This window comes from Balaenoptera physalus (assembly GCF_965194825.1).
Source record: "Balaenoptera physalus genome assembly, chromosome: 10".
NCBI lineage: Eukaryota > Metazoa > Chordata > Mammalia > Artiodactyla > Balaenopteridae > Balaenoptera > Balaenoptera physalus.
In genome coordinates, this window is record NC_138889.1 from 110708277 (window position 1) to 110847661 (window position 139385).

General features: G+C 55.1%; 2 protein-coding genes and 2 long non-coding RNA genes across 25 annotated transcripts; 2 read left to right on the forward strand and 2 right to left on the reverse strand.

The window, feature by feature from the left end:
* Positions 1–13204: 13204 nt before the first annotated feature.
* On the forward strand, positions 13205–103732 carry ANO1 (anoctamin 1). 11 transcript variants are annotated; one of them, XM_082477633.1, is made up of 28 exons: positions 13205–13335; positions 13716–13888; positions 21273–21605; positions 36639–36737; positions 37484–37635; positions 39171–39225; positions 42407–42458; positions 44876–44941; positions 45428–45483; positions 49023–49064; positions 54302–54366; positions 55183–55317; positions 59668–59828; positions 71260–71342; positions 73278–73289; positions 73914–73985; positions 76050–76127; positions 77051–77125; positions 80439–80640; positions 80814–80925; positions 82077–82134; positions 83888–83988; positions 84556–84701; positions 87473–87625; positions 93842–93894; positions 95901–96085; positions 100308–100413; positions 102088–103732. In XM_082477633.1, the coding sequence occupies exons 2-28, from the start codon at positions 13781–13783 to the stop codon at positions 102334–102336; spliced, it is 3009 nt and encodes a 1002-aa protein (XP_082333759.1). In that variant the 5' UTR covers positions 13205–13335; positions 13716–13780; the 3' UTR covers positions 102337–103732. The 11 variants fall into 11 exon arrangements, with proteins under 11 accessions (XP_082333759.1, XP_082333762.1, XP_082333763.1 ...); XM_082477642.1 differs by lacking the exon at positions 13205–13335 and adding an exon at positions 13439–13580; XM_082477636.1 differs by lacking the exon at positions 73278–73289.
* Positions 64111–71607, reverse strand: LOC309668191. Of its 2 annotated transcripts, XR_014268108.1 has the most exons (4): positions 71427–71607; positions 71168–71278; positions 69821–70022; positions 64111–65684 (listed from the first exon to the last, which is right to left on the reverse strand). It is a non-coding gene; the product is annotated as an uncharacterized lncRNA (long non-coding RNA). The 2 variants fall into 2 exon arrangements; XR_014268107.1 differs by lacking the exon at positions 69821–70022.
* A 3888-nt stretch (positions 103733–107620) lies between the features above and the next one.
* On the reverse strand, positions 107621–129189 carry LOC309636516. 2 transcript variants are annotated; one of them, XR_014250039.1, is made up of 8 exons: positions 125974–129189; positions 122898–123339; positions 111814–113795; positions 111351–111439; positions 111174–111254; positions 110842–110998; positions 109963–109999; positions 107621–109077 (listed from the first exon to the last, which is right to left on the reverse strand). It is a non-coding gene; the product is annotated as an uncharacterized lncRNA (long non-coding RNA). The 2 variants fall into 2 exon arrangements; XR_014250040.1 differs by lacking the exons at positions 122898–123339; positions 125974–129189 and having other exon boundaries at positions 107621–108703; positions 109003–109077; positions 111814–112288.
* FADD (Fas associated via death domain) lies at positions 114624–137845 on the forward strand. 10 transcript variants are annotated; one of them, XM_082409681.1, is made up of 5 exons: positions 114624–115379; positions 115777–115848; positions 116972–117105; positions 129183–129287; positions 129597–130854. In XM_082409681.1, exons 1-5 carry the CDS (start codon positions 115094–115096, stop codon positions 130014–130016), a joined length of 1017 nt encoding a protein of 338 aa, XP_082265807.1. In that variant the 5' UTR covers positions 114624–115093; the 3' UTR covers positions 130017–130854. The 10 variants fall into 10 exon arrangements, with proteins under 10 accessions (XP_082265807.1, XP_082265809.1, XP_082265810.1 ...); XM_082409683.1 differs by lacking the exon at positions 129597–130854 and adding an exon at positions 130868–137845 and having other exon boundaries at positions 114645–115379; XM_082409684.1 differs by lacking the exon at positions 129597–130854 and adding an exon at positions 130871–137845 and having other exon boundaries at positions 114645–115379.
* Positions 137846–139385: the final 1540 nt, after the last annotated feature.

Below are 139385 nucleotides of genomic sequence, written 5' to 3' on the forward strand. Positions count from 1 at the left end.
GACCAGTGGCCTGGCAGCATGAGCACGCATTTTAGCTGAGCGATTCCCGCCTTTCTTTTTTTTTTTTTTTTTTAATAAATTTATTTATTTTATTTATTTATTTTTGGCTGCATTGGGTCTTTGTTGCTGCGTGTGGACTTTCTTTAGTTGCGGCGAGTGGAGGCTACTCTTAGTTGTGGTGCGTGGTCTTCTCATTGCAGTGGTTTCTCTTGTTGCGGAGCGTGGGCTCTAGGCACTTGGGCTTCAGTAGTTGTGGCTCGCGGGCTCCGTAGTTGTGGGTCGCAGGCTGTAGAGCACAGGCTCAGTAGTTGTGGCACACGGGCTTAGCTGCTCCGCAGCATGTGGGATCTTCCTGGACCAGGGCTCGAACCCGTGTCCCCCACATTGGCAGGTGGATTCTTAACCACTGTGCCACTAGGGAAGCCCCCCACTTTCTTAAAGATAAGATTAAATTTACGCTAATGCAAGTCTTACCACACCACCTGGCATTAGTACCCTTTCCTGAGAAGCCAAGCCCTCCCCAAGTGTCTCACCCACTGTTTTTTTGGTGTCTCATTACATGTGATGATGAAAATCAGGCCTTCCGTACCCCACCCACTTTGGGCTTCACAACCCCGTTGGTTCTGGAGAAACATGACCTGGTCATAGCAAATCTTTTTTTCCCCCTCTTTTGGTAACTTTTTTTTTAGAGAGAGAGGTTATTTATTTTAATTAATTTTTATTGGAGTACAATTGCTTTACCATATTGTGTTAGTTTCTGCTGTACAGCAAAGTGAATCAGCTATACGTATACATATATCCCGTCTTTTTTGGATTTCCTTCCCGAGTAGAGTTCCCTGTGCTATACAGTAGGTTCTCATTAGTTATCTATTTTATACATAGTATCAATAGTGTATATATGTCAATCCCAATCTCCCAATTCATCCCATTCCCCCTTTCCCCCCTGATACCTATACAACTGTTCTCTACGTATGTGTCTCTACTTCTGCTTTGCAAATAAATTCATCTGTATCATTTTTCTAGATTCCACATATAAGCAATATTATATGATACTTGGGTAAATTTTTGATGAATCAAAGTCAAGCCACCACCAATAACTATATTCAATATGACACGGGCGGGGGGAGGTCCTGACTCTGACCTTGGGGCTTCCCTGTCCCTCTTCTCTGAGATGCAGGTCTTTACGTTTCCAGGGAATCTTGCTCTCTCTTTATTTCCCTCATTCTCCTGTTTAGTTCTTTTTTCTTCCCCTCTTTTCTTCATTCCTCTTTCTTCTGTACTAGAAGTCTTCACGCTTTGGAAGCGGACTGGCGCGTACAGGTGGGGGGCACTTTCCCAGCGCACAGAGGCTGTTCCGGCAATGGGTATGTGGCAGATTTATGGCTTGTTGAGGGAAGGAGGTTTATGAAATGCCAGACAGAGCCCTTCCTGCTCCCGAGATCATGCTGGGGTGGTTGGACCCCCAGCCTGCAGGGTAGATCGGGGCCAGGGTAGGGGTCTCACAGCCTGTGCCCGAGGAGCAGAAGCATGGCCACCTCTCGGGCACCATCCGTCCATCTGTCTGTCCATCTGTCCATCTGTCGAGAAGAGCACCATGTGTCTCCTTCACCCCCGCCCCCCAGGGCTGGTTCTCCGGCCTCAGCCCCGCAGACAAGAAGGAACACTTCTCCAAGGCCAGATGATTATCTGAGAAACAGGTTTCTCAGTCCCCCATGCGCCCTTTGCTGTGGGCTTCACAATTTTTTCTCCTTTGTTCTTGGTTCTGTTTCTGCTCTGGAGAGATTTTTCAGCTGGAAGCCTTGGACTGAAGTGAGCTTTAAAATTGCCCCCAGGGATCAGACAGATGCTGGCCCCTCCCTGGTTGTGCTGGCCTCCAAAGTCAAGTCAGCGGGCAGTGAAGGGCTGGGTCAGTCCAGGCCAGACCAACAGGAAATAAAGGTTTTCCCTGCCCCCCTTCTCCCAAACCTCTTTCTTCTCCCCTTTCCCTTTGCCGTGGGAAGTTTTTTCCCTCTCTCCACTTCCCCCATCCCCAGATGTCCGTGAACCTGATGCTCGTTGCCCTGTTCACCTATTAAAAGTACGTGGGAGAAAAAAGTCATTTACACCTTAGTATAAATTAGATCAGTAGTTTGCCTGTTCTCATGAGATTTGCTGTCTCAGTCAATGAAGAGCTTAGGGCCACAATATAGACATTTGGGGCAGTTCCAGGAGAACAGGAGTTAAGGATGGAGGGGCATGCGACCCAGGAGGGCCTCTGCAGAGCCCTGCACTCACACACCAAGCTGCCAACACTGAGTCCTCACTTAGCTTGCATCTGTCCATGTTCCAGAACAAAGAATTTTGAAAATATACAGTTGAGGGTGATTCGTGGCATTACCGGGGACAGGGAGTAGAGAAAACTGTGGCTGCTTGTCCGAGCAAGGAGGAGATACAGGGAGCTTTGTTGCACGGCCGACTCTAAATTTTGGATGTTGTTCTCGTGATGGGGTAATTCTGCAGGTGGCCCAAGCTTGGAAGCAGGGCTGGCTTTTCGGAGCAGCTTCCCTCAGAGCTGCCCCAGGGGCAGTCAGCTGCCCTCAGAGGCAGTGAAGCCTCCATCACAGGGCTTGAGATCTCCTGGGTTCAGCCGTCATCAGAGGAGGCCTTGCGCATTGTCGAGGGGTGGTGCCAGATCAGAGGCTCCGGGGTCCTTGGCTAAAGTGCACATCCTGGGTCCCCACACTCTGCCAAACCCTGGCACCACCCTTCCATCTGCTGAGCCAAAGAGCTCGGACCGCATCCCTCTTCTCCTGCGCTCCTCCCCCACCCAGAGGGGCCGAGGCCCTGCAGCCCGACCGCCCCGCCTCTGCTCTGACCAGGTCCGCCACCAGCCTCGGCAGCCTCCATGCTCATGCCCCTCACTCAAAGCTCATCCCAGCTCAGGGCCCCGCCTGGCTGCAGCCTCCACCTGGAATGTTCCTCCCCGGACTGTCCAGGGCCGGGTCCTCTCATGCTGCCGGGTCCTGCTCCAGAGTCTCCCTAGTTTGTCCAAGGTCACCCTGCAGGCACGCAGGTCCCTGGAGGGAAGAAGCCTATGCCATGTTGATAGATAACTCAACACTTTTAAGTGTCCTCTGGGACAATCCCTTCCACGAGCGTTTGTGAGCACGTACTGTGTGTCAAGGCCAAAGCACGTGACACCTCCCTCTCGTTGGGGATTCGATGTGCGTGGATGTGCAGAGGCAGGCTGACCTTGGCCTTCACCTGGTAATGGCACAGCAGAAGCGTCTGCTGTCCCGTGGAATTTTAATTACTTCCAGGTGCAGGGATGCAGCCAGCCCGTCATCGTGACGTTCCACTCCGCTGTGGATGCTGGATGAAGGGGTCCCCGAGGCACAGCCTCACTGCGGTCCAGAGGGAGGAGGTGCCCACACCCCCCAGACCAGTTCAGCCTGGGTTGCTCCCTTCTCCTGCCCCCCTCAACTCCCCCCCTGCAGGGGAGCCCTTGCTCTTGAAAAGGCAGCACCAGCGCACATCCTTAGAAATCCTTTTATTTGCATGGAAACAGAGTCTGGTTGTCAAAGTCTTCCCAAGGTCTCTCTCTCCTGAGTGGCTATGAATGTCCCTTTCATGGAGAGGCCACTGTGGCCGCCCATGAAAAATCACCCACCCCACTCTGTGGGGGCGTCCCCCTCCCCTCTCCCCTGCGCCGGCAGCCTTGTAACTTCACGGCGACAGGGCGACAGCACTACTGTGGAAGCTATCTGATGGATGAATCGGCAGTCCCTCGCCCTTCCCCACTGCCCTCCCCTCCAGACAGTACCGTCTCCCCTACCAGACCCCTGGCGCCCTCGCCTGCAGGCCTTTCCCCTGCCTGGAGCAGCTGTCCCCTCCTCTTCATCCCCCTGGCTCCCGGTCACCCTTGAGGGCTCGGCTGAGAACCACTCGCTCTGGAGAACCTTCCAGGAGCTTCCGTGATCTTTCTTTCTCGGGCCTCTCCCTGGGTTTTCTGACTTTCCCCGGCAATGTGAGCGCCGTGCGGGCAGGTCTGTCTTTCCGTTTGTGTCTGGGGCTCACAGCTCTGTGGTTGTACACAGTAGGACCTTAGTAAACGTGCTGATTGCCCAGTGGAGGGGGAGGAACCCAGCTGCCTGGAGAGCCCAGCCCTGCTCCCTCCCTCCTGCAGCTCAGAGGTCTGATGACGGCTGGTCACTGGGCTCCTGTGGCGGTTGGACCAGTGGCCCCAGGACTCTCCCCAGCGGCCCCAGCGGCCTGAAAATGTTAAGACATTAGCTCCACCCTCCGGGCTCCTGGGAGAACCCGTTGGTGAAGATTCCGCACCTCCTTTGGCCAAGAGGCAGCTCAAGGGTTGGTTGAGTCAGATTAAAATCGTCCCCTCGTAACAGTGCTTGCTCTGCGTGGTACTGGAGTCCGCAGACACTGGCGAAGCACACGTTATTCACTCATTCGTGCTTTTGATAAATATTGGGATGGCCAAAAAGTTCATTCGGGTTTTTCCGAAATGTATGGAAAACCGCGAACGCACTTTTTGGCCAACCTACTATTTTTGCAACCTGCTGTGTGCTTTGCTAGGTGTTGAGAACACAGCCGAGAGAGACAGACAAGGGCCCTGCTTTCCTGGCACAGAGAGAAAGTAAACAGTCGGGTAACAAGTGGCTGCTTGAAGCAAAGCGAGGGGCCGGGGTTGGGGGTGGGGAACAGGGAAGGCCTTTGGGAAAGGCGATACCTGAGCGGGAACCCCAGGGAGAAAGTTAACTCCTGTGAAGCCATTAACAAGTGTCTGGCCATGGAAAGGGGATCCCGGCCCTCATTCAAGGAAAAACAGTCCCCTGCTGGGGTCCCCAAAGTCAAGGGTCCCTGCCCCCCGGCCCCTCCCTTGTCAGCTGCTCCCAAATGTCACTGGCGCCGCAGAGCCCGGTCCAGATCCATGCCGGGGTCGCAGCCGACAGCGATGTGCCCGCGTGCTTTCTCAGGCTGGAGGGCCGGGCTGGTTCGGTCCCCCCCCCCATAACAAGGCATCCTCCCCTACACGCTTTGCCCTACGAGACGATTGACACGCCTCTGCTCACACGGGCCAGGATCCACCTCAGGGCACCATGCGTCTCCCTTGCTCTCCTTCTCCAGGAAGGAACTGGGGGCACCGACATCCTCCCTGACAAAGGACAGGATGCTCTTTCTCTTCCGGAAGGAGCCGGGAGTGAGTTCTACAGGGAGGCGAGGGGTCTGGGGCTGAGGTCAGAGGTCAGCCTCTTGCCAAATGCGGCGGAAAGCAGGAAGGGGGGGGCGGGATGGTTACCAAGATCTCAAGGCGCTTGCCCTGAGAATCGAGTTGTAGACTAAAACATGAATTAATTAAAAATTTCTCCTCCAAGGGACTCTCTTGCCACGTAGGGGTGGATGGAAGGAGCAGGAAAAAAAAAAAAAAAGAAGACATTTGGTTTTCCAGAAAGCCTGATTTCAGATGTAATAATTCTCACACAAGAAGCAGGGAAGGTGACTCAGGCACTGCTTTGGGAAGTGATGGTGTCAGGTGCAGGCGTGCGGGCACCACAAAGGGGGCGGCCCTGGGCCCTCCAACATCTGCAGGATCACAGATTGTGGAGGATCTGGGCCGTGGTCGTGGTGAGCTTCTGGGGAGATTCCAGGACCACAAATTGTATAAGCGTGAAGGAGAAGGTCATATACTTTGGGCCCATTTTTAACCCTTTAGGGATCAGGTGGTGTGTGTGTGTGTGTGTGTGTGTGTGTGTACTTACTAACTCTACAGGACACGCACTTTGGGGTTTTGTCTCCATAAGCAAAGGGATGGAAGGGGCTGAGTTAATTCCTTGTGGGTTATTAATGCCTTCTCAAAGTCAGACGCCGTTCTAGCTCACAGAGTCTCCTCTCTCTCTCACCCTCTCCCCTCCTCCCAACATTTTACCTCTTAAGAGAAAATGCTTTGGGGCCCAAACTCACTGACTCGTTGGCTCAATTCTGTACCTTTGTCTTCGTCTCGGTGGCTTACTTCTGGTGTCATTTTCAGGCACGGAAATCTGGAGTCACTGAATGAATCATGACAAAATAGCCTGGAGCTGACATTCTAGCCAAGGGAGGGGGTGGGGCGGACAAGAAACGAGACAATGAAGGGAATTATGCAGTGGATGAGGGGTGGGGTGAAATCTGCAGAGATGGACAGGGTGTTGGGGGGGAGGTAACAAGAGAGTGAGTGGATGAGTGAATGAATGAATGAATGTGTGAGTGAATGAATAAGTAAATGAATGAATGAATGAGTGAATGACTGAGTGGGTAAATCATGGGTGAGTGAATGAATGATGGGTGAGTGAATGAATGAATGAATGTGTGAGTGAATGAATAAGTGAATGAATGACTGAGTGGGTAAATCATGGGTGAGTGAATGAATGACCCCCCCACCACCCCAGGCAGTGCTATCAGAAGAGCCTGGGGCCAAGAGTCCTCCAGGCAGGCAGCTGGGTAAGATGCCCCACCCCATGCACTGGGCTGGCATCTCAGACAGCATCCGCTCCCGTGCTCCATGGTGGGGCAGACAGCCCACGTTTGCTGAACCGAACACTTAGCATGGGGACCCTTGGAAGATGCCCTCAGGTGGACCAGGTGGCCACCCTCTGGGTCTCCAAATAGAGAGCTCTCTCACCTCCTCCACTCAAAAGCCGCTGTGACCAGCTGTGTAATCATATAAGCTTTGTAATTAAAGACTAAACTTTGTCAAAATATTTTAGGAACGTGTCTCCGATTGGCCCTAAGCAAAGGTGGTTTTCTCTAAATTGGTGCTGTACAGATAAAAATCCGATAAACTGGCCATTTTCCCTCAAACAGTAAAAAGGGTACCATGTAACCCTGCAGGTTATATGGTATGTCAGAGTTTTTAATAATAGTTTCCCTTTTCCTGGTGATAAAACTAATTTGGGTTCAATGCAGAAATCTTAAAAGACACAGAGAAATGTAAAGCAGAAAATAAACGCCATCCAATATAGTTTTCCTACATAATAAGAAAAGGCTTTGTAGCTAACCTGTTCAGTACCTCACCCCTGACCAAAGGCAGATCTGATCCTTGAAATAGGGCTTGTCTGAATTAAGATGTGCTGTGTACGTATAAAATACACATTAGATTTCAAATTGTTATAGGGCAAAAAGAATGTCAACTAGCTCATCGATAATTTTTTTATTGATCACGTGTTGAAAAGATAACATTTTCTAGAATAAGCTACATAAAATACTTTATCAATTTCCCTTGATGATTTTTATTCTTGTAATGTGGCTATTTCAGCATCGCAAATTACCTACCAGTGGCTCACATCACGTTCCTATTGGACAGTGCTGTTCCGTAGGGCCCAAGAACCCACTCCTTTAGTACACCAGAAAGTTCCATCGGAGGATGAGGTCCAGGGTCCCAAACCTGGAGGAGGCCCGTGGTTCTGACCCGCAGCACCGGGGCAGGGAGAGCCAGTGTCTTGTTGGTGAGGCTGCTGGTTCATCAGCTCACTCACGCCTCCCGAAAACTTTGGGTCATTGCTTTGGGCTGGGTGTCCAGCCAGGCAGGCCCCAGAACACAGGATGCAGTGAGCTTGTACCTGAGAGAAGCTTGCAGCCCAGCAGCTTGGCTGCAGGACGGAGACCCAGGACCTAGCAGAGGCCTGACACAAAACAGAAGCTCTGCACTGAATCATACACACCTGAAGGCACAACCACATGAACAGCAAGGTTTCCAGGGAAAGGCCATTCGTGGCCTCACAAAAAACCCAGAAGATCGGGCTTCCCTGGTGGCGCAGTGGTTGAGAATCTGCCTGCCAATGCAGGGGACACGGGTTCGAGCCCTGGTCTGGGAAGATCCCACATGCCACGGAGCAACTGGGCCCGTGAGCCACAACTACTGAGCCTGCGCGTCTGGAGCCTGTGCTCCGCAACAAGAGAGGCCGCGATGGTGAGAGGCCCGCGCACCGCGATGAAGACTGGTCCCCACTTGCCACAATTAGAGAAAGCCCTCGCACAGAAACGAAGACCCAACACAGCCATAAATTAATTAATTAATTAATTAATTAATTAATTAATTTAAAAAAAAAAAACCCAGAAGATCTTTTATTCCAGCCCTGGGGTCTCACAGGAAAGCATCAGGGTCTTCCCATAAAGGTGCCTAAGCCTGGTCCTCTGTCCAAGGATTTCTGGTTTTGCTTGATCTTTGGGGAAGCTGTGTGAGGTCACACAGAGTGGTCCAAGAGGATCAGCTCTGGAGGGAGACCCAGCTCACCGACCTAGGCTGTGACGTCAGGGTCCAGCCTCCCGCGAGATGGGTCTTTAGGGAAATTAAGGGTTGTGTGTGGCCGCCGACCCCAGGACAGCAATACTGCACACGTGATGCACTCCAAAACACACGCACGCGTGCATGGGGAGGATGCAGGCGGTTGGGCTGTGCAGGTGAGAGCGGTTGCTCCTGTTCACACGTTCCAAGGGCGTGGGCCGAGCTCCATCCCAGCTCCGCAGCCTGGGGGCCTCACGCCACCTTCAGCCTGGAGCTCCTGGCTCTTATCTCTCAGAAGCTCTGTGATCTGGAAGGCTCTGCCTGGTGTGGTGTGAGCCCAGACGAAGGCGATCTGTGCGTGGGACTTGGAAATCCTTTGTTCTCTTGGGGAGTGCTGATGAAAGGGAATAGCTACTACTCAGAGCAAGGCAGGTTGAAGCTCTGCTATTCTTTCAAGACCCAAGAAGGAGCGTTAGACCCCTGGGCAGGGCTTTCATTTTGAGAAGCGGGCAGTCAGCACGCTGTGACCGGAGTCTCCACACTCTGCTGGGCAGGGTGGTCCAGAGACTGGCTTGGCTGAATCCTGCATCCCGTCCCCGGTGGGCAGGATTTCTGGTGCCCAAGTGTCTGTCATCATGGGAATTAATATCATGATTCCTGTAGGGTCGCTGGGGAGGAGGGAGCAGCCACTGGAGACTCAGTCTGGACTTCCCCCAAGACCTCCAAAGAAAGGACCTTGGCCGGGGGTGGAGGGGTGACATCTGTGTGAATCCACTTGCAAATGGTTGTAATCACTATAAGAATTCGAGTTAATATTTGTAGAGAGCTTAGCACGGTGCTGGCTTGTAGTAAGCACTGCCCCACTGCTTGTTAAATAAATAAACATAAACAGGGAAATCTATATTGTGCCAAAGATGGGACGGGGGGGGGGGCCAGGTTAAGAGTGGAGAAATAAAGTAGGAGACGTGAGGAAGACGGAGCAGAAATGGGCCTGAGTGCCTGGATGGAGCCAGCAGAACAGAGATGAGTAATGCCAACTGACTCAGGCCAGAAGGGCTTCCAGGAGGAGGTGACGGGCTGGGTTCTAACTTACCCTGGGCATGTTTTTAGAGTTCCTAGGAATTCTCAGAAGGAGGGCCTTGGGTTAACAAAACACATAAAACATCTGAAAACCCTCTGATGGAAACAACACCCATGGAGTCTGTGTGGGTGGGGGAAGTCCCCCAGACAGAGCTGCATGCTTTGGCTACATTCCACAACTCTGGGCTGGCAGTTTCCATGCCCAAGGAGTCTCCCATCCAGCTGCAGCTTGCAAGCTTCTGCTCAGAGGTCTGATATCATTCGAAGGAAGGAAATGACAGGGGTCCCGTCTCCCACCCACCGTATCTCAGTTACACATTCCCCAGGCACATCTTCCCTGGGCATAATTACACCCTGAGTCGCTTTTAGCATGTTAGGTCATATACCTGTGGGGTGTTCGTTTCTTTCCTACAGGGATTGCCCACCAGATACTCGAAGGGGGCGCAGGGCCAGCGGGGGATGGGTGGCCATTGGCGCTCATAATAGCCCTGAGTCATGAGCTGCTCACTTCTTCCACACTCCTCTCCCCACCCAGGCTGCCCGTGAGTCAACGGCATTTATTTAGCACCTCTGAGTGCAGAGATCTGTCCTGGGAAGAAGGCTGCCCCGTGCAGGGGTGGCCAGAACGAGGGACAGAGCAGCCTGGTGTGCCCTGGGCTGTGCCAGCCCCTCCACCAACTGAGAGCAGCCCTGGGGGGGCATCTGTGTATTTTGTAAAAACAAATCATAACTCCCACCTCGTGTATCTCTAATAAAAAGCCAAGTACCTCTCCAGGCCTCCATTCCCGTCAGAGAAATGGGGGTGGTAAGATCAGCCTCCTGGGTCTTCCTTGCAGCCTGGGAAGAGGGTTCGCCACAGGGAGGGGTTTTGCCCCCAGGGGACACCTGACAATGTCTGGTGATGTGTTTGGTTGTCACACTGGGAGGGAGATGGTGCTGCTGGCATCTAGTGGGAGGAAGTCAGGGGTGCTGCTGAGGGCGCAGGGCGGCCCCAGGACAAATGACCATCCAGCACCAGATGTCGACAGAGCCAAGGTGAGAAGCCCCGCGGGAGAGCGCCATATCAGAGAGACCTTTGCGGGAAAAATCCCTGCCCCGGGCTCACTATGGCCTCATTCCGCTCGCTGTGCAAAGCTTGATTTGCTCTCCTGGGGAGGCTCAGACCGGTGCCACTGAGCAGGAAGAATGCGAGACGTTCTCTCTTTCTCGTGCACAGTTCTTTCTTTCTCCTGCACAATGCCAAGGAGATGAAACTGACTTTGCAAAGAAAACACCACTGGAAAGGGCCCCCTCCTGAGCCACTTACAAAGGAGGCATTCACCCCGTAGCATGCTCGGCCTCCTCTCCTGCGTCCCTTGTCACTCTGTGCTTGCACTCCTGGTGACTATTAAAATGTCAGCAGAGATGAAAGTGCCTAATGGTGGGTGACATCACAATGACACGAAAAGGCAACACGGTGGCAGAAAAGGGTGAGCCGTGAGGCCCAGAACTTCCCATAATAAAAGGTACCACTTAAACTAATGAGACCGGTTTTTACTAATTCATGAGCGGGGAATTAATCCTGCTGGTGAAATCAGTCCCTTTGGATCTTTAACGGTGAGAATCACTGAGTCAAAAAGAAGAAAATGCAAAATTAATGAAACAGTTTATCTAGAGGATCTGTTTATAAGCAATTAGCGATTCAGAGTAGAGACAGAATCCCAACACGATGGCCCGTGAGACAGTGTAAGGCAGGGAACCCAGGAGGTGAAATCATCACCAGAACAAAAGGGACCCTTTAAAGTCCTTCTAACTTAAGAGATACCTCAGCTAGAAGCATCCCATTCCTCCTTCCTGATTTGGTGGGAATGTTTTTACTACTTGTTGGTCCCTGGAATCCCAAGACCCAAGAACCCCCACCCCCACCCCCCGGCCCAGGCCATAAGTGGCCCGGGGACAGAACTGATCCCAGCTGGCCCATGCTTGCACCTGCTCTGTGCAGAGGCCACCCTGCATTTCCCCTCCCCTTGATGAAGCATTTCTACACCATCCACCTCAGAAGCTTAGGGGAGGGGGCGAGAGGAAGCAGATGCAGGGAGCGGGGCAAAGCAAGGAAATCGACTGTATGTGGTAAAGAAAGTGATGCTTTACAGGCAAGCAGATGTCTTAAACCTGGCTAAGGCATGAATCACAGAAACAAGTGGAGAAACACAGCTTTTGGGGCAAAGCCAGAGGGGGCGCTGTCTCCAGAGGAGGTGGGGAGCTGCCAAGCCTGAAAGACTGTCCCCCATCCTGCAGCCCCCAGAAGGGCTCAGGCACAAAGCCCCCCAGGCCCTCCCGGGGTCAGCAGTCAAGTGTCACCAGCCAAACGTTTGGAAATGCCAACGTACCTAGAATTGAGGAATTACATCTTTCCTCTTTTCTTCAGAGATTATATCTCGTAGACTTCCGCAAGACCCTTTGCCACATGAAAATAAATTTAGAAAGATGGTACATTAGGGTTACACAATCTTGGTTGTTTACCAACACGGATAAGAGAATGAAGTTACATAATCTTGTGTGTGTGTGTGTGTGTGTGTGTGTGTGTGTGTGAGAGAGAGAGAGAGAGAGAGAGATTCTTCCCAGCCCTGAAAACTTGAACTTTTAGGGGCAAGGTCTCCCTGGCGTGGCAGAAACTGTGGAGGACTGTTTCCGGCCTTGGGCAGCCTAGCACACTTCTCCAAACCTACTCTAGCTGTCCAAGGTGCAGATAAAGAGTCCTTTAGGGCCACTCAGCTCCCATTGGCAAGGCCAGCCCAAGGATGGAGTAACCTTCTTGCATTTCTCCAAGTTCAAGAAATTCATGAACTTGAGCCTAAATGGGGGAGGGAAGAAGGTCGACAATGACAAGAAGATAGTTTGTAGTAACAGTGGTGGCCACTGCCCAGCCTCCCCTGTGCCCGGCACTGAGCTGCAGCTTCACACACACTAGATGCTCACGGGAGAAGACGGAATCTTTGTGAGGCTTAAGGAGCCTCGTCCAAGGTCACAGGGCTGGAAAGTGCCAGAGTGGGAACCCAACCCCATCCCATCTCCCCCACCCCATCCTGTCTGATCCCAGAATGCATTCTTGGAACCACAGCAGGCTGATGACATCATGGCCTTAGAAGGCAACTTTATAATCATTCTTTAGAATCATTTCTGTAGGCCCTGAATGTTCCTCCGTGGCCATTTGACAAGCAATTATTGAGCATCAACTGTATGAACCCACTGTAAAATGAGGTGGAGTAAAGAAAGTGCTGTAGTCAAGGTACAGGCAGGTTCTTGGGCCTGAGTGATTGGGTGAGGAGCAGTCCAGGATGACTTCTTGGAGGAGGTGGCATTTGGCACACACACCTTGAGGATCTAATGGCATGCAGAGGGGCAGAAAAACGGGAGACTTCATTACCACTGGGCAGGGTTGCTAGTGTGGCCCCCGAGGGCTAAACCTCAGCATGGTTGCCCCCAGAGACCTGCGTCCCCCTCCTGCAGGGATGGAGGATTAAAAATGTCCTGAGTGCCAACTGTGTGCCCGAGCCCTGCTAGTCCTGGGATGAGACCATCCAAGTCACCGTCCCTCCCTCAGGGAGGCAGCAGAGCATCATGAAGGAGTGCAGGCAACTCTGCACGAGCTCCCCCCGCCCACACTTCCTTGGCCTCCGAAGTCCCCAGCCCCCTCTGCAAAAGGAGGACCAGGGTGTGGGGTTAAATGAGATGAACTGTGTCCCAGACTCTGCTCGTGCCTAGGCACAGAGAACTAAACATTCCATAAATGGGGGCTGCGGGCAACCTTAGGGGGCTCCGAGGAGCTGGAGCGGGCATGCAGAAAGCAGGGGAGGCTCCCCCGAGGAGGTGAGAGCTGAGTGACGGCCGGCCGGAGTCAGCCAGCGGGTGGAGCGGGAAGGGGCAGGGAGAGCATTCCTGACTTAAATCTCAGAAGCGTGTCTCCCCTGCAAGGTGACCCGCAACTGAACTGCGAGGAGCAGAGACTTTTCTGCAAGGTAGGGGCTACTGGACCTTTCCTCCCTGACGTGAAATCCGGGCCACCAAGGGGCGCTTTCCCCGGATAAAAATAAAACTTGGAGGGGCCCGCAGGAATGGAATACTTTCTTCCTGTGTTTAAATTTCTACGGAAAATCTGACCCGCGTGGCCGCCGCCCCGGCCATAAGCGGGCGCACAGCGCGGATTATCTTTCTTGGAGGCAAAGGAAGCCGGCCGGCGTGTGGGCCCCGCGGGACCGGCAGGGTGGGCGCTCCCGCACCGCAGCGCGCGGGGCCGGGGCCGGGGCCGGGCGGCGCGGGCGGCGCGGGCGGCGGGCGGAGCGGGAGGCCCGGCCCCCCGCGAGCCAGCGCGCAGCGAACGCCGCCTGTCCGCTTGCAGAGGCCGCCGGGGCCGTGGATGGGGAGGGCGCGCCGCCCGGCGGTCCTGGCGCACAGGCGGCCGCGATGAGGGTCAACGAGAAGTACTCGACGCTCCCGGCCGCGGACCGCAGCGTCCACATCATCAACATCTGCGCCATCGAGGACATCGGCTACCTGCCGTCCGAGGGCACGGTGAGTGCGGGCGGCCGCGATCCGGCGGGAGGGCCGCGCACCTGCGCCGCGCCCCGGACGGGCGCGACTGGTGGGGGGCGGGGCGCGTCAGGTCCGCGGGGCTCGGGGCGTGTGGGGGGGCGGCCACCGGCCCCATGTCCCAGCCCGCAGCCGCTTCGCCCGAGCGGGCCGCTGGGGTCCCGGGTGGGATAGCCGCCTCGCCCCGGGAGGGTGGCAGCCTCCAGGCCCCCCGCGCCGCCACCCTCCGGGGACCGACCTGTACGGGGCGCGGAGTCCCCGGGGCGGCGCGGGGTCCGGCACGGGAGCTCCGCACACCCCGGGCAGCAGGCGGGCGCCGGTCGCTCGAGACTGACTTTCCGCGCTGGTCCCGGTCCCCAGCCCGGCGCTCGCGCCCGACCTGGATGGTAGCCGGGCCGCGTGGGCCAGCGCTTGGCCGACCACGTGGTTGGGTCCCCTGTCTGGGGTCCCCGGTACCCCCACCAGTCCCTCTGGGGCGGAACCCAGCGGTCGTAAGGATCCCCGGAGGTCAGAATTCGCCCATGTGGGTTTTGGCTTAACGCTGGAACGAAGTTTGCCTGAAGGGGGAAGGGCTGAGACCAGCGCCCTCAGCCGGGGAGCCCCGCTGCCGCTCGTTCCGGGGCCAGAGAATAGACTCCCCTTTCTCCCCGGTGCCCACACAGCCGCTGCCAAAGACCCTCCCCAGGAGATGCGGAGACCCCAGCCCCGTGTTTCCCTCTGACCAAGCCCAGGACTGCCCTAGACTGCCTCTCTAGCCTCGGCCGGAGTCCGGCCGGGAATCCAGGGAGGTGCCTGTGGGGTGCGGTCCGGGAAAGGCAGAGACCCTCCGGCCTTGCACCCCCGGGGGTCGTGACTGGGCTCCTGTGGGCTTTGGGGATGTCCTCTACAGCTGGGCTTGCGCAGAAATGCTGGCAATGTTAGGGACCAGTGTTGGTGGTGACCTTGAAAGTTTAGGGTCATCATTTCGCGCACACTGTGTGCCTGCTGCGTGCCAGGCCCTGTGGGATCCTGGACACCACCAGAGCGAACGAGCCGGGGAGCCCCGCCCAGCTGGGGCTTCAGGAGCAGTGGTGGAAGTCACCCAAGACAGCGACTAGGGACGCTTCCAGAGCGATGGGCCAGCCGCTGTGTGTTAACTCCTTTCACTCTCTCAGGAACCGTATGGGGTAGGTGCTGTTACCACAGATGAAGAAACTGAGGCCAGGAGGGGGCAGATGACTGTCCCATGTCACCCACCAGCTGGGAGGAGAGCTAGGAAGGGCCAAGACACAGAGGCAGGTGACCACGGACAGCCTGTTGGAGGGATGAGCATTCTGGAGGAGAAGGGGCCAGTTATACCCATAATGGGGTGGGGTGGGGCCTTTCACACTAGGAAATCACATATTTGAAGACCCAGAGGTGGGCATGAGGGGGACACCAGTTAGGAGGCATGAGGTAGGGGTGGCAGCTAAGGAAATGGAGAGAAACGGACATTCCAAGGTAGACCAGATTCAACTTGAGAATGAGCGGGCTGTGAAATTAAAAATGGAGCCCTTGACAAATGGCCCCTGGGCTCTGGAATTTTAGTTCAGGCACCCGTTGTCTATCCCAATCCAGAAATTCTCGGCTCCCCCAGACTCTGGTGAGGGCCACAAAGTCTGCAAAGAGGCAGCTCGGCTCTTATTTCAAGCTTTTCACAGCCCAGAAGCAAGCAGACAAGCCCAGAGGAGACTAGTGACTTATTTTGCACACAACTCTTAACGGTGGGGAGGCTTCAGGTATGACGGGCTTGGAGGGCTGTGAATCAGGAGCACGTGGGCGCAGGAAGGAGGGCTGAGCAGCGTCCCACCAGAGAAATGGCCACAGACAGGCTGGAAGCAGTGGCTTTAGGAGCTGGGGGCCTGTCCGTGCAGGGCAGGCAGTGTGCCGGGGAGAGCCTCCGAGGGCATCCCCGGCACAGCTCAAGCCAATAATTGTTGCTCAGTCATTACTTTGAGTCGCCCAGCGAAGGTGGCTCTGTGCAGGCAAAAAGGCCAGAGGGCGTGGACTGCATTTCAGAAAGTTCCCAGCCCTTCCCAAATATGCATCGCATACTTGGGGTGCCAACGTCATTTAAATCGGCCATCAGAATACACCCCTCTCAGGCAGGCTGCGGTTTCCAGCCCCTGTCTCTGTGCCTCTCCTCCCTCTGTCATTCCCAAGTTCAAGGGTAAAAGTCATTTCATTGTTTCTGTAAAAAGATGTGTAAGTGATGACTCAAAAGCTAGAGCCCAGGTTGGGTGCAGTTTCATTAAACTTAATTTCATTAAGTTTTCTTTATGTTAATCTTTGAGTGTTTCTACTTTCTTCCTTCAAACTGACGGCTGTCAGTGGCCCGGGATCTGTGTCCCAACAAGCCCAGACACCCCAGGGACAGGCACCCGATGCTGGCATCTGCCTGCCTTCAAGATAAGAGCATCCTCTTTATCTGCTGTTGGCGATGATCTGCTGATAGATCACGGAATTCGCCCAGTAATCATAAATTGATATGCAGTGTGAGTGATTTAATCTAAATTTTTTTGGAATAAAAGTGTTTAAGAGTGATGTTCCCTTCGGAGTTGAAATTCAAAGAGTCCCAAAATGGAAAGAAAGTTTGCAGGTCACCGATTTCATTTTCCCCATGAAATGGAAAAAGTGAATACAGTAGATTCCCTTAGAATGATCGTTGAGACTCTCCCTGACTTGGGCTATTTCACCCAAATGTGTGAATTCCGTTCCTGGAGCTCCAAACTCCAGGTAAGAAGCCAAATTAAAGAATGCACTGGATCCTGGTTATTGAGAACAGACTTGTGGTTGCCAAGGGGGAGGGGTTTGGGGAGGGATGGAGTGGGAGGCTGGGGTTAGCAGATCTAAGCTATTATATAGAGGATGGATAAAAAGCAAGGTCCTACCGTATAGCACGGGGAACTATATTCAATATCCTATGATAAACCATAATGGAAAAGAATATTTTTAAAAAGAATGTATATATATACATATATATATATCTGAATCACTTTGCTGTACAGCAGAAATTAACACAACATTGTAAATCAACTATACGTCAATAAAAAATAAATAAATAAAAATAAATAAAAAGAAAGAATGCACTGGGTCCCAGTCTAGCGACCAAGGTGTGGATACAGGGCTCCGTTCTCCTCTTCTGCCCTTTTCTAAGAGTCTGGGGAGGAAGTTTGCAGAGACAGGTAGACTGCCCTCTCGCTGTTTGTGGTATTTGGGTCAGGGCACACCTGCTGTGAAGGGGACTTTTGGCCCCTGACCTCTTCCCACATAACCTCAGACAGCCATCTTTCTACCTTCCTTGGGACAGCTCAGGGGTTCATCTTCAAAATACGTTCAGTTCTCCCATCACACTTGGTCCTCACAAGAATCCTGTGACCTAAGTCGAGGAGATGTTTTTGTCCCCATCTCGCAGATGGAAAAACTGAGGCTCGGAGCTGGGGGGTGTGGTGTTTAAGCTCTGGTCTGGCTGGGTCTCAGCTTCGATGTCCTTGATCTGGTGGCCCCTACCAGTAGCAGAGTGCAAACCCCACACCTCTGTCATTCATTCCCCCATGCATGCCTTCATTCCAGAACCGTGCGTTCGGTGCCGAGCATTAAAAAGATGAATGAGGAATCCCTCGCCCTTAGCAAAAGTGCACCAAGAGGTCACTGTCCCTTTCTTAAGGATACAGAAAGGATATTCTGAAGCTTTCCCAAGCCTTTGAATTGGGAAGTCAGGCATTCAGTCTAACCCACATCGCTCCCACTGCAAGTTAGATCTTTGCCTTTTTGTCCTGTCCTGCACAAGAAAAGCAACCACTCTGGCTCCATGGAAGGGCCCCACAAAGTCACATGGCCACCCTGACAGCCTCTGTGGCCACCCTTACAGCCTCCTCGCTGTGCATGTACCTCCCCAGCTCCCTCTGAGCCCCGCTCAGAATTGCTCTCCAAACCCTGCGGGCCTACCAGCCTGTGTTGAATGTACTAGGAAGAGAGCCCATACTTTCTGTTTGAAGACTGCGCGCCCCTTACACTTATTCGGGTAGGATCATCCCCAATTTTTAAAACCAAGATGCAGACAGACAAAGCAACTTGCCCAGGATCACACAACAAATTAGTGACAGGGCCAGGTCTTGGGGGAGGATCTGGGACTCTCACAGCAGCGCTTGGTTCTGCCTCTTGCTGGACCTGCTCCCTTTTCCACTGCCACCATCTTTAACTTGTGGTCCACATCGACCATGAGATTATTTTTTCCTGTCCTCCCCTAGTTCTTTACTTATGCCATGTTTCAGTTCCCAATTAGAGCAAATTTCTGTTGAGGGTTCACCATATCCCAGGCCCTGTTGTAAACCCTTTACATATATTAACATGTTTAATCCTTCCAACAACCCTTTGAGGGAAGTCATATTAGTTGAGGGAGGTCTGTTTATTCCCTCTGGCCCTCATTTTACAAAGAGAAGTCCAGAGGTACAAAGATATTAAGCTACGTGCCTAGGGGTAACACAGCCAGAAGTGGCAGAGCTGGTCTTCAGATGAAAGCAAAGGACACCCATTCTTGTCTGGCCTCCATGCTACCACTCCCCCCAATGGCAGGAGATGTTTAGGGGATGTTTATGTGCCCCCCAGACTGTCAGACTCTGAGGGTCCTCGATCAGGCCCCAGTGGATGGATGGGCGTTCAGTTTTGAACCTGGTAACGTTTTCTTGTCTTGTGTTGGTGGGGAATTCTCTCCTTACGTTAATTTCCCTGCTCTCTGACTTGATGGGGGTCACTCTGAATTTCCTTCCCATTCACTAAGGACTCATTGGTCCACTTTGCTCAGTACCAGCCATTATTCCAGCCAACCAGGAGCATTTCTGGGACCCACACCAGGTGCTGAGCCCGCTGTGTGTGCAGCAGGTCCTGGAGGGAAGTGCGTTAGGGGCAGTTCGTGGCCCAGCCCCCGGCGTCCTGCCAGCCTGCTGAGGGGCCCCCGTGAGTTAAGAGGTTATGTATGGACGGCTCCGAGGCAGTCCCAGGACATGAGATCTGGAGAGGTCAGGGACCTCGGATCACAGAGGACAGGGGGTGTGTCAGTGCTGGGGCAGCTGGGGAGAGCTACGAAGGACAGAGGAGGAAGGGAGGGCGTGCAGCTGGGGCGCACAGCACGTGCAAAGGCAGGGAGGAGGGGGTGCGATGCCCTGGCTCCGGTGTATGCCGGGGTGCGGGGTGGGAGAGGAAGCTGGCGAGGTGGTGCAGGCAGGAGACAAGGATGACCTCTCCGGCCCTCGGGAGCGGCACACAGCCCCTGGCTCAGCTCAGAAGATGTGCGTTCCCCGTCTGGAAAATAGGGATGAGCCCCTATAGAGACACTGAGAGTCTGGAGTGCCCAGGATGCTGGCGGCTGGCGGTGTGACCTGCCCGCCCAGAGCCCGCGTGTCCACCTGGCTCTGACCACCTCCCATGCTCTTGCCCTGCCCGTCAGCAGCAGCGTTATTCCCCAGCGCTAGCCAGCGTCTTCCACGTTCCCCCCAGGCAGCCTTCGGGTCTGGCTTTTCTGCCCACTCTCCCGCGAGGAGAGGCACCACCTTTAGCGGCCAGCTCCCCGTGACGCTGCATTTCTCTGCCCTTCCTGATATAATCCAGGAGAATGAGCACCTGCCTTCACACCGGGATGGAGGGCAGGGAGGCGGGACGGGCCCGGGACGCCTGTCCCAGGGGTTAGAGGGAGAGTCCGCCCAGCCCAGACGTTCTTTTACTCAGTCCTCCTGGCTGCCAGTGGGGGCGGCTTCTATTATCCACCCACTTTACAGAGGCGGAAACCGAGGCCCAGAGAGGGTAGAGTATCCCCCCAGGACTCGTAGCTGGAGAGGGACCAAGCCTGGACTTACCTGAGGCCTCTCGCTGCCCAAAGCTCCCCTCCACCCTGACCTGACCTGTGGTTCCAGGAGCAGTGAGGGTGGAACTGCAGCTCAGCTGAGCGGCTACTCTCACCCTAACAGTGTCCAGTGGGGCAGGCCATTGGGGATCAGCCGGGGAGCAAGGGCCCAATCGCTTCACCCGCGTGAGCCCCAACTTCCTGCGGGTCAAGTAGCCCTGATTATAGTGGCCCTCACGCGGGGACTCCGTGAAAGGATGTGCCCCATGCTGAGAAATAGTGTCACCCCAAGTCCCTGTTCCTGTTGAGGAGGGCCGCCCTGGGTGTGCAGACAGGATTGCAGGCTGGGCTCACGCTGCCTCTGCTGTCACCTCGGGTGCCCCTCACCCCACCGGGCCTCAGTTTCCCCTGACAAATTGAGATAAACAACTCTTTCCCGCCTCTCCTGCAACATGACCCACCAAAGACGCTGGGGTGGCCCATGGTCTCTTTCCTGGGCTGTTGAGGGGGCTGGGCCTCCCTCCTCCCACCCAAGTCCCCAGCTCTCCCAGCACCAGCCGCCCGCCTGGGTGTGGGCCTGGCTCCTTAGCCCTGGTGCAGCTCCGAAGACTCTGAATGGTGCAGAGTTGCTCGTGTGACCTCTTCCCAGCATGATTTTATTTATTTTCTCTTATTTCCGAAGACCAGCTTGCAGCAGAACCTAATATCCTCAGTAACCAGCCGAGTCCCACGGGGATGCTGGAGATCCGGGTGTGGCTTTAGCAGAAGCCATGAACCGTGGCACCTGGACTTTGAATCCTCCGCCCCAGGCGGGCTCCTGTCTCCTTGGCCCCCTGGAGCCCTTCAGGCAGATAAGGAAACCAAGGCAGGACTGTATGTGCAGCGACCCACCCTGAATCCCGCCACTACCGGCCACCGCCCTCCCTCCCCCACCTCGCTCTGGCCCCTGAGACCACCCCCCAGACAAACTGCTGAATACTCGACTCGAGGTCTGGGACACAGCTAATCAGTGGCAGAGCCGGGCCAGGCGAGGGCCGGTATGGTCGGTCCCGCAGCCACCCTGACACGATGTTGCCACGCCTGCTGGCCATCAGAAGTTGCGATGTGCAGAACCTGAGCTCAGCTCCGCTCTGCCTGGGACCCTGTGGGCCTGTGCGAAGAGCGCCCCCCCGGGGGGTTGGCCATGCAGATTTCACATCGCATTCCAGCCGCCTGGTCCCTCCCGGGCAACCTGAGCTCGCTGGGGAGAGGCGGGGGGCCTTTGCGTATGAGCGCCCAGCCGGGCATCTTCATGTGCCGTGAGCAGCGACGTCTATTGAACGTCAGGTCCTTGAAGGCAGGGCCTTCTGCAGTGTTCTCAGCCGTCTGGGCCCCTAGTGATCACACGGCATGAGTGGAAAGAGTTGGGGAGGGCAGGTGGGTGGCCAGGTGTCTTGGAGACGCGCTCCCCTCCGAAGGCCCATCCCTGAGCCCTTGACGGCGAGTGGCTTTCTTCTTCTCGCCCCGCAGCTGCTGAATTCCTTGTCCGTGGACCCCGACGCCAAGTGCAGGTATGGCCTGTACTTCAGGGACGGCGCGCGCAAGGCGGACTACGTCCTGGTGTACCATCACAAGAGGGCCTCGGGCAGCAGGACCCTGGCCAGGAGGGTCCAGCACAGCGACGCCGGCCTGGCCGCCCGCAGCGCCCGGCAGGACCGGCCCCTGCCCGGGAAGGCGGGCCCCGTGGGTGCGGGCGAGCCCGAGCCCCCGCTGGACTACCACGAGGATGACAAGCGCTTCCGCCGGGAGGAGTACGAGGGCAACCTGGCGGAGGCCGGCCTGGAGCTGGAGCGGGACGAGGACGTAACTATCGCCTCCTCCCGGGCGGGCGGCCGGGCGGGCGGGAAGGGCCTTCTCCCGTCACCTGCTCTTAGAAAAGCGCCGAGGCCAGCGCCCTCCTGCGCGAGCGTGGGGAGCCCGAACCAACGGCTTCCCCACATCTGCCCCGGGGAGGGGCTGGCCTTCTCGGCAGTGACCTCCGGGGTCAAGGCATTTCCTGCTCTGGTCAGTTCCTCCCCTGGGAAGATGGGCAGATGACCGTTTCACGGGCGGAGGACGAAGGTCTCCTAGGAGTCTCCCTGGCACTTGACCTTGGCTTCTCGGGCCTCGGTTTCTCAATCTGTCAAAGGGGGAGGTTGGCCTGGCTGATCCCCGGGGGCCCCCCGGTGCACTGAAATCTGTGACCGTAACACTGGTTTCCAGAGCTTCTCTCCTTGGCAAAGCCTGAGAGTCTTTCTAAGGGAAGCTTTCTGGGGAGAGCAAAAGGTCGGCCGCCTGGCCGGCTGGCAGAAGTGCACAGAGAGTTGACCTTGGCGGCCCTGGGGACAGCGGGCCAGCCCCCTCAACTTCTCAGCGGGTTTGCTGATGCTCCCCTGACAACTCCTTAACGTCTCTGTGCACGGTGGGGTGGGGAGCATTTCTCCCATGAACAGCGGGGGTCAGTCCTGTAGCCCGCAGGAGCTGTCGCTGTGCAGATTAACCAAGAATCAGCCAAAGTCTCTACAACACGTTAGGAGCAGAAAAAGTAGTCAGCAGGTTGACTTAGGGACCCATGAGTCCATCGTGAATGTTTAAAATAGAAGTTGGTCTTAGTTGGCTATTTTCATCAATGAGAACCACCGCATCCTTAAATAGTGAATGCCTTGGGTCTGGTGGTGAGGAGACTTTTGGGGGTACCTAGACTAGAAAGCTACAATAGCGGAGCCGGTATGAACGCTGTTTCACAAGATGATGTTACTTCCCCTGAAAACAACCAGATATGCTCAGCGGGGCTCATTCTACCTTGACCTGGTTGGTGGTAGAGGCGTCTTGCTCTCAACGGGGACCACCCCTCTGGGTGAGGCTTTGGCTGCCGGCAGGTGTTGGTGAGTTCTGGCTGTAGGGTTGGTTCCCACTGGAGTTGCAAGGGCGCGAGGGACCTTAAAACGCTTTGATGATCAGGAAGCAAAGGTTGGATCCTGACCGGGTGACAGAGAGCCTGTCTCTCTGACTTTGAGGGGCCGCAGCTGCAGACAGGCCTGTGCTGGTCCTTTGGAGGTTTCTGTCTCACTTTGTCTTAGACCTGAGCTGAGGCCGCTCGGGAGAGAGAACAGTCATTCACGCTGACTTTTCCCAGTCCCGTCCGGCCAGCCCCACGGCCTTTTGTCGAAACAATACTGCTATGATACAGGCTTGACTTCAGAGTGTCCTTTATAACTGGAGGAACAAATGGCCTCCGTTGGAGGCAGGGGAGGCTGGAGGGAGGCTGGTGGCAGAGGCCTCTCCTGGGAGCTGTGATCTTGGGCACAGTGTTACGCGTGCCTTTTTGTTCACTGAGAGATTTACTCTCTCTCACTTTCCTGACTACAGCTCTGAAATCTCATGTTTGAAAGGACATCCCCGCCCCCTGGGTCTGGTAATTCACTCTCCCTCTCCGGGCCAGATCCCAGACCTGTCCTTTGCAAGACTTATTAAGCCTCCCCATCTGTCAAACAGAGATAACAATCGTGTTTATGTCACTGGATTGTCATAAAGTACTTAACTCAGAGTCTGGCAGTCGGGGAATTCTCATTGGCTGATGTGAATATTCAATCATATATTTTTGCTCATATGGAAATGGAATGGCCGTGCTCATGAAGGACAGAGGAAAGAATCTTTCCAAGTCCAATTGAATACTACACCACACATATCTTTTTAAAAGCTCCATGACTTTGAAATAAATAGCAAACATAAAGACATTGATTACAGCCCCCCAAAAAGATTGAATTGTCCCAATAAGTGATGAGGATTCTGCACCCAATTCCAACACGTACAGGTTGTATTCCCCACACCACCCAGCACTTCTCCGACACCAGCTGGGTGTCCTACAACTTAACTCAATTTGGACACCACCCATCTGGAGGTAGCATCAGACCCCAAGGTTAAGGGCTCTACAAGGCCACCCACCCCCCACCAGCCATCACTTGCAAGCCCAAGTTGTCACCTGTGCTCTGACCCACTGGCTACAGTTCAGAGGTTCTAAGGACTTTGGGTTCTATTAATTTGCTAGAGCAACACACAGAACTCAGAGAAGCATGTTACTTACTAGATCACGGGTTTATTATAAAAGGAGATAACTCAGGAACAGCCAGATGGAAGAGATGCACAGGGCAAGGTGTGAGGGAAGGGCGTGGAGCTCCCATGCTTTCTGAGCACCATTCTCCCCAAATCTGCACGTGTTCACCAACCCAGAAGCTCTCCAGACCCTGTCCTTTTGAGTTTTTATAGAGGATTCATTACACAGGCACGATTGATTAGATCACTGGCCATTGGCGATTGATTCAACCTGCAGCCCTTCTCACCTGCCCAGACATCCGGGGAGGGACCAGAAGTTCCAACCCTTTAACTACGTGGTTGGTTCCCCAAGCCCCCATCCTTTGGAAAGGAGGGTCTTTCCAAAAAGTCACCTCATTCACCTAACAAGAGACACCGTTATTGCTCTCCCCACTTAGGAAATTCCTAGAGTTTTAGGAACTCTGTGCCAGGACCGGGGGACAAAGACTGAAAATCTATTTCTTATTACAAATCACAAGATCACAGTGACCCAAAATTTCATTGATAATTTAGCTCTAGAGCTTAAAAAGCTTTTTCAGAAGTTGATTGGGTCTTTTTTTTTTTTTAACATCTTTATTGGAGTATAATTGCTTTACAGTGTTGTGTTAGTTTCTGCTGTATATCACAGTGAATTAGCTATACATATACATATATCCCCATATCTCCTCCCTCTTGCGTCTCCCTCCCACCCTCCCTATCCCACCCCTCTAGGTGGTCACAAAGCACCGAGCTGATCTCCCTGTGCTATGCAGCTGCTTCCCACTAGCTATCCATTTTACATTTGGTAGTGTATATATGTCCATGCTACTCTCTCACTTTGTCCCAGCTTACCCTTCCCCCTCCCCATGTCCTCAAGTCCATTCTCTACATCTGTGTCTTTATTCCTGTCCTGCCCTTAGGTTCATTAGAACCTTTTTTTTTTAGATTCCATATATATGTGTTAGCATATGGTATTTGTTTTTCTCTTTCTGACTTACTTCACTCTGTATGACAGACTCTAGGTCCATCCACCTCACTACAAATAACTCAATTTCGTTTCTTTTTATGGCTGAGTAATATTCCATTGTATATATGTGCCATATCTTACTTATCCATTCAACTGTCAATGGACACTTGTCGCTTCCATGTCCTGGTTATTGTAAATAGTACTGTAATGAACATTGTGGTACGTGACTCTTTTTGAATTATGGTTTTCTCAGGGTATATGCCCAGTAGTGGGATTGCTGGGTCGTATGGTAGCTCTATTTTTAGATTTTTAAGGAACCTCCATACTGTTCTCCATAGTGACTGTATCAATTTACATTCCCATGAACAGTGCAAGAGGGTTCCCTTTTCTCCACATGCTCTCCAGCATTTATTGTCTGTAAATTTTTCGATGATGGCCATTCTGACCGGTGTAAGGTAGTTTTTTTGTTTGTTTGTTTGTTCTTTTTATTAATTTATTTATTTTGGCTGTGTTGGGTCTTCGTTTCTGTGCAAGGGCTTTCTCTAGTTGCGGCAAGCGGGGGCCACTCTTCATCGCGGTGCGCGGGCCTCTCTGTATCGTGGTCTCTCGTTGTGGAGCACAGGCTCCAGATGCGCAGGCTCAGTAGTTGTGGCTCACGGGCCTAGTTGCTCCGCGGCATGTGGGATCTTCCCAGGACAGGGCTCGAACCCGTGTCCCCTGAATTAGAAGGCAGATTCTCAACCACTGCGCCACCAGGGAAGCCCGTGAGGTAGCTTTGATTTGCATTTCTCTAGTGATTAGTGATGTTGAGCATCCTTTCATGTGTTTGTTGGCAAACTGTATATCTTCTTTGGATAAATGTCTATTTAGGTTTGCTGCCCATTTTTGGATTGGATTGTTTGTTTTTTTGATATTGAGCTGCATGAGCTGCTTGTATATTTTGGAGATTAATCCTTTGTCAGTTGCTTCATTTGCAGATATTTTCTCCCATTCTGAGGGTTGTCTTTTTGTCTTTTTTATGGTTTCCTTTGCTGTGCAAAAGCTTTTAAGTTTCATTAGGTCCCATTTGTTTATTTTTGGTTTTATTTCCATTTCTCTAGGACGTGGGTCAAAAAGGATCTTGTTGTGATTTATGTCAGAGTGTTCTGCCTGTTTTCCTCTAAGAATTTCATAGTGTCTGGCCTTACATTTAGGTCTTTAGTCCATTTTGAGTTTATTTTTGTGTACGGTGTTAGGAAGTGTTCTAATTTCATTCTTTTACATGTAGCTGTGCAGTTTTCCCAGCACTACTTATTGAAGAGGCTGTCTTTTCTCCATTGTATACTCTTGCCTCCTTTATCAAAGGTAAGGTGACCATAGGTGTGTGGGTTTATCTCTGGGCTTTCTATCCTGTTCCATTGATCTATATTTCTGTTTTTGCGCCAGTACCATACTGTCCTGATTACTGTAGCTTTGTAGTATAGTCTGAAGTCCAGGAGCCTGATTCCTCCAGCTCTGTTTTTCTTTCTCAAGATTGCTTTGGCTATTCAGGGTCTTTTGTGTTTCCATACAAATTGTGCAATTTTTTGTTCTAGTTCTGTGAAAAATGCCAGTGGTAGTTTGATAGGGATTGCATTGAATCTGTAGATTGCTTTGGGTAGTATAGTCATTTTCACAATGTTGATTCTTCCAATCCAAGAACATAGTGTATCTCTCCATCTGTTTGTATCATCTTTAATTTCTTTCATCAGTGTCTTATAGTTTTCTGCATACAGGTCTTCTGTCTCACTAGGTAGGTTTATTCCTAGGTATTTTATTCTTTTTGTTACAATGGTAAATGGGAGTGTTTCCTTAACTTCTCTTTCAGATTTTTCATCATTAGTGTATAAGAATGCAAGAGATTTCTGTGCATTAATTTTGTATCCTACTACTCTGCCAAATTCATTGATTAGCTCTAGTAGTTTTCTGGTAGCACCTTTAGGATTCTCTATGTATAGTGTCATGTCATCTGCAAACAGTGACACTTTTACTTCTTCTTTTCTGATTTGGATTCCTTTTATTTCTTTTTCTTCTCTGATTGCTGTGGCTAAAACTTCCAAAACTATGTTGAATAATAGTGGTGAGATTGGGCAACCTTGTCTTGTTCCCGATCTTAGAGGAAATGGTTTCAGTTTTTCAGATTTGGTCTTTTTTTTTTTTTTAACATCTTTATTGGAGTATAATTGCTTTACAATGGTGTGTTAGTTTCTGCTTTATAACAAAGTGAATCAGTTATACATATACATATGTTCCCATATCTCTTCCCTCTTGCGTCTCCCTCCCTCCCACCCTCCCTATCCCACACCCCTAGGTGGTCAGAGAGCACTGAGCTGATCTCCCTGTGCTATGCGGCTGCTTCCCACTAGCTATCTATTTTACATTTGGTAGTGTATATATGTCCATGCCACTCTCTCACTTTGTCACAGCTTACCCTTCCTCCTCCCCATATCCTCAAGTCCATTCTCTAGTAGGTCTGTGTCTTTATTCCCGTCTTGCCCCTAGGTTCTTCATGCAGATTGGGTCTTTTTTAAATGAAAATATCACTGTGGCATAAACTAGACAGTTCGAGGTTTCAAAGCAGCTGGAGTTGAGTGTGACCATCTTCCTGCTGTAGTCTTTCAGATCATAACCGAGTTTCCCATGGGCCCCTGCAATCCCGGGCTTCCCTCTGAGGTGAGCTAGGCCCCGAGGCTGTTGAAAGGACCTTCGTTCGCTGCAGCCTGTTGCTTTCACCTGCTCACCTGAGACCAGAATCTATTCAGGGGCCGGCCGGCCGGGTGCGTGCAGTCTGCGGGGTGTATACGGTCCCCTGCCAGTGAGATTAGCAGAGAGATGCCCAGCTCATGACTCATTCCCGGGGTGTGCTCTGATTACAAGGAGTGAAAGGGTTTGCAGTTTGGGGAACAAGATAGCCTCAGAGAGAGAGCCCAGTCGCACAATCTTACCCACTTCGAAGCAAAATTTAGGGACTTACGTGCACTTTCCTGGGGAGAAAAAAATCCGTGGAATCCATCAGATACTCAAACAATGACGCCCAAAAGATGAAGAATCGTTGCTTTAAAGCGGGATTTCTCAGCCTCGGCACTGCTGGCATTCAGTATGTTGCAGCATCCCTAAATGCAACCAAAAATGTCCCCAGACATCGCCAATATCCCCGGGGAGCCAACATTGAGAGCCTGCTTTAAAGGCTGGATGGGGGTGGAGAGGTGGGTGTGGAGGGCAAAAGGAAAGTGAGAGCGAGAGAAATGGGGGGGGGCAGATAAATAAGGCCTCCTGAGCACCTGGTAACCCCTCCTCAACTCTCTGCTGGCCCGGCTGTGACCAGGCAGCACATGGAGGTCACCAGCAGCGCAGAGGTGTGTGACCTGCCTTTGCTCCCCCAGGGGCCAGCGGGTGTGTGAGACTGAGCCGCTCCTGGGCAGCGTGGGCCACGAGCCCCACACGGATGGGGCCCCTGTGTGCCGTGAGAGCCTTTCTCCCGAGTCAGGAGGTTTATTGTTGTGAAGACATCCCGTGATGACCAGTGGAAGACCGGCCTGGCTGAGGGCACAGTGGGGGGTGGTTCTTAGGGACACAGAACAGTGAGTGTCCTGGGGCTGCCGGAACCAATAACCACAAATTTGGGGGGGGGGTTGCTTAAAACAACACAAGTTGATTCCCTCCCAGTTCTGGAGGCCAGAAGTCCAAAGTCAAGGTGTCAGCAGGGCCGCGCTCCCTCTCAAGGCTCTAGGGGAGCATTCCTTTCGCCTCTTCCAGCTTCTGGGGCCTCCGGGTGTTCCTGGGCTTGTGGCTGCGTCCCTCCAACCTGTGCCTCGTCTTCACGTGGCCTCCTCCTCTGTATGTCTCTCCTCTTCTCATAAGGACACCAGTCATTCTGCTTAAGGCCCATCCTAATCCAGTGTAACCTTATCTTAACTTGATTACATCTGCAAAGACCCCATTTCCGAATAAGGTCCCATTCACAGATACGGGGAGTTAGGGTGTGGACGTCTCTTTTGGGGGGTACCATTCACCGCGCTACAGAGCTGAGACTCTGCACAGGGGTGTTAGCCCAAGAGTGGGGTGGCTCATGCAGGACCCCTAGAGGTACGGCAGTGGGTGGGGGAGGCATGGCTCGTGGCTGGAGGGCAGAGCAGGGCAGGTGGTCTGGGGGGGACAAAGCCTTGGCCTGGCTGCCTCGGTGCAGGGCCCGGGATGTGCACGGGAACCCTGTGGGGTCCTGCCAAGATGCAGGCTCTGACTCAGCAGGTCTGCGTGGGCCCTACACTGCGCTTCTAACCTGCTCCCAGGGCATACGACGCGGCCGACCCTGGACCATACTTGGAGGTGTGAGGAACGTGCAAGCCTGTTCCCCATGAGCCGTCAGAAACATCCCAGGAAAGGGGTCCCCAACATCCACGCAAGCCCCTGATCCATCATTCAGTGCCCCAGGGGTAGCCCCAGACAGAGACCCCCGTACTGGGTACACTGGGCCAAGAACCGTGGAGAGGGAAGTGACGGGTCTGGAAGAAATGTGCTCATAACCCTCATTATAGGATGGATAGAGGTTGAGCCTGGCCAACAGGCTCTAACCATAGGTTCCCCACTGCTCCCACCCTCCCCCGGGCACTGCAGGCTCAGGGGAACCCAATGTGAACACTGCTTCCCTGCAAGAGAGGGGCCCTGGGTGTCAAGTTAGGGTCTGGCGCCTGATCCAGAGGAAGGCCCCCAAAGTCGGTTTCACACATGAGGGTCCAAGAGGGGTATCCTGTCAGAGACCCCCTGGGACAACACACGTGATAGGAAATGAGGGAGGAAAAGGTCGTGGAGACAGGCGGCCCAGGCCTTCCTTCTCAAGGAGACCCTCCTCCCACCCCACCCCCCCCACGGCAGTGGGGTCAGCGTCCAGGGTTCCCAGTAAACGGACAAGAGCAGCTTGTGGCCAACACATTTCCTTGCAACTGAAATCCATCAGCATTTTTCAAGTCCAGCCTCAAAGCTGGGACATTATTTATGTCCACTGGCCATTGCCAAGAAGGCCACACACTAAAATGCCGGCTGTGTGCTGGGGGTGACCGAGGCCCACACTGCCCTGAAGTTGAACTTGACCCCGGCTTTGGCAGAATTGTTAAGGCCGCGGACACGCGAACCCTGTAAAATCTGTTTGCTTTCATGCTGCTCTTCGGGGCTCCTCTCCTCGCCCCGGGGCTGGTGGGCTGTTGTTTCTCCGTGTTCCTACCCGAAGCTGGTGTGGGCCGTCGTGGCATCTGTTTCCCATCTTTGTGGATGTTGCTTTTGAAAAGCAAGTGAGGAACTGACTGCGGGAGGATGGGTGCTGCTTCCACACCAAACTTCGGGACGCACCGTCAGGTGGTGAGTGTATCTGAGCTCCCAGTGAGGCTCAGACCCCGCCTGGCCCCTGTGAGGGCCATGTGTGCAGGTCCAGACCCTGCTCAGCCACTGGCCGAGCAGCCTCAGGCAAGTGGCTTCCCCCCTCTGGACCTCAGTTTTCCCATCTGTAGAATGGAGGTGATGGCACGTCCTTCCTCCTGGAGGGGTGGTCATGGGACAGGCAGGGGGACGTGTTTCTTGCAGTTTCCAGCTGAGGTTTTGCAGGCATGAGCTGGTTTCTGAAGCGGCTCTGGGGCTTGGGTAAGCATGGTGATGAGCACAGAGGAGCGGTCCCTCCTCGCAGGCTGGGCGTTGGGGTGGGGGTCCTTGACTTTGAGGAACCTGAGGTCTAATCCCGACATCTGCATGTATAAGGACAAAGGCGCAACAGACATTCTCAGGGACTTGTCAGTTTGGAAGCAAACCCAGCCCACCTGGTGTGGGCGCCCTAACCTGCCATGTGGCACAGGGATCAGATCCCTTTACAGAGGGAAGGAACTGAGGCTCTGAGAGGCGGGGCAAGGAGACCAAGGCCACCGGGCCAACAGGGGCAGGGCCAGCACTTGAACCTGGGTCCTGGCTCCCAATGTCACGCTCTTTGCCCTGAACCATGTGGTCTTCAGCCCCCCACTCCCATCCCCAGGCTTAGTGCCTCTGCCATGAGCCTCTCCTACAGTGGGATGTTAGGGGCCATTGTCTAGTCCTGAAGCTCTCATTTCTCCACAATTCCACCATTATGCATTTATTTCTTTGGCCCTAAAGATTTTATGTCTCTTGAGTCTTAAGTGCTGAGGCTTTTACACACCCCACCTGACTTCCTTTGTGCCTGTCTTGGTTTTGTGGAAGCATACTTGCTATAAAGTGAATTCTGGACACTTTTTAAAAGTCATGTCTTTAATGTTCCCCAAGGGCAGCTCTGCCCAGGTCCCAAGTAGTCGGGCTAAAATCTGTGTCATTCTGGCTGCAGTTCGGACATCCTCCTGTGTCTCTAGGCCTGTGGTGTGCCAGAGTCAGCTCTTTCTGGCTCATCAGGAATTCTGCCAGCCGGGTGTTAACACTTTGGTAGCTTGAAATAGGCCATGGCAGAAGTATGTACACTGTGGAAATTGGCAAATGCTGCAGCTACAGATCAGGGTTGGTTTTTTCTTCCTGAGAGCAGGGGGGCTGTGGAGGGTTGCATACCTTACTGGCATCTCCTTACTGGCATCTCCCTGCTATACGCCCATGTGTCTCCCTTTCCTTGGAGAGGTCAAGTACCTTCAAACGTGTCTGTTGAATTTTCACTTCTCATTATGACACTTTTTTATTTCTGCAAGTTCTGTTTGGTTCTTTTCCAAGTTGGCTGTGTCATTTTTTAATAGTTTCCTGTCCTTTGCAGAACCTTTCTGTCTTGAGGTTTACTTCTTTAAACAAGGTGAGCGCAGCTGATTTATTATCCATATAATCCTCTCAGAATCCCAAGGCTGAGGGGGTCACTTCTGCTGGTTCTCCTCCAGCTGTCTTCCATCCTGGTGGGCCTGGCCCCCTTGCCCACTGGCCACCACCCTTATGTAGCCCATGATGGGGGTGGGGGGCGGTGGTTCCCCAAGCCCAGGAGAAAGATGCCCTTGTCCAGAAAGGCTTGCATTCGTCACATCTGAGGGCAGTATAGACAGAACCACCTTGAGCCAAGGTCACAGGCTGAGGTGCCCAGACCCACTGGGGCGTGGCCTTTGGGACCAGGACTTCTCGGGGTGGTCCTCAACCCCCCCTTCTCCTGCTCAGCACCAGGACTGCCTGCCTTGTAATCCCCAGGGTTGGAGGAGGGAGCCCTTTCTGGGTCACCTGAAAGTGTCATCTCATGGGGGTCCGGCTCCATGGGGGAGGGTCTTCTGTTAGACTCCCCATCTGGGGCGGGCCTGGGGCAGAAACCTCCCTCCCCCCTCCAGCCCAAGTGTCTGCATCGGTAGAAACCCCTTGGATGGCATTGCTCCTCTGGGTCTTCTCAGGTCTTCAGCAGCTTTAAGACGTGCCATTTATTTTATTTATTTATTTTGTCCAGCATTTGGTGGCAGGCCATTGCGGGACCCTGACGCCTGGCCCTCCCCACGTCCACGCCATGGTGCGCGGCCCCGGCAGTTCTGGGGCCTCCAACCTCCCCACACCAGAGGGACCAGAGTCAGGACAGAACCCACGGCTCCGGGGCATCTGGCTCAGGGAGGGGACCCGACGTCTCACGATTTCTTCCTGCAGCGGCCGAGCTGCTGTCAGGCCGGGTACCAAGGTTTAAAACATCCCATATGTGTTCTTATCCAACTGGTCCCACGACCCCTTTCCCCAATCCTGCCAGATATTTCCCTGGGAGGGACCCCGTTGCTCACGTAAACAGCGGAGCGTGTTTTCCCAGGGAGGCTGGCCCGGGCACTGGTCCTTGACCACCATCGAGAAAACTCTCCACGGACTCGGAAGAATATATTTTGGGTCTTTGCATGTGGCCGAGCAGTGCGCGCAGAAATAAACTTGGGCTGTAACGGGAAAGAGGGGGTCTGCCGCACGGGGCCGTCCGTGGTCACTTCTCCGTCATTTCATGGTGCCCCCGGGGCTTCCTGGAGCTGGGGAGGCAGCTTCAAGCTTCTTGGCCAAAGGAGTCCACGCAGACGTGGTCTCACCAGCCTCAAGGTCACGGAGAGAAGCCCCAGCCCCAGCCACGGGGCTGGATGGAAGTGCTAGGAGCATCAGGGACTCCCCCAGCTGTGAAGCAAGCCTTGTACTGCAAAGATTTGCAGCTGAGCAAAAGGGGGTTCAGAGAGGTTGAGTCACTTGCTGGAGACAACACAGCAGCCCGCCAGGACTCGGACCCAGGCCGCCCAATCCATGGCCTCCCCCGGTGCCCACCCGACCTGCCCCTTGAGGGCAGCAGGAAGAACTGGGTTCCCCTTGCCCGAGCCCCCGGGCTGCCTCCCCTGGTCCACACTAGTCCGCGCGTCCGTTCCCAAGCCCGCGAGCCGAGTCCCCAGCCCTGGGCCGTGGTGTCGGGCTCCAGGCTCCCTGCAGGTGTGCCCCACGCCAGCCAGCACACCTCGAGCCTTGCACATCTGGTCCCTGTGCCCGGGCACCCTGGTCCTTGAAGCAGCCTCAGGACCCAGCTCCTGAACCTGCTTCTTCAAAGCTTCCAGCCACTTCGATAAGCTCCCTGCACCAAGCCCTGTGGGGCTCTGACCTGCTGCTTCATGGTGAGTATCGTGGGCCAAGTGGCAGCTCCAAAAGCTGTCCTTCTGGAACCTGCAAATGTGACCTTATTTGGAAGAAGGGTCTTGGCAGATGTAAGTAAGTTACTGATCTCTGCACCAGATCTTCCTGGATTCGTGTGGACCCTAAATCCAGTGACAGGTGTCTTTGGAAGAGAAAAGAGAGGGAGACTTGAAACTCAGAGCCACACAGGGGAGAAGGCTCATGCAGATGGGCACAGAGGTTGGGGTGATATGGCCACAAGCCCAGGAAGGCGTGGGGTCCCCGGCGGCTGGGCAAGGCGAGAGGGCCCCTCCCCTGGAGCCTCTGGAGAGAGCGCGGCCCTGCCCACACCTTGGTCACAGACTTCTGGCTCCAGAAATGGAAGGCAATGAAATTGTGTTGTTAGAGCTGCCCAATCTGTGGCCATTGGCTGCAGCCTGCCCTGGACACTCACAGTGAACTTGCAGAGTGTGAACCTCTCGGCTCCAAGGTGAGGACAGCGGCAGGGTCACCCTCACGGGCCTGTCGTGACGCTAAATGAGTGAATGCGCACAAATGCCTGAAGCAGGGACTGGCACGTAGTGAGCGCCCGGTGGGTCTCAGCCTCCTCCTCCTCCCCCCCCCCTCGTCATCATCATTGTTAGGGGACTTCATCCGCTCGTTCAGCGGACACGTGGAGCATGTGCACTGCCCCGACGTGGGCAGCAGGGCCAGGGAGCTGGGAGGCTCCGGGCAGGACCCGCCTGCCTACTGGGGCCACATAGACAAGGCCTGTGCGGTGACACTGAGGCCCCAGGGAGAGGCTGGCTCTTTTGTCGTGGGGGGCATGGGGGCCTCTGCATCAGAGATGGAGAGGTGAGCCGGAGTTCTCCCAGCAGGTGTGGCCCTTCTCTCGAGGTGAGGAAGGAGCCCCGCGTGGAGCTCGGCATCCGGGAGGGTCCCCTTGCCCAGGCAGGGTGTGGGCAGAGCCGTCTGTGGCTCTCCACGTGGACGACCAGGAGCCCCACGTCTCACTGGGGGCCGAGGCTGGCGCTGGACGAATGTGTTTGGACCACTGAGGATTTTTTCTTAAAAATCAGTCCCAAGTGACTTTGACTCCGTTGCTTTTTGCCAAAAACCTGCAGTGATCCCATGAGCTGGGTACACACTGAGGCTGGTGACGGGACCTGGGGCTCAGAGCCCAGCGCAGACCCGAGTCAGCGCCACACTGAGTCCCGAGTGCCGGCCACACACACCCCCTGCCGTGGCCTGGCTCCCTTCTGCCAGGACCCCCGGAATTGTGGAAAGGTGAAGTGGGACCTCAACCTGGGAGCCTGGCGTGGGCTCCAAGCCCCTGGGGGTCCCCTTGAGACGTCTGGTGAACTGAAGAACCCCCTGCCATAGGGCGGCTCTGTCTGAGGGGAATATTGTGTTTCTTTGCTTTTTGTTGCAATGGGGCACCCCAGTTATCTCGGGGTGATTGGGAAGTCTGCTGGTGTTACCTGCGTCTTAGATGGGGAAACGTGTTATCGCCGCATTGATGCTATTCGCTCAATAAAGGGAATCTCTTAAACACGAAATGTACGGGGAACAGAGAAAACCAGAAAAATAGAGTTGTTGGGATGTGTGTGGTCTCACCCACGATTAAGAGTGTGTGTGGACTGCATGTGAACCCGGGTTCCCACACCCGCCAGCTGCAAGATGCCAGGCCCCGACTTTCCACCCCCAACCTTACTGAGGAGTAATTGACAAATATAATTGTGTATATTTAAAGTCTACACTGTGATGACTTGATGCACATAGACACCGTGGAATGGTTACCCAGATCAAGGTAATTAACTCGCCCGTCACCTCACACAGTTAACTCTGTGTGTGTGTGTGTGTGTGTGCATGTGTGTGTGCGTGTGCACACGCGCTGAGAACACTTCGATCTCTCAACACCTTTCAAGTATACGATACCATATTAGTAACTAGAGTCACCCTGCTGTTCATTAGGTCCTCAAAACTTAATCTTATAACTGAAAGCTGGTACCCTCTGACCTATCTCCCCATCCCCATCCCCACACCCAGCCCCTGGCAAACACCGTTCTACTCTACACCGTTTCTATGAAATCAGCATTTTTTAAAATTCTACATATAAGTGATACCATGCAATGCTTGTCTCTCTGACCCATTTCACGTAGCAGAATGTCCTCCAGGTTCATCCACGTTGTCACAAATGGCAGGATTTCCTTCTTTTTTATGGGTGAATAATACTGCGCTGTATATGTCTACCACACTTTCTTGATCTATTCATCCGTCCAAGGACACTTAGGTTGTTTCTGTATCTTGGCTGTCGTGAGTAATGCTGCAGTGAACATGGGGGTGCAGATCCTGACGTCATTTCCTTGGGATAGCTACCCAGAGGTGGGATGGAGATCATATCGTGGCTCTAGTTTTAATTTTCTGAGGAATCTAGGCGGTGACTTACTCTCTCAAGCCTCAGTGTTCCCCTCCGTGAAGCGGGGCAGTGGTCCTGCCTTTCCCATCGAGCTTTGGAGTCAGTTCTCGAAGCTCTTAGCTTGTGCAGTTCCTGGTGGGGCAGCACTCAGGGACCCTCGGCTGCCCAGTCCTGTCATTCAGACACGCTGGACCAGAAGTGACTCGTCCAGGTTCACAGCAGCCTAGTGGGGGAGGAGGGCTGGACTCGAATGCAGGGTTGCCTCGAGTCCTCTCGCATTAGGATAAAGGCAGTGCTGACCTAGGGAACCCGGGGGGTGGCCGGGTCCAGACAGAGGTGTGTCCTGACCCCACAGAGATGCCCAGAGGGGACCATCTTCACCATCACCTCCTCACCTCTGCTTGGGCACCCCGGGGACACCGAGTACATCCACTCGGTCGAAGGGCCTGGGCTGTCAGTTGTGGAAGGCCTTCTGCGGTTCAGGCTGCTCTGGGGCCCCTCGGCTACCCCTCTGAGAACTTCCCAGGTGTTGTGGGATCCGGGACCTCCCTCCAGGCACCCTCCCGGCTGTTGATCATTCCCGTGGGACCCGGGGGCTGGGGGAGCCCTCTCAGCCCCGCAGCTTTCTTCCATCATCTGGAAGGAGGGGATTGTAGCAGTGCCTCAAAGCATCGTCAGAGGAGCCATGAGGTGACAGGCAGAAGCAGCTGCCCAGTAAACGGTAGTTGCCCCCGAGGGTGAAAATGGTTTTCAGCCCCAAACATCTGCCCACGCTGACCAAGGACCTCTCCCCTCTTTCTAGACGAAAATTCACGGGGTTGGGTTTGTAAAAATCCACGCACCCTGGAACGTGCTGTGCAGAGAGGCTGAGTTTTTGAAACTGAAGATGCCGACGAAGAAGGTGAGCGGTGTCCCTACTCCACAGGGGTCGTCTCAGGGATGCCCGGCAGGAAAGCGTCATCGGGAGGGTCTGAGCTGTTACGAAAGCCCAAGGGAGCTTCAGCCGCCCCCGGGAGGGCAGGAGGGCTCCCATGTCCTGCGGGCAGAGAGTATAACCCGCTCCCCCAGAGATGCCAGAGGAGCCCGGGAACTTCTCACAGATACAAACACAGTGAAACTTCCCGCTCTGACCGTTCGTACTTGCAGTATTTCAGCTAATTTATCAGACTCACTTTAATTCCATTTCCTCGCTTGCTGGGGTTTTTCTTCTTAATCTCTGACAGCTTCGGGCTGGGAAGCAGTCTGCCAGTGCGTCCGAGGAGCTTAGCAAGGCATCGGGGTTTACTTTGGTCCTTGGGGAGGAAAGCAGGGGGGGATGAAGCTGTTCTCGGCAGCAAGTCAGCTCCCAGCTTCTCAAATCCGCCAGAATCCTCTGGATTACCTCTTTTTAAACAAAAGTGAAGCTGGGGGAAGTTCTCTGGAATGTACTAGAATTGCCCTTTTGGCTGGGATCTCCCGAAACTCTGAGCTTTCAGGCTCATCTAGAAACGCGGGCGTGGAGGGGGCATCGTGGCCCATCCCCGCCCCCTGTTCCCAGGCCGGGCCGTCTCTGTGGCGGGGGGCTAGTTCCCTGCCCGTCTCAGCATAGATTCCCAGAGTCATGGCTCAGCAGGTGACATGCGTCCCCCTTCCCTGCCTCGACCGCAGCTGTATCACATTAATGAGACCCGTGGCCTCCTGAAAAAGATCAACTCTGTGCTCCAGAAGATCACGGACCCCATCCAGCCCAAGGTGGCGGAGCACAGACCCCAGACCACAAAGAGGCTCTCCTATCCCTTCTCCCGGGAGAAGCAGCACCTGTAAGTGGGGACCCCCCCCCACCCACTTGCCCCTTCCCGAGGGCCCCCCCCGCTGTGTGGTGATTCCACCCCGTGTTGGACGTGGTCCTCTGAGGCCAGAGGGAGTTCTCCATCCCCCCAATGAAGTGGGGATTTCAGCCCCTGGAGCATATTCGCATAAGAGCTTGTGGTTCTTGAGCACAGAAGAGGCCCTGGAAATAACATCCAAGGTCATTATTCACTGAGGAATTAAGGGGACAAGTCTTGTCCTGCTGGGTGACACTTGGGAAAACTAGCTTGAGCCCATGTGAGGGAAGGCTTGGGCCTGGGATTAAAGCCCCAAAGCAGTGGCCTGGGTACCCTCCCCTTGCCCTTCTCTGTCCATCTTGGGATGTGTCCCGAGGAGTTGGGTCTGGTTAGCTGCACCTCCTGAAGGCTGCCGAGCTCTGGGAGCCAAGAACCGAAAAGCAGCCCCAGCTGGAGTCCTGAGGCCCCAGAGACTCACAGCCAGTGCGGTTGCCTGGCAGGGCTGCACCTATTCTGGAACCTTCCCTCCTCCCCTGCTCCTGAGGGGCAATGAGGCGTAGCCACCTGGGTCAGCGGCAGCTGCAAGGCCTCCTTGGGGCCTCACTGGGCAGAGCTGGAGCGAGGGCATGGGTGGGAATAGAAAGCTTGGAGTCTGGGAATCCTGTGGGGCTAGGATGACGAGCTCTAGGGAATGGGAGGCTCCTGGACACCCCTGGTCCCACGGGACATGAAGAGCCTCCGCTCAGAACTGGGGCTTCCGCCCTGGCCCGGGCATTAGTCACAGGGCCGGGGCCACATGTTTCCCTCGCTGTTTCCCGATCCTCCTGGGGGTAAGACATAAGCGAGAAGGAAGTGGCTCCGGCCCAACTCCTCCCACCAGCGCCAGGACCCGGGCCCCCCGCGCATTAGAGGGAGATGCCCTCTTTCCATGACCCCCAGGGCCCTGGCCACCTCCCTTGGCAACCCCTGCCTTGCCAGGCTTGGCTCACCTCCAGGCTCTGGGCCACCCCCAACCCCGAGTCGCCCTCCCCGGCTCTACCCTGAGTGTGTTGGGAATCGGGTAATGTGTTCCAGAGGCATCCCTCTGCCCTCAGGAAGCCTTAGGAAATCTCTGTGTGGCCCAAGACCTCCGGACGGAAACCATTTGGAAATTGTAGGGAGACTGCCTTAAATAGTAAAGTGTCCGATGGTGGGGTCACCCCAGGAGTGCTGCAGCAGAGACTAAAATCCGCCCCCGAGGGTGTCATTGGAAGGAAGAGGGATCCTTGGCGAGGGAGGTCTGACCTCAGCTGCCCCTGGGGTCACTTCCCACCCACGGGGGTCTCCCAGCCTCCCCGCCTCCCCGAGGTGTGAGGGGATGAATAGACTCTTCCAGATGCCCAGGGTCGGGTCACACCCGGCGTGCGGACAGAGCTTTGTCAATTTCACGGTCACCGCTCATGGGGGTAGCGTGGCCCCCCAAGGCCTCGGAAACCGGGAGCGCTGATTCCAGTGAGCTGTGTCTCTTTTTGTTCCCAAAATTTCAACAGATTTGACCTGTCTGACAAGGATTCCTTTTTCGACAGCAAAACCCGGAGCACGATAGTAAGTATCGCTCACTCGTGGGAATCCATAGCTCCCCAGCAAGGTGGCCCTGGGGAAACGGGATGATAATTTCATTTCAGCCAAGCTCCTCTGGGTGGAAGGGGCTCTAATTGTCTGTGACAGAAATAATTAGAATAATAAAACCAGCGGGCTTCGAGGGACCCGGGGGATGGCCGGGGTGGGGCAGCAGGGAAGAAGCAGAGGGATTCCAGACCAGCTGGGTTATTTCAAAATGTTCCCGCATCTTTGCAGTTCCCAGCACGCCTCTCCAGCCTCCTTGCCACTTGCCCTTAGTGGAATCAGTACGTCCCTGTCTCTCTGGAGGTTTGTGAGCAGGCAGGCCTGGCAGGAGTGATGGGGTGGTGTAGGCAAGGGGGCGAGGGTTTGGGTAGATTTCCAGAGCTTTGCCAGACAAGCAAACTGTGGTTTGAAATCTGACCAGGCCACCCTGCCCTACGCCAGGTATTGGCTTAATGTTTATCCATCGGCCGCCAAGTTGTCCGCCAGCCAAGCTGGGCTGTGCGCGGCTCAGGACCCAACTTCTATCTAAACAAGTGTTAACCTCGCAGCCAAGCTCTTCCTGGCCCAGAAAGCCCAGCCTGGCGAGGAGAAGGGCAGGGCTGGGAGGAGGCGGCCGCTTGACCTTGAGCAGATAACTGCCCCTCACAGCCACGTCTTGAGACTGGCAGGCACCCGAGCACAGGACAGTGAGTGGTGTAGGCCGCCTTGGCGTGGGGGGCTCAGGCCACTGCCTGGACAGACAGAGCCCGGTCCCATCAACCCTGCGTCCCCCTCCCAGCCTAGCGACTGGCAAACGGGACGAGGTGGCGTCCTGCTCAAAGGGCAGCCGTGCGCCCACACCAAGGGTAACCTGGCTGCAGCGCCGGGAACACAGCCGCTGCTGTGGTTTTTATTATTGACCAGGTTACTGATGAAATTAGCAATTAAATCTCATTATAATAAACAATGAGGAACTCGTTTATGCAAAAATGTCAGCAGCCAGTGTAGCTCCGGGCTGACATGTGGTCCAGGAGAGGTAAGTTCTCCCTCTTGGACACCAACCGCTCGGGAGAACCAGACGCGGTTGAACCTGAACGGTTTCACTTTTTCTCTGTCATGTTGGGATGGGAGAGAATTGGAATGGCCAGCTGGGGGAACTGAGGCACATGCTGTGTTTCCATACGTATGTGCACCCCAGTTTTTACATTATCTGGAGCCACCAGGATGCTCCTGGAAGCACAGGGCAGGGTACAGATTCGTAAATTCATTCTTTTTTCTTTTTTTACTTTATTGTTTTATTTTATTTTTTTGGCCACACCATGTGGCTTGAGGGATCTTAGTTCCCCGACCAGGGATCGAACGCGGGCCCCTGGAAGTGGAAGTGCGGAGTCCTAACCACTGGACTGCCAGGGAAGTCCCTGTAAATTCACTCTTGCTGTCGGGGTGGTGGCCTGGGGTTGGGGGGCATATGTGAATGGAAGCTCTTAGGCCCCCTCTCGTGGAGAATCCACTTTAAAATTGAGCTCAGACCGTGATCCCCAAGTCACAGAAGGCAATTCTGTCCGAGCCAGTAAGTGTTAGCTGAATGATCCAGGACTCCGATTACCTCTGGGGTGGGGGGCACTCTCTCCCAGAGACCCTGAAGGCCTGTTTGTAAAACACCAATGCGCCAGAGAAACTCTTTGGTGACTCAAAACTTTGCCCTTGGTTAGTTGGACCCTGTGGTCTTGAGACCCAACGTCCTTCTAGACAAAGATATAACAGTCCCTCCTGTCTCCTTCCCTGTGCTCCTAGCATATCGGGGCAGCCCAGTGTGCAGGCGGGTAGGAGTCGGGATCAGCAAGGAACAATGGGAAAGGACCTGAGGTGCTGGTCTTAGGACTTGGATTTTCAGCCTGTAGGCACTAGGGAGCCATAGATGGTTGTGGAGCAAGGTCCTAGAAAGATCACTGCCAGTGGCCAGTCATGGAAGGGCAGATGGAGGGTGGATGTGGGATCACAGGGGTGGTTGTGAAGGGGGGCTGTGGCTGCACGTGGAAGGGAGGAGGTGGTTATGGGAGAATCAGCAAGGTCAGGATGAGGCCACCGATTAGATTCAAGATGTGCCAGGGAGAGAGCCAGCTAACTGGGTCATTCATTCATTCATCAGTCCGTTACTGAGCACCTGGTGTCTGCCCAAGATGGGCGGGAGGTGAGGGGGGCAACAGGCACATGGCAGGTGTGAGTAATCCGGGACAAGAGAGCAGCATTGGGGAATTCCCTGGTTGTCCAGTGGTTAGGACTGGGCCCTCCTCTCTTTCACCTCCAGGGCCCATGTTCATCCCTGGTCGGGGAACTGAGATCCCTCAAGCCGAGTGGGGCGGCCAAAAAAAAAAAAAAAAAGAGAGAGAAAGAGCAAAGTTAGAAGGCAGAGCAACAGGGACGGTGTCTGCTCGATGACCTGTTTGTTAAGGTGGCTCTGTAGCCATTTAGCTCTCAGGGGGAGAAGCGCTTCTGGCAAAAGAAACAGCCAGGGTGAAGGCCCTGTGGCCTCAGGAGAGGGTTGGCAAGTGAGGGGGGGCAGCCAGGAGGCCGGGTTGCTGGGACAGGGCTGGGCGGACGGAGAGGAGGAGAGAAGGTCAGATGGCCCAGGGCCTGGGGGGCACTGGAGGGTGGGACCTCGAGGGGGTCTCGGGGGGTTAGAGTGCTCTGACCCACGCGTCTATGGCACAGGGCTGATTCTTTTCACCCCATTTTGCAGATGGGGAAACTGAGGCACGGGGCACAAGGTAGATAGCCCAAGACCACACAGCTACAAGGACACAGACCCAGGCAGGCAGACCCCCAAGCCGGGACTCCTGAGGCAGCGAAGTGAAATGTTTTGTTCGTAAAAGGGGCACAGGTTTCTAGAACATTCAGGGCCACACCCGAGAGTGATCCTATCAGCGGAGTCCTCACGCCTCTGAATTCCAACTCACCTCTCAGCCAAAAGGGGTGGAAATCCACCACCAGAGTGCGCAGGACCCCCGTACTCCTGAGCCCAAGCACGGTGTGGGCCTTTCGAGGTGACCTTGTCCCCAAGAACGCAAGTCCTGACCCCATCCTTGGGGGACGCAGGAGGCTGGCGCTGGTAACAGTCACCACCTCCCTTCCCGGTGACCCGTGATGGAGTAGCTCTGGTCCCCCCTTGTCTCCACAACAGGTCTACGAAATCCTGAAGAGAACAACGTGTACCAAAGCCAAGTACAGCATGGGTAAGGGCGTGCTTGGGGCTCGAGCTCAGCACTCATCTCGCTGTGTAATCTTGCCTCCCCATCTTCTCCGTGGGAGGCGGGTGGCCGGGCTGGGGTTTTTTAGAGGGTTTTGATTTAAGCCTGGTGTAACAGTCTCAGGCAGGAGGGCCGTTCCGGGACCGAGGGGCGGTTTTACAGCCCTTTTAAGCACCAAAGGATCCTCCTCTCTGGCTTGAGGCATCTGTGGTGGCCTGTGGAGCCTCTCAGTGCAGAGGCGGTAAATCCTGGCTGCTGGAAACTGGAGGGTGACCAAGGGGTCCTGAGCCTCTCTTGACCTTTACAGTCCAGGGGGAGGTAGTTAGGGTTCCAGCCGGGGCAGCAGTCTGATGCAGCAGCCAGACACGCACACAGTCCAGAAGGTGCCCCACCCGGGCCGTGGCCTTGCCGGAAGGGGTGCCCCTCGACGTGTGCCCTTAGGCGGAACCTGCCGCAAAACCGTCCCCGCTGGGCTCCTCGGGTACCGGTTTACAGAACACCTCAACCACAGGTGCAAAACCTTCTCGATTAAAGCGTGCAGAGGGAACCACCCCCACCCCCCGCCATGCAGGTCCCTTGCCCACCGCCGCAGGCTGAGTTTGCTAAAGCAAAACGTTTCAGGGCAAAGTGATGCCTTTCCCCAGTCTTTCCCCCCTTCCTGTTGAGCTGCTTTGTGCCCCGCTGAGAGCGGAGCTCACAGCACAATCCTTCATGCTCTGGAAGCATCTGAAGCTCTGAGCCTGTGGTTCGAGGGCGCAGGGCAGGGCTGGTAAGAGCCTCTGTATCGGGAGAGATGCCCTGCCTGTTGGCTTCCTGCGAGGGAAGGAAGGCAAGATCAGGAGAGGACTCAGGTGCTCGCAGCCGAAGTCTGGGGCGGGCCCAGGATGTGGGGGGGAGGACAACACCTCCAGGGTCAGACAGACTGCCCAGGGTGGGCCAGTGGTCAGGCACGGGCCCGCCCTCTGGGCCTGAACTCTCTAAGCCCGTGTGCTAAGTCATGGCGGGGGACGGACACTCAGGAGTCGAGAGGAGGCCAGGAAAACCGTCCCTGAGGGAGCAACATGGCCCCGGCCACCAGAGGTGGGGAGAAGCGTGGGTCTAGTCCCAGCGACGCATCTCAGAACTCAAGTCTCCCTTTAGCGTCCCTGTAGGGGCCCTTCTGGTGGAGACTCGTGTGGTTGCTGTGAAGGTTTGCAGAGAGTCCAGGGTCTGGCACTTCTCAGCTAGAGCTGATCCCCACCCCGGGCCATGCTGTGTGTTCTGGCCAGTTCCCTGGCAGCACTGGTTCCCAGTGCCGGTGACGAAGCAGAGAGATGGAGGGGCCTTCTCTGCACCCCATTTCACACTGGCCTTGTCTGAGAGCCCTCCTGACCTCCAGATTCATTGATGGGTTCGGTCACCCACCAGCCTCTGTGCCAGGAAGGTCCCTACCCTCAGGGAGTTTCCATTCTGGGGGACGAAAACAGAGGCGAGATGACCAGGTAAACCAGAACATAATCTTGCAGGTTGAGGGGGATGTAGTGATGGGGGATGTAGAACCAGTGATCAGAGGTCTTTCTGATGGGGGATGTAGAACCAGTGATCAGAGGTCTTTCTGATGGGGGATGTAGAACCAGTGATGGGGGATGTAGAACCGGTGATCAGAGGTCTTTCTGATGAGGTGACATTGGAGGGGTGAAGCTTCCGGATAGAGGGAGCCCCTGTGGCAGCATGGTGTTGAGAGCATTCTCGGGACGGTGAGAAGCCAGTGAACCTGAATCCGGCCCCTTGTTCATTTTTTACTGCAGCTGAACTTTCCATTCATGGGGCTTTGGCCACGTGCTCCCACCTGGCTCCGGTTTGGATTTCTAAGTGTCCCTAGGTGCCCTGACCATTCCAGATCACTAGCTGAGGAGATGGTCTATTTTTAAGTGGATTTCAGGGAGTGCCTTTCCCACCAGTGTCACAGCAGAGTAGTCAAGAGTGGGCCGGCCAGGCCAATGAAAAATCTGACCCCTTTCCCACCTAGAAAGCCTCTTCATCCAAGCAGAGGGTTCTGTGACCAGCAAAGGGCTTCGTGGAAACTCCTGGGCAGTACTGGCCCCCAAGGATGTGTGCAAAGCAAGATCAGATCTCTGGGAAGCCCCAGACCCATGCGTGGCCGGGCTCTGCCTTACCCCCTCACGACGCTGTCTTCTGGGGCTGGGTGCCCAAGCCCACACCTCTGGATTCTAGGAGGTGCAGGTGTGGTTATTTTTATCCTGCTCCCAGCGCGGGGCTTCAGGCAGCAAACAAGGGGCCCAGCCATCGTTCCCCTGCCCCCAGGAGTGCTAGACTGTGAGCGTGAGTGTTTTGCCCCCCAAATGCAGCTTTGACCCTTTCGGGCCCTTTTGCATGTAACTAATAGCCGGATGTGTAAACAGGGCAAGGAGAGGGAAGAAAGAAGGACTCTGCCCTTTTAAGTAAAAGGCGAAAATGTGGTAAATACGGTAAGTGCTCTGCCCCTGCGTGGGGCACGCAGGCCTCCTCTTTGGCTTTTCCAATCAACCTAAAATCTAATTCCAAATTGTATGTGTGTTTTCTGACACCATCAATTTTTCCATCCATATTTTTCTCATGATTCAGCTTTTCTAACCACTTACAATCCCCCTTCCTCACCTGCAGGTTTGCCCTCCAGCAGGCGGGGGTAGCTGGTGAATCGCAGGTTTGGGGGTACCTCCTTCCTCCCAGATGTAACTTCCTCTTGGGGTTTCCTCTGTGTCTTCCTAATTCTGCCAATAGAGCATGTTTTTATCATCTCCTAGTCGAACCCGGGGAGGAAACCCCAGAAAGGTGGTCGGGCTCTGTGCAACCAGGTGTGGCTCGCTTTGAGAAAATTCTTGGTGATTGAGACAGCCCTGGGACCACTCTGATTGAACACGGAGCCGTTGGAGACGGGCCCGGTCCGTAATCCTCTCTCTGCCTTTGTTTTCAAGGCATCACAAGCCTGCTGGCCAATGGCGTTTACTCGGCAGCCTACCCACTGCACGATGTAAGTAACCTTGACAAACATAGTTCGTCTCTGCGCGTCATTTGATTCTCCAAACCCCAAGGGCTACACCCCCCAGGGAGCTCTCCTTATCCTGTGGTCGGGGCTTCCTGCTTTGGCGCTCCTGTAAATGTCAGCCGCTCACGGCCCTTCCTGGTTCCCCAGGTGGGGACCAGAATTACACACAGAGCCATCTTTTCTTACTGAATCATTCCACCAAGACAGGGGCACTTGTGGCAGAAACTCTGCACGGCCATATCTGAACCTCACAGCCAGCTGGTCCGCAAGAACTTTCCCTGGCTCAGTCTCCCCTACCCCGCCCCGCCCGGGCTCTGGCAGAATGACCAGAGAGCTCTGTTATGTATCTATTTCTGCAGAGCAAGTGGCCAGTTTCCTGAGCCGAATCTCCAAATCCCACTGGTATCCCCCTGACAAATATAGCCTGTGGCCATGGCCGCGTTGTCTTGGCTTGGGATAGAGAGAGAGAAGATTCTCTTCTTATTGTCTCTATGGAAACAAGGACTAGAGTTCAACAGGGCACTGGGGATGGGCCATGGGGCCTGAGCAGTGTGGGAACTCTGGACAGAGGATCTCTGGAACTTTCCAAATGTGTGTTACTGCAAAGGCTAGGAGAGAGAGAGGACAGGCATGGGGGCCCGGGGACCCAGATTCTAGCCCTGGCCACTCACTCCTCTGTGACCTTGAGCAAAGGCAGCCCCTGTCCTCCCTGAGCCCCAGTGCCCCCATCTGCAAGTCAGAAATAATACCTGCCCTGTCCAGTTGCCAGGGCTGCAGAGGGTGTTAGCAGGAATTCAGAAACAGAAGGGCTTTCAGTAAGACATTGGACGAACGGGGGGTGGGGCTGGACAGCAAAGGGCTGTCCACCCAGACTGTTGACTCAGAGGGAAAGATGCTCAGCCGACCTGCCGCTGTCCCCCGTCACTCACTGTGAGGATTTGGGCTCAACTGATCCCGTTTTCCCACCTCTGCGCCTCCGTTCATGCTGTTCCCTCTGCCTGTGGCGCTCTTCCCTCCTCCTCTGCCTGGACAACCCCTCCCCAGGGCAAACAAAACATCCCCATGGAACCTTCCTTTCCCCGCCCCCCCGGCACGGTTGAGTCTTCCTTCCTCTCTGGACCTCCACGCTCCCTGTCCCACAAAGACAACACTGTTTGGCCACCGTTCATTATGCATGCATCTCATGAAAGCCTCTGCACCTAATAGGTGCTCAATAAATGCAGTGTGGGGTTAAGTCGAGTTGTCTTGGTGATTGACCTGTTGCGGGATGAATGTTTCGAGGGAGGACTCAGACCCCGCAGGTCCCCGCTGGCGCTCCTGGCTTCTCCCTAGAGGCGCCTCGCTCATCCATCCCGTCTGTGCCACTCAGGTTTGCTCAGCCCCACTTGGCCTTTGAGCTGTCACTCCTGCCAAGACGTCAGGGACAGAAGCCGAAACGTTTCAGGGCCTCCCTGCCTGTTTGATTCAGCCCTTTAAGTCTTGAAAGGGAAAGGGGAAAGATCAACATTTCTGAGCACCTACTGTGTGCAAAGAACTGTGTCTAGTAGGAGCTTTATCTCATTTAATCTGGTGCAAACACGGAGGCTCAGAGAGCTTTAGTGACTCGCCCAAGTTTACACAGCCCCCGTGGAGGAGCTGGGGCCAGAGGCCAGCCCTGGTTGACAGCAGGCTACTCCACCCCTGGCTGCACCACCACTGCGTCCTCCCCTGGAGGCCGAGGCACCCCTCTTCTCAGGCTTCGCTGCCACATTTGTCTTAGGAATCGATTCTTGCAGCAGTTTAAACCGACGAGTACAAGACTTCCACTGAGCCCCCAGAAAGCATCTCCAAGATCCTCATGTTAGAGACTCCTTGCACACCATCATCTTTGTCCCTTACACAGCAGTAGGGAAGCCCGCCACGTGGGGTCTGTTCCCACTTTACAGATGGGGAAACTGAGGCTGCAGCTGCTCAAGCAACTTGCCCACGGGCACACAGCCAAGGAGTGGAGCCCAGATCCTCTGGCTCTGCTTCCAGGGTTCTTTCCAGCGGGCTGATGGATCTCGGTCATCTCGAGGGAATATGAGATTTTTACATCCATGAATTTTCCGTACAGCTGATGGACACACACCCCGTTAAGTACCAAAGCTGATGTTCAAATATTTGGGGAGATAAATCCTTCTGAAGCTGGCCCTGTGGACCCCATGCCTTAAACAGAGGATGCCGGCTGCTGCTAGGCTGCACCTCGGCCTCTGGCAGGCAGCAGGCCCCTCCCGCGCGTGTACACTTCTCACCATCTGCCTCTCACCCCTGAGCTGTCCTAGGTTACATCTCAGTGCGTGGCCCAGAGCATCCCACCCTCTCCAGGGCCTTGCTTGCTGCGTTCACTCACTCATTCATTCATTCAACAAGAGCATCTGCCAGGCCAGGGGCCGGGGTCATTGCCAACCAGACAGCAGCCTGTTAGGACTGCACATAGAGGAAGAGCCTTCTACTCCATAACTAGCATTCGAATCCGGAGAAGGACTTGGCGTTTCAGCCGCTGCTGGGTGGCTTTTTGGCTTCCTTCCTGGTTGGCATCTGCCCCCTTCAAGGTCACCGGCTAACTGACCTCTACAGAAATGAGGTGCTGCTGGAATCGTGGGGCCGTCTTAGACAAGAGGGAAAACTCTGGGAAGGGGATAGGTTGGGTTGGGTGGGGAGGGCCCCTGAAGACTCGGGGGGGGGGGAATTTGGTTAAACTGCTCCCAGAACATCTTCATTCAAAGACCACAGGCATTGGTTGCCCACCTGGTGGTCAAGTTCTCCCCGCCTGGAGGGGGCTGACGGGGCCGGAAGGGGGGTCACGGAAGGAGGTGGTGAGAGGAGCGGGCACCAGGCAGACCTCCCAGAGCCCTCAGAGCTTTATCTGCCCGGCATTCCTCAGGACCGGCTGGCCAGGCTTCTAGTCATCAGTGTCACCCGTTGGAATACTGGGCTAGCTTTCGACCTTTAGACACTCCTTCTCTTCCATTGGATTTGGAGACCTGGATCCAAGTCCCAGGTCTGACCGGATTTTGCTGTCTCTGCCAGGAAAGTCAGTTTGCTCCTCTGAGCCTCGGTGTTCCCATCTGTAGAATGGGAACATTGGGCTCACCGATCTGTAGGCACTGGGATCATCTAACTCATGGTCCCTTCTGGGACACTTGAGAGGGAAGGGGGCACCACCCTAGTGGGGCCTGGGATGAGACGCCAGGACCCTCCTGGCAGAGTGGGATGCATGTTCACCCTGTTGACAATCCCTCCAGCCCCTGAAGCCCCCTTTCCTCTGTGTCACCAGTTCCAAGGACCTGACCATGTTCCCATCCTGGACGTTGTCTCTGTGTTGAGGGGAAGGCACTTCGGGCTTTCCCGGGACACTTGTTATCCTAGGAGGAGGGGGCCTGGGCGCCCTTCCGCACTGTGTGAAGTTCTGTCCTGGGACTAGCTCACCTGCGTAGTGGGGGCAGCCGGAGTGTATGTCTGGAAAGGTTACAGGACAGTAAGACACCTTTCTCTCTTTACAGGGAGACTATGAAGGGGAGAACGTGGAGTTCAACGACCGGAAGGTAGGTGCTACAGAGCCAGGAGACCACTCCTCGGGGTCTGGGGGTCTGGGGGCCAGCGGGGGACAGGGGCTCGGGGGTCACGGCACTGCAGCCCCACATCTGAGCGAGAAGGTTGGTGAACCCACCTCATTGGACTATTTTCCTCTCTGATTCTCAAAAGCATCCTTGGCAGGTTGTCCGAGCGTGTGAAGGGAAGGGACGTACCCCCGGCCTGCCCTTCCTTCCTGCACTAACCTGCACTTCCTCTGTCCTTCCTTCCTGCACTGACCTGGCCAGCTTCAAACCCGTGTCTCACTGGATCGGTCAGAACCTCCAGGGCTCTTTGCTGACATTTGGCCTAATCCTGCCTGGTTTCCGGGAAAATAAGTTTGGGAGCCACGGGGCCAGCCGCCTGGAGTGCCCCAGCCCCCACCAGCGCACGGGGAACACAATAGATGGTGGTCAAGCTAGTGTTTCGCAAACTTACTTGACCTGGAACCCTTTTTAATGGGAAAGTTATGGAGCTGGTGTCCCATGAGACACATTTTGGGAAATGCCTAGTGATCCTTTATTCTTCAATGGTTCACCCTAATTCCACCCACCCAGGGTCTCAGGAAGCTCTGCTCCTGCACCCACCCCACATCCGCGCCACCACAGCCAGTTCTCCTTCCCTCGCATGCCCACACCCGGATCCCAGCCTCCCTGCCTCCAAATGAGCCCCTCCCAGCTCCCCAACAAGCCCTGCCCTCCCTCACCTCAGGGAGCAGCCCTCCCTGGGCTCTGCGTTCCTTTCAGCCCCCTTTGTCCCATCTCTTGCTCCCCAAGAACGGATCCTTCCAAGGTGCTAGGTGGGGATGTTTCCCTGAGAACCTCACAATGGAGGCCTTGTCCCAAATTGCAAGGCCCAGGAGACTCTGCGTGTGGAATGCTCTCTGTTCCCACCTCCCTCCAGCCCCCCATATGTGTTTTTAAGCTTCCGGTACTTGATCCAACTCGCCTGCCCGCCCGCCCGGGTATCCAGCTGAAGATGCTATCTGATTTAGCACAAAAATTACATATTTGGTTATTTTTAGTGTAACATCTGGCATTCGTCTGAGAGCCCGTGACTTGCAGATCTCCTCCATCCCGTCCACGGGCCTGCCCTGCACCAAACCTGGCCTCAGAGCCCAGCCCCCTTCGTCCCTCTGCAGCCCTCTGCCACTGCCTGATGCCCTTCCTCCACAGAGCCCTCTTCTGGCCATTTAGCCTCCAGGTCCCAGGCCTCTTCCCCATGCTCCAGCCGCACTGCCGCCTTTCTAATCTAAAGACGACTCGGCTGATGGTCACGTCAATGCCAAGACTGTCTCATTCAGTTATTACTCAGGAACTACTTACTGGGCACTATTGTGTGCCGGCCCAAAAGACAGCTCCAGGTTCATCCAGACCCAAAAGCTCTCTGCCTGGAATGCGGCCCACTTTCCACCCCCCTCTCCTCACTTAATGTTATGTCCCAGCAATGAATACAAAGCCTGGTCCATGATCAAGGAGTATTGGATGAGTGGATGGATGGATGGGTGGGTGGATGGGTGGACAGATGGACTGACAGATAGGTGGACGGGTGGATGGATGGATGGATGGTGAGTAGTGGTGGGTGGATGGAAGGAAGGAAAGAAGGAAGGGAGGAAGGGGAAATGCGCCAGATAACGTGTTTGTGCCCTAACTCAGAGAACTCATTCTCCCTTGGTCGCTCCATCTAAAGTGATCTGGTTCTGAGTATTTTGCTTTCACAATGACAAAATCTGTGGCATCCCGTCAGTGGCAGGAGCCCCAAGTGCCCGAGGACAGAAGGGGGGACGTAGCCGAGCCAAGGCCCTGGTCCTGTGCTGAGCTGGCAGAGCAGGGGCACAGTAGGGATATTTCAGCAGAGGCAGGCCTGGGCCAGGGCTGAGCAAGGCCATAACTATTGGCCTGATCTTTGGGCCACAAACACTCGGGGCCTTGGGGCCAAGCGCTCCTTCCTCCAGGATTGGGGGGCGGGAGGGTTACTCCAGGCGTGGATTGAGGTGGCCTCATTCCTGTACTGCACTGAGAGCCACGGGGCCCTGGCCCATCATTCATTCGTTCATTCATTCATTCATTCAACAATTACTTACTGGAAACCTGTTATCTGCCCTGTTTGAGAAGCTGGGGATGACACAGACCAGACAAACCTGGTGCCTCCATCCTAGGGGGAGACAGCAAGGGTTGAGTACACACACAGTAATTAAGGACAGCGTCAGTGCTGTGATGGACCTGCCCAGCCACATGGGCCCAGGTGGGAGGTCAGGGCAGGAGAGATGCCGGTGGAGGGAGCCCGGATCCCTCTGAGGTCCAGGTGCTGGAAGGCTCCAGGGTCACGGTGACCAGAGCCACCGGTGCCCAGCTGACCTGCCCCAGGGGCCCCCGACACCTCCCACCTGCTCACAGACTGAGGGGCCCCCAGAGTTCTGCCAACCATAGCCAGGAAATCTGATGCTTGATTTCCTTACGCTGACAGCTACAGGGTGATTGATGTTCTCTTCTTGGCAGGAAGAAAAGTCCACCGAGGTAAAGTGGTTTATGTAGAAAGCTGGAGTGTGCCCCCATCTGCCACATCTCTCAGGGGACGGTGGCCGGCCTGCTGTGGCCAGTCCCAGTGGGCCCGGGAACAGGGTGACCAGCATGATGAGGGCAAGCCTTCCGGAGGGTCTTTCTGTGCCTCCCCTCCCCCGCGGCAATCTCCACTCCCTCTCTTTCCATCCCAGGGTCTCTCCCCTCATCCCTCCCCACTCCCTCCCTCCCTCTGATGCTGGTCTATGGTGTAAATTTCAGCTGAGGGGAGGAAGCTGCCGGGTTGGTGACAGGTGACAGCTGCTTTGTTTTTCCAGAGGTGCTGTGCAATCTCATCAGAGTTTGCTGGCTCAGACTCCTCCTTTAGGGAGTAAAACTGTAGGCTGTTCCTCCTTTTCTGCGTAATCAGACAGATGACACACAACAAGCGCCCAGCACTTCGCTTCACACAGCATGAGCCCATCTGGGTCCACTCCGTGACCTGGGAGGAAGGACCGACTCCTTCAGTATCAAGGAGGTGATGGAGCTCAGAGGGGAGGGAGTCTGCCCTGGTTGCCCAGCGGGGATCAGAGGGGGAAGGCCTGGCTCAGATCACCCACTCGGGACTCTGCCCAGGACACCCACTCCAGACCCAGCAGAGCCACCGTCCTAGCAGGGCACCACGGCTCCAGTTCCTGGACCCCTTCTCCTCTGAGAAGGGGGGAGGTCCTGGGCATCCCAGTTCCTTACCCAGAAGCTACAGAGGCTCCCGCACCAGCAGCCAGACTTGCCATTAAGTCTTTCAGAACTTGGAATCATGCTGAACACATCCTGCTTGTGCCACTTACAGAGAGACTTAAAATCTAAAGAAAGCTACCCTTAATAAAGATCAGAGCCGGCGAAACCCAGGATTTTGACAGCAAGGTTCGCTCATAATTTATTAAGAATGCATTTAGCTTTTCTATGTTATTTTCCTCCCTGTTTTTTCCTCCCTGCTTATTTTGTCCCTGTGTGCTGACTTTTGATGAAACACAGCACTTGTGTTCTCCTGAGTATTATTTTCAGAACTGCAGAAGGAGAGAGGAAATGGAAAAGTTTGCTAGAAGGTCATTTCTAGGGACCCCTGACTCTCTGGTCTGTGGAAGCTGGCCCCGTCCCCGTGAGCCTCTTACACATTTTTAATTTTCAGAGACTCAATTGAAGGCATCTTTGTGCATAGAAATCCATCCCATCAGCTCTGGATCTTCCAAGTCAGTGGGGGAGAATGTAATATTAGCTCAGGCTTCTGTGACAAAATACCAGACTTAAACAGAAGACATTTATGTCTCACAGTTCTGGAGGCTGGAAGTCCCAGATCAAGGTGCCGGCAGGGTTGGGTTCTGGTGCGGGCTCTCTTCCTGGCTTGCGGACAGCCGTCTTCTCACTGTGTCCTCACACGGCCTTTCCTCCGTGTGTGCACATGAAAAGAGAAAGCTCTGGTGTCTCCTCTTCTTATAAGGACACCAGTCCTGTCAGGTCAAAACCCTGCTCTCATGACCTCGTTTAACCTTAATTACTTCCGGAAAGACGCAGCCTCCAAATACAGTCACGTTGGGGGCTAAGGCTTCAACCTATGAATCTGGGGGGGACACATTCAGTCCACAGTGTAGAGTATTTGGGACGATGATATAAAAGGCTGTGTTCGGGGGCCACAGCAGAATCTGTATATAGGAGACCCCCAAGTTTTTAAGTCTAAATATTAAGAAAAGGAAAAAGGATGCGAGCCAAGCTTCAGTGTACAGGAGAGACCTGGGGCCCATGGTGAGTTCTCACGGGCGTGCCCACGCCTGCTTCCTGCCAGCAGAGATGGGCAGCCGAGGCCCTGGGTTCCCAGCTGGGGCCCAGCTCCCCTCCAGCCAGCAGTGTCACCGTAGGCTTTGAGTTAAGGTTGGTAAAGCATTAATTACCCACACGCATGGGATTTCTTTATTAAAACCAGCAGTCCTAACCCAGCGTCTTCCCGAGGACACCCTCCCTATACCCATGCGTTCATACAAGGCTTCCAATCGCCAAGCTCATTGCCATCCTGCCCAAAGCCTGGGGCACGATGGGGTGTGTAGATTTCATTTATTTCACGAAGCTAAGCTGTGTTAATCAGACAGCCCAGCTCAGGAGACACACATCGGGCTCTCTGTGCGTCCCGTGAGACTTTTAAAAATCGTACCACCGGTAGTTCTCTGCTGCAAAGCCTGGTGGGTCTGTCTTTTTACAAAGAAAGTGAGCTGTCTGACGGCGGCAGGCCATTTGAGATCAATTCCAGATCAAATCGTGAGCAATGAGGACTCTATAATGATACCAGAAGTTTCTTTCCCATCCCCAGCGTCGCCTAAAAACGTAAGCCTACTCCTCGTCGGAAAGCCCGCCACCACCCGCGGCTTCTTCGAGGCCCTTACCAGAGCTGAAGGTTTTGACCCGTTTCTTCATGTCCGTCTCCCTGACCAGAACGGGAGCTCCAGGGCTCAGGTCTGTGTCTGATGTGCTCAGCTCAGAACCCGGCGTCCACCACGGTACCCAGCACAGGGCTGACCCTCTGTACGTGTTTGTTGAATGAATGAATGACGTAGCTGTGAGCGGACACCTCAGTTCAGCGGGGGCCCAGCAGCCCTGTGTTTTGGGGAGCAACCTGGGAGCGTTACATTTTCCCCAGCCCTTCACCACTTCCTCTCTCCCAGCTCCTGTACGAAGAGTGGGCGAGTTACGGGGTCTTCTACAAGTACCAGCCCATCGACCTGGTCAGGTGAGAGGGGACGCTGGGAGCAGGCCTGGTCGGAGAGATGTCCCTGTGCATTTCGACTGTGCTAAGTGTGCAGTGCATGGGGGCCTGCTTGAACTCGAAGAGCTTGTGCAGGAAAGCCAAGGTCTCCCGGCAGGACGGGAGCCTGGCGGAGCCTTAGATAAGCAGTTTATTCAGATTCGCTGCAGGACGGGCTCTTATCTGTCATATTCACTCTCTCTCCCTAAATCCACAGTCCAGCCTGACCCAGCCAGGCATCTGGTGTGATTTCTTTCTGTGTTGAAAGGAAGAAAAGAGCTGCCTGGGAATTTGTAAGAACTGCCCCACTGGGCAATACGTCCTCTCCTGAGGGGACCTCCATCCCGGGCCAGGAAGGGGCGAACAGATCAGGCAATGGGTGTGCTGTTGGGGGACACGTAGACCAGAACTCAGCCCATCAAGGAGCCAGAAACGCTTATTATGCAGAGTGATTGGTTCTCTTGGTGCCTCGGGGCCGGAGTTTATTCCTGTCCTTAGGCTGAGCAGGGCTGGAACAGAGCTGACAGCCTCCAGGCAACATCATGCCCTTCAGCGTGGGCATCACAAACGGAAGTGCTCCCACCTTCGGGGCACAGCAGAGAAGTGCTGGCATAGGGAAAGCAGAGAGTACCCCAAACCTGACAGCCTGGCTCAGGGACCCCAGTCTCTGCTTCTTTGGTTGAGAGAATCAGGGGCCCCCCATGAGCTATTCCTCGCTGGTGGGGAGGGGGTACAGTGTAATTTTTTCCCCCTGGTGTGGATTGAGAATGTGTCTCTGTTTGGCTTTGCCCTGCGCTGCAGGAAGTATTTTGGGGAGAAGATTGGCCTGTACTTCGCCTGGCTGGGCGTCTACACCCAGATGCTCATCCCCGCCTCCGTGGTCGGGATCATCGTTTTCCTCTACGGATGGGCCACCGTCGATGAGAACATCCCCAGGTAGGCGGGCAGCCCCTCCCTCCGAACACATCCTCATCTTACTAAGGAGCCGCGTTCCTATTACTGCAGGAGCAGAACTCCCTGGGGCTCGGGCCCCGCACCCCAACCCCTGCCCCGCCGTGCGCCCGCTCAGTCCCCCCGGGGACATCACAGGCCAGGCCAGGCGCTGTCAGAAAAAGAGCTGCCCAGTCCAAAGGGTGTAATAGCCGTCTGAGCGCGTGGGCGGCCTTTGCAGGCACGATCGCCCTCGGAGACGCTTTATTATCGAGAGGAAGACATAAAATAAATATCCAACTCCTTTTCGTTCTTTGAAGCTTTTTTTCCCATTTAGTTCTTGGTCATTATGTGACAAGAAAATTGACTGCTTCCCTGTGCGGTCAGGAAATGAGACGGATGACCATTTGGAGACCTCGGGGCAGTGCACTCAGCCAGCCAGGCCCTTGTCCGTGCCGCATCCCCTGTCCCCACGGCTTTGGGAAATGTTGCAACAACAGGACCGTCATGAGGGCTGACCTGGTGCAACAGGCCCCGGTCTCTGAACGCAGGGCTGATAGTCCTGCTACTATTCACCAAGGGGTGGGCCAGGCGTGGGGGGCTCTTGGAAGGAGGCCAGGACCCCAGAGACAGCCCGGCGTCGTGCCGGGTGTGGTTCTCCCAGAATGGCAGCCAGAACGTGAGTCAAGCAGCGGGAGCTTGAGGACACCATCTCCCCTCTTTTCTAGTGGTTTCCTAGACTTGCTAATACCGACCCAGGGATAACTGATTGTGTTATGAGTTCAGGATTTCAGGCCTAACTTCCATTAGGGAACACTGTGCCGATGGACAAAACACTGGATAGAAAAGTGGACGCCCCTGGCCCTGCCTCCTGGGAGCTGGCGGTCTGTCGGGGACAGTCCCGGTACATCAGCGCAGTTTACGTTTCTTACAGCTCAGCCCAGTGTCTCTGAAGCAGAGCTGTGGTTTAGACAATCCATCCGTGGTTCTGATCAGAAAAGAGCCAATGAAGGAGTCTTTTACTTGGTGGAGAAACTGACTCCTTAGGACTCAGCGGTGCAGAAAGGCCACATCCAGTAATTTTGTGCAAGTGATGTGTGAATACATGAATAACACCTAAAATATTCCACCCACCCGGAATCAGAACGTTAAAGGAATCTGACTTATGTCCCTCCAGGGTTATTTTGGGCACAGGCAGGAGAAAGCTTGTCCCTTTGTTTGCTAATGACACGAGTTCACTGTGCTTGGGTTTGACGAAGGCAGAGATCAAAAAGTAGCCCAGATGCGGAGGGGACTGAACTCCAAAACCAGAGAGACGCTGTGAGTGGAGGGTGAGCGGCCCCCGACAGAGACTTCTCCATCTGCCTTCCTGCCGGTCCTGGAGGGGAAGCTGGGCTGGTGGCCTCGTCCAGGATGCTCTGCCCAGGCAGGCGCGGGCTCCCTGACAAGGACGCCGACATCCCCAGGCCAGGCCAGGCCAGCGCTGTCACACAGCCAGGGATGCAAACAGCGTTTACTGGGAATTCTGGAGCCCTGTCTGACCTCGGCCTCTGCTCACTTGGTGCCTTGAACAAAGCAGGAAGTGTGCATTCCCCTTGGAATCTGGCGCAAGCCAGTTTGTAGGATAGCCAGTGCCCCCTGCACCCCCTGCGCCCCGCACGATGCTGCCCTGCCGCCCCTGCCCCTCTATTTGCCCCAAAGAGCAGGCCCACCCATGGCTTGTCTTTATTTTGGCTGAAGGCAGTGAAGGGAGAGGCTGAGGGTTTAAAACCAGCAGAAACAGGCTTTTTGACTGGTTGACGTTGTTTAAGCTGGCAGGGAGGAGGGCTGGGCAGCCGTGGGGCTCACAGGCAGGCAGAGACGCGGGCCCTGGCTCCCCCCGGCCCCTCCCATCCTCAGGGCCCCAGGCGGCACCCTAACAATGGTGGAGGGGGCCTTCCATCCACAGGTTCCCTGAGAGGGGCTGGGCTCCTGCACGGGTGGGATGTCCTGCCCCTCTGCCTTTCAGGAGAGGCCCCCAGAAGAGAGGAAGCTCAGGGAGGGACAAGAGATGGACCCCCTTGAGGCGGCTCCTCCGCCTCCTTTTAAAGTCACAGCAGCTGCCGGTGCTCCATTTTTCCCACAATAATGATGGTGAACGAGAGGATGAGTCCCAGGGCCGTTCCGAGGGCTTCACGTGCATTCCCCTGTTTAATCCTCCTAACAACCCAGTAACACGGGTTCTCAGGGAATTCCCTGGTGGTCCAGTGGTTAGGGCTGCGCTCTTTCACTGCCGAGAGCCTGGATTCAATCCCTGGTTGGGGAACTAAGATCCCATGTGCTGCACAGCGCAGCCAAAAAAAAAAACAAAAAAAAAAACCCAATATACTTGAATAAAATGCCATGGCCTTTTTAAAAAAGAAAAATGGGTTCTCTATTCTCAGCATCCCCATTCTATAGACGGGGAAACTGAGGCCCAAGGAGTTGGAGCAACCTGCCCAAGGCCACACAGCTCACAAGCGGTAGAGCTGAGATTCAAATCCAGAGCTGGTTCGCTCCCGAGTCCATGGTGCCCTACGGCCTCTGTGTGCCTGTCCCCGCCCCACATACGCGTGCACACAGGCACACACACGCATGCTCACACACGCACTCCCCCAGATGCTTCGAGGCAGCAGCTGGTCCATCTTTCCCTCTCCCATGCCTGACACCGTGCCTGGCACATACAGCATGTGCACAATCTTTTAATAAGTCTTTGGTAAGAGAAACTGTGAGAAGAGAATCGAGCTGAATGCCCGCAGTGCTAGCAGAGGAGGGTCCCTCACAGCCTCTCAGCAAGTGTTTCTCCAACACCGATGGCTGTGGCCCAGCCACGATTCTGTGCATCCAGAAATTTTTTTTAAAAGCCAAAAACAACCACCCGATTCGGCCCCCTCCTCGATAGCCACCTAACCCTTGGGAATCAGACTCCTGCCCGGTTTCTAACAATAGCTCAGTATCTTGTCCAAGTTAGCAGGGAGAAGGGCAGGGCAGGGCAGGGCAGAGTTGGCAGGGCCTAATTCTGGCCTCCCTTCTCATCTTCCAGAAGGAGAAACTGAGTCTGAGGCTAAAGGACTGGGCTGGGGGCGCAGAGGGCAGGAATAACCCATCAAGGACCTGGGCCACGCCCCCTGGTCTCAGCAGGGAGCCCTCCTGCGGCCTCTGGGCATCAGCTGAGAGCAGTGCAGGGCCCGGGCTTGACAGACTGAGCCCAGGGCTCAATCCCCACTCTGCTGTGTGGCCCTGAGCAAGTGACTTCCCCTCTCTGGGCTCACTTCCTCATCTATGAAGATGGGATTGTCATAGCCCCAGAGCTGGTCCAGGCCAGGTGCAGCCTCCTGCCCACACAGCTAATGGCCCATATTGTATTTTTCAGTATTAGTAGGAGAGAGCCTGAGTGCTGGGCAGGGCGGAGGAGGAAGGCCGCTGGGCATCGCGCAGCTCCCCATCCTGTCCAGCCACACCCCCTGGGCTCGAGCCCCAGACTCAGCAGAACAAAAGCCCTGCCCTGAGCCGGACTAGTATCCTGAGCAGAAACTCCCCCTCACTTTCGGGGTGAACCCGGCGTGGTGGGTCCCCAACCCCAGGCAGCTTGTGGGTGTGTTCCTTCCAACCCAACCACCCGTCTCCCGGGACGAGGTCCGGGAGAACCATTTCTCCATCCTCTTAGGGGCCCAGAGTGCCCAGCGATGTCCGCAGGCTGGTACCCAGGCCTGCCCGGGGCCAGCTGTCCCACGGCGTCCCCACAGGGATGGACTGAAGCCCGCAGGAACGGCGCTTAGCAGGTGCCAGGCTCACGGCCAGGGCTCAGGAGGGGCGTGGCGTTCTCGTGCCTTGATCCCATTCCTCCTTCGGGTCTCCGGGGCCTTGTCAGGTCAGGACCTGGACAGCATTCCCTCTTAGCACAACCTTGACGGTGCCTGGTTATCAGAGGGAGGCTGGCTGGGACCTCGGCCTCAGAGATGAACGCTCACCGGCCACACAGCAAGTCCGATGGGTCCACACCCAGGACCACCTACAGATGTTGCAGGCTGGGTACAAAATTAAAATGCAGGGCCCTGTTCAAAAATCACTAAGGCTTTAAGGGGGGGACAGAGTGTGAAACCGAGCTGGGGCGCCTGTGTGGCAGCACCTGTCACACATCCCTGAAGCCCACCTGGGATGGAGAAGAGGGATGTGGGCGCCGGCGGAAGCTGGCTGATGAGCCAGACCATGACCACCACGGCGGGGCCCCCAGCACTTTCTCCCACCCGACATGGCTCCGGGAGGCTCCGGTCCACGTGGGCCGGCAGGGACCCCGCCCATGGGCCAGGGGACTCTGGGCTGCTCCCTCTCTTCCAGCATGGAGATGTGTGACCAGAGACACAACATCACCATGTGCCCGCTGTGTGACAAGACCTGCAGCTACTGGAAGATGAGCTCTGCGTGCGCCACGGCCCGCGCCAGCCACCTCTTCGACAACCCCGCCACTGTCTTCTTCTCCGTCTTCATGGCCCTCTGGGGTAAGCCGAGCGCCGCCACCCCATCTGTGGGGCAGAGGCAACTTCGGGTGGGTCCCCACATTCCCTCCCTCTCCTTGAGGCTACCCGCAGGACCGTTTGCCAGGAATGCACACAGGAGGAACGGTCAGCAGAAAGAATCCGCAGGTTTCTGTCTGCAGGTTACCGGGATCTGTACTGGGTCACGACCCACAGATGCATCTGACCCGGCCAAGAGCCCCTCATGAAAAGCCTAGGAGGGTGCTTTGCTCCCGGAACCGGGACCTCTTCCCTGGGGCCGGGATTTGTTGCTGCTTTAGAACAAGGAGTGCCGTGCCGAGGGTTCTGCCTTCCTCCCGATGACGCTGGGAAAGCTGACCAGGCCCAGGCCCTGGGGCACAGCTCTCATTATCCCCCAGCACCCCTGCGGGTGTCACATGCCCATTTTACAAGTAAGGAAGCCAAGGCCCAGGGAGAGTTGATGTGACTTGCCCAGGATCACCCAGCTCCTGAGCGGCCAAGGTAAGGAGTGAACATACGATTCCAGAGCCTGTGCCCTTAACCACTGGACTCCACTGCTACCTGGAGTCCAGGGCAGACGGCTCCTCCTCCGGGATTCTTCCTGAATCCAGGTCCTACCTGGTACCAATCTCAGGCTTGGGGGTCACAGGAGGTGGGTAAGTGGTGGCTGGATGCATTTCCACAGACGTTTCTGGATTAGCAGATAAGCCTGTTTCCTCCTCTGTGGCCCCGTGACACAGCCTTTGCCAGCAGGGCCTTCAGGATTCGGGCACCCGTGTGCTGAGCCGTCCCCTGGGCACCAGAGCCCCAGTCTTTGCCCTCAGGGGCTCCCAGCTAGTAGGAGACGGAGCTGCACACAGAGAGGGCACAGGAGCCCTGGGGGAGGGACGTCAGCTCTGCCCTTCCCCACATAACTCAACCCTCAGCTTCCTTGCCTGTAAAATGGGGGTGTGATAAGGATCAGAGACAGCGGGCACAAAATCTCAGCCAGTGCTTAGCACGTACACGGCTGACTCTCAGTAAACGGTCCTGCCCTTGTGACCACAGACCACAGGCAGGGCTGCCTGACACACAGCGGGGGTGTGAGACTGAGTAAGGTGATGTGCCTTGCGTGTAGCGTGTGTACCAACCGGTATTTACTAAGTGCCTGTGCTGGGCACAGGGGAAACCATGGAAGGGAAAAACCACTGCATCCACTGCCTTAGTCCAAGATTCAGGAGGGTGCAGCATGTGCAAAGGCCCTGTGGTGAGGGTGCAGGCGTGTTGAAGGAGCCTGCGGGTGCAGGGAGCAAGTGGGGGTGAGAGCAGGAGGACCCTGGAGGCCAGCAAGGACCGCATGCTGTATCAGACGTTTTCTCGTCTTAAACTTGAGTCAGAGACGGCAACTTACGTAAGAAGCAGCTGGGGAGGTGACAGAGGGAGGCTGACCCAGCTCTGACTGGGGACAGCGGCGGGGCTTTCGCTCAAGACCCACGCGAGCTCCAGGGCAGATGCTCAACCACCCGCACGTGATAGCGAGAAGCCGTTTCTCCCGAGGGCGGCACCGTGGGGGGAAGAAGGCCAGTGAGAAAGCGCAAGAGCAGCAGTTAGCGGGCCTCTCGCGCCCTCCCTCCCTGGCCCTGGGCTCCCCGACTGTGTGCCATCTGTTCCCACTGTCCTGCCTAGACGCCCCGTAACAGCTGCGCCAAACTGAGGGCCTCCGATGGAGGAGACTCTGATCATTCCAGAGGGCTCTCGTGCCCACCCCTCCTGTGAGCTAAGGAGATGCCTCGGGCTTGGCGAAGCCCGTGTCGCATGGAGCACAGGGGTACAAATGACAGCCCCCTCCCCACTCATGAACATCACCCCTCCACATCCTTCCCCCCCTGGCTCGGCAGTGGCCTGTAGCCCATGGACACCCGGGTAATAGAGACACCCAGGACTGTCCATCCACCCAAGCTCCGGGAGCTCGAAGCACAGCTTCACGATCAGTGCAGTCGCCATGGGCACGAGCTGGTCCTCCTAATGAGGCTGAGAATGAGAGTCACAGGTCACCAGCTCAGCGTAAGGGAGAGATTTCCAGCAGTGAGTGCTGGGCTGGGCTGGCCTGGCAGGTGGTGAGCAGCCTGTTTCAGGAGGCATTCAAGCTGAGGTTGGAGGAGTCCTTGCCAGGGCTACCACAGAGCGTGGGGAGGTGATGTCTGTGTGTGGCTCATGGTGGCTTATAAGAAGATTCTCCGCACCACACTCTAGCTCAGGTGATTAGTTCTGCGATCAATCTGACTGTAGATTTAGGCTCAATGGCCATCTTCACTGAGCTGATGTGTACGTGTCTGACATGGGGCTGGATGCTCCTTGCGCTTCATCCCACCTTATCCCACAGCTGAGAAATTGTTCCCATTTCACAGATGAGGAAAGTGGGTCTCCACTGGCCAGGCCAGGAATGGAGCCCATGTTGCCCTGAGCCTGTTCCGCCTCCCCTGCCCGCCCCTGTCTCTTTGGACCCTGCGTCTATCAGAACCATCCCTCTGCCCCCCACCACCCTCTGCTTCTCATTGCCAGCCTCCCTGGCCTTCCTCAAGATCTCTGGTTGGCTCCCTTCCTTCCTCTCTGATCGGGGCCCAGGAAGCTCCAAGCTGAGGCTGGAACACCTCCTGGCTGGGCACCCAGCCTCCCGGTTCCCCAGCTCCGAGCGGGGGAGGCTCACCCGGCAGCATTCACGCCCACGGTGGAGCCCAGATGCACAGCTGCCGGCTAGACGGTTTGGTCCAATTCAGTACCCAGCTGTGCTGGCTGTGAGCCAGGACGGCTAGTCAGCAGGTAATAGTACCAGTCCCTGGGCCAGACTCAGGTTCAACTCTCAGCTCTGTCACCCGCCAGCTGTGCAACTTCAGGAAAGTGGCTTCAACTCTCTGGGCCCTGGGTTCCCCGTCTGTAAAATGGAGACAGTGGTTGGGAATGTCAAATGAGTCACGTCTTGTGATGTCTTAGGGCTGTGCCTGGTGCCAGTTGTCATGTCGTGCTGACTGTTGCATCGGATCAGTGAGCCCTTGCTTCTTGGAAATGTGGAAACAGCCTAGACCCTTGGAGACTGGAGCTCAGATCTACCCTGTCACCTTGTGCCTGGGGGCCTCTGTGAATTACGTCACTTCATCTCCTTCAGAAAAGAACACTAGCTTTGGCTGGCTGGTTCCTACTGTGTACCAGGCACTGTCCTGAACATCTTATGTGAGCGACTCAATAATTCTCCCGGTAACTATAGGAGGGAAACAGGCTTTACTACCCCATTTAGCAGATGAAAAAATTGAGGCAACTTTCCCAGGGTTACACCAGCTAACAAGAGGCAGAGGCAAGACTTGAACCCCAGCGTTCTGGCTCCCCAGCCCCAAATACTTGACCCCTGGGCTTTACTCCCTCTGTCAGCGTTCCTAATCAGGTCTAGCTCATGTGTGTGCTTATTCCTGGCCGGCTTACCTTAAATTCATTCTCTCACCTGGAATAGTTTCCCCAGCTCCCTCCAAACAAACAGGCTCCCTTTCCCCCTCCAGAGTTCTGCACAGGCTACCTCACTGGTCCCCACAACAACCCTGGAGAGAAACCCTGTTATTCTCTGATGTGGACACGGAAGCACAGAGAGGTTAAGTGACTTGCCCAAGGTCACACAGCTAGCAGATTTGTAACAGACATGATAGACCCGTGCCTGGCCGGCCTTCGCGGTCCAAGCTAGTGCCCTGGTCTCACCTTTCCATCCAAACATCCTCCACCCCCATTCTGTGCCCTCCTGGGGGAGCAGAGATTCACCATAAGCTGGCGGTGAGGGGCACACAGGCAGCAATGCCACTCAGCCCGCCAGGAGGCAGGGAGTTGGTTGAATTTTGTGCACCCCCTCAATGAAGCCAGCTTGGTCACATCATGCTTCTTTATTGAGCACCTACTGTGTGCAAAGGGGTACCACTTCACAGCCTCAAAGGTGTTGGCCAGCCCTTACCAGTAGCCCCGTCCTTGGGAGAAAAACAGATGGTCCCATCCTTCCCCTATCCAAGATGCAGGGAAACGGGCAAATCTGTGTTTCCTCTGTTTGTCCCCACGTCCTCCAGCTCCACTTGCACTGTAGGAGACAACAGAGGTGCCTGTCTGTCAAGGGCAAGTTCAGTCTACACACCCCCCATTTGGGGGAGAAAGAAAAAAACAACAAAAAAGCCAAACCACTCTCATGAAGCACTTACGGAAAGAGGAGCTTATTATAAATCAAGACAGAAGCAACAGGAAAGGGCCTGCTGGGCTGAGAGGTGCCTGTTGACAACCCGCCCCTGCCCCAAGGGTGGAGGAAGACTCAGTCCCTCCATCATCCCCCCGGCTCTTTCACACTTTACGCTGTCAGGCGTAATTAGCAGCCAGCTTGCCATTGTTGAGGGGTTTTTTTTAGTCCCTTATTCAGTTACTTGTTCATTACCCTCTAAAGGATCATTTTGCCACTGGTGTTTCTTCTCCCGCTGTGTCCTTTCTTTTCCTGTCCTCCAGCTGCTAAGGTTTCTGCTCCCACGGTGACAGAGAGCAACCCCAAACCTGACACTGACGGTAGCGGGGCTGTACCGCCCCAGGAGTCACCTCTGGCCGCTGTTTTCACGTGGCTTCCGCTCCGCTGTGGGGTCCGGTTTGCCCAGAGGCTGACCCGCTGGTCCTGGAGCCCTGAGCTCTGGCTGAGCTCTCCCCTGCCTGGGATTTATGACAATTCAAAGCCTTCATTCACTAAGGTGTCAACACGAAGAAACTTTGAGCTCCATTTAGCTGTTGGCACCCGGGATCAATTTTCTGAAATTATGGCATAATAATGGGGCTTTAAAGCCTTGTCAGTTCCAGGCAGAACAAAGGGGGTTATTTGATTTGAGCCTGGCTGCACGGAGCTGGAGAAAGATGGTCCCGGCATTAGTGGAATGACAGGTGTGATTGAAACCCCTCCTGGGGGGGCTGCACCCGAGACTCTGAATGGAGTGGGCAGGTCACCGGCTGAGTCACCCGCAGTGGGTGGGGACAAAGGGAGAGAGACTGAGTCTCTGCTGGAATTAAAAGGCCAGCAGCGGGTTTGTGAGCGAACACTTGTTCAGGGGATAAATAAATAGAATCAGTGAGAAAATGAAGGGCGGGGGGCCTTTGTGCGGGAGCCCTGTCTCCCCTGTGGGCCGACAGGTGGGTTTGTGACCGAAAGCTCGGCCTCTCTGTGCACCAGTGCCGAATCAAATCTCGGAGACAGAGTTTTGGGTGAAGTAGAAAAGGAGAGCTTTATTGCTTTGCCAGGCAAAGGGGGACACACCGGTTTCTGCCTCGAAAAACTGTGTGTGTCCCCCGCCAGAGGATCTGATGAAGGGCTTTATGGCAGCGGTTCAAAGGGCGGGGGTGGGGGGTGGGGGGTGGTTCTCTGACAAGATTAGGGTGTGGTGAGCAGGGCCTGCACTCCCTTAATCTCATCTCAGGTGGTCCTCTCCCGATTTTTTAATTTATTTTATTTTTGGCTGCGTCGGGCCTTAGTTGCGGCATGCGGGATCCTCCACTGCGGCACGTGGGCTCCTCATCGCAGTGCGCCGGCTTCTCTCTAGTTGTGGCGCGGAGCTCAGTAGTTGCGGCGCGGGGGCTTAGTTGCCCCACTGCGTGTGGGATCTTATTTCCCCGACCAGGGATCGAACCCGCGTCCCCCGCATTGGCAGGTGGATTCTCAACCACTGGACCACCAGGAAGCCCAGCGGTTGTCTCCTGATCTTGATGAGTTTCTCTGGTCCCTTTAACCTTGCCCCGGGTGGTTGCTTGGCTGCTTCTCCCTTGATTAGCAGCTGTTTGAATCCACCCTTCGGACCTCAGGGACGGTCATGGGGGCTGCAGTCTTGCCTACAAGAAATGGGGGACAAAAAGGGCCTCCTTGCCAGGGAGCCCCGCAGGGCCCCGCTCAGTTTCAGGTCACTCTCTTGTCCGGTTCCTGCAGCCCGAGGACATGCATCTCTGATCTCCACATTCAGAGAACGGAGTCTGTGCTGAGCAGACGTCGGACTGTCAGCAGCCAGAGGTTTGAGAAGCTGGTCTCTGCTCTCAGGGGTCTTGTTTTAAGGAGGGTGCGGCCCTGCCTGCCCCCCGGGGCCTCCGAGGCTCAAGAGTGCCTGGCACAGGTTTGGGAGACCAGACCCCGGCCCATAAGGAGCTTGGACCTCACCAGGGAGATGGGGCTGTTCTCCGGGCAGCCGCAGAAGCGCCCCAGCATCCGTCAGAGCCCTCCCTCCGTGGCCTGTGAGATTCCCACGGCAGGCCTGGGAGTCTGTGAGGTTCCCACGGGCACAAAAGACCACGGGACGGCCGACCCAGGAGCGTCTAATGACACGTCCAGGATCGTGCCACAGGGTCAGCAGCAGCGTTTCAGGGGAGGGTGAAAGCTCAGAAAGGTGGGGGGCTGGTCAGCAGCCAGCCCAGGAAGCATCTAGAATTAGGGAAATTGGGGTTAGGCCTGGGAGTGAAAGCAGTTTGGACAGGTCAAGCAGGGCCCGAGGGAGGTAGGGTGGGATGCGGCCTGGGAGGAGAGCCGAAGCAGAGGCCCGGGATCCTGTGGGGGCAGCTCATCTGATGGATAGAGAGATGGATGGAAGGAAAGGACAGACAGTGAGTAGGTCAGTGCGTCCAGACGCCTGTGTGGACAGCGCCACGTGCAGAGCTTGTCCAGAACGCAGATTCCAGGACAGCGTGGTGCCCAGGAATCTGTATTTCAGCAAGCCCCCTGCGGTGCGGCTTCCGGTACAGCCCACACTCTAAGAAATCCTGGGGGAAATGGACAGATTGCCCCCTCCCCACGTAACCATGCGGGTGTGTCCTGGTCCATTTTCTCTGCAGCTCCAGCGTACAGCAGGGGCACTTAAGCCCATAAGCAGGATCTGTACCCATTGTTCTGTGATTCTTTTTTTTGTTAATTGATGTGAAATTTACATAACATAAATGAACTGTTTTAAGTGCACAGTTCGGTGGCATTTAGTACACTCACCATATCGTGCCATCATTACCACCATCCTCCCAGGTGGCAACCTGGGGCCCATTTAACAATCTGTCCCTTTCCCCCTGTCCCCACCCCTGGCAACCACCAGTCTGCTTTCTGCCTCTATGATGGATTTATCTGTAGATATTCTGGATGCTTTGTATAAATGGAACCAACCATATGTTTTGTTCTATTGTCAGCCTCTTAATGAGAAGCGATGGAGATCCTTCAGGTGAGCCAGGTCATGGGACCGCTCCTTTGTCGAGCCCCTTGCCACGGGTGGGCCCTGCCCTGGGCTCCGCGGCGCATCGGCTTATGGACGCCTCACCGTAGGCCCCACAGCGGGCACTGTTATCAAGCCCATTGTACACACGTGGAGACTGAGGCTGGCAGGCAGGTGGGGGGGGCGGTCTCATGCCCAAGCTCATACCTGCTTCGATCCACGGTAGATCCAGGGTCCATCGCTCACCTGCTGCCTCTGGGCTCCTCTACAAGAATGTGTTTGTCTAACACGTTGTCATTAAAACAAATGTGTGAAGGGAGAAGCTCAAACACCTGCTTGCACCCTGGCCTGGGTTCCCTCTTCACTACCTGCGATTTCCGCTGCACTGCCCTCTGGGCTCCGGATTTTGGGGGGATGGTCTTGTCTCCTTGGCCCCCTTGTATGGCTGCTGGGGTCAAGGCCATCTCTTCATGTCTTTTGTACCCTGGACCGGGTTTGGCCCACAGCTTGTCCTCATGTGGGTGGGAAGCCACACCCCTAACCCCAGTCCATCTTGGGGTCAGAAGTCCTGGATCCAGGTTTCTGCTGTATATTAACCAGTCACCTGACTCCTCAGGGTCTCAGTTTACCCATCGGTGTGAAGGAGTGCGTTATCTCTGCGCTGAGGGCTTGCGGGTGGGATGAAAGGAGATGCCCCAAGCACACCCAGCACCTGACACCAGGTAGACACCGCGTTACGTCTGTGTGATGTAGTTGGCACGTCAGCCAGGAGAACCATTATTGGGTACCTTGAAGGGAAGGGATGGGAACCTGCCAGGACCCGCTGCTGTCCACATGGCTGGTATAGGGAGGGAGGGCTGCAGTAGCACAGCTGCAAAGGAGGGGCTCTCGGTTTTCTTCCTGCCTCTGCCCAGTCCAGTAGCAGGTGGGTTTTCACGCTGCTCACGATGCCTGATTCTGAGCTGAGACCTCAGGACTGCCCCCAACTCAGCGTTAGCCTTCCCATCGCCCGTCCTACTGGCCAAGCCTGAATGTCACAGCTCCGCTCCTTTGCTGCAGAGCAAAGGCGTGGCAAACTCGGAGCCAGAGAGCCCAGGCGATAGGGCATGGTGGGGTCTGTGGCCCAGCAGAGAAGGCATGCCCAAACCTTGACAAATGGATTGTCACTCCTCGGCTCTAGCCTCCTGGTGCCAGAGTTTCTGATTTTTAAAAGAGAAGCAGGAAACCCATGATTTTATATAAAATGCCTGCATTTCTTAAACATAGCCGAGCACAACAAGCCTTGTCTATGTACCATCTCCACTCCTTGGCCTCCAAGGTGTGACCTCAGGTCCAGTCTCGGTCCTGGTCAACCTACAGATACCCCTGGGAGAGGGCCCTTGTATCTATCTTAAGATATTTAACAGTAAAATTCTAGAGCAAGAATGCCTGGGTTTAAATACCAGCTGCCTAGCTGTGTGACCTTGGACAAATTACTTAACCTCTCTGTGCCTCTATTTCCTCATCCATAAAATGGCAATACAACTTTTGCTGTAATCATCAGACTTATGATGACTACAGTTGTTATTCCCGTAAAGAAAATCAAATATCTGTGCAGAAGGTCGGTCAAGTATGGTGGTTAAGTGTAGACTCTGGGGTCAAATAGAATTCGGTTCAAATCCCACTCCTGCTGTTAACCTGAAGTTGACCTTGGGCAGAGCATTTAATCCTGAGTCTCTGTCCTCATTTGTAAAAGAGTGAGTGGAAATCACTCCTACTGCATGGCGTTGCTTTGAGGGTTCGTGTAACTGGTGTCGCTAAATCACTAGCACAGAGCCTGGTGCAGGCCGAGTCCCCATTAAAAGGTAACAGTTATCACACTGCAGGCTGGTGAGCGGAGGGAGGGGGAGGTCCAGGAGGTAGAGGTGTGGGTCGGTGAGCCTAGGAATGGGGAGACATGGGGAGGCTGAGACGGGGAAGGTTAACAGGCCAGCTCCCCTGCTGTGAGTGGAGCCAGCCCTCCTCCCCCACTCAGCCCAAGGTCTCAAAGGAGGCCTTGCCATGGGCAGTCAGAGGAGGCCGGAGAGAGACAGCTGTCAGAACAGTGAAGGAGAGACAGGCCTTCCAGAACTGGTGGCGGTGTGGGAATGGGCCCCAACCAAGGGCCTCCACTACAGTGACCCAGGGACATGTTGAAAGAGACAGAAGGAAACATCCTCACACCTTCCTTCTTAGGAGGCAGTGCAGGCTGCAGATGGGCCTGCCCCACCAGCCATATGTGTCTGCTGAGAGTACATTTGTATCACAGGGAACTACATTTCCCAGGCTCCCTTGCTGTCCCATTTCCTGGAAGGCTCAGCCAATGGGAAGCCCTGATGGGGGACCAGAAGGCGGGAGGAAAGGAGAAGTCAGGGTATTTCTCCTCCTCTTCCTCTGCTTCCTGGGGCACCAATGGCAAAGGTTTCGCCTTCTCCCTGGCTCTACCTCCCTCCAGAAAGCCCTTCCTCCATGATCCTAGCTTCTGGGCAGCTCCAGTTTCTGGCTCTGGGGACACCACCTCCCATTGTCCTGCCACCCCTAGATAGGCAGCAGCTAATCTCTGGGTGGTCTCACCATCCGCTGCTTGTCTTCTCAGCTCTTCCCATTGTCTACGTGGCCAAGTCCCAGGATTAAATTACCCCAGTCCGAAAGACCTAAGAGGTTCCTGTTTCCTGGCTGGAGCTGGTTGGTACAGTAGCTAATATTTGATGGGCAGATACCCATTATGCACAGATATGTGCAAGCTCAGAGGCCCTGTTCTCACCTCACCTTAATGGGGAGGCGGGCATGTTCTCTGAACCAGGAGATGAGTCAGATTCAGACCCATCTCTTGCCAGGTCCAATGCCTGTATTCTTTCCTGGTGAAGGATGACATTGGAGAATTTGCAGTAAAGTCCTCATTGAATGTCCATCTTGACACTGCCACTTATCAGATAAGCCATTTAATTCTGCTGAGCCTTAGTTTTCTCATCTGTAAAATGAGGAAAATTATAGCACCTCCCTCCTATGATTACTATGAGGTTTAAATGAGATTAATACTTCATGTGATAGCTCTTTGAACAGTGCCTGGCACATAGCAGCTCAAGAATCCGGAGCTCTGGTTAACTTTATGGCCACCCTTATCACTACTCCAACCCTCAGCCTCTGCTGATTTTCCCTTATGGGTGGGAAGAATTAATGATAAATGTTTCAGTCAGTGATATCTCCATTTGCAAGTGTCTACTCATAAAAGCCATTCATTCATTCAGTGAGCTCTCTTGAGGCACCTGTTTGTGCCCGACACTGGGCTCTCTGTGGGGGACCCAGATGGCAAGGCCCCATCCCTGCCCCACACCCCAGAAGGGCCACGAGACATGGGACAGGGATCATAATGGAAGGTGGCATGGACAGCATGAACAGGAGAGATCCCAAGAGGAGTTGGTTTCTTTCCTGACACTGAGGGGGATGATCGGAGGCTTCCTGGAGGAGGTGGCATTTGAACTATGCTTAGTCTGTTGGGAATACAAAGCAGGATGTAGCAGCTAAGAGTGCAGCTCTAAAGTCAGGCCACCTGCAGGGGTTTGAAGCTTGAGTGAGTGGCCTTGGCTCCCCCTTCACTCTTTCTGACCCCACCTGTGACTTGGGGTCCCCAAGATCGATGGAGCAGGATGGTTAAGAGCACAAGCTCTGGGACCAGCCTGCCCAGCCCCTCACCGGCTGGCAGAATAACCTTGGCTGGGACTCGGTTTCCCTGTGCCTCAGTTTTTCCAACTGTAAAGTAAGCAATAAGGACTTCCCTGGTGGTGCAGTGGATAAGACTCTGCGCTCCCAGTGTAGGGGACCCGGGTTCAATCCCTGGTCAGGGAACTAGATCCCACAGGCATGCTGCAACTAAAAGTTCGCATGCCACAACTAAGGAGCCGGCGAGCCGCAACTAAGGAGCCCACGTGCTGTAACTAAGGAGCCCGCCTGCTGCAACTAAGACCCAGATAAATAAATAACCAAATAAATAAATAAATAAGTTTTTTTTTTTTTTAAATGAGCGATAGATCATCCCTGCCTCACGGGGTCAGTGGGAGAGCTGAACAGTTTAATTCATGTGAAGTTCTTGGTCCAGCACTTGTTGCCCTCATTTACCAAATGGTGCAGAAGAGGAGAATGCTTTCATGGCATCTGATGTCGTGGGGCTTCTGAGCCCCTAACTTCCCGGTTTTCCTCCCTCCCTGCAGCCGCCACCTTCATGGAGCACTGGAAGCGGAAACAGATGCGGCTCAATTACCGCTGGGACCTCACAGGCTTCGAGGAGGAGGAGGTGAGTGGGCTTGGCAACCGCGCCCCCCGTGCCCTCCCCCGTGTCCCCCCCGGGCCCCCACCCTGCTCCTTCTGGGAGACTCACGTGGAAGCCCTAGGTCCTAAAGCCCAGGCGAGGCTGCTCCCTGCCTGCTTCTCAGTTCACCTCCCTGATGTTTGAATCCCCCGCAGTTGCCAGGGCAACCGTATGATGTCTGTTCTAGTGTTTTTGATCTCCGTGCTCACATGGACGCGCCACCCAGCAGCGTGGTCGGGGACTCCGGCCAAGGCTCACCATGCTGATCTCATCCTGTCTGGGGGCAGCACCGCGGGTCTGGGGAGGGGATCATCACCACCCACGAGGCTGAGTCCCCAAAGGCAGCCGTGAGGCTTTGCCCCAGGCGCCAAACCCACGATCCTTAGAGCCAGCTCTTGGCCTGCAGTCGGACGTGGCTAAGAAGTGGGGCAGATCCTTCCCTAATAGAGGGAAGCCACGTACTGGGCATCTTCGTGCACCAAAGAGAAGGGCATTCGGGATCGAATGGCCACTGCGATGGCAGGTGGACCCCCCTCCCCGGGGTTGCTCAGGAGAAACTTTGCCACTGCCCCATCCCGAATTGCCAGCTCCAGCCAGAATCCCCATGGTATGAGTGGGAATAAAAAGGAACAAGGTCTCCCAAATAGCAGAGACATTAGGTGTGGCCACAATGACCACAACTTCATGCTATGAAATCTTTTGCTCAGTTTTTTTAAAGAGAAACTGCTCATCCGTTTTCACTGTAATGTGAAAATCTCTTCCATCATCTTTTTAAACATCCCTATTATTATATTTCCCCACACACGCACTCCCTCCAAGACTGGATCACTTTTCAGCCAAATGTGTAGCTGAGAATCCCCTGTGCAGGCTCTGTGCTGAAAGTATTGTCAACAGACAAGGGCACTAGTTTGCTGGAAGAGGCACCAGCTTAGTGGAGACGAGACGGCCTCTGGGGCCAGGCTGTCCTTGCACCACCCTCGCTGTGTGACCTGGGGCAAGTTGCTTAACCTTTCTGTGCCTCAGTGTCCTCATCTCTCAAACAGGGATGAAGAAGTAGGGTTTGAGGGGGTCTCCCTGGGTCAGCAGATATAAAGCGCTTCAAGCAGGGCCTGGCACCAGCGGGTGTCCCTTAACCCGTCTCCCACCTCTGGGTTCAACCTCTTCCCCAGTGGGTCTCATCGTCCCGTTTCACAAATGGCGGGACCGAGGCTGATGCAAGGAGAGACACGCGGCTCCTTAGGGGCAGAGACAGGCGTGGAACTCCATCCCCCATGACGGGCCCTGGGTCAGCTGTCTGCCAGAGCGTGTTCTAAAGATTCAAACAGAACAAAAAGCAGGGTTGTCTTGTTATTTTGGAAGTAGACTTAGAACATCCCTTTTCATGATGTCCCTGGGGTTGGGGCAGTTTGACCCCTTGGGGACCCGTCCCATGAACTCTTCACCCTGATGGCTCAGACCCTAGATGGTGGGGTGGCGATCAGAGCCACCGGGTCCCCAAGGGCCCTGAATGAGTCCCCGAAAGCGAGCCCCCCACGGCTGGCCAGGGCCTCTTCTGGGGTTAATCACCCGAGACGAAGGGGCAGCCTCTCCGCGACAGGACCCCAGGTGTCCGCTCTCGGAGCAGAAGGAAACCTGTACCCAGTCATCTGGCCTGTGTGTTCCTTCCCTGAGTCTAAGACAGTTCAGCCCAGCACTCCCTCGGGAATTACCTAGACCATGTGACCTGCAGAAGCAGCAACGCACACGGTCACCCTAAAGTAGCATCAGCCTTTAGCGAGCCCTCCTTATCCACCCATGTCCAACTACCTTCATCCAGGTTCTTAAAAATATCATCTTTAGCAGACGTAGCCTGTTTCTTAAAAAAACAACACAAGTAATGAAATCTTTTTGTTTTTGTTTTACGTTTCTGGTTCCCGGAAGGAGGCTGTCAAGGTTTGGAATTTTTTGTCACTCCTCTGTCTTCCGGTAGCCTGTCTCCCTGGGAGAGGGACCTTCTCGCACACCTGATCCGTCTGTTTCTGCTGAGCGGTTCCCTGCAGCTCTTCCATGGCGGGCAGGGGTCTCCGTTTCCTCCCCCACCTCTGGGTCTCTCTTAACCCCTGTTCTTCTGTTCCAGTGCCCTTCGCTGATCTGCTCTGGGCTCCCCCGAGGTCTGGTGCCTCTGGTCTGCCCCCGCTTGCTGACACTTACTGCCATCTCTTCTGACCCCCACGGCTCCAGATAGGATATTCTCAGGGGCCAGTTCATGGCTGGGTGTTCAGAGTGAGTGGCCTGCAGGATGGGCTGCAGCTTGGTGCAGACTGACCTGCCTGTAGGACACAGAGCCCGATTCTGTGGCATTCCCAGTGGGCTAGGGTTCCCCACAAGGTGGAGAATCCTGGATGAACTGCATACAATGAGTTCTAAATTGGAAATGGTACAAACAGCCAGCTAGGAACTGGCCCCAAAGGGTGTCCAAGGGAATGTCTGGGCTGATTTTGCCATGCGTGCTCCTGTTGAGGGTCTCAAACTCACAAAATTAACAAAGGCTCCCCGCTGACTTGGTTTCTTTCACAGGACCATCCCAGAGCCGAATACGAAGCCAGAGTTTTGGAGAAGTCTCTTAGGAAAGAATCCAAAAACAAAGAGGTACGGTGGCCGCTGCCAGTTGGCTTTCCCAGCAGTAAAACATTCTACATTCATCAACATTTCAGACCAGGGATCAGCAAACACCGTGTAGTTGGGGGGCCGGCCCCCAGACAGGGTCAGATAGTAAATATTTTAGACCCTGCAGGCCTCTGTCATAGCGACTCAACTCTGCCATTGTAGGATAAAAACAGCCATAGACAACAGGTAAACAAATGGGTCTGGCTGTGTGCCAATAAAACTTTATTTATAAAACAAGCAAGGGGCCGATTTGTCAAACCTGCTAGAGTAGAGATCTGCCTTCTTGATCTATCCTGAGGGTGATCTCAAACTTCAGCCAACATTTCAACATCAAGAACCGAGTAGCTTTGCAGCTTTTTTGCTCTGGGTGGTCATTCTGTCCAGCCCTCCAGTTCTACATTGAATGATGGTTGGAACGGTTCGCCCCAGCAGGGTCCCTGAGCAGCTGGCCAGTTCCTTGTCTCACTCACAGACCGTGAGAATGAGAGAGAGAAGTGTTTTTGTGATGTTCCTGAAGCCATCACCTTTTTTATAACAAATGCCTTTCTTTTTCCCCAAAACCTCTCATTCAAACTGGCAGTCATGTTTGCAGCCTGAATTCTCACAGACCTCTGGGGGTGCTTGGTTATTTTTTTAACGGAGCCTTTTTATATGACATGGGACAAGCACAGAGCCCCCGGGCCCTTGTCAGCCTCTCACTGAGGCTGGAAAGTCAGGTCTTGAAGGGATGGGGAGCAATTGCGGACACTCTTCCCAGATCCCGGTGTTCTGGGTCACATCTGCACCCTCGGCCGCTGGGAGTGACCAGAGCAAACCCCTGCATTGATCTTTTCTTGTCATGTGTCCCATGGACAGAGTTTGCTGGTACAGAGTGGCCGGGGGCCCTAATTACCAAAAGTCCCCTCTAGGGGGGCAGAGTGGGTGCAGAAAAACCCCCTCTCGGGCCCCAGTTCCCGTAACAGGGCAAACGCCCAGCTCAGTCCTCCTGCAGCCAGAAAGCGGGTGCGCTTCCCTGCACTCAGAGTCCGAGAGGGACCGCGGGTGCAGAGAAAATAAGCACAAAAGCGTGAGTCCTCGCCCCAAATGAGGAGACCGTCCGTTTAACTTAACGCATCCGAACGCCTGCATGTCCCGTGCACGTTGCCTTCAGAGCAGCCGCCCTGTGGCCTTGAACCAAGGGCTCCAACAGCACCCCCCCCCGGGCTGCGTCCCCTCTCCTAAAGGGGGAGGCGTGATCGCCGCTGCTCTGAAGCCCCCAGGCCCCCACGGTGAGCCACCACGACCCGCACGCAGTGCGGCATTCTCGCCCACGGCTTTACGGTGGCCCCTCGTAGCGTGAACGTGGATGGGATTTCACTCCTTCCTAAGGGAAAAAGGGCTCAGTGGCCCACATCACATCCACTGAAGCCAGGGGCTCGACCAAGCCCGAGCGCCGGGCCTGGGCAGCCATGCCAGATTCCCCGGTCAATCTGCTTCTTGGCTTTGACCCAAGCTCTTTGATCACAAGAGAGACAAAGGTCGGGGTTCATTTCTGCCAGCCTCTGGTGGTGACGCCAGGCCCTGAATGCCTCCGCGGGGCCACACCCTCCCTTGATTTTCTCCTCCGTTTCCCTGGCTCCCAACTTTGTGGTTTTAATTTTTCCCCCAGCTACGGCACCAAATTTGTTTAGGAAAGAAAAGGTCCACCCCTTCATTGGCGTGTTAGGATTCTGAGCGTGGCTTCCTTCTCGTTGGCGTAAAATGCTCAGGGTCATCCTCGCCTTTGCATAAGATGCACCGTCCGAATTACGGCCACCGTCTGGTGAGAGGGGCCCCGTGGAGCCCACCGAGCTTCCAGGCTGGAGTTTTCATTTCCATTACCTTTGTGGCAGCCTTTCTTTTAGAATGTGGGTCTCTGCCATCTCTGATGGGTTTAAGATGCCCAGAGCCTGAATCAGCCCCAGCAGCCGGCACAGCCAGGGATGCACTGGCTGCCCAGGGGGCCGATGGGGGCCTGGGTGGCGGTCTCACCCCACGGTGCTCTCTTGTTCCCTCCACCCGCCCCAGAAGCGCCGGCACCTTCCGGAGGAGCCAACAAACAAATGGAGGCAGAGGGTTAAGACAGCCATGGCGGGGGTGAAATTGGTACATGTCACGTCGGGCCGTTGCGAGTCTTGAGTGTTTGCAGATGACCAAAGTCCACTGTGTTTTCCTCAACCGACTCTGACTGCTGTATCATCCTTTTAACATTCACATCCACGTTCCTTTGCCTTCCTTCGGCACCCCCGGGCTGTGACGTGTGTTGAGATGTCTGTGCATGGCTATGGTGGGTTCATGGGGAGGAGCTCGGCTGTCTCTGGAGCTTGTGAAACGTGCCTGCCACAGCTGCCTGCCAGCGGTCCCTGGTCTCATTAACATGCATGCCACCTGCCCTGAAACGCGTGGCCTCGGGTGTCATGCCTGCCACCATTCTTTGACCTCGTCCATGCATTTTTCCCGTTAAAAATCCACCCCATTCTTGAAACATCCCAGGTTAGCAACAAGCGTCCACTTCAGGTCCCTCCAGACCCTGCTCTCCCTGTGCCAGAGCCTTCGGACCACGTGTCCCCGCTCTCTGCCGTTGCTATGTGGTGGGCAGCGTTTGAACTTAGAGTGCTGGTGGCTTGTTTCAACTTGCTCTGCAAAGGAAAATTACTATTATGGTCTGGGAGGCGAAGGAAAACAGCTTAGATCTTCTGGCCTTGGAAATGAGACCTTCAGCCAAGAAAAGGAGTCCGGGCTTCTCCCAGACGGGGGTCTGATCATCTAATTTAGAAAAGCCTCTGGCACCATCACGCCCCGTACACAGAGGACTCACGTTTTTAGACAACTATTATTTCTATCATTTCGTAGCATCATTTCATCGGGGATAAGGCCCCGGATGCCAGATGTTTGCATTCGTTCATCATCATTTTTTTTTAACCGTGTTTCTGTTGTCCAAGTTGTTCACGCCCATACACATGTGCACACACACACATCTTTCCACTGGGATGGTCCCCACCGCTGACCCAGCCCTGTTCGTGTTGTAGACGGACAAGGTGAAGCTGACCTGGCAAGATCGGTTCCCAGCCTACTTCACCAATTTGGTCTCCATCATCTTCATGGTGAGCTCTGGGATGTAAAGGAGGGAGGTGTACCAAGGTGTGCGGTGTTCACCTGGATGGGGCCAGCCATCCTCGTGGCAGTTGTGTTCAACCCAGGCTGGGCACGGTGATGGGGGGATTCCACCAGCCCCCTAAACTGGGGAGGGGCCAGCGTTCTGCAGTGACCCCCAGGGGGCTTCCCAAGCCCTGGGGCCCGTGTGGTGGTTTCCTTTGGTCCCTGACACACATCTTTCGTTCTGAGAGTGACACATATAAGTAACTAGTCATTCGAACCCGGGAGTTCACAGGTATTATTTAAGACAAAACAGAGGGCTTTTAAGTAAAACCAGTCAGTGAAGAACACAGGACAAAAATCAGGACGATGCCACTCAGGTGCTGGAGGGCCTGTGACGCCAGGCTCATCCGGACGCTGCTGATTTGAATAAATTGCCAACACCGTGGCCGGCTCTATTAGGGGATTTCAATCCCCAGTTAATTGGGCTGCATCCCTGGAAGGCCTCAGGCCCGTGCTAGCCGTGCTTTCATTCCCCCGACAATGGGTCAGGGCCACCTGTGGTCACTGTAGCAATGACCTTGCTATCAAGGTCATCCGCATGGCCGCTGCGGACCAAGGGCTGGGCTGTGCCCAGTGGGCTGAGGGCCTCACACCTGCCTGTCCCCCTCCTGCTGATGAGGAAACGGAGGCCAGAGGTCTCATCCCCTCCCCAGGCCGGAGGCCAGGCAGACAGTCTGCCCTGAGACGCCCCCGCCCTTCCGTATGAACTTGGAGACACACAGGTGGGCTTGCCTTGGTTTTCCACTGGGGGTGGCATCTGAGGCCCCCTAAGCTGAACAGTTTGAAGCAGCGGCAGGACTCCGCTTCCCCTCACGCTCTCTCACACGGCAGGAAGGACCTCTCTGATGTAAAGAAGTCCATGGTGGGGACCCCCGAGACCACGGGGTGGGAGCCACTGGGGGGTGGGGGGAGGGCCGTTGGGCTGTCAGGATGACTGGGTGGCAGTGGGCCCAGCCGTGTTTTGAGGGTCCTGGAGCACACGCCCCAAATGCACAGGAGTGCTGGCGGGGTAACCTAGGATGACGTGGTCCCTGCCCAGAGCATCCCCGGGGCTCACCCAACGGGGGACGGGGTGCGGGAAAGGGGGGACTCAGGCACCAAGGTTCAGCCCCTCCTGGCAGAGAAGAAGCAGTGTCAGCACAGAAGGTCCAGTGAGGGGGTGACAGGAGGTGGGAGGCTGTGGGCCCTTCTGCGCCACAGCAAGTTCGGACAAGAGTCCTCAGGTTACGTGTCACTTCCTTGAATAGTCTTCAGGGGGTTTTGAGTTTCTCTCTTAATAAGGATCAAGGTGGTGGGCAGTGGAGGGCTGGTCTGGCACCTCCGTCAGGTTTCTCTGGCCTTCTGCGCACCTGTCCTGTGCCTGTGTCCCTCTTGGTCACAACATGGCTGCTCCACCTCCAATATCACCTCCACTTTCCAGGCAGGAGGAAGGGGAAGGAGACAGAGGCCAGCGGAGGCAGCCCCTCTTTGAATGTGCTTTCCCAGAAGGCCTGCCCACACCTCTGCTTGCATCTGGCCACCCCTGTCTGCAGAGAGGCGGGGAAATGGGCACATTGTCACTGCCGCAAAGGTGGGACAGTGGGTAGGGAACTAGCTGGCCCTTGAGGTACTGGGGACCCCATCACAGATGAATCGGTTTTGTCCTGCACTCGGGAGCTTCATTCTCCGAACAAATAGCAGTCGAGCACCTACAAGATGCCCCCATGCTCCTGGCCCTGGAGATGCTGGTATGAGCACAATGGCCGAACTCTGGCCCTCACAGCCCTTTCCTTCCAGAGGGGGCATTGCACCCAGGAGGTGACGCAGCTATAGGGCTTGTCATGGGGGTGCACCGGCCCTCTGACAGGGAAAGGGGACACCTTGCTGAGTCACCCTGCAGGCCTGGCGCCCCGTCTGCACTTCCACACACAGGCAGGAGGGACGTGCCAGAGCGCAGGGCAGTGCCTTCCCCTGGGAGGGGCCTCTTGGCAGGAGCGAGGGATTTTCCCAGGAAAGCCCACATTCCGGGAGCTGGGAGCTGGCGGGGAGAGGTACCCACACCTCACCACAGGGCACCCCCCCTTCATCAGGACGTTCCCCGGGCGTGTGTGGTCACCGTTCAGTCGCCCGCAGATGTGGACAGCTACAGAGTTACTGGCCCGAAATTTACAAGAAGAGCTTCCTGGGAGATGCCCGTCGCTGTGGCCTCCCTGTGGGGTGAAGCAGCCACAGCCCTTCCGAGCTGCAACCAGAGGCACACAGCATGGCTCGGTGCCCCTCCGGGGCTGTCCTGGGAGCCTCGCGGGGCCGTTCTGGCAGGGGTGGGCCGCCCTGCACAGCCTCAGTGCGAGTGACACGCCCGGGACCCTGGACACACAGAGGGTGCAGTGTAGTCGGGCTCGGGTGACAGCCCTGCACAGCTGCCCTCCATTCAGTGTCCCCTCGGGACTGGGATTTGCCGACGTCCTCACGCTTAGGGTAGGACAGAGTGAGGACAAGGTCTTCCAGGGTGCGTCAGGGCCTTGGAGGGCAAGGAAGAGGAGCCCGGGCAGACAGACAGCTCCACGGGGAACAGACCTGTCATCCTTGCCCAGCCCGCTGTCTCGAGCAACCGCCAGTCCAAGTTTCAGGGAATGTTCTGGTCCCACAGTGGTTCGGGAAAGATGAGGGTCTCGTTCCCAGCGACAAGCCGAAGGGTGTGGGTGGCTCCTGGGGAGGTTGGGAGAAGGGACCCCATCCGTCTGTCCCAGCCAGGCCTGCAGCGTCACCCGGTGGGACCAGACCACCCCACGCCCCACCCACCTCCTGCAATAGCATCGAGAACGTCACTGCTTCCACACACGGTCATCCAGGCTGGGGGGAAGCCCCCCTGTAGTCAGCCTGCCGTCGCACGAGCCAGGCAGCTACTGGGGTTGCAGCGACCCTAAGTCCTGTCGGGGACAGGGGGCAAGATGTCGCGATGCCCCATAGCGAGCAGCAGAACATTGCGTTCCAAGCTTGGTAGACCCACCTGGAAAATCCCGGTTCATGAGCTGGGTGACCTGGCCTGGTGACCCAACCTCTCTGTCTCCTCTTCTATAAAAAAGACTCTAGCCACTCATTCATCTGTGAAGTTAGCACCGATAAAGCCCGTGGCATTTGGTGGGTGTCAAGAAACACCCATCTTTGTTTTGAAGCGGAAGTGCTCCTGGGTGGGGGCACAGTTGGGCCCAGGGAGCCGGAGGAGGTGGTCCGATGGGCCAGGGGGACCCAGCCAAGAGTCCCCTCCTCCCTCCGCAGATCGCAGTGACCTTCGCCATCGTCCTCGGCGTCATCATCTACAGAATCTCTACGGCCGCCGCCTTAGCCATGAACTCCTCCCCCTCCGTGCGGTCCAACATCCGGGTCACTGTCACGGCCACGGCAGTCATCATCAACCTGGTGGTCATCATCCTGCTGGACGAGGTGTACGGCTGCATAGCCAGGTGGCTCACCAAGATCGGTGAGTGCCCCGGCCAAGCCCTGGAACCAGGCGGCCCCAGGTCGCCTCCCTCCGGCTGTGGGGCCTTGGGCTGGTCACCCACCCTCTCTGAGCCTCACTGCTGTGACAGCTGAGGGAAGTGGTCAGCCTGGCCCGGGGCAGTGGCTCAGCAGCATGTGTCTCACTCGTTCTAGAGGTTCCAAAGACCGAGAAGAGCTTCGAGGAGAGGCTGATCTTCAAGGCTTTCCTGCTGAAGTTCGTGAATTCCTACACCCCCATCTTTTACGTGGCGTTCTTCAAAGGCCGGTAGGGGCTTCTTCAGTGACTGAAACGCACTGCTTTTCCCCAGTCCAGTACAAGGCTCCCCTCCCTCATCTCTCTTCAGGTGGGAGGCACCTGGGCCCAGGGCAGAGCAGTCAGTGGGGCTCCCACTGCCGCCGAGTTTGGGAAGAGGTCTGGCTCCTGCTGGGCCCCCAGGGAACAGGGTCCCCTGGGAAGCAGGGACCCTAGACATTGGGGACCCCAGGGAACAGGACCCTGGGAAGCAGGAACCCTAGACATCGGGGACCCCAGGGAATAAGGACCCCGGGAAGCAGGGACCCCAGGGAACAGGGACCCCAAGCAGCAGGGACCCGGGAAGCAGGGACCCTAGACATTGAGGACCCCAGGGAACAGGGACCCCAGGGAACAGGGCCCCCAGGCAGCAAGCTCCAGGGGCTCCCACAGTGGGGGGATGAGGGCTGCAGGAGAAGATGCAGGAAGGGCAGCCGCTGGTGTTCCAGGCTGGTGGGGGGGGTGAACCCCATGCCCTGACCCTCTGGAGCCGTCCTGGGTTTATCGGGGCCTGTGGCCCACCCACCAAGACTCCCCACCACCCCTCCGCCTAGGGGCTGGCGGGGCTGATCCCAGAACCCCTCCCAAAGTCACCTTCCTCGGCATCATGTGATTTATAAGTACCACTCCACCCTGGGGTCCTGGAGCTGGGCCAAGGTGCCCAGGCCCCCCTGAGAGCGCCCACATCGGAGCAGGCTCTCAGAGGCCCCCTACTCCCACATCCCACAGGAGGCTGAGAGGCGGCCTCAGGGACCACCCGCACCGCAGCCGGTCCGCGGTCCCCAGCGTGGTTCCGTGACCCTGCCACGGCGGGGGGCACCCTCTGCCCTTAGGCTGCTGTACCTTCTTCCCCTCCTGGGCTCCCTCCCCTCCATCTGCCCTTCAGCCTCTCGATTTCCCGTTGAAGCTATGTTTTCTTACCCACCTGTTGGTTTGGGAATCACATGAACGTTCGACCAACAGAAAACCCCTGTGGCTGATTCTTAGTCGGTGAAATGGGCGGAGAGAAAAGCCTGTGAGGTTCCGGAGGCTCTGACCTGGGGAATGATGATACGGCCCAGTCCCCACCTGGGGGTCTCCCCGAGCCCGCTCTCCCCTCTCTAAATGAGCCCCAATTGTTGCAGGTTCGTCGGACGCCCAGGCGACTATGTGTACATTTTCCATTCTTTCCGGATGGAAGAGGTAACAAGATCGTACGCGCTGCTCTGCTTTCTTGGTTCTGTCCACACAGCAAACCTGACAGTTCCCTGCCCTGAAAGACCCCTGCTCTGTTCTCCAGCTGCAGGGATGGGGCTTCGATCTTCTGTGGCCTGTCCATATAGGATTACCCTAAAAGGAGAACATCTCTTCAGGGTCATGGAAGCCAAAAAGTTACACCCGCTTTTTTTTTTCTTTTTTGTAAGACCTTGAATGTTTTTCTCTTTGGTTAAGATGAATTAGTGAGGAAAAAACAGGACTCAGCCAGACTTCTTTTACTTTAACATTGAAATGCCCACCTCTCTCCCTGCCAAGCACAATGCTGGTGACCTTTGGCTTCTGCTCAGCGATTCCGGCCTCTCCAGGTCTGGTGAGTCGTCCAGCTGCCTTGTGCCGCTGAGTCCTGGCCCCCAGACTTGGTCTGTCAGCTCCGTCAGACCAAGCCAGGCTTCAGGTCTCAGGGAAACCAGTCCGAATTCCCAACTTCCAGAATAATTCAGCTTATCGGAAAAGAAGGCTCTTTTTTATCAGGGTCTTCTTGATAAAGATTCTCTGAAACAGGGTAGGGAGGATTGGGGTGGGCATCAGGTACGGGGTGATCTGGCTGCCTGGGGCACAGTCTAGAAGTTCAGCCACCTGAATGCCGGCCCCTGAACATCCCAAGACATAGGCCTCATCTGCAGTAAGGGATGTTTGCAAAAAGCCCACGATGTGCTCTCCGGCTATATAACACATCATTTACATAGATGACACCCTGTTAAGCTCTTTAATGGTTGGAGAAGTTGGGGAGATGCCTTTGTGGAGTAGAATAAAGCAGAGGACGGATTTTTTTTTTTTTAATGAAATGATGGCTGTCCCAGATAAATTTTTTGGTAATGGTGTATAAAGTTTTGCTCAGGACTCAGAGAGGGGTGAGCTGTGCCCCAGAGTGTCACCCAGTGTCCCCTGAGTTCCCTTCACTTGGACAAGTTAAGCTTCTGACTGCCTGCCCGGCCCCCAGTACAAGTCCACGAAGGACAGGGCATTAGGCCTCCGAGGGGTGGCCGGCTTCCTCACCCCGCGGCTTCCCAGCTGCACGGCCCAAGCCTGCATGGCCCGGGCGGAGGAGGAGCCCTGAGATCCAGCCCCACCGCTGCCTACTCCCTGGCAATGTGCTCTGCCCTCTGAGCCTTGTTCCAGCCCCGAGAGCCTGTCGGCCAGGTTGTACTCGCTTCCGGGAGCTGCTGTAACAAGATACCACAGACCACGTGGCTTAAAACAGCAGAGATTTATTCTCTTATGGGTCCAGAGGCCAGAAGTCCAAAATCAAGGTGTCAGCAGGGCTACGCTCACTCCGAAGGTTCTAGGGAGGGTCCCTCCAGGCCTCTCTCCCAGCTCTGGCGGCCGCGGGCAATCCTTGGCGTCCCCCTGCTAATCGACGGGCCTCTCCAATCTCTGCCTCGTCTTCACGGGGCCCCCTCCCCTCAGTGTGCCTGTGTGTTTCCTCCTCTTATCAGGACACCAGCCACTGGAGCAGGGTCCACCCTATGCCAGCACGAACTCATCTTAACTCGGTCACATCCGCAAAGACCCTATTTCCAAATAAGGTTCCATTCCAAGGTCCCGGGGGTTGGGATGTGGAGGACACAATTCAACCCTCAGCACGGGGGCCAACCTCCCCTCGCTGGGGGCTGGGGGTCGTCTCTCCCGATAGGCAGGGCGGGGGTCGGGGCTGACGCCCCTGTTCTCTGTGCCGCAGTGCGCCCCAGGGGGATGCCTGATGGAACTCTGCATCCAGCTGAGCATTATCATGCTGGGGAAGCAGCTGATCCAGAACAACCTGTTTGAGATTGGCATCCCGTGAGTAGCGCCAGCTTCAGGTCACAGCGGAGCAGGGGGGAGATCAGGGCCTTGGGCTGCTCGGGAGACCCTTGCAGTAGTCTGGGTGGCAGGTGATGCGGGGCCTGGACCAGGGTGTGGGGGCACCGGAAACGGGGAGGTGGTGAGAACACAGGAGGAAGATGGGCAGTAGCCACCCCTAGTGGACGAGGGCAGGGACGAGGCCAGGATGACCCCTGCTCCCAACTGGCTGAGGATGCAGGGTACCCATAGGCGGCCCCAAACCCACGTGCCAGCCTCCATGGTCCAAGGCAGCCAAGTCTGCTTGGGGCCAGCCAGACCCCTGACACCTGAGGGGCCCTCCCCGGCCTCCGTTTCCTTATGTCACAAACAAAGCAGTGACGCTTGCCCCCTGCCCCTGGGGAAAACGGCAAAGGAAATCATCCACAGAGGGGTCATTGCAAAGATGATAGTTCAGGATTTAGAACACTCGATGGCTCAGCGAATTGGAGAAACAACTTGGAGGGGCCAGACCCCCAAGCCCACCTTCCTGGAAACCTAACGGAGGTGACGTCGTGTGTCTTTCAGGAAAATGAAGAAGTTCATCCGTTACCTGAGGCTGAAGCACCAGAGCCCCTCTGACCACGACGAGTACGTGAAGAAGAAGCAGCGGTACGAGGTGGATTACACGCTGGAGCCCTTCGCGGGCCTCACCCCGGAGTACATGGAGATGAGTGAGTGACGGGAGAATCCTGTCCTGGGAGACGGGGCAGGACGGAAAAGGGCCAGCTGGCCGCCTGGGGCTCGCTGCGGTCCCTGCACGGAGCGGGACACACCCCGGACTCAGCCGTGTCACCTGCAGCTGTGTCGCTGGATGGGAGGATGGCCGGAGGCGGCACATGACCCCCAGGAGTGGGGCGAGGGAGAGAGGGGACAGGCCGGGTGTGGCCTGCACGGCAGACACCTGGAGCCTCCCTGACCCCACCTCCGACCTCTCCCTCCACTTGGGCCACACTGGCCTCCTTGCTGTTACCCAAACTCATAGAGGTCGCTCCTGCCACGGGGCCTTTGCACTGTCTGTGCCCTGCCCGGAATGCTTTCCCCTGGTATGAGCGTCACTCCCTCTCTCCCTTCCTCCAGGGCTCTGCTCAGAATGTCCCCCACCAGAGGGGTCTTCCCAACCGCAGCGTTTACAAGGGGCAGCCCCTCCCCCTGCTTTCTGGCTCTCACCACAGCTGATATCTTTAGTCTCCACCCCTTTCTCATTCCTCCCCCATCTGCCTCTCCTGTAGAATCAAAGCTCCATGAAAGCAGGTCTCTTTTCCTTCTTCACTGCTGTACCCCCTGCACCTAGAACAGGTCCAGCTATACAGTGTGTGCTCAATACGTCCTCCCTGAATGAATGGGTGAGTGAAGGCTGAGACTCACGCAGAGGGGTCCCACAGTGTCGCGCCCCCTGGCCACCATGGACAGCTTATCCTAAATGCTGGGGGACTTCCCTGGCGGTCCAGTGGTTAAGACTCCGGGCTTCCACAGCTGGGGCCCTGGTTTGATCCCTGGCTGGGGAACTAAGATCCCTCAAGCCTCGCTGTGCAGCCAAAAAAAAATTTTTTAATGCTGGTTCCCGGGCCCAATCCTGGTCTGCGCGGAGTGGGACCCAGGACTGTGCGTTTTAACAGGCACCTGGGCAAACCAGCCAGGGACTGGTCTGCAGGGTGAGCTGGTCATGGGTGGGGTGGCCTTGGGTTGCAGGAGCGGTTCTGTTTAATTGTACCGCGGGCGCTTCCCTGCCCTATCCCTGTTGGCAGAGTTGGTCCCAGTAAGTCACTCCCAGCTTCCCGGATGACGGTGCCATAACACTCTGAGACTTAAAACAAGGAGATGGTGGGGTGTTTGGGTGACATCCTCTGTTTTGTCCCGGAATCAAACCCAGGCTGAACCCGAGGCAGGCGGGCAGCTCCCTGCCCTGTGGGTGCCGCCTCCCCAGGCCTGCCCTCTGCCCGGCTGTTTATACTCATCGTGGGGCCTGGGAGGAGGGTCTCCACTGCCTGACCCCGTGGGAGGATGGACACCCAGAACAGCAGCCTATGATGCGCCGGGAGACTGCAGTCGGTCGTTTCCCGAGATTTTAATTTTTTTTTAATTTTATTATTATTATTATTTTTTGGCTGCGTTGGGTCTTCGTTGCTGCGTGCAGGCTTTATCTAGTTGCGGCAAGCGGGGGCTTCTCTTGTTGTGGAACACCGGCTCTAGACGTGCGGGCTTCAGTAGCTGCAGCGCGTGGGCTTAGTAGTTGTGGCGCACGGGCTTAGCTGCTCCGCGGCATGTGGGATCTTCCCGGACCGGGGCTCAAACCTGTGTCCCCTGCATTGGCAGGCGGATTCTTAACCACTGCGCCACCAGGGAAGTCCCCAGATTTTAATTGTTATGGTGGCTGGAGAGTCCTGGGTCCTCTGGGGTTTGGTGAAATGAAATTCCTGGGGCAGGCCCCTCCTGCCCACCCAAGGAGCAGCTGCCCCGTGCCTGGCAGTCTCCTCCAGGCCGACTCGGGCTGGGATGGGGTAGGTGGAAGAAAAGGCCCAGTGGGCATGACCCACCCGCACCTCCAGCTGCCCTCCCCCCTGCTGTCCCTGCAAGAGGAGGCAGTGTCACTCGGGAGTCGGGGAACTCAGCAGCCCCCTGGCCCTGACGCCGAGCTTATCCAGTGGCCTCCACCCCCTCCATCATCTCCAGAGCCTTCAGGCGAGGCCAGCATCCACAGAAGCATCCCGCGGAGCCCCCGTGGGGCACGTGAGGGGCCAGGGACGTGGCTCCGGGATGAGGGATCACACGGGGCCTCCACCCGCGCCCTGCCGCGCTAACAATGGTCACGCTCAGCCCGCCGGGCCCGGGGCGACATTCTGCCGGCTTCCTTGTTTCCCGCCTGGCACCGAGCGCCCTTGGGTGGGGTCCGGCTGTACGGTTCCTGAGCCAGCTTCCCCCACTCGCTTCCATTCGGCACCCTTTCCCCGACCTGCCCCGCCGGTCCATGATGAGGAGAACAAGGAAAAGCAAGGGAGTGCGGCAAAGGGGCGAGATTGTCCGGACAGTGGGCGGTGGTCCCCGACCGGCTCCCCGAGGCCCGATGGAGGGGGACGCTGGGCGCTGTTGGAGACGCAGTGATGCTCACGGGCCCCCCAGGTCCTGGGAAGCACTAGGGCACCGTCCCAGCCCGCACACAGGGTGACTGAGGCTGGACCTTGGTGCTCATGGGCACCTTTTTCCCATTACTGGTGATTTTTTAAGATCAGACATATGATAAGTGAGTACACGCCCTTTATTCAAGAGGCAAGACTCAGGTCCAGAGCAGAACTTGGAACCTTGCCCACAGCTCCCTCCCGGCCTGGGAGATCCCCTCTTACACACTCGAGGCAGAGCCCCGTCCGACCCGGGCGCGTGGGGCGGGGGTCCTGCCATCCCGGAACAGGGACAGTGCATGCTGACCGCCACCTCCTCCTCTCTGCAGTCATCCAGTTCGGCTTTGTCACCCTGTTCGTTGCGTCCTTCCCGCTGGCCCCGCTCTTTGCGCTGCTGAACAACATCATTGAGATCCGCCTGGACGCCAAAAAGTTCATCACCGAGCTCCGAAGGCCGGTGGCCGTCAGAGCCAAGGACATCGGTGAGTGCCCCGGGCACTGGGGTTGGAGGACATACTGGGCTTGGGGAAAGGCTTCTGCTGCCCGGAAGCCAGAGGCAGAGCTGGCGAAGTGGGGTCCTGGGCTGCTCACTGCACCTGCCCTGGGGAGAGAGTCAGAGATGGGGCGGGGGGTGAGGACCTCCAGGCCCCTCTCCACCCCGCCCCGAACTCCCAACTCCTGAGCTGTGTGGGCCGCGGAGAACATTTGGGAAAGAGCGCGTGGCTCGGATGTCTGAGTATCTCCCCGGTGTGCTGCTCCAGGAGGTCCACAAGATACATTCCCTCTGACGGTCCTCAGCACCCCTGCCCCTCCCCGGATGTCTGCGTGGCCCCAGAGCACAGAGCCAGACCAGCTAATATTAGGTGCTCAGCAGTGCCTTCCTACAGAGTGTATCATTTAGTCATTTAACGTTCACAGAAGAGTAAAGGAAGGAGGGAGCCCCCTCGCACCAACGAAGGAAGAGCATCGTGTCACCTGCCTGTCGGGTCAGGGCCGAGAGCAGCCTGGGCTTTTTAACCCCGAGTCACTAAGGGGCTTCTCATCCATGTGGAAGAGGGGCTTGGGGTTGGGGGTCATTTAACATCAGCATAAGGAATAACTTCCGAATAGTCAAAGGTGTCGAAAGTGGAACCGACATCCTTGCGGAGTAGTGAGCTCCCTGTCACCAGAGGCATTTAAGCAGATGTGGGTGCCCGTCTGTCCAGGAGTGGGGGGATCTAGCAGGCAGGGCTCAGAGCCCTATGCACGCCTTGGCCAGAGCTGGCCCTCACCAGCTAGGACGATGCTCATCGTATCTTAAAGGGAATCAACTTAATCCGGGACCCAATTTTCAGGGTGAAAACAAAAAAGTCTTTATTGGGATTTTATCTTGAAATGAGATGGAAAATTACAAAATATATTCGTTTTATCTCCTATTGAACACAATTTTAGTTACAACAGCACCTGTGCTAGTTCTGTGCTGGTTCCTAGAATAAACAAGATTGAATTGTGTGTTAGGGATGTTATCTGTCATTTTACCAAAATAAGGTTTGCACACCAGCGAGATAGATCTTTGGGTTGGGCTTTTGTAGCCCAAATATAATCTTGCAAAAATACAGGGGGCTTCATCACTCCTTCCAAAACCTTCTCTCGCCCTTGGCATTGGGTCGCCCTTGTTGAAAACGCCCCTGAGGCCATTGCGTCCCCAGCCAGGGGCTCCTTGGCCCGTGCTGGGCCCCATGGTGCGGTCCCCACCCACTGATGGTGCCAGGCCCACTGATTCTCCACCATCCACCCCTGCCCCCCGAGAAGCCTGGAATCCGGCTTTACACGGTGCAGCCTCTCAGGCTGAACCGGATGAAATTGCCGTTTTCACAATTCAAACACGCTCAGATATCAGTGATTTCACCTGGTTTACATTTGTGCTCTGGGGTCCATGATGTGACCTGCCGACCCCAGGCTTAGAGAGGGTCCAGGCACGCTCGCTGTTCCACCAGGAGAGACGTCTAAGTCCAGCTCCGGTACAGAGGTCATCGCCCTGTGTTTTGACACTTCAGTCTCCTTCCCATCTGGACGACCCAGGCAATCAGCAAAGACTCAGCAAACAGATGTCCTCCCTCCTAGACTTCGTTTATGATTTTAAAAGATTTTAAGGCCCCTGAACTCACTGGCCCTGTGAAGTCCCTTCTGGCCCGCAGGGTCCCTGATTCTGCCTCATCTGTGGCCTTGGACCGAGCCTTCGCCCCTCACAACACACCCCTAAGGAGCCGGGAGGGCCGTGGCCACAGGGCCGGGGGGGGGACAGCAGTCCAAAGCAGTGGGTTTGCTGCTGCGCTGAGTCACAGCCCGGCTCTCGTTTCCATGAATGGCCGGAGAGTAAACGTTTTTGTCTCTGTGGACCGTGAGGTGATGTGCCGGATTCTCAACGAAAGGCGAAGCTTCTCACGCTTTTTTCACTCACACTTGAAAATGCAACAGCTGTTCTTTGCTCGTGGGTCATCCGAACAAGCACCAGCCATGCACTGATTTGGGCCACAGGCCGTATTTGCAAATCCCCCCCTCGAGGTCAAGGTGACGTGGAACCCAGGGCTCTCGGAAGCGTACCACGCCCTGCTCTGAGGACGACCCCGGAGAGCTGTGTCTGGCATTGAACTTTCTCTGGGGCTTTCAGCTGTCGAGTCCCCCCAGGAGCCTCGTGGGGAAGCTGGGGCAAATCCTCGGTCCCACTTTCCAGATGGGGAGACTGAGGCCAGGTGGTTAGCGGAGCGGAGCTGGAACCGGAGAACTCAAGCCCTCGGCCCCTCCCGGCACACCTCCGTGAGGTGCACGCCTGAGGCCTGGATGGGGCAGACGGTCAGCCTGCCAGGCGCTCCCTGGACAGTCCTTGGGAATCCTGAGCCCGTGCCCAGTGGCCGTGAAGAAAAGAGCGTCGCCTCCCGCCACTTGTTGCTTACAAAGGCCCAATTCTCAGGCACCCGGAGGCCCCAGGCGTGTCCACAGCGGCCAGAGTTTGCTTTGGCCTCTGTGCCTGGCAGAGCCGTGGCCGTGTCCTGTAGCAGCACCCAGACCCTGCAGCCCCCCAGGGTGGAAGGGAGCACCAGGGCGCCACGCTGCCACCGGCCCTCCGCGGCCCTGGTGGGCGTTGTCGTTCCCACCACGAGCAGGGCTTGGATCCTATCCTCAGGGTTTCTGCTCACGGCTCCTCGATGTTTCCCAGTCCTTACGGATTGGCTGCTCACTTCCTGGTTCCTGCCTGGTCAGTTGGAGCATAATCTGGGTTTGTTTATGGACTCCTCCACGGTAACCTTTCCTTGAAGAGGCTTTTGTATTCCTCCTGTGATCCGTGCAGGGCCCTGAAGGGACAGAGGGCCCCAGTGGCCCCCATGACCTGCACCCACGGCGCCAGGGGTGTCTGGAGGAAGCTCTGCCACGAAGCACAGGCGCCGCGACTGCCTTGCTTGGCCCTGGAGAGGGGGCGGGGCGTGGCGAGTGTCTGCGGGGACCCGGCCCCGTGCGCACGTGGGAACCGGCTCCAGCATCCCAGTCCTGACCTTTGACTCCAGACCAACGTGCTCCCTGCCCTCATGCTCATTCTTCAGAGCCTTCCGAGTGGGGAACTCTGCCTGAGCTCAGATCCTGGGTGCTGAGAGTTGACAGGCACGTCTAAACACCTCCCTGACGTGTGCTTGGAAACGGGGCTTAGCGTCTCCTGGGACAGCAGTGATGCCTTGAAGAAGTAGGCAGATGGAAATGAGGCATCTGCCCCGCGAGATTTTCATAAAGGAAGCCAAGATCTGTCCCAAACAGCATCAGCCCCTTGTACCTCCAGGTCGTCAGAGCAATGATTCTTATCCTGGAGTGCGGAGCGTGTGTCTGAATAACTCGCAGGGTCAAGGCTCCAAAAGAGGCTGATCCTGCGGGCCGGAGCGGCGTCCGGGTTTTGCATTTCTTCAACAGGAGCCCACAGTTCCGGGGTGGGGATCGCACAGAGGACCATCGGCCTGGACATAAAGGCACTGCAGGACCTGGAAGACAGGCTCAGTCCCGGGCCGGGGAAAGCTCTCACTGGCCCATCCGTCTCCCAGCTCAGCAACCCCATTTTCTGTTGTCACCTGTCTCGGCCCGCTGGGCCACTCCCTGGGCCGGCCGCAGACTCGTTTCCTCCTGCTGTGCTCAGGAGCCAGCTCCCGAGGCAGCCCCCTACCCGGAAACCTCAACCTGCCCGGCTCACTGGCACCCCGGTCCCCCACTCAGAGTTCTCAAACTCAGACCCCTCGGGGCCAGGCGGGGCCGCAAGAAGAAGTGGACAAAACACACGCAGCAGGCGTGCTTGTTCCCAGCTCCCTCGAAACACCCAACCCTCGGGGTTTTTTGTCTCCCCACTTTAGTCAGGTCTGGGTTTGGATAAATGTTTCTCTAAGCGACTGGTGGTGATAAAGGGAGTTGCCTTGGTACAGAGAGACCTGCAGTGCATTGTGTGGCCTGAAGGAGGCACCACTGCCAGCCATGGCCAACTGTTGTCATGGAGATGCCAGCCCCCTGCTGACTCAGAGCTGAGGCTCCTTTAGAAGCAGCAAGTTTCGCTTTTTAAAAATATGTCATCCGGGGCTTCCCTGGTGGCGCAGTGGTTGAGAATCTGCCTGCCAATGCAGGGGACACGGGTTCGAGCCCTGGTCTGGGAAGATCCCACATGCCACGGAGCAACTGGGCCCGTGAGCCACAACTACTGAGCCTGCGTGTCTGGAGCCTGTGCTCCGCAACAAGAGGGGCCGCGATAGAGAGAGGCCCACGCACTGCGATGAAGAGTGGCCCCCGCTCGCCGCAACTAGAGAAAGCCCTCGCACAGAAACGAAGACCCAGCACAGCCAAAAATAAATAATTAATTTAAAAAAATAATAATACGTCATCCCGATCTGTAAACATCCATCAACATTTTTTAAGTAGCGGGCAAGCTCGAGGAAACACCCTGGATGTGGCACCTGGATGTGGCAACCTCTGCTCGGGCGGGAAGCCTAGTTGGAAGGGCTTTCTACGTTCATACAGTCACTCAGCAAACGCTTACCCAACAGCACCCAGCCCCACGTGCCAGGCTGCGTGCTAGGCCCGGGAGGGATGGAGGATGTGCCGTTCACAGCCTCCCCGGGAGCTCGGAGTCTGCAGAAGGGCTCCCAGCCCCCGAGACGGCCAGCCGTGAGGGTGGGCCGTGCACAGCGCTGATTCTGTAAGGATGCGTTGCCCGAGGATCCGCCTCCCGCTTACTTGCACCTCGAGTGCTTCCTGCAGGAGAGACGGGAAGGGTGGGTGGATCTAGCGCCCCGAGGAGTGCAGGCCCCGTGACCGCCCTGCCACTGCTCCAGCGCGAAAGTGAGTCAAAAACCGCTGCCCTCGTGGGAAGACCCAACAGAACCGGGACGAACTTCCCATCTCGGGTTCGGTGATAGCCTGCACGGACGGCTGATGGGCAGGGAGGTGAGCGTTACTCCCACGAGGCCCCGCAGCAGGGTCTGCAGCGGGCATCGTAAATGCTTGCTTCGTGGAGTGGTGCCCGGCGGGGGCTGGGGAGCCCCCTCACAGCAGACCTCGGGTGCTGGGTCCCAGCCTGCGGTTTCCAGCTTCTGGGCTACATGGGCCTGAACCCCTGCTGTCTCTGCAGACCCCCAGCATACACCCCCGAGACGGGCGCTCACTGCGAGGGCAGCAACGCCCATGAGCGGCTCTATGTGCCCTGGGTAGAGACCCCCAAGCCCCGGCCACTGTCCCCTCCAGCCCTTTCTGAGAAGTGCTGTTGTCACCACTTCAGATCTGGCTCCGGGCAGGGAGAGAGAGTGCCTGGGACAGGATTCCAGCCCCAGCTTTTCGATGATGTGTGCCTAGCCTGATAGGAATGCGGTCAGGTCGGGGGCAGGTGCGAGCAGGGGCCCAGGGCGCCCTTCCAGGAGTTGCAGCGTTGAGGCCCTAAGGAGCGGGGCTGGCCCTGGGTAAAGTGCTTCCTTCCTGGGCTTTCTGGTCCTTGTCTCTGCTGGAGCGAGGCCAGTGGAACAGCACGTGATTCTCCAGGTGCTGTATAATCCTCCTCCCGTTCACCTGTGGTTAGGTGCAGTGCTGCACCTTGGGGCGATGGGAACAAGGGGGCATCCAGACGGGAAACGGTTTGTACCGCACTGCTGTCCAGTCATTATACCCAGGCCATGGTCCCAGCCTCACCAGCTGGGGGCCCTGACTTTGCTCCTTGACACTGGCCCTGCATGTGGCCTGTCCCTAAATTCAGTTTTCCTGGCACTAGAGCTACGGAAAATGCATAGGACATCAAACTTCGTGGTTTCAGTCTCCAGTTACTGCTGCGTGGGCTCTTTGGGGCAGGAGCTGCATCCAAATGGAATCTTTGTCTCTCTAGAAAAAGGCTCCATCCAAGCCAATCAGTAGCTTACGCAGCTTCGCAGGAGACTGTTCAGAACCAGGGACCAGATGTCTCTAAGCATCTCTTTGAGAAGCTACACAGTTTGCTTACAAACAGCTGACGAGCCAGTACAAGCCACGGGCTCTGTTTTCAGCCAGGCTCCCCCAGGCCCTCCCCAAACAACCCCCTGTTACCACGTGTCTGACCTGCCCCAGAAAAGGACCAGACCGGCCCCTGCGAAGGCCGGGCTGCTGCCTGCTAGCCCGGGTTACTGAGAGCCAGGGCAAGGGGGTCTTTAAACCTGTGCTTCCCTTCCCCCCAGGAATCTGGTACAACATCCTCAGAGGCGTCGGGAAGCTTGCTGTCATAATCAACGTAAGTGACCGGTGACGCCAGGACCTCGGCCGGGAAGCCCGGCCCAGCTGCCACGTGGTCGGGCACCCCTTCCCCTTGCAGGGAGCTGGTCCGTCCCTCCAGCCTCGGAGCAGTTCCCAGCTGGCACGAGCGTCTCCTCTTTAGAAGCATCCCTTGGTCCTGTTGAGGGGCGGGGCGGGCTCAGGCGGGAATGACAAAATCTCCTCGACCTTTCTCTGCAACCGGGGGCAAAACCCTCCACCGTGCCCACCTTGGCCCCTAAGTCCCCTCTCTCCCAAGTCCTGAGAACAAACAAGAGAAGGAGATAGAGGCAGACAGGGAGGGAGAGAGACAGAGACAGGCAGGGCGGGAGAGGGAGAGAGACAGAGACAGGGAGGGCGGGAGAGAGAGACACACAGAGACACAGAGACACAGAGAGACACAGAGATTCCTCATTAGCAACTCTTCTGCTCTTTTTAAAAAAAGTTAATTTGGGGACGTCCCTGGAGGTCCAGTGGTTAAGACTCCGTGCTTCCACTGCAGGGGACACGGGTTCGATCCCTGGTCGGGGAACTAAGATCCCGCAGGCCACGCGGCACGGCCAAAAAAAAAAAGTTAACTTTCCCCCTTTATGTGAAACTCATGCCCGCTCTTTAAAGAAGGTTTGAGGAATGCTGAAACACGGAGAGAAGAGGAAGCTGCCAGTCGCACACACACGCACACAGGCACACACAGACACACGAGCTTGCTGGGGACAGTGCCCCGCCCTCCATGGCCCTGCCCCAGCATCTGGTCCATGAGAACCCCAGGGTGGTCTGCAACGCCTCAGCCCTGTGACCCTAACCCCTCCACCAGCCGGCCAAGCCTGAGCCCCCCAGAAGCTGCCACCTTGCGTCTTGTAGGGTTGGCGGGGGGCGGGCAGGCAGCTCCCTGGAGCAGATGGTCACAGTGCTGGGTCAGGGTCACAGTGAGGCCCTGACACTCAGTTCCCATGGCACAGGAAGTGATGCTCGGCCCAGGAGAAGGGACCCTCAGAGCCCTGGGACCTGCTTTCCCTGCTGGCTGACAGCTCCCTGGGTTAAGGCTTTGAAACCCCACTTATACAGGGAGGCCGTGGGCTGAGCTTGCACACTGGACAGCGACATCTCCGCACCGCGACCCGGGCTGAGCTGGGGGGCACATTTTGATGGGGAGAGGCTGGAAACACCAAGGTACAGCCCCTCTGGGGCATGAGCATGGGGGCGCTGAGAGCAGAGCAGCTAGGAACAAGCTGGACGTCTCGTGAGAACAGCCAGCAGCAACAATAATAATAATGGCAGCTAACATTTATTGAGCATCTAGAATGCTCCAGGCCCTTCTAAGCCCATTCAGTGCACCCACCCACTAGTGCACACACGGCCCCTGGAGGCAGAAGTTTATTGCCCCATCTTGCGGGTGATACAGCCGAGGCACAGAGAGGTCAGGCGACTTGCCCAAGGTCACACAGCCAACAAGAGGCAGAGCTGGACTTTACCCCAGGCCGTCGGGTCCATGCTCTGATACTGGCCTCACACTACGCTGCCCCAGGGACTGCTCTAGAATAGGGTGAGCTGGGTCTGAACTTCACAGTCTACAAAGCACTTTTCCTCCCTGCCTTGCTCTCTTTCAAACAAGCCAGGAAGGCGAAGCACCTAGAGTGGGCGCTGTTAGCCCTGTTTGACAAGAGAAAATGGAGGCACAGAGAGGTCAGGTGATTTGTCCAGGGCCACACATTCAGTGAGAGGCAGCCAGCATTGTCCCCAAGCCGTCTCGTTCAGGGGCGCCCTGTTCCCAGCCCCCAGGCCCTCTCCTCAGGGTGCTGGAGGGGCTGACAGGAATGCCCCCAACCCTTCGTTTGTCACTTGACGAGCCGAGGCCATGGGGTCATGTTTGCCAGCTTGGGTCACATGGCCGGGCCCCAGGGCCAGCGCTGCCCTGGCTCAGGTGGGGCGCGTCCCCCTCCCCCTCCCAGCTGGCGTCCGCACTCACTGCTCTGTTCCCCGGCCCAGGCGTTCGTGATCTCCTTCACGTCGGACTTCATCCCTCGCCTGGTGTACCTCTACATGTACAGTGAGAACGGGACCATGCACGGCTTTGTCAACCACACCCTCTCCTCCTTCAATGTCAGCGACTTCCAGAACGGCACGGCCCCCAACGACCCCCTAGACCTGGGCTACGAGGTGCAGATCTGCAGGTACCACCCAGGCAGCTCTCTAAAGAGCCCCATTTGGTGGGCTTCTGGGAAAACCCCGGTTCAAGCCAGGATTCTTTCAGGGCAAATCACAGAAGAGCTCAATCTTGCTTCAAGGGGAAAAAAAAAATATCCCTGGGGTGGGGGGAGGAGGTGATTTATTAGTTCTTTAACTAAGAAGTCCATGGTAGGCTTCAGGCACGGCTGGATCCAGGGGCTGCCGTTTGTCATCCGGCCCCATTCTGACACTGCCTCCCGATTTTATACATTCCTGCATGTGGGTATCATTTCCTGACAGGCAGTAAGTGACCCCCAGCAGTCCTCTCTGCTCAGCAGTCCCAGTAGGGGGACTTTCTTTCCCACTAGTCAGCAAAAGTCCTAGGACTGAGTCTCAGTGACCTGTCTTGGGTCAGAGGCCCATCCCTGAACCAATCACTGTTGCCAGAGTGTGCGGGGCTCTTATTGGCTAGGTCTGGGTCGTGTGCCAGGGTATGGAGTCATGGCCATAGATTTGGGGGGGCCTCCCAAGGAAAACTGGGGTGCTGGGTGCTGGGCAGGCAAAAGCAACGGATGTCTGAGAGGGTCCAACGTGCGGGGCCCCGTCAGCTGGCCAGACACTCAGGGCGGGCAGGGAGTACCCCAGGAAAGACGGAGGCAGGGAGGGGGGGCACGAGTGAGGGGCAGAGCCAGGCCTGGCTATTCGCTGTGCATCTTGCCCGTGCCAGCCTGGCTGGGTTAGGGGCCGGGGGCTCCGGGCTGGGGGCTCGGGAGTGGGCCACATGATCCCTGCTGCCCAGGGACTTTGTGCAGGGGCAACAGAAGCATAAACAGATCGAGTTAAAGGGGTGATATAGCCGGAAGCCCAGGTACAGGGTGGAGACAGTAGGGGTCACTCCAAGGGGAGGGGCAAAGTGGGTAAAAGAAGAGTGGTGAGCAGGGGTGTCTGTGGGTGGGAAACTGCAGCCTGTTCTGGAGCGTAAAGTGTAAAGGGAAACGTGGTGGACGGTAGGACTGAAGGCGCAGGCCGGGGCACGGCATCCTGGGTCAGGAAACAGACAACTGTGGAGCGATTGGCCACGGGCTTTGCCATGAGGCTGAGACCGGGGAGGCAGAGTGGGGCACGCTCAGCATCTGTTGGCAGTCCGAACCGCCTCCAGCCCAGCTGAGATTCAGAACACGAAAGGATGCAAGGGCCAGAACACGTGTCACAAAGCCCACGCCATGACGCGCAGCCCTTTCTGCGTAGGGCGGATAATTTACCCCAAGGCTATTTACTCTTACTTTGCCCATAGTTCTACCAAGCTTACCTGTCTGTCTTCATACCCTTGCCCTAGTAGCAGGAAGTGGAGGAGACTGCCAGGGTCCAGGGTGCTGACAGCAACAAGCAGTGGCATGTGGCTGCTTGCAAAAAAAAAAACTGGCCCAAGAAATGGAAAAACAGCACCGCGTGCGGTCATTGGAACAGGCAGGCTGACCTATCCAGCATAGGTGCTACCGATGGCTTTGCAACAGCGGATGTGCCCGGCTGACCCCGAGTGATTGAAGAGAAATTACACGACGTGCCGTGTGTTCTGTGCCAGGGCAGGGACCACACCTACTCTGGGACCCGGTACAGCCAGGCCTGCCAACGAGAAAGGGCAGGTGACACACAAACATGCAACACAACATGCTTCCCACCCACCGCATGTTTCAAGGCACATGTATGTGAGCACATACATCACAGGAAAGGCCCAGGTGATCTGCTTCAGCCCCCTTCGTGGTCGCCTCAGGCAGGGTCGGCCTGGAGAGCTGGGGGTCAAGGGCAGGGGCTCAAGGTCGCTTCCTCCCCCTCCTCCGCAGGCACGGGCCCCAGAGACCCCCGAGCTTCCGGTCCAGGACCCCTGCCGCTTCTCAGCCAGCGCTGCACTTCTCTTGCTTTGTTTGAACATCCCACGCCAAGAACACACTCAGGCCGACCTATTTAACTCAAAATGAATTTTAGAGGAAGAATGATTTAGAACAAAGAAGGCAGGGGTATAGGTGGTCATCTTATTATAAATTCCCTCAGAAATGTCAGTGTTGGTGTTTCCTGGGTAAGAATCGGGCATCGGGCATCCAGCCCCCGGAAGCAGCTCCCCATCCAAGCATCGGTCAGGAGTCCTGGCCACGCAGGGGGAGGCCAAGGAGACAGAGCAGAGACCTGGTTTTTAAGTGAGACCCTTGTTACTTTTACCCCCATAGAGAAGGAAGGCCATGGGCCAGTCCACTCTGCTCCCTGGGATTTGGGCTTTAGCCAGGCCCACCCAACCGTTGCCCACTATTAAGTGCTGTAGGTGCCGTGAGCTCCGTACTGCCGGCCGCTCCCCTGTCAAGCCGCCTCCCAGAGGGGTTGGCTGTGGGAGGAGCAGCACCCAGCCCAGCCTGGGGCAGCAGGTATGGGAGAGGCAGCTTAGCAGAGCTGAGCACGGTGACCACCGCTGGCTACCATTTATTCCTGCACTGCAACAGGCATGGTCTCATTGAATGCTCACAGCAGCCCCAGAGAGGGCATTATTATTCTCCCCAGGGAGAGCTGGCAGGCTTAGCACAAGAGCAAAGCAAGGAAAACTGTAAGATCATCTCTGTTATAGGTCAGTGCAGGTGGTGGGGGTTGACATCTGGACGGTTCTTATGTAAGTGGGCTTTGAGGGATGCATAGGAGTTTACCAGGTGACCCAAACACATTTCCCAGCATCCTGGTGCAGCTGGCCTTGAGAACAGAAAGAAGAGGGAAGAGAAAATGTGTGTGGCTTCTGATGCTGGGAGAACAGGGGATGCCTGTTCCCATCGGAGATCAGGTGGTGCATCTTCTGCATGGCTCAGCAGCTGGCACCAGAGGGTGTGTTCCCAGCCCAATCCTATCTCTGGGGTTGGCAGCTTAGCTCTGAACAGGCCCTCCGAGACTCCCATCCAGCTCCGTCAGACACAAAGCTCTGTGGGTGAGGGGCCCTGTCTGTGCCCCCTGCAAGCTCTGCCCCTGGAATGCAGGGGCATGCAGTAGCTGCTCAATAAATACTTGCGACGTGACTAAGTGAGGGAATGCCAGACCGAGGCCCAGAGAGGCCAAGAGATGGTGCAGGGACGCACAGCAAGGCGGGAGCCAGCTCTGGGTCTATGTGAGGCCTGTGCCCACAGAGCTAGGTGCCTCCTCTCCCGGTCTCCCCAACTGGGCCTCAGCTTTTCAGTAACCAGCAGGACACACCTGCAGCCCAGCACCTAGAAGCCGCCCCGGCCATGGCTTCCTCACACGGCTTTACGGAAGCTTTTCCCCAACAGAGGGGGTCAGTCCTGTTAAAAACCAAGCACCCCCCAAATTTGGGGGCGGTTGGTGGGGACAGAACCCGGGTTCTCATCCTCACCTGCCCCACATCAGGCATCTCTGGGCCTCTGAGAAAAAGGCAGACCTAAAGCCCAGGGGACACCCACCACTCCCGCTGCACAAGGGACAGAGGTGGGACCTTGGGGGCCAGGGAAGTAAGCAAACTTGTCTCCCAGCAGGCGGTCGTGGGCAATGTCTGGAAGTGATAGAAGAGGGGTGGGCTGGTATTTATTACACGTAGATAAGGAGCTAACAGTTGGGAGAGGGAGAGACATGCACTGGGCCCCGTGGGGCAGGGTGGGCCTGGGGACAGTTCCCTGGTGCCCTGACCACACCAACTGTATGGTTAACATCGTACAAGGGCTACTTTGAGAAAATGTTTCATTTTTTCCAATCGTTTCCCCGACAGAGAGGGTTGAGACTGGAGAACTGGATTTCATGGAACCCTGCCTGGAGTTTTGCGGATGATGGGGGTTGGGTTGAGGTTCTAGGCTTAGGGACCCCACTCCTCTTCAACCAGGGAGGCCCCACTTGCTTTGTGTGACCTACCGGAGTCTCAGGTGGGATTTCTTTTTGGAAAATGGGCTCCACTGCCTTCAGAAGTTTGGAACCCCTGGACCAGATGGTCCCAGAGCCCCCTTCTGTGGGCCCACGGCTGGACTTATGGGGACGCCCCTCTGGCCTGTCCAGCCCACATGGGTGCTGGCACCCCCTCCAACGTGGGGAGACTCCCTGGGCGTGTGAGTGGGCTGGAGGGGGGCCTCTTCCTCCAGGGAGGGTGCTGTCCTACAGTTGGCCCAGGGTCCGATTCAGGCTTTCCTGACACTCACAAGCCCCTTGGTGCGGCCAGACCCCAGTTCCTGTCGAAGACCCACCTTCATTTTGCAGGTACAAAGATTACCGGGAGCCACCATGGTCGGAACACAAGTACGACATCTCCAAGGACTTCTGGGCCGTCCTGGCCGCCCGGCTGGCCTTTGTCATCGTCTTCCAGGTGCGAGGGCCCTGTCTGCTTCCAGAAGGTTTGGGAATTGAGGCACCGAGGAGGCGCTGTATGCCCAGCACAGGGTCAGGGGGACAGCAGCTGGCCGGCGTCGGGGGCTCGGAGGCTGGAGGACTTGCCCTGGGCACCCAAGGGTGCGGAGTACTGGTGACCCCAGGCCCTGGGCAAGGACAGGTCCCAGACCCTCCTCAGTTAAAGGAAGGCGGGAGGGGGGTGCCAGAAGGACTGGGGTCGTTCAGGGAACGCAGGTTTAGTTAAATGCAAGGCATCTTTATTGAAGGAGACCTGGGAGGGACCCACCTCAGTCTCCCCTGTCACTGCGCAGCGGGAGACGCGCCCCAGTGGACAGGGCTGGCAGGGACAGGAGGGCAGTGGGCTCCCGGCTGACACCAGCGCCCCCCTGCCCCCCGCAGCAGGCAGGGGACCTGGCCCCGCCTGGCCCAGTCTCTGGGGAGGGGGGCTAACTCTGAGGCCCGAGCGAATCCCAGTGGACAGGACCCCAGACTGGGGAGCAGCTGATGCACGTGGCCCTGAGGTCCCAGCCGGGGAGGCCGTGCTGGGGTTGCCCTCCTGTGTGGCCCCCAGAACCTGGAATCCAGACACTGGGTTCAAGCCCCAACCCTGCCCCTTCTACACAGTGTGGGCCCTGGCAGGGCTTCCGGCCCCCGAGGCCCCACTGCCTTGTCCTCCAGCTTTCCATAACCCTCTGGAGCCAGAACTAGTGTCTGGGGCCCAGTTCCCTAGAAGCAGAGCCTGAGCCAAGGATTCTGGTGCACGCCTGCCATTGAGGGAAGGCCTTGCAAGGGGCTGGGGGCACGGAGCTCGGCTGGGAGGGGGTCTGGGCTGGACCATGAATCCCACCACAGACGTGGGCCCACCGTGACGCAAAAGAGTGCCTTTAGTCTGCCCACCTGGCCAGTCATTGGCTGCAGCCGTCCAGGCCGGGAACAGGGAGACGGGGGGGACGGTTCCCTGGAGACGAGCCTCTGTGAGCCTTAGCGGCCAGCACCCACCACAGCTGGGGGCTGGGAGCGTCAACCCAGAAAGGTGATGGCGATGGGGGGGCACCAGCACCTTCCGTGACAAGGTGACTAACTCAGCCATACATACTAACAAGTGCCGGTCAGACGGAAGTTTAAAAACCAGAGATTTCCGTTTTTCCGTAAAAGCCAACTCATTTGCACCTTATGGACCAGAAATGCATCCAGGGAGGCGGCAAACGTTCAGGGTGATCCCGGGAGACCTTACAAATGGCAGAAGGGCCTGCGGAATCATCAGAGACAGTTTAAGCTCCCTGCGTTTCTGAGCTCTTTGTATTTTGACTGTTTTCCCTTAAAGCCTTAACACTTGTTATATTTGGTGATGTGTAACCAATCAGATCATTTCTTAAGCCTCCCAGCCAAGAGATTCAGAACCACTCAGAGACGTTTCCTATTTACTGAGCTCAGATTCTTTCAAGAAAGTCGGCCACCGGAGGCCGCCCCCTGGCTGGTTTCCTGTTTCATTTATACCTTCCGGGAAACCGAGGCCAGGGAAGTCCAAGTGTGTCTGAGGTCCCAGGGCCGGGCTGTGACGGGACAAGGCACGACCAGGTGGGGTGCAGGTGGAAGGGGGAGTGCTTCCCAGGTCCTCCTTCCCACCCCCTGGTGCTGGCTCTCCTTCCAGAACCTGGTCATGTTCATGAGCGACTTTGTGGACTGGGTCATCCCTGACATCCCCAAGGACATCAGCCAGCAGATGCACAAGGAGAAGGTCCTCATGGTGGAGCTGTTTATGAGGGAGGAACAGGGCAAACAGCAGCTGCTCGACACGTGGATGGAGAAGGACCGGAAAAAAGCGGAGCCCTTCAACAACCACAGCCCCACGCCCCCTGCCCCGCCGGACAGCCCCGACTTCCCCGGGGGCGCCCCGTAGCTGCCGGGCATCCCCGTCGACGACGCACACCCTCTCCCAGGGCAGGCGATTTCTCACAACCCCCTGGCCCAGTGGCCCCTGGGTTTGTGACAAGCCTGGAAGACCACTTTCTTCTGATAGGACAACATTTCCCCGTCTTTTTCTGTTTTGTTTTGTTTTGTTTTTCTTGTTTTTGCACAAAACCATTAGGCAGGGAATTCTGTTATCTTTAGTATTCAAGGTTAATCAGAGTGATTGCTGGGGACAGGGTGATACACAGTGGACGCAGGGGCTTTGCGGAAGCGATGCTTGGAGTCTGGGGTTTCCTTGGCCGTTGGCGGTGAGCAACAGCCCCCAGAAGACATCGTCTTTAATCCTCCTGATGCCTTAAGAGAGAGGCAAGGTGGTATTCCAAGGCATTAGACAAAAGCTGGTGCGAGATCTGAGGGCAAACAGAGAAGTGGGTAAGGAATAAACGATGCTGACACCAGTTCCAAAAGACATCACCTGTCTCTAGGTTGAAAAAGTGAGATTTTTCATCACCTTTTCCTTCCCTGGATTCAGAAACCGAGACACTGGTCAGAAAGAGAGGTGCCCTGGCTCTGTCCACTCAGAGGGCCAGGAAGCTCTGAATTTACTCTTGGAGAACTAGCGGGGTGCAGGTGTCCTGAATGAGCGGTGACTGGCACCTCTGGGGTCCCCACCAGCAGCCACATGCCTCCCCCACCTCAGGGTGACAGAAAAACGGGCGGCGAGGGATTATGACCTCGGAGGCATTTCTGCAGACGGCTTCAGGGTTGCAAGAAGTCTTAAGGCTTCTGGGGGTACTTTTGCAGCTTCAGAATATTTATTGGGTTTTTTTTAAAATCAATTCTACAGTGGATGTAAGGGTTTTTTCTCTGTAGCTCAAAGGCGGAAGGCGTTTATTTTATTAGCTAACCAAATATCATTGAGAGGAATTTAAAATACTGTTAATACCAAAGATTTTTATTAATAAAGGCTTCTATTTTGGTAACACTTCTCTATATTTTTACTTACAGGAATGTTACTGTTGGACTGTTATCATTTTAAAAGCTTGTGAAAACAAATCTCATAGCTGATAAGAATGATCTCAATTTGCAGCCATTATACTAACCGATGATCTGAAATTTCTCAAGCGCCCAGAGAAACATAAAAGAAATGTTTCACCGAAGGGAGGCACGAAAAGATAAACGTGTCTGTCTTGAACGTGTGGTCGGTGAGACGCTGACATTCCTGTGAGCTGTCAACTAGGGGGGAAGTCCGTAGGTGTAGCAGATTTTCGTTATTTGCTAAAGTCATGCAATCTGATGCTTCTCCTTTCTCTTGTACAGTAAGTGGTTTGAAATGGGGTTTTTTGTATATAAACATTGTATTAAAAATGAGGTGATTACCAAAAGTCCTTTTATGGAAACCATTCTTTTTTTAAAAAAAGTGAATGTACACAAATCCACAGAGGACCGTGGCTGAACACTCGTCTGAATAAATTTGCATACATGACACCTTCCTCTCAAACCCTGTCTGCGTGAGTTTTGCCCCAGGAAACTCGAGGGGCCAACCCCAGAGCCCCGCGTGGTTGGACCTGCAAATGCGGAGGGACTCATAAGCCTCCGCATCCTCAGCCCCAGACACATGGCTCGTTCAGGATGTTCCTGGGACGTTGTCTGTCCGCGAGTATGTGCATGGGCGTGTGTGTCTGTGCACACGTGTGTGATTTGCGTGCATATGCGTTTGTGTTGTTTTGTCTGTGTGTGTGCATGCCTGTACACGTATGTGCGCCGGGCGGTGGGGGGGAATTGTGGTCACACCTTCCCAGCAGCCTCTTCCACGATACCCAAATCCCAATCCCTGGTGCCCGCAACCCGACAGAGATTTTAGTATTTTGGATTTTGTGGACCTAAAATTTCCCCCAAACCTTTTTGGGACCATCCCAGGGTTGCCAGTGCTTTCATTTGGGCAAGTGGGGGCACTTTTTCTTTAATTCATTACCTATAATCACCATCATTTCATGAAAGAAAGACTATCTTTCGCACTCAAACGTCAGCAAGGCCTCGAACGGCACACCTGCAGGGCTAGGGAGGGCCTCGGGCGCCCCTTGTGCTGCTGCGTCCCCAGGGAAGTCTCAGCAAACCCGAGCTCACGAGGCCCTGACTGCTGCTCGGTCAAGAATGTCCTTCTGGGGAATTTGCTGGCGGTCCAGTGGTTAAGACTCCGCGCTTCCACTGCAGGAGGTGCGGGTTCGATCCCTGGTCGGGGAACTAAGATCCCACATGCTGTGCAAGGCGGCCAAAAAATAAATTAAAAAATAAAAAAATAAAAGTTCCTTCTAAAGCTTTGGAACCTCTTCCTTGGTCCTGATGAGGGTGGCTCCCAGGGCCAGCACTGCCGGAAGCCCTCCCCTTTCATGGGCCCTCCCAGGGGGAGGATCTTTGGCCCCAATGAGTACATGAGCAAACAGTCTCAGAGTGGGGAGGTGACTTGCCCAAGATGACAGGGCTCCTTGGCACCCCTTAGAGAGATCCATCCAGGCAACGTTCAAGATGAAGCCGTGAGCAAGGGAGACACAGCCCCTTCCCTCAGGGGATGACCTCTTGCAGCGGGCATCAGAGGCTGAACGAGAAAATGAACCCAGCACCAGATCATCTCAGAGGAAGGAAGGGGCGCTGATGAAAATAAAACAGGGGTGTGACTGAGAGTCACTCAGAGTGACCAAGCTGGGCAGGGAGGCCCCTGGAGTCTGAACAAGGAGGAGCCAGAATGTAAAACCCTGGAGGAAGGTAGGATGGTTCAGGCAGCAGAGTGCATGTGCAAAGGCCCTGAGGCAGCAGTGTGCTGGGTGATTTGGAGGAGCAGCAAGAAGTTCATCATGCCTGGAGGGGAGGCACAGGGGGGAGGTGGCAGGAGACAGGGCAGGAGGCGGCAGGAATCGGGGACCAACTCGCACCAGCCCCCGGCTTAGTGAGGACCTTGAGCTTCGTGGTAAGTCCACGGCAGGGGCTGGCAGTCTTAACCAGGGCAGTGATGGACCTGATTCACATTTTGAGGTCTTGGTGGCTTTGGGTGGACACTGCAGTGGGGTGGGGAGCCACAGAGGAGAGTTGCAGAAATTCAGATGAGCAATGATGGGACTTGGACGAGGGTGGTAGACGTGGGTGGAAGAAAGCCAACAGATTAACATCACAAAGACCTGGGATCTGGCAGCAAAAGGACCCCCAGAGATGAGCTGGTCAGACGGTGCCATTATTTCACAGATGGACACAGTGAAGCCCAGAGAGGGTCAGGGCTCTGCTCCGGTCACACAGCAAGCTGGCTACACAGCCATCCCTCGGACCCAGGCCCCTGGCACCCAGCGCTGAACAGTTTTTGCTTCTGGTCCCCGGAGTGGTGTGGCGGGAGCTGGGCAGGGCTGGGCCCCCAAGCACAGACAGTGAAGGACCAGGGCCTGCAGGGGGCCTGATGTCTGGGGCCGGGGGCACTCATGCCAGCATCTTTTATGGGGACTCAGCAGCTCTCTTGAAGGTGGAGCCTGCTGTGAGCTGCAATCAGCCCAAGATGCCTCTGTTTGATAGGTTCAGTGCTTGTTAAATTTTTTTAGTTAATTTAATATATAAAAACCCGGTACATACACATAAAAATCCAGATTTGTATGTTCTCTTGAAAAATCACGCCATCTGATGACACAGCTGTATTTTTCACCATGTCACATTCTTGCACTTGACTGGAGACCAGTGGTGGCCCTTCTTCTTTAGAAGGCGCGTGTCCTTTCTGACGATCACGGCCCCTCTCCCCACTCTCCCACTGGCTGAGGGGGCGGCTGAGACTGCAGCTCCTGGAGTCACTGGCCCTTCTAGACAAGCCGCAGGCCCGGTCCCTGTCCTGGGATCCAGGACCAGCTGTGGGCTTCCCTGGAACAGAGCTTGGCCAAGGTGTGTGCCTGAGACAGGGCTGTCCCCTCCCCAAGGCTGGACTCAGAGCCCCTGCCCCCGGCACCCACACACTTTCACCTGCAGGTTCCCGTGCCCCCCACCACAGGTGGTGTGTGCCCCGCACTTCGGCAACACTCATTCACCCATCCATGTTTTGTAAGAGCCACAGCAAAGTAGAGAAATGCTAACACTCGCCAGAAAAGAGGCCAGGAAGCAGCACTGACATAGTGCCAGGCATGGAGGAGGCACCAGGAGTGCTGAATGAATGAATAAGTGAGTGAGTGAGGGATGGATGGATGGATGGGTGGATGGATATGGGAGGGAGGGAGGGAGGAAGGAAAGGTGGATGGATGGATGGACATTTGCATGGATGGATGAGTGGATGAGTGGATGGGTGGATGGATGGATGGATGGATGGATGGATGGATGGCCATTTAAATGGATGGATGGAAGGATGGAAGGATTGACGGATGGATGGACGGATGGATGGATGGATAGATGGATGGATGGACATATGGATGGATGGATGTATGGATGGATGGATGGATGGATGGATGGATGGATGGATGGATGGATAGATGGATGGATGGACATTTGAATGGATGGATGGATGGATGGATAGATGGATGGTTGGACATTTGAATGGATGGATGGATGGACATTTGAATGGGTGGAAGGATAGAAGGATGAGTGGATGGGTGGATGGGTGAATGGATGGATGGTTGGGTAGTTAGATGGATGGGTGGATGGACATTTGGATGGATGGATGGATGGACATTTGAATGGGTGGAAGGATAGACGGATGAGTGGATGGGTGGATGGGTGAATGGATGGATGGTTGGGTAGTTAGATGGATGGGTGGATGGACATTTGGATGGATGGATGGATGGATGAACATTTGAATGGATGGATGGATATTTGGATGGATGGATGGATGGCAAAAAGACTGATGACTGGGCCTTTCTGCCTTTGAGCCAAGTGGACCTCTGAGTCAAGCTGACAGGGATGGTGGTGGAGGAGGTAAGGGGCCCATGGGAGGTAAGGTCTGGTGCCTTCTGGACCACAGATATGCCCACAGCAAGTAGCCCACCCCATGCTCACTCACAGCCTTTGTCAGAGAAGCCTGTAGCAAAGATACATCTGATGCCCAGAGACACCGACTTGGATCAGCACAAGCATTTTAAGCCTGGTTTGCTCAGAAGGGCTGGTGGACATTGCCCCTGCCAAGAGCCTGCCAGGATGCACCCCTGGGAAAAAGGCAACCTTGTACATACTAAGGTCTGATTTCCTGAGCTCTGCCAAGTAATTTATTCAGTGTGTCCATTCCTGCTGTCCCCTCTCCACACCCCCCGCCACCTCCCCCTCATCTCTCTCTCCCCCAACATTTTTTATTAAAGTATAACATACAGAAAACTACACAGATCTTGAGTATACAAGCAATTTCCCCAGAAATCACACACCTCTGTAGTCAGGACTCAGAATGTTACAGCACCCAAGAAGCCTCCTTTGGTGCTCCCCTCTGGTCACCCCTCCTCACCCAGCTGTCACCCTGTCCTGATCCCTATCCTGACCGCAGCAGGAGTGTTTGTCTGGTTTCGCTTGTAGGTGGCTGCCGCCTCCTGCTGGCTGTCTGTGGGAACTGCCCTTAGGGAAGAAAGAGACCCAGCATGTGGGGCCTGTGTAGGTTTTCTGTTTGTGGCCGTGGCAGATGACCACGAACCCAGTGGCTTAAAACACCAACGTACTACCTTACAGTTCTGTGGGCCAGATGTCTGACACAAGTCTCACTGGGCTAAGAGGAAGGTGTGGGCAGGGCTGGGCCCTTCCCGCCATCTCCAGGCCAGCCGTGGTGGCCAGTCCCTCTCTCGCGGCCGTCTCTCCAGCTCTCCGCTCATGAGGACCGTGATGGGTTGGGTCCCTGGGATAACCCAGGATGATCGCTCCATCTCAAAGTCCTTCATCTTCATCACACCTGCAAAGTCACTCCTGCCGTGTAAACTAACTCGTTTACAAGGTCTGGGAATTGGGGTTGGACACCTTGGGGGCCATTGTCCTGTCCACCATGTACCCCTGCCCCCAGGAAGGAGGTTTTTTTTGGGTTTTTTTTGGAAAAAACTAACTACCCTCAAGCAAAGCCCAGAGTCCCAAATATCCAAGGAGAGACTTCAAAAGGAATGAGAAAGCCCAAAACAAACAGAAAAAGAAAGAGCCCGGAGCACAATGAGACGACACAGGAGAAAAAGAAAGGAAAGTAACTCTGTTCACCGTCCTCATGAATAAAGACCAATGTCCATCCATGAAACAGGCAAAAGATGCGTTTTCTTTCTTTTTTTTTAAATTTTATTTATTTTTGGCTGCACTGGGTCTTCGTTGCTGTGCGTGGGCTTTCTCTAGTTGCAGCGAGCCGGGGCTACTCTTCGTTGTGGTGTGTGGGCTTCTCATTTCTTTTTTTAAAGAGACAATGTCAAGTGAAAGGAAAACACATAAACTGGACTTCAGCAAAATTTAAGAATTTTTTGCATCAAAGGATACCCAAAGCAACAGTGAAACAGCAATTCACAAAATGGGAGAAAATATTTGCAAACCATGTTTCTAATTAGGGGTTTATATTCAGAATATATAAGGATCCCCTTCAACTGAGCAACAAAAAGACAAGCAACCCAGTTAAAAGTTCACAGAGGCCTTGAATAGGCATTTCTCCAGAGAAGACATACAAATGGGCAATAAGCACATGAAAAGATACTCAAGATGCTCCAGATGGTCATCAGGGAAACACAAATCAAACCCACGAGACACCACTGCACACCCATTAGGAAGCCTATTATCCAAAACACACAAAATAATAAGAGTTGTTGAGGCTGTGGAGAAATTGGAACCCTTGTGCATTGCTGTTAGGAATGTAAAATGGTGCAGCTGCTACAGGAAACACTTTGATGGTTTTTCAAAAAAATTAAACATAGAATGACCATATATGATCCAGCAATTCCACTTCTGGATATATAAACAAAAGAATTTAAAGCAGGGACTCAAATAGACAGTTGTACATTCATGTTCACCTGTGGCTTCACGGGGAGTTCCCTATGATCAGTTGACAGAGGAAGAGAACACTCAGGCCTGGTTTATGGGGGGTTCTACATGATACACAGGCACCCCCTGAAAGTGGACAGTTGCAGCACTACAGCCCGTCTCTGAGGCATCCCTGAGGGACAGCGGTGAAGAGAAATCCTTCAGGTGGGCAGAACTTCTATCAGAATACTTGAAGGCATGAGAAGGAGCCTGGGGCGGGCTGGAGGCGGGGGGGGGGCGGTGTTCCAGGACTTATTTGACATCTATAGACATGCCACCCAATGACAACAGAGCATCCTTTTTTTCTCTCAAGAACCCAGGGAACACTTACCAAGACAGACCACATACTGGGCCCTAAAACAAGCTCAACAAGTTTAAAAGAATTGAAACCATCCAGAGTGTGTTCTCTACCATAAGGGAATCAAACTAGGAATCAGTGACAGAAAGACAACACGAAAATCTCTAAACACATGTACGTTACACAGCATACTTCCAAATAATCCATGGGTCAAAGAGAAAGTCCCAGAGGAAATAACAACACATAGAAATGAATGAAAATGAAAACACAGCATATCAAAATTTGTGGGACAAAGCTAAAGTAATGTTGAAAGGAAAATCCATAAAACTAAATGCTTACCTTGGAAATAAATAGCCTATGTGCCTACCTCAACAACCTAGAACAAAAAAAAGAGCAAAATAAATCCAAAGCAAGGAGAGGGAAATAAAATAGCCAAGACAAGCAAAAAAAAAAAAAAAATGAAATAAAAAGTGGAGGGGGGTGGATAGAGAAAAATCATTGAAACAAAAAGCTGGTTCATTACAAATAAAAAAAATCAATAAACCTCTAGCAAGACAGAGAAACTTAAAGAGAGAAGACACAAATCACCAATTTCAGGAATGAAATTGAGGGTTCATTGTAGGTCTCATAGCCATTAAAAGGATAATGTTACAGACTGAATGTGTTCCCCCAAAATTCACATGTTGAAACTCTACCCTCCCCCCTTGTGATGGTGTTCAAAGGTGGGGCCCCCATGATGGAATTAGTGCCCTTAAAAGAGTCTGGAGAGAACTTGCTTCCCTCTCTGTTCTTCTCCACGTGAGGCTACAATGAGAACTCAGAGTCTGCACTCTGGAACAGGCCCTCACCAGGATGCGACCCTGCTAGCACCCTGATCACAGAAGTCCAGCCTCCAGAACCATGAGAAATAAATTTCTGTTGTGTATAAGCCACCCAGTCTATGGTACTTTTCTAGAGCAGCACAAAATGGACTGAGACATAAAATAACCGAATACTACAAATCGCCATGCTCATAAAGTCTAAGGCTTAGAAAAATGGACAAATTCCTCAAAACCGCACAAACTACCAAAACTCAATTAAGATGAAATAGACAATTTGAATAGCCTTATAACCATCAAATCCATAAAAGGAAAATTTGATGAACTGGACCTCATCCAAAGTTAAAATTTTTGCCCTGTGAAAGATCATGTAAAGAGGATAAAAAGATAAGCTACAAACTGCGAGGTAGTGGGTCAGACGCAGGGATAATTGTGCTAATGGAGATTCAGATTAACCAAGCCTTGTACAAGATCCATTCAGTCAGAAATATTTTGTGAGCTCCTATGAAGTGCCAGCCAGTGTTCTGGGCTCTTCTGCAGGGCGCTTCTGCAGTGTTCTGCAGGGGAGACGGGCAAAAAACAGAGCAGGAAGCAAAATGTGTAGTAAAGTCAGGAGATGCCACGTGCCGGGGACCAAGAAATGCGGCAGAAGGGCTGGGGATCCAGCAGATGGGGATGTGGTTTAACCCTCCCACGCCAGCCTCCCCCCTGGCTCCTCCATGTCTCCCTTACAGTAGCCGCCCTCTGGCCTCGGACCTTGGTCCTCTTTTCTTTCTCCTCTCCCTCCATTGGTGACCTCATTCTGTGAGCGATCTAAATACTGTATTAGTCAAGATTCTCAAGAGAAACAGAACCAATAGGATATATAGAGATAAATGAGAAGGTTTATTGTAAGATTGGCTCACTTACAGTGACGGAAGCCAAGAAGTCCCGTAGTCTGCCATCTGCAAGCTGGGAACCAGGAAAGCTGGTGTGTGATTCAGTCTGAGTCTAAAGGCCTGAAAATTGGGGGGGAGGGGAGGGGGGCAACGGTGCTCAAGCAGAGAGAGCGAATTCTCCCTTCCTCTGCCTTTTCGTTCTATTTGGATGATGACACCCAAATTGGGGAAGGCCATCTGCTTTTGTTAGTCAATTCAAATGTTAATCTCTGCCAGAAACACCCTCACAGACACACCCAGAAATAATGTTTTCCCAGCTATCCAGCCACCCCTTAGCCTAGTCAAGTTGACACATAAGATTAACCATCACAAACACCATCTATCTGCAGGATACTCCCAACTTCACATTTCCTGCCCAGATCTCTGTTCCGAACCCTGGTCCACGCATCCCACTATCCAGTCAACATCTCTACTAGATCCTCCCCCAAACTCACCCTGATCTCAGGTGGCTGTGAGCGACCACAGTGAGCGGCAGCTTGAAGTGGGATCTCAGTTCCCTGGGAATTGAACCCGGACCACAGCAGTGAAAGCGCTGAATTCTAACCACTAGACCACCAGGGAATATTGGCTAGGAGCAGGGCCCTGGCTCTCATCTGCTTTGAAGAAAGAATTCAGCAAAGAGATGAAAAGTAGTGAGGCAAGTCAAGTGTTTATTAGGAGAGAAGACAGAAAGCACAGGCAGGCTGAGAGAGAGAGAGAGAGAGGCCTGTGCCTTTGGGGGTGGTTTAAATCATATGGGGGAAGTTCTTCTAGGTTCCCTCTGGCCAATCATCTTGCTTTGTCTGGCTCTGTGTCCATATCTGGTCTGACTCAGGGCCCTCCCCTGTGTGCACGTGCATCTTTTAGCCAAGATGGATTCCAGCGCAAGGGTCTCTGAGAGGTTAACAGAACATATTATGGTCTAGCGCCCCCTCCCTTTAACCTTTCTGCACATGCGTAGTCTGGGGGGGGGGGTCTCCTTGGCCCCAAGAATGAGAACTGTGTGGTCTCTTTGTCTTTTACGCCAGCAGGGCTCAGCCCCTCTCTGTTTCTGCCGTTCCCGTTCCCTTGAAGCGTCCACAGGAGACAAAGTCCAGCTGCTTATCCTGTTCCTGTTATTATCTTTATTTTTAAAGCATAAATAGGAGGCTAGTTGTAAATGTCTAAACTGGGGCCCGTCTGTCTCCTGCCTCAACCCCACCCACACCCTCCCCAGGTCAGCCAATGGACGCTCCATCTTTCAGACCTTACAAGCATCCTCAATGCCTCTCGTTTACGTACACCCCACAATCAAAAGAAGGCTGCACCTCTCATCTGGATTACTGTGGCGTCTCCTGAGTTCTACCCAGTGATTCTATAAAAATGTAACTCAGAGCTCACAGTAGCATTACAGTAAGTCCCCTACATGCGAACGAGTTCTGTTCCGAGAGCGTGTTCGTAAGTCCAATTTGTTTGTAAGTCCAACGAAGTTAGCCTAGGTACCCAACTAACACAATCGGCTATATACTACTGTACTGTAATAGGTTTATAATACTTTTCACACAAATAATACATAAAAAACAAACACAAAAAATAAAACATTTTTAATCTTACAGTACAGTACCTTGAAAAGTACAGTAGTACCAACAGCTGGCATCCAGGGGCTGGCATCCAGGGAACAGGCAGGAAGAGTTACTGACTGGAGGAGGGAGAGGAGGTGGGAGATGGTAGAGCTGAAGGATGGTCAGCAATAGGAGATGGAGGGCAAGCTGCAATTTCACTCACGCCTGACGTTGATGGCACAGATTCTAGTTCCTTGCTGGATTCAATTCTATCTACCCTCTTGAAAAAAATGATCCAGTGATGTCTGGGTAGTCGCTCTTTTTTGCCCGTCATAGACGACACGGTAGCACTGGATTGCATTCTGAATGGCTGCTGCAACCTTCGTGTACTGTTCTACGTTCGGGTCCTGAGCCTCAAAGACTAACAGTGCCTTCTCAGATAAAGAAAATCCCCTTGCCATTTCCTGCATCATGAATCTCTTTGGTTCTTCAGTTAATTCTTCTTCCTCTTGTCTCTCTTTGTCCTTTCTGGGCCTCCAATTCCATCAGGTCTTCGTTAGTAAGTTCCACGTTCGCATCTTTGAAAGTTCGCAACTTGAAGGTTCCTACGTAGGGGATTTATTATATTCATAATGGCCAAAAAGCAGAAAAAACTGAAAGATCCATCCGCTGAGGACTGAATACACAAATGTGGTCTATCCGTACAACGGAACACTACTGACCAATGAAAAGGAATGAAGCGCTGTCACAGGCTACAAGGATGAACCTTGAAGATGTTACGCTCAGTTAAAGAAGCCAGGCACAAAAGGCTGCACAAAAGCGTATGGCTCCACTTACATGAATGTCCAGAACAGTCAAATCCAGAGAGACAGAAGTAAATTAGTGGTTGCCAGGGGCTGGAGAAAGAGCGAGGGAAAGGAAGTGATTAATAATGGGTACCAGGTTTCTACATGGGCGAGACGAAACTAAAATTAGCGAATGGTGGGGATTGCACAACCTTACGAATATACTAAAAACCACTGAGTTGTACACTTTAAAAGGGTGAGTTGTAGAGAATGTGAATTATATCTCAATTATATATATATATATATATATACTTTTTTTTTTCCGCTAGGTAACTCAGATGACTTCACTCTTCCACTCACCCTCTGCCGGGGCTCAGGGGCAGTAAAGCCGCGATCTTAGCTGGCTCCTCCTGATTCGCTCCCTCCCCTCGCTGACCACCCCCTTCCTCCCCGGCTCTGCTCCTGCAACCTCCGCCCTCCTCTTTGCTTCTGCTCTTACTGTGGCCCCGCCCTCTTCCCCCCAAGCCTACACACCTGGCCCCTCACACCCGGCACGTGCACCTGCACCTTGGGACCCCGCCCTCTCAACTTGCGCCGCCCCACCTCCACACTCCCCATCCCCCTATCCTCTTGGACGCGACTCGCATTAACCTCTGGCTTTCCTGCACTTTCTTATCTGTTAGGTAACCTTGTGTCCTGATGCTGTAAGCTCCGGGCAGGCGGGGCCTTCGGCACCTTGTTTCCGATTTGTCTCCAGAACCTACTGCGTGGTACGCAGTAGGCGTCAGTAAACGCTAATAAGCATTCAGAAAAATAATGAGGATAACTTTAAAAAATCAAGTAGTTATTAAACTTTTAAAACTAAATAAACCTCTGAATAGTCTTTTCTGCACACAGATCTCCAGGGGGCACTAAAGGACATGCATTTTCACAAATGTTAATAAATAAATGCATTTATTATCGGCATCCGCAGTGCAACTTTCCACAGAAAACGCAGCCCGCGCCCCGACCGTCGGGACACCCACGGCCGCAGGCGCCCACCCAGAGAGAGAAGGTCGTCAGGGCGCAGGCGCAGAGGTGGTCCCAGTACTCCCGCCGTCAGCATGTCTGGGGCGCCCCCTGGCGGCGGCCGCAAGCCAACCCCCCCCACCCCCGGGCGGAAATGGCTACGTTGGACGCGGGGCGCATGCGCGAGCCCCGGGAGTTCTCGCGAGAGAAAGCAGTCCCAAGGGAGACTTCCGGTGAAGGGGCACCAGACGTTCGAAGTGGGAACCTCAGCTGCTAGGCCGAGGGGCGCGGGGCGCTAGAGGAGGCGCGGGCCGGGTCTGCGGGGGCGCGGGCCAGAGAGCGGGCGGCGGGCCGGGCCGGGGGAAGCCAGAGGAGGGCCGGGCCCCGCCGCGTCCGCCGCCATGGACCCGTTCCTGGTGCTGCTGCACTCGGTGTCGGCCGGCCTGTCGAGCAGCGAGCTGACCGAGCTCAAGTTCCTGTGTCAGAGCCGCGTGGGCAAGAGGAAGCTGGAGCGCGTGCAGAGTGGCCTGGACCTCTTCTCCGTGCTGCTGGAGCAAAACGAGATGAGCCCCGAGAACACCGTGCTGCTCCGCGAGATGCTCGTCTCCCTGCGGCGCCAGGACCTACTGCGGCGCCTGGAAGACTTCGAGGCGGGCGCGGCGGGCGGGGCCGCGCCGGAGGAGCGAGGTGGGGGCGGGGGCCTGAGGTCTGGGGGTCGGGCGGGGCCGCGCCGGAGGAGCCAGGCGGGGGCGGGGGCCTGAGGATTGGGGGGGCGGTCGAGGCCGCGCCCGAGGAGCCAGGTGGGGGCGGAGCCGTGCCGGAGGAGCCGGGGGGCGGGGCGGGGGCCTGAGGAGGCAAGGTCCCCTGGACCAGCAGTAGTTTCGATCTCCCGGGCGCCTAACCTCTTCCGGGTTCGGTTTGCGTGGGTTTTCTCTAAACAGCCCTGGGAGACGGGTAATGTACCCCGTTTGCAAATGGGAGAACCATAGTGCACAGAAGTTAACAGCCTAAGTTGCAGAGCATGGACACCCATCCCCCAGCCTCAGTATTTTCTCCACCTCCCCCCTCCCTCCGGGTAAGTTAGAGATTACTCGAAAGGAAAGGACATTGCTCACCTCCCCGGTGCAGTGGAAGTACACCAGGAGCGTCACAGCAGGTACGGGTTGGTTGATAAGGGACAGTTTTTGCACAGTGGGCCGTCAAGGTGTGGTCCTGGCTCTGCTGTTGTCTAGCTGTGTGATCTCAAGAAACAACTTACACTTACCTTCCCGTGTTTCCATTTCCTCGTCTGTACAAGTGGTCAGTAACACAGGTGCCCATCTCACAGAACTGGAGGAGTTGGCACACAGGCTGACAGCATATCAGGGATTTGTAGCTGAAGATGCAACTTCACAGGAGCCTTCCAAGAAGCATTTTGTCCTTCCTCTTCTCCCTGCCCCCGTCCAGAAACAGCCTTTTGTAGTTTGTCATGCTGATCTCAGTAGTGACTTTTCAGCAGATGAGGACATAGTAGACAGAGACTGAGGACTGGTGTCAGTCAGGACATCTTCCAAAATAAGAATCGGGGTGTTCAGGGCTGGCGTACAAATTACCGTATCTTGGTGGCTTAAAGCAACAGAATTTGATGCTCTTACAGTTCTCGGTCCAGTAGTCAAATCAGGGTGTCAGTAGGCCATGCTCCCTCTGAAAGCTCTCGGGAAGGAGCCTTCATGCCTCTTCTGGTTTCTGGGGACTCCAGGCGTTCTTGGCTTGTGCCCGCATCACTCCAGTCTCTGCCTCCATGGCACGTGGTCTTGTCACTGGATTTAGGGCTCACCTGGATAGTCCAGGATGATCCCCTCATCTCAAGATCGTCAACTTAATCTCATCTACAAAGGCCCTTTTCCAAATAAGTTAACATTCACGGTTCCAGGGGTTTGACCTGGACATACTTTTTAGGGGCCACCATTCAACCCACTGTAGGGTGAGATGGGGGAGCAACTCCATCTCCCTGTCCTGCGTAGGTATCTCCGTTACAACACACCCCAACCATTAAGTCTTCAGAGCTGGCCACGCCTCTTGGGTAGTGTTTCAGGGTGTGATTAGCTGGGGCAGGACTGGGCTTTCTACGACCTCCCCGGGTCCCTCTGCTGCTGCGTGTCATTGGCCTCTGCGGGAGGACCTCTTGGTACCCAGCCCTTGGGTCAGCACCGCAGAGCCCATCAGGGAGTGTGGGGTTACCTGTCTCCTCAAGGGCTCCCGTAATCTCTGGTCAGTCACTGTGTTCTTTCCCTCCCCAGACCTGCGGGCAGCGTTTGACATCATCTGTGATAACGTGGGGAAGGACTGGAGGAAACTGGCTCGTCACCTCAGAGTGTCTGACGCCAAGATTGAAGCCATTGAGGAGAAGTATCCCCGGAACCTGGCAGAACAGGTGAGGGAGTCGCTGAGAGTCTGGAAGAACAGCAGGAGGGAGGATGCGGCCGCATCCCACCTGGTGAGGGCACTCAGGGCCTGCCGGCTGAACCTGGTGGCAGACCTCATCGAGGAGGGTCAGCGGGCCCGGGCCCTCCAGGGCGAGAGTGGGGACCCTGTGTCCCTCTCGTCCTGGGACTCAGACTCGCCCGCCTCAGGGGCCTCGCGATGACCCAGCTGCTCTTCTCCAGGACCAAAGGCATCTGCCCACTCTGAACTTCGGTCCCCTCCGCCGCAGTTGACACGTCCCCTCCGCGCCAGCGTGTGAAGACCCGGCAGGGAGCCGCCTGAGGGCCCACACGGGCTCTGGGCACTGTAATCACTCTCAGAGGGAGGTGCTTTCCTCCCGGTTAAACGAGTTCCTACCGGAGGTCACTGCGGGCCACACCCGACACGTAGGAGGGACCTATAAAAGGTAGCAGTTAGGGTTATAAACCTGGCCGTTGTCCCAGCGAGGAGGCGCACAGTCGAACTGGAGGCAAGTCAGTAGTAATGGGGGGGCTGGGCTGGGGGCCAACGCCGTCCAGCTCTGGAGCCCGCGCTTGGAACCACTGAGTCCTTCTGCCGTCCCCACAGTTGCCAAAGGCTTCGAGGCTGGCAGTGTAGACCCGTCTCGCAGGGCAGGTGGCATGGGGGTGAGACGATGCCTGTGAGGTGGTCAGATGTGGACACAGGGCTGGGCGGATGCTAGTTCGGAGAAGTATGATTCCTGTGATTCCACAGCATGTTACTATTTTGTGTCAAAACCACTATCTTTCTGATAACAGAGTTGGCAAGGGAGCTGGAGCCTGTGATTTTAAGAAGTAATCTTTCTTCCTGCTTCTCAGGTAACCCTAGTGAAGCAAGGGCCTTTACAGAGGAAACCTCCACATTACAAAGAATTTTCTCTTCCTATTGATGATGATTTCATTTTACATGCTCTCAGAAGTCCCATTGTAGTCGATTTCAGTGTCCCTTGAAGGTTATTACAGGCCCAACCTGGGAGTAGGGTGGCTGCATTTCATAACAGCTCCGGGGACCACTAACAAGGGGAGTGTTTAGGGGGGTGGGATGAATTAGGAGATTGGGATTGACATATACACACTGCTGTGTATTGTATAAAGTGGCAGAGAGCCCAGCGGCCATGCCGTGCGCCTTCCTGCTGTGACCTTGGGAAAGCCACTTGTGACATCATGCCATGCCGCCTTGACCTTGGGTTGCTGAGACCCTAGCAGCACTCCCCACCAGGCTGTGGACCCAGCCTTCAGCAGATGCTTAGTGCCAGGCACTGCTAGGAGCTGGGGTCATGCAGCAGACAGGACAGAAGTGGCCCTACTCTGTTGGCCCCGGAAGCCTGGCCGGGAACACGCGTGTTAGCCAGTTCATCACAAGTGTGGGAGTTGAGCCAGTTCAGCCCCGGAGTGGCGTGGCCTGGCCCGTTTTGTGCACTGAACATCCCCCCGCCTGCCGGGAGCATGTGCCTCTTCAGGACCTTGGGTCGGGGCTCATTCTGTGGATAACACGCACGTCGTCGTCATCGTCAGTGCGTGAGAGTGGCTTGGCTAATGGGTCGCTTTGGGAAACAGGTGATCTGGAAAATGTGTCCACGTTTCTTGAACGGAGGCAGATTTCAGAGGTGTTGCCAGTCTTCTTACGGTTTATGGCATATGCTACTGAAATGTGAGGGTGCTGGGCACCCTGGCCTCCGGCCTGCACCCCCGGCACGGTCCTCACCCCTGGAAGGAACCAGTACCCTCTGTCGCACCACGTGTTCTCATGGAGGCTTTGACAACACACGCTTACAGCACTCGGGATTGTCCGATGCCTGGGACCCGGCACTGGGCCGACTCCGTGCCACGTGAGGTGAGGCACTGGTCCCCCTGGGCACTGACATCCCAAGGCTTCCCTTGGCGAGCTGCTCTGGTCCACGTGGTGAGGGAGTTGGAGCAGCCTCAGTAGACCAGTCATGTGACCTAATCTCACCACCTGAGGCACAGATCTGAGTTCCAGGACAGAAGAGGTGATGGATGAGAAAGCGCCTCCTTCCGGCACTGCGGTCCGCCTCCCAGGGCCTGGAGGTGGGCCAGCCGTGGTGGCTCTGGGCCGCTGGGGCAAAGCTGCAGAGCCTGGTGGTGGGTGAGATTGCACAAGAAACTGGCCCCGGAAGGTGGGAGCTCTAGGCCAGGTAGAATCCTCCGTTTGTTCGGTCCTCAGTGGTCAGGAGGCTTCCACTGTAGCCGCGCTGCCAGGCATTGAGGTGAGACTGAGCAAGCAGGCAGCCTGCCCTCAGAAAGCACAGAATTTCCCCAGTTTTGTGACACAACAGGAAAAGGCACAATAAAAGTGTATAGAAGGACTTCCCTGGCAGTCCAGTGGTTAAGACTTCACCTTCCAATGCAGGGGGTGCGTCGGGGAGCTAAGACCCCACGTGCCTCACAGCCAAAAAACCAAAACAAGCAATATTGTAACAGATTCAATAAAGACTTTAAAAATGGTCCACATCAAAAAAAGTGTATAGAACAAGCACAAATGCCTATACGGGCCCTAAAAGTGGAAAGGTACACAGCAAATGTTGGAGAACAGTTCTCTGAATGATAGTTTTTCTGTATGCTAGCCACGTTTTCCCTGATTCTGTAACGTGGTTTCAGTTGTCCGCCAAATACCAGTCCCAGGTGTGACGTGGACCGTGAGGGGGGGTGTCCTGGAGCGCAGGGGGCCACGTGGGCTCTTGAGCCTGACCTGGCTGTGAACCGGGGGCTCTGTCCCTTGGGGCTCCACCTCCCTGAAAAGGGGCCATTGGATAAATATGAAGTGCTTGGCCAAGTCTGTGGCACTATTTTTACCTTAAAAACAAACACATGTCACCCAGAGCCCCGGAGGCCTGCCAAAGGCTGTTCTGCTCTGTGTGGTCTCAGAACATCGAGCCCGGCCTTTGTGCGTCTTGCGGGATCTTGGCTCCCTGATCAGGGATGGAACCCGTGCCCCCTGCAGTGGAAGCGCAGAGTCCTAAGCGCTGGACCGCCAGGGAAGTCCCGTTCCGGCTCTTCTCATAACTGCTCCTGGGACAGACGTGGTTGACATCGAACCAGAACTGTGACCCCGGGGACCCATCAGCTACACCCCACGTAGGCAAGGCGCTGCTGCAGTTTTTGGACAAGGATTTCTCACAGCAACTTTCCAAAAACAACCATCCCTTTTTTTTTCTTCAGTCACGTAACATTAACTGTTTCTGATAAAGCTGCACACGAGTCGTGTGGTTTTTACTTGGACGCGAATGTTAGGAGCGACATTCTGCTCTCGATCCTTTTTCCCCTGAGAAGAAGGGAAAGAAGCGTCCAGGTGTACGTGCTGTGCGGGAGATCTGCCGGCCAACGGAGGAGAAGTTGAACAAGTGTTTCCTTGACGAGGGTCGCTCCCTCTCCCGGCCCGCAGGTTTCCCGGCCTCACAGCCTCCCTCTAACACCTCGCCAAGGCCAGCCCTGCTCCTGGGCGCACGGGGCTGTGGGCCCCCGCCCCCTCCAGACTCTTCCGTTGGGGGCGGGGCCTAGCAGCCCCCCTCCCTCCTGCTCTCCCCACTGGCTGGCCTGCCTCCTGTCCGCTCCTCTTCCTCCCTGGCGACCCCATGGCCACCCCCAAAGTGCACTGCAGGGTGGAGGCTGCCGGTTCCACGGTGCGCTCTCCTGGTTTGTGCGGCCTCTAGGGCACCTGTTCTGGCCGCTCCCCTCGGCCTCCTTACCCTGTCCCAGCACCAGCCCCCCACCCATGGGAGTTCCTTGGCCTCGTCTCTCCCAGGTCCCTGGTGCTTCCCACCTCTCTCCTTCTCTCTCTCTCTCTCTCTGTCTCTCTCTCTCTCTCTCAGCCCCCAGACCCGTATTCTCAGATAGCTGGGGGCAACGCTTGCCGTGCAAGGGAGCGGATCACAGGTTTCTGGGGTTCGGACGTGGGCGTCGTGGGGGCAGGTGTTCCGCCCAGCGCTCGCCGCCTCCGCCTCAGCATCCCCCCGTGCGTGCCCGGTTCCGTGCCTGGCGCCACAGCCGGGTCAGTTGCCCTCGGCGCAGACCGCGGCCCCCTCCCTGGGGCTCGCGCTCCCGTGCGCAGCAGCACCAGCTTCTCTGGACCCTGCCTCGCAAGCCTCTCTCGTCCCCCCACCCCGCCCCCCAGCGGGGCTCCGGCCTTCTCAGGACAGCCCCGCCTCTGCCCCCTCTGACCCGCCCCCATCAGCCGCCAGAAATAGTCGTACTACAGACTCCTGACTGTATTCCTAGAAACCGCAAGCTCTCGCCACATATTTTTCAGTTTTGTGTCTTTCTTCCCATGATACGTATTCTGAGTCATCTCGCTGACTGCTTTCTAACCACAGGATTCCTGTGTGCAGCGAGTTTTGGAACCAGACAGGCAAGCGTGACGCAGGGTAGCATGTGCTTATGCGAAAATGGCCAGTCACCCTACATCGGCCGGAACAGGCAAAACTTCTCTTTTACAAGGAAAATGTGCAATTGAAACCCGTTTTCGTCAGAGGCCCTCAGTTTCTTAAGTCAGTGACTAAGTTAAGACACTGTGGCAAGAGTCCCACGTGGGTACCAACCACATTAATTGTCACTAGGCAACAGAGGCCGCATCAGTGCGTGAGCGATGTCCTCATCAAGCGGAGGCTGGAAACCGAAGAACGTGGGCCGTTTGGTCACCCAGGCACCAGGCAGGCTAAGCTTCCCTTCCCCACACCTGCTTGGTGACAGTCTCGACACAGGCAACGATTTTGTTTCAGCACGTGTGGTTTCATGGGACAGACCTTCTGTCTGGGGAGATGACAGAGTTCCCGAGATGGCTGGGATGATGGTTGACAACATTGTGAGTGAAGACGGTGAATTTTATGTTGTGTATTATTTTACCACAATTTTTAAAATCATCCTTCACATTAAATTAACCATTTAATTATATTATTAATCTAAATTGTATTCGTTTCGTGGGCTTCTCTCTGTCTAATTTGAATTTTACTGGCGTTTTATAAGTTGCGAGGGCTGGGAGCATAAGCTCGTCTCCGGCCTCTGTGTGTGTTGAAGTAACATTATCGCAAATAAAACCTTGTCCATCCCTGGGAGTCTCAGTCCCTGTTACTCCTTCCAGCGGGGCTTCCAGCTGGAGAAGCCCACCTGCAGGGTACCCAGGCCCCTCTGGGCGAGTCCTGATCCGACCTCCCAGGGGGGCTGAGGACCGGCTCAGACACCCCGTGTGATGAGGCCTCGCCTGACCCCCGCCACCCACAGTGGACCCCGCCTGCCCTGCTCGTGCCCCACCAGGCGCGGCCTCCTCATCACCGTGGCTTCCAGAGCTGCCCAGCGGCTCTCCGAGCAGGTGAGTGAACTGCGATGATAGAAGACCAGGTCCAGGGGCCCCAGGGCAGGGACCAGGCTGCCTCTCTGCCCATCGTGCCCGGCCGTGACCGAGACCCAGGATTTGCCCTTCACGCCGCCTAGTCCCAGCAAGAGGTCCACCACGGACCCTAGGGCGGCTCCCCCACCCCCTGAATCGCCGCCGGCCACCCCAAGGGTCCCCTCCCCGGGCAGGGTTGATGCCACGTGCACAAGAACGCACACCTCTTGGCTCTGGGAGCTCTGAAATGTGTGGTCCGTTCACACACCCACCCACGCATCCACACCTTCATTCAGTAGGTTCTCAGCCAAGGGCTAGCGGCTCAGGTGGGGCGGTGGGGAGGGGCCCTTCGCCTCCCTCTAGCTGGTGACCGCACAGTGGAGCCCCACCTCCCTTTCTCACCTGGCAGGACCAGCCCTCTCCCCGTTGCTGCAGGCTCCCGGGAGATGAGTGATGGTGAGTGGCTGGGAGTTGCTTTCACGTGGTAAAGACCACGATGTCATTACTGTAATTATTCCGGGGTGACGGCACATGTTTAAAATGACTTGCCTTTACGCCAACTTGAGTGGGTATGAAACTCTCGGATCACACGTTCATTCCCTGAGGTCTTTGGAGGCATCAGATGATACCTGGGGAACCGGCCCCAGTGCCTGTCACCGAGGAGCACGTGACCCAGGCCCAGCCACCGAGTCCTACTGTGAGAAAGGGGAGTCGTCTGTCATCTGGTCCCGCTGATGTTGTCTGCAGCCCAGACCATAAACCAAAGACTGTGGAAATTCGAATGAACGTAAGTAGACTGACAAGACTAAGAGACCAACTCTTCTTCCTCACACAGTGGGGGACCCTGTAGAGGCAAAGGAGAACAGAATTAATAAGGTAGATGTAATAGGGATAAAGTGAGCAGTACCATGAGAGGCATGGCATCCCCTGCAGCCAACTGCCTGGGTTCGAATCCTGGCTCTGCTATTTAGCAGCTACATGGCGCTGGGCAAATTAACTCACCTACAAAATGGATTATTATAGGACCTACCTCGAAGGAATGGGATGCTGGGGGCATTCTATGACTTGTTCCTAAAGCACAAGGTGGGTACAAGGGCGCCTGCAGCCTCTGTTCCGGGTGCTGTGTCATAACCACGATGACATTTGTGTAGCAGACAGCAGAGCCAAGAGACGTGTCACTGAGTTGCTGAATTGACTTGCTCTGCCTCTGGGCTCCATCACTTGCTAACACTTCTTTTTATAATTCTTTAAGACACTTTGGTTGGATTTTCTGATATTTGATGCACTGAAAGGCATCATAGTGGTTAAATGGGAATTTAGAACATAAAGATGGTGTTTCAAATCAGTGAGGAAAAAAATTCAATAATTGGCGTTAGGACAACTGGGAAAGATCATTGCATCCTTACCTCCCTCCTTCTACCAAAATAAATCCCAAATGCATCCAAGATTTGGATTTTTTTTCAATATGAAGCAACCCTGGGAGAATTTATCATCTTGAAGAGGAAGGAGAGGGCCATAAAATAAAAGACTGATCAATTCGACTACATAAAAAACTAAAAATGCCTACCGGTCAAAAAATATTATAAACCAGTTTGAAGACATGACCCCTTGTGAAATGGTTGTAGCTGAAGGAGATGAAGTTTAGGGTGAAGAGCCTGCCCAAAGTCACCCACTCAGCCACTTGTCAGCTAGTGTTTGGTGAGCACCTACTACATACGGGGTGGACGTCACCAGGACGGAGCTGCGTCCAGGAGCTACCTTCATGGAGCTTCCAATCCAGTGGGAGAGGCACGGTGCTCACAGCCTCCTCAGGAGGGTGACACTGGGCTGCCTGCGACACCCACTGGGTCCCCGCAGCTGGGCTCTGGGTCCTCATGACTCTGAACATCCAGTGTCAGGACCCACGTGGGGGACGAGGCCCCGCGGAGGGAGGGATCACAGCTTTGCCCACAGGCACTTACTGCTCACCGGTATTGAACTCACAGCCTGCATCTCCCGTGAGTCAATTTGGGGGTACTCTGCCTTCCCCTGGGGCTTCCAGGGGACGAGGCCAACGCAGAGCCCAGTGAACTTGGTGCTGGTTTGTTATTATCCTGGGATAGTAACTGCCTTAGGCGTTGGGGAGGAAGAAAAGGACTTGGGACAAATTAAGCATGGTGCTGATGTGGAGACAAACAGAAACAAAAGTGGAGAAACTGAAGTCCTGAGAGTGGCAGTGATTTGTCAAGTCACAAGGCAAAGATAGGACTGGAACCCAAGCCTCCTAACTCCAAGGCCCATGCTATATCTAGGACATCTAGGGCTTCCCTGGTGGCGCAGTGGTTGAGAATCTGCCTGCCAGTGCAGGGGACACGGGTTCGAGCCCTGGTCTGGGAGGATCCCACATGCCGCGGAGCAACTGGGCCCGTGAGCCACAGCTGCTGAGCCTGCGCGTCTGGGGCCTGTGCTCCGCAACAGGAGAGGCCACGATGGTGAGAGGCCCGCGCACCGCGATGAAGAGTGGTCCCCGCTTGCCGCAACTAGAGAAAGCCCTCGCACAGAAACGAAGACCCAACACAGTCATAAATAAAATAAACAAATAAATAAAAAAAAAGAACGAAAAAAAAAAAAAAAAAAAATCTAGGACATCTAACTGTGTTTCAGGGAAGGGGCCTTCTGAGCTGGGTTTCATAGGATAAATAGGAGTTTGCCAGATGGTGAGCAGTTTAGGCACAGGAAACAGCAGGTGCAAAGGCCAAGAGGCATGAAATTGGAGGGTTTGTTCAGGAGGCAGCAAGTAGATTAGTGGGGCTGGTTCCAGGCAGGTTCAGGAGAGTTACACGGAAAAAAATGTGGTAGCACACACACATTATCCCTTAGGAAGAAGGTGGCACTGGTTAAAGCTGTATAGCAGCTTTGGGGTTTTAAAGTGCTTTGGGGCTTGCCTCTTGTTTTAGTCTCACAGAAACCTTGAATTGTATTAAGGGAGGTGTCTTCGCCTTTTGACAGGTGAGGAAATGGGGGTGCAGAGGAATTTGGGGTCAGCATGGGGTCTCGCAGCAGGAAGGGGAGGAGTGAGGTCTCCAGTCACTCTGCCAGACCAAGAGAGCCAGCCTGCCCTGCAGAACTTTCTAGTCCCCAGACAGGCCCCGAAAGTGGCCCAGCTTGGGGTGGGGGGGTGAAGCCAGGACCCCCCCGGGGAAGGCTGTCCCGTCTCACCACAGGCACCACCAGGGCGAGAGCAACCCCAAAAGCTAAAATAAGGCTCATGTGCTCCAAAAATACTCTGCTGAAAGCACTGTGGTCCTGGAAATGGGCCCGTCTGCTGGCTTCCCGCCCAGGGAATCAGGGTGGAGCACGAAAGCCACACTTCCGTCCCCACCACTTTTATTTGGGGAAATCAAGCCCTCGCCACCGCCACCGGAGCTGCCTCGATCCTTGCAACGCTTGCTGGAGGGAGTCTGGGCACAGACGCAGGAGAGGTCGGTCACCCACTCACCGTTCACCAGCACGTCCCCGCGGTGGCCTTCCTGTGCCAGGCCCTGCTCCTGGCATCAGGGCACAGCAGGGAACACGGCCAACCAAGGTGCAGGAAGCCTGGGGGTGGGGAGCAGATCAGGGCGGGTTCATCGTGCTGTGAGGACGCAGTGAGAAGATGCAGACAAGGCCACGAGTCCCGCCCGCATCAGTGCATTGTTCGTTCACTTATTCAGGACCCCCTGTGGGCTTAGCCTAGCTGACCTCGTGGGTTCCTCCCAGCAGCCTCTGAGCTACTGACCTCTGACCTGTCCCCCTTTAACTTCACCACCTTGGCTCCAAACCTTTCTCTTTCTTCTGGGCCCCTGACCTCAGCGCCTACCTCCAAAGCAAACAGGCAGGCCGGCAGGAGCCTGCAAGCCTTCCTGGCCCTTCTCAGCAGGCCAGTGGCTGCCCTCACCCCACACCTTTGGCCTCCAGCTCCGCTGCCTGGCTCAGACCCTCTCAGCCTCTCTTCTGGAACAAGCACTTGCTTCCTCCCCGACTCCCCTGGGATCTCTCCAGCCGCAGGCCCCTCTCCACACCCGGGCCTGAGAGCCAGCCTGATTCTCAGCTTACACACTCACTTCATGTTTCTGTCTTCACAGCATGTTTCCCAAATCTCAGTGATTCCAGGGCCAGCTTGCAAATTTTTGCCTTAGCCATGTGCCACCTGTTCTTTTATTTACTTACCTTTTCCTTCGAAGTGACTCTCTTTCCTCACTGAATTTTAAATGAAAAGGGAATAGGATGTCTTCAGGACAAAAGGAAAACAATCTGTGGCAGACGTGGCTGGTGTCCCCACTGTCTGTTCACACCTTCTCGCTTTACACTAGAACCCTGACTTTTAGCTGCCCAGATCCAGGCTATATTTCCCAACCCCACTTGTAGCAACGTATGGCCATTCAACCGAAGTTCTGCACATGAGCAGAAGCGGTGGTTGGAACTTCCTAGAAGTATTTTTAAAAGGAGGGGGATGTGCGCTTCAGCATCCCCTTCTTCCTTCCTTCTAGCTGGAATGCAAACATGATAGCTGGAGCATGGGCAGCTACGTTAGGCCATGAGGGAGTATAGCAACAAGATAGAAGGAGGCTGGGTTCCTGATAGTCATGGAACCTCCCTACTGGCCTTGGAAGGCTTATCTAAGGACTGCATCTGTATGAGAGAAATAAACTTCTCTCACGGAGGCCACTGTGATTTGGGGATCTCAGACGTTTGCCATAAACCCAATACTGACTGAAACACCATGTCACTTGGAGTAAGCAGAAGATGACAACGAATGCGGTGAAAAATAGTATTCTAAAACTGTGGATAGATTCAGCTGCCCTTCAAGGCTCTAAACCCAAGAGCTGTTCTTTCTGTTTACAAAAAAAAAAAAAAAAAAAAAAGACATTAGTCATCATTAGGCTGAGACTGAATCTGTTTGTTCAGGACTGGTGGATCATTGAAAATGGAACGTCTTTCTCACCATGTGACTCGGTGCTATTTAGTGCCAGGTCCCTTACCTCACTGCTCCCTAAAAGCATCCAGCTGATCACACCGCACAGGCTGAAAGCACAGCACAATAGGATGAAGCCTGCACAGCCGCCTATTGACACCCCCGCTCCTAGCCTGGAACCACCCTTCCATGCCCTCCCCCAGGGCTCCGCCGTAAGCAGCAGCCCAGCTTCCAGCCACAGACGATGTTTATCACCCTCTGGAATTCCATCTCCTGCTGCCCTCCCCACCACCCAGCCTCCGCCCAAACGTTCCCCTCGGTCTTCCTTTAGTAGATGTTTCTCAAGAACCCACCATTTGTGGTTCTGAGCGACGGGTCCAGAGCCAGACAACCACGCCTTGCTCCCTGCTGGCTGGGTGACCTGGGCAAGTTATGTAGCTTCTCCCCACCTCAGTCCTGCTCATCTGTAAAATGGGCATAAAGGGTTACATCCATCAGTACATATCATGTGCTTGGAACAGAGCCCAGAACTCACGAAGCCCGCCCCCCACACAAGTTAGCTGCTGTTGTTACATGTCAAGCGAGGGGGCTACAGCAGCGAGCCGGGCAGGTGAGGATTCTGCTCTCCTGGGGAGGCAGGGTAACCTAGAGGCTCGGAAGACACAGTTCAGCCCTGCCGGCAGCATGACACCCTCTGCGCTGAGCATGTCCTGCTGTGATGGGGGTTGGATGGTGGTGGACCGTTAGGGGCCTGTCTTCCTCACTAGACAGGGGCCCGTGACGATAGGGAACTCAGCTGACATTTGACTTCTGAGCACCTAGCCTAGCGGGAGCCTACACACAGCAGGGGTTTCAGGAAACGGTATCAACAGAGGAATGCACGTGTGAGATGCCAGATGGGCAAGGACAGCGAGGCTGAGGGCAAGGCGGCCCAGGGCCCCTGACCTGTAGGTGCTCCTTCCAACCCAGGTCTCCGCCCCCAGCCCAGCACCGTTCCTTCTGCAGCCGCAGCAAAAGGCTTTGAGTGGCTTTCTTCCTGGCACAGGTGACCTCACTGACACACGTGTGCAGACGTGCGGGTGGAGGAAATGTTAGCTGTGTGGAGCCCAGGCCTTGAAGTCATCAAACTGGGTTTGAATTCAAACTCTTCTGTGTGTTTGCTGTGTGGCCCTGGGCAAGTTTACCCGAGCTCTCTGAGCCCCATCTTCCTCACTGAGAAACTGGCTGTTGATGCCGTGATCTATTCCTGTATAACAAACGACCCCAACACTTAGCGGCTTAAACTACCAGTTATGTCCTGTCTGCCGGGGTTCCTGTGGGTCAGACACTCAGGAGGGCTCAGTGGACTGGTTCTGGTTCCAGGCCTCCAGTTTGGGCTTCCTCCCAATATGGCGGCCTGAGTGTGGCTGAATCACCTACGAGTGGCTCGGGGCTCACGGCCAGTGTGAATCCGCAGCCCACCCAGGTTCAAGGGCAGGGGAATTAGACCCCACTCCTTGGTGGGACAGTGGGAAGGTTCTAGAAGAGCATGTGGGACAGGAGATGTTGTTGCAACCCTCTTTTGGAAAATACAGTTGCCACAGATGATCACACTCATGCCGGCCCCAGAGGGGGCCCAGGAGGGTTTCTAGGTGGAAAACACCAGAAACAGCGTAGGTGCCTAATAAGTGACCTCTGTGGTGATTACAACCACGATTGATTGGCTCCCCTCCTACCCTTGCTTGGTCAGCTTACATCCTGTTCATAATCCACAGGAATCGACTGCTAGGAGACAGCCTGAAGAAGTAAGGATCTGTTGGTTCACTTGGAGTGGCCCTACGCCCGGCGGAAGGAGTACCAGGGCACTTAGCCCAGGCCAGGTGAGCTTCGGCGACACCACGTGGGAGCTGGGCATTCACAAGGGGCGTTTCCATTCCACCAGGTGAGCACATGGTGGCCACACTGCCCCACCCGGAGGGCTCAGCCTCCACCATCGGTGTGACGGCCTCTCCATAAACAGTCCCTTCCAGGTCCTGGAGAGCCTTGTGGCTTGACTTCATCTCCCCTCTGACACAGCAGCACTGAATTAAGAATTTCTGCTGAAGGGAAACTGTCCACGGTAGGGGCCAGAGTATGTACTTATTGGACGGCCTTCCCGGATCCATCTTGGCAACACTCTTTGTTACCAGACTCAGGTTCGGCTGCTCGTTGCTCAAGAATCCAACACTGAGAGGCAAGTGCTGGGTAGAAGGAAAGACAGCTTGATTGAGGAAGCTGGCAATCCTGGGGAGAAAGTGGACTCATGTCCCAAAGAACCAGCTTCCCCCTCCCCAGGTTTTGCGCAGAGATTTTTTTTTAATACATTTATTTATTTATTTATATTTTTGGCTGTGTTGGGTCTTCATTGCTGCGTGCAGGCTTTAGTTGCGGCGAGCGGGGGCTACTCTGGGTTGCGGTGCGTGGGCTTCTCTGGGTTGCAGTGTGCGGGCTTCTCATTGTGGTGGATTCTCTTGTTGTGGATCATGGGCTCTAGGCAAGCGGGCTTCAGTAGTTGTGGCACGTGGGCTCAGCAGTCATGGCTCGCAGGCTCCAGAGCGCAGGTTCAGTAGTTGTGGTGCACGGGCTTAGTTGCTCCGCAGCATGTGGGATGTTCCCGGACCAGGGCTCGAACCCGTGTCCCCTGCATTGGCAGGCGGATTCGTCACCACTGTGCCACCAGGGAAGCCCTTGCTCAGAGATTTTATAGGGAAAAGAGGAAGGGGCTACGTGCTGGGAAGGGGTTGCGGGGTGTGTATCAGCTCGTGGACGCTCTTCTGATTGGCTGGTGGTGAGCTAACCGAGAGTATCATCAACCTTCTGGTTCCAGCCAGTCAGGGTCTCCATGCTGGTGGTCAGCATGCAGTTAACTTCTTCCACCTGCTGGGGTTTCAGTCTCTGCAAAACGGCTCAAAGGATGTGGCTCAGAATATGATCTCTAGCCCTTGAGGAGGAACTAAAGGTCCTTGACTCTGTCTAATGGCTAAACTATTATTATTTTGTCCTGCTTGACTATTTTCCTTTGTTTCTGCATATTCTCATTTCCCTGATTAAATTAAATTTATTCTTTGGAACTCAGAAAAGGCCTCAGAGGCTAAAGTTTTTCTACACACGAGAGGCAGGTGGAGGACGGGGGTGCCATCTGTTCCGGGAAGACCCCATGGGGTCCTCCTGCTCAGTTACATCCTGATCCCTGATCACAGAGAGCATGGAAGGCCACCGAGGCAGGGGACCCTAGCCTGGGGTATCTTCCATGATCCACCCTCTACTGGGTTGAATAGTGTTCCGAAAAAATTCATGTCCACCTGCGACCTCCAAATGGGACCTTATTTGGAAATAGGGTCTTTGCAGATGTAACCAGGTTAAGACAAGGTCATATTGCAGTAGGGTGGACCCTAAATCCAATGACTTGTATCCTTCTAAGAAGAGGAAATTTGGACAGAGAGACACATGGGGAGAACGCCGTGTGAGGACAGAGGCAGAGGTTGGAGGGATGCAGCTACAAGCCCAGGAACGCCAGGGATTTCCCACAACCTCCCGAAGCTAGATAGAGGCGTGGGACAGACTCTCCCCCAGAACCTCCAGAAGGAACCAGCCCTGCCAGCACTTTAATTTTAGGACTTCTCGCCTCCAGATTGTGTGAGAATATGTTTCTGTTGCTTTAAGACACTCAGTTTGTGGGGTCATTTGTTACAGCAGCTGCAGGTCACACACACACACACACACACACACACACACACCCCACCACCAACACCACCACCACCACTCCTAGCTACACCCACCCTAGCACCCCCCCTAGTTCTGCCCACACCCCCCTTGTTCAGGCGGCCCATTCAGCTCCTCTCTCTGACTTACCAACCATGGCAGAAGAAAGAAAAAGATTTTACTCTTTAAAAAGTGCATGTAGGACTTCCCTGGAGGTCCAGTGGTTAAGATTCTGTGCTCCCAATGCAGGGGGCATGGGTTTGATCCCTGGTTGGGGAACTAAGATCCCACATGCCGCGCAGTGTGGCCTAAAACAAATTTTTTTAAATACATTTTTTTTAAAGTGCATGTAACTATCCACAACAGCCAAGACATGGAAGCGACCTAAGTGTCCATCGACAGAGGAATGGATAAAGAAGATGTGGTACATATAGACAATGGACTATTACTCATCCGTAAAAAAGAATGAAATAATGTCATTTGCAGCAACATGGATGGACCTAGAGATTATCATACTAAGTGAAGTAAGTCAGACTGAGAAAGACAAAATACCATATGATATCAGTTATATGTGGAATCTATAATATGACACAAATGAACTTTATCTACAAAACAGAAACAGACTTACAGACATAGAGAACAGACTTGTGGTTGCCAAGGGGGAGGAGGGGTGGGGGAGGGAAGGATTGGGAGTTTGGGACCAGCAGATGCAAACTATTTTATATAAAATGGATGAAAAACAAGGTCCTACTGTATAGCATGGGGAACTGTATTCTATATCCTGTGATAAACCACAATGGAGAAGAATATGAAAAAGAATGTATATATATATGTATAACTGAATCACTTTGCTGTACAGCAGAAATTAACACAACATTGTGAATCAACTCTACCACAATAAAATAAATGTTTAAAATAATTTAATTTAATTTAAAAAAATTAAAAGCTCATTTAAGACCAGGTATTTCGCAGGTATGACTTCTCCCCCCACTTTCTAATCTGCGCAGGTCCCAACTGCATCTGCTATGTGTCACATCAGGGGAAGAGGCTCAGGAAAATGACTCTCTCCTTGAGTGGGTGGTTGAGGGAGAGGTGGGCAGGAGCCCTGGGCCCCTCTCTCTCTCCCACCCGCCCCACCCCACTCCCGGCCATCTGGACAGGGTGGGCCTTGACTCCACCGGACACTACCTACAGTCCTGTCACCCCGCATTGTAAAATCCTCCCATGGTCCCCTGCCAGCTCGGCCTTGAGCATCAGGACCAGTGGTTCCGAACCTCATGCCCACGCTTTTTTAATTGTGATAAAATACACATAACATAGAATTTCCCATCTCAACCATGTTACGCGCACAGTTCAATGGCATTAAGTAGATTCACATTGCTGCGAACCATCTCCACCATCCATCTCCAGAACTTTCCATCTTCCCAGACTAAAGCTCTGTCCCCATGAAACACTCGCTCCCCCTCCCCTCCCCCAGCCCCGGGCCCCACCACCCTACTGTCTGTCTCTGTGGATCTGATGACTCCAGGGACCTCATATGAGTGGAATCCTACAGGATTTGTCCTTTTATGTCTGACTTGTTTCTCTCAGTACCATGTCCTCTTGGTTCATCCATATGGCAGCCTGTGTCAGAATCCCAATGCCGGCTTTTTATAACAGGCAACCCATAAAGCCCTTTTCACTCTCCGGAAATGCAGTGTCTAGAACAATCTAGCACCTTGCCCCTGTCCCCACTAAATGTCCAGTAGAACCCACAATCACCGTAACAAGCAACCTGCCACCCTGCATTTCCCGGACACTCCCTAGGAATGGTCCCCCCCCCACCAGCGACCCTGAACACTGCTGCCCCAGATGACGCTGGCCCCTGGGGACCCCAGGGCTCTTTGTTCCTCATCCCCTCCCCAAGTCTCGAGCCCCTGACACCCCTATGAAGTTTCCTCCTTGCAGATTTCATCCCCGTAAGCAAATCACACGTGCAAAAGGCTGCCGAGGGCGGAACCGGCCCGCACTCAGCCTCTGCGTAGGCTCAGCCGGCAGCGCCCCACAGCTATACCACCATCCTCAGCTGTCACCCTCATTTCAAAGAGGTGGAGATTGAGGACCAGGGAAGAGGAGAGACTGGGACTGACGTTCACTGCATGCCTCCCAGGTGCCGCGTGCAGTGTGTCCTTGCTGCTCTCGGCATCCCTGAGAGAGGCATCATCCCATTTCACAGAAGGGAAGACCGAGGCTCAGAGAGGCAAGGAACTTTGTTCTGGATCACGTCACAAAGCTGTTTGGTGGCAAAGCCGGAACCAGGAGCTAGGACTCAATTCTAAGTCAATACACCCTCCCACCTCCGTGAGGAAGGACGGAGGGGCTCAGACACCCCTCGCCTCTCCCACAGTGGCCGCGGGGCCCCTGTGAGCCTCCGAAACCAGGCTGTGCGCCCTGACCCTGTGAGTCAGCACTCAGAGGGAGCGGCCGCCCTGGTGCCGCCCGGTCTCTGCCAGGCACTGCCGTGGCCGCGTGGGCAGGGTGGCGTGTTCCTTCCCTGGGCCAGGAGGTGATTAATGACCACGCGGGGAGGACGAGCAGGTAGGACCAGGTGCAGGCATCCCAGCCGAGGCTAGTTTCTCTGTCTGGCTGGTTTCTCTGCAGCTGTTTTCACCTCACTCCGGAAAATCAGCTTTCCTGCCTCGCCCCAGCCTCCTGCCACCCCCGCTCCAAAAACACCACCTTTGCCCTTGTCTTCCGCCTGGTTCTTCTACGGCTCCCAGCGCTGTGCCTGCTCCTGAGCCTGGCATTCAAGGCCTTGTGCCAACTCCAGCTTCATCCCGTTTCCTGACACAAGCCCTCTCCTCTGGCCAAATTCCTCCCGTCCCCAAAACGTGCCCCAGCTTTCCTGCCTCTGAGCCTTTGTCTGTGGTTCCCCCCATGTCCGCCCTCCTCACTCCATTTCTCCTCCTGGGCTGAGAGGGCAGGTTTGGAGTTAGAGGAACCAGATTATAACCCTGACTTTGCCTTCGTATCAAGCTGTGAGACATCGGGCAAGTTCCCGTACCTCTCTGAGCTTCAGTTTCTTCACGTGTAAAATGTCATTCAATTCAATGCATATTTATTGAAATCCTGCTGTGTCCACAACAGTCTGGGAATTCAGCAGCTCGGAAAGCTTATTTTTCACTGTCTATCCTTTTGTACCTTTTCAATGCTGTGTTATATGCAAGTGTTCATTAATTAAAATTTTTTTAATTTTTTAAAGATTTTTTTGATAATTTTTTATAGTTTTTTTTTTAATTGAAGTGTAGTTGATTTACAATGTGTGTTAGTTTCTGGTGTACCACAAGTGATTCCGTTATATATACATACACGTGTGTGTGTGCATATGAATATATGTATATTCTTTTTCAGGTTCTTTTCCCATATAGGTTATTACAAAATATTGAGTAGAGTTCCCTGTGCTATACAGTATATCTATTTTATATATTATTGTTTATCTATTTTATATAGTGTGTCTATGTGACTCCCAATAAAAATTTTATTAAAATAATAATCACTAATGAAACAAGACTTAGAAAAGGGAAAGATATCTCACTCCAAAGGCTGCCACGAGGATGAAGGGAGATTATACATGTAAAGTACCCGGTCTAGTGTCCAGCAAAGAAGAAGTGCTCACCAAATCACAGCTTCATCAAAATGCTGCCCTCTCAGCTCCTCTAATAAGCCTTCTTCAGTTAAACCTGTTCCCCACCTCCTCCAGGGTCTCATGACACCTTTGCTTGTCCTATTTCATCCATCCATCCACCCATCCAGCCCCAGTACAGCTATCCACTCATCAGTTATTTATTGCATACCTACAATGTGCCAGGGCCTCTGCCAGGAGGGTAGGAGATAATGACAATACAGTTCCATTCCTTCCCCTCATGGGGACATCTGTCAGGTAGGGGAGAGACACCATCAGAAAGTATTTACTATACAGCATTCGAGCTTTGCTAGATTATGTACAGACTAAATGTGCGCCACAGAGCACACAGTGATGGCACATGACTTGCAGAAAAGCAGCATCTAAGTCGAGACCTGAAGGTGGCACAGGCAGGTAAAGACGGGAAGCATGTTGCCTGTGAAGGGTGGGAGGTAAGGTCAGTGCGGAGAACATGATGGAGCGTTGAGCTTGAAGTTGAGAGTAGCGCAGGCCTGGAGAGGTGACAAAGGACCTCGTAGTGACATGAGGAGTTTGAACTTTGTCCCAAGAGCAGGCTTGGAGGGTGTCAAGCAAGGAAGGGCATGATAAGGGTCTGGGTCTGGAGCCCTGAGTCTGGCTGCACTGTAGACAGTGGGCTGGAGGGATGGGAGGCAGGGGTGAGCAGAAGTGGTGCCGGGGAGCCCACTGGAAAGCTAAAGCAGAGATGCCTGGGGCAGGAGAAGGTGATGGGGGCTGGAGCAGGGCACGGGCAGCAGGGTCGAGAGAACAGGATGAGATCAGAAGACTGCCTCCAACTCTTTATTCTTGAAGATCTTCATCCTGCAGGAAAGTTGGAAGAACAGTTGGCGACCACAGTCTGCACTTGGATTCAACAGTCGTTACCATGTTCCTCTTTTGCCTTCGCTCAGTAGATAGATAGCGAGACAGGTAGATTTCCTTTTTCTGAACCACTTGAAATTGCAGTCATGACAATGCTTTGTCCCTGGGCCCTTCAGCTGCATCTCCTGGCGTAAGGTCATTTTCCTCCTTAACCACAAGACCAGTATCACGCTGGAAGTTCAACAGGATGACATCTGGTGTCCAGTCCGAGTTCAGATTTCCCCAGTTATTCCAGGAATGTCTTTCAGAGTTGGGTTTTGTTTGTTTTGAAATCCAGGGACCCGTCAAGTTTCCAGGATTGCATTTGGTTGCAATCTTTGGCTTTTAAGGAAGATTCAGGAGGTGGAACGTGCAGGGCTTGGTGAGTCATTGTATGTCGGGGTAGAGGGCAGGGAGGAGTCCGGGGGACGGCTGGGCTCTGGCTTGGGCAGCCTGGATGCGGTTCCCCAGACGAGGAGTTCCGGAATAGGAACAGATGTCGAGAGAGGAGCGTCTGGTAGGCAGGTGGAAATGCAGGGGTGACATTCAGGGTCATGGTGGGAGACAGATTGGAGGCTGCATGGGAGTCCTGGAGCTGCCATAACAAGTGACCACAAACTGGATGCTTTGAAACAACAGAAATTTATTCTCTCGTGGTTCAGGAGCCCAGAAATCTGAAATCAGGATATCAGCATGGCCGGGCTCCCTCCATAGACTAAGGGAAGAATCCTTCCTTGCGTCTTCCAGCCTCTGGTGGTTTCCGGCGATCCTTGGTGTACCTTGCGTTACAGCTGCATCCCTCCGACCTCTGCCCCCTTCTGGTACTTGACCTTCTCCCCCGTCTGTCTTCACACGGTCCTCTTGTAAGGATGCCAGTCACTGGATTTAGGGTCCAGCCTATTCTAGTGTGACCCCATCTTAACTGAACTAACTGCATCTGCAAAGACCCTATTTCCAAATAAGCTCACATGCTGAAGTTCCAGGTACACATGGATTTTAGGGGGGACACGATTCAACCCACTACAGGGACCATAACTGTCTAGCTGGTCATTGAAACCTCAGGAAAGGATGTGATTCCCCGGGGAGTACAGATGGAGAGGAGGGCTCGGGATGGAGCCTTATGGAATCCCAGTGTTTAAGGGGGTCGCCATAGGGTGAGGAGACCTAAAAAGGAGCCAGGGGGTTTGGCCACAGCTGGGAAGGGGAGGAGGGTGTGGGGTGAACAGGGCAGAGTGCCGTGGGTACCAAGTAAGAGAAGCACTGAGCCAGGGGCTCTGGATTCCGGGAAGAGAGCAGTTTCCGGGGAACGGTTGGGGAAAACCCAGACCGCACGGGATTTTGGCTTTAACTTTCGCACACTGGCCTTGGAGCGTTGAGGCCAGGGGAGTAGCAAGTGGCTCTTTTTATGTATTGCTTCTCTGATGCTGTCAGTGCTTCCTGTAGGACCGGAAGCCCCTCCAGCTTAGGGACCCCCACCTGCTCTTGTTCACCGTGACACTCACAGCCCCCAGGACAGTGCCAGCATGTAACAGGCATTCAGGGAGTGCCTGTTAAGTGAGCCAGTGACTGGGGCCAGCCTCCTGGCTACCGCTGGGCCTTCGATCTGTCCGAGGTCCCCAGTGTCGGAGAAGGGGCACCCCTGATGCTGTTCACCCCAATACTCACCACCTTCACGCTCCACCCCCAGGACGAGGCAACACGTGGAGCCACTGAGAGGGAAACACATCCCTTCCCCTACCCCCGACTCCCTGAGAGTGTGGAAGGAATGAGGGAGACTACATCGTAATAATAATAATCACAGCGGACCTGCACACACGGGCTGGGAATCCAGACCTCCGTGCGGCTGCCACGGTCCTTGTGTCTGCCCAGCAAGTGTCCCCCAGGCCCGGTGCATTGGCCCTGCTGGTCAGCCTGCCCTTCCTTCTCCACCGTCGGCCGCAGATGGCCTTAGGTCAGCCCAAAGCCCAGAGAAGCCACTCCTGGCTCCGCCTGGCTCGCCACGCCGCACCAGTGAGGTTCGCTGCTCTGGCTGGGTTTGGCTTCTTCCGTTCTTATTAGGAGACCTCATCGTCTTTCTCACAAGAGTCTGCAGCTTGTCAGCCCCAGGCAGGTTGCCGCTTGGCCAGTGGGTGGGAGCCTGCAGCTCTGCTCCCACACCCCTCTGGAGCCCCAGCTGGCACAACGGCAGGGGGAGGAGCCTGCAGGCGTGGGAAAGGGTCAGAGCCACCCCCCCACCCCGCCCCCACTCCTCCTGACAGCAGCTGGGGGCTCGCCTCACTGTGCCAGGGGGCCCCAGGAAAGGGGATGGGAGGGAGGAAGCCCCTTCCCCCTCTTTTTTTTTTCCATATATAAGTGCATCTTTTGGGGCTGTCATCTGGGAATTCAATTTTATTTATTTATTTATCTATTTTTAATTTTTTTGGCCGCGCTGTGTGGAAGGCGGGATCTTAGTTCCCCAACTGGGGATGGAACCCATGCCCCCTGAATTGGGAGCACGGACTCTTAACCACCGGACTACCAGGGAAGTCCCCCACCTCTCCCTTTTGCGGAATTTCCCTTCCCTCAGGCAGAGCAAATCTGAGTACCCCCCCATCTTTGGGAAGAGGGGGTGAAGTGTCTAGTAGACGCCCCAGCCTCAGCGAAGACCCTCCTCCCAGCCTGGGCACTGCTGGTCCCTCTGCATGGACCTTCTTCCCCCACTCTCCTCACATGACTAACTCTTACTTGTCCTTTCTGTCCTGCCTTTGATGTTGCTTCTTCCAGGAAGACCGCCCTGCTTTTCCTGGGCCAGAGGTGGTGACTTCCCCCAGGCTCCCAGACCCCACCAACTCCTTTCCCCTGCACTCTGTCTACACCCACGGGGAATTTAGGTTCCTTGAGGGCCGAGGCCATGTGCTCTTGCTCTCCCTGTGTCCTCGGCACCTGGGCCCACAGAACCTCATAGGCTTGCGGTAGCTGGGACGGGAGTTGGCCTGGTTACCTCTCTCTCCCTCCTCTCCCAGGACCAAGCTCATCGCCTCACTGCCTGAGGCTCCCGGCTTCCCCCTTCCCCACTGGGACCACGGCCAGGAGCTGCACGAAGAGCTGTGTGAGAGACTGGGCAGGAGAGGCAAGCGGGGTGAGAGGGGCTCCCTGGCGGGGTGACCTCCTGGAAGAGGTGACTCTATGGCGTGACAACTCAGAGACGGGGAGACGTCAGCTGTGTGAGAGGTCAGGTCAGAGAGTTCTGGGAAAAGAGGAGCAGCCAGTGCAAATGCCCTGGGGCAGGAACCAGCCTGGCAGGTTTGAGAGCCACTTAAGGCAGCCAGTGTGACTGCTGCTGGGTGAGTTGTGGATTTCATCCCAAGTGTGTCAGAAACCAGGGAGGAACACGGTCTGACTCAGCCTGGGCTGCTGCGGGTGGGCTTTCCTGAGCCAGGGTGGCCTGTTGGGTTGAGGCTGAGGGACAGGGCTCGAGGGGGATTCACGGCGGTCCCCACCCCTGCCCCCATCCTGCAGACGCTGGCCAGTACTTGGAGGTATTCCCAGAAGGCACTGCAAGGAGGAATGCATCCATGTGGGGAGCAGGAGCACAGCTCAGCTTCCGGTTCCCGGAGGAAATATTAACCTCACACAGTGAGAAATAGGTCAGGGGCGAGAGAACCTGTTTTTCTGCCACCCACAGGGATGGAGACTGGGGCGCAAAGAGCACTGAGCG

Excerpts from the sequence above, each read along its gene's own strand:
- FADD (XM_082409681.1), top strand. The coding sequence starts at position 115,094 with ATGGACCCGTTCCTGGTGCTGCTGCACTCGGTGTCGGCCGGCCTGTCG. Across the intron at positions 115,380-115,776 it reads GGCCGCGCCGGAGGAGCGAG|AGATTACTCGAAAGGAAAGG; the intron begins GTGGGGGCGGGG and ends CGGGTAAGTTAG. Across the intron at positions 129,288-129,596 it reads GGGCACTTAGCCCAGGCCAG|ACTCAGGTTCGGCTGCTCGT; the intron begins GTGAGCTTCGGC and ends CTTTGTTACCAG.
- ANO1 (XM_082477633.1), top strand. The coding sequence starts at position 13,781 with ATGAGGGTCAACGAGAAGTACTCGACGCTCCCGGCCGCGGACCGCAGC. Across the intron at positions 84,702-87,472 it reads CCCGGAGTACATGGAGATGA|TCATCCAGTTCGGCTTTGTC; the intron begins GTGAGTGACGGG and ends TCCTCTCTGCAG. Across the intron at positions 87,626-93,841 it reads CGTCAGAGCCAAGGACATCG|GAATCTGGTACAACATCCTC; the intron begins GTGAGTGCCCCG and ends CCTTCCCCCCAG.